The 143266-nt window shown below is 42.6% G+C and overlaps 8 protein-coding genes and 1 non-coding gene across 15 annotated transcripts; 4 read left to right on the forward strand and 5 right to left on the reverse strand.

Moving 5' to 3' along the window:
* Positions 1–10466: 10466 nt before the first annotated feature.
* LOC129832422 (U1 small nuclear ribonucleoprotein A-like) lies at positions 10467–13250 on the reverse strand. Of its 2 annotated transcripts, none has more exons than XM_055896475.1 (7): positions 13119–13250; positions 12678–12750; positions 12383–12555; positions 12060–12242; positions 11721–11888; positions 11459–11547; positions 10467–11211 (listed from the first exon to the last, which is right to left on the reverse strand). In XM_055896475.1, the coding sequence occupies exons 2-7, from the start codon at positions 12748–12750 to the stop codon at positions 11052–11054; spliced, it is 846 nt and encodes a 281-aa protein (XP_055752450.1). In that variant the 5' UTR covers positions 13119–13250; the 3' UTR covers positions 10467–11051. The 2 variants fall into 2 exon arrangements, with proteins under 2 accessions (XP_055752450.1, XP_055752449.1); XM_055896474.1 differs by having other exon boundaries at positions 12678–12753.
* Positions 13251–17903: 4653 nt separating this feature from the next.
* LOC129832416 (inositol-trisphosphate 3-kinase C-like) lies at positions 17904–39109 on the reverse strand. Of its 2 annotated transcripts, XM_055896464.1 has the most exons (8): positions 39021–39109; positions 30159–31506; positions 22011–22107; positions 21623–21836; positions 21153–21357; positions 20847–20948; positions 20648–20719; positions 17904–19998 (listed from the first exon to the last, which is right to left on the reverse strand). In XM_055896464.1, exons 2-8 carry the CDS (start codon positions 31332–31334, stop codon positions 19789–19791), a joined length of 2076 nt encoding a protein of 691 aa, XP_055752439.1. In that variant the 5' UTR covers positions 31335–31506; positions 39021–39109; the 3' UTR covers positions 17904–19788. The 2 variants fall into 2 exon arrangements, with proteins under 2 accessions (XP_055752439.1, XP_055752440.1); XM_055896465.1 differs by lacking the exons at positions 30159–31506; positions 39021–39109 and adding an exon at positions 25280–26611.
* A 3436-nt stretch (positions 39110–42545) lies between these two features.
* gfm1 (G elongation factor, mitochondrial 1) lies at positions 42546–53854 on the forward strand. The gene is made up of 18 exons (XM_055896463.1): positions 42546–42730; positions 42896–43048; positions 43254–43386; positions 43573–43777; positions 43872–43988; positions 44141–44291; positions 44436–44590; positions 44791–44875; positions 45022–45159; positions 45415–45516; positions 45664–45720; positions 45860–45997; positions 46186–46268; positions 51956–52118; positions 52509–52653; positions 52759–52919; positions 53043–53096; positions 53291–53854. Exons 1-18 carry the CDS (start codon positions 42656–42658, stop codon positions 53426–53428), a joined length of 2253 nt encoding a protein of 750 aa, XP_055752438.1. The 5' UTR covers positions 42546–42655; the 3' UTR covers positions 53429–53854.
* On the reverse strand, positions 48904–69283 carry LOC129832420 (latexin-like). Its single transcript, XM_055896472.1, has 8 exons — positions 68956–69283; positions 56599–56775; positions 51226–51390; positions 50878–50937; positions 50467–50641; positions 50182–50318; positions 49811–49873; positions 48904–49724 (listed from the first exon to the last, which is right to left on the reverse strand). The coding sequence occupies exons 1-8, from the start codon at positions 68965–68967 to the stop codon at positions 49605–49607; spliced, it is 909 nt and encodes a 302-aa protein (XP_055752447.1). The 5' UTR covers positions 68968–69283; the 3' UTR covers positions 48904–49604.
* Positions 69284–74362: 5079 nt separating this feature from the next.
* On the reverse strand, positions 74363–81639 carry LOC129832417 (coatomer subunit delta-like). Of its 2 annotated transcripts, none has more exons than XM_055896466.1 (10): positions 81425–81639; positions 80001–80264; positions 79550–79729; positions 79233–79438; positions 78016–78177; positions 77679–77844; positions 77270–77417; positions 77035–77143; positions 76205–76409; positions 74363–76064 (listed from the first exon to the last, which is right to left on the reverse strand). In XM_055896466.1, exons 1-10 carry the CDS (start codon positions 81425–81427, stop codon positions 75975–75977), a joined length of 1533 nt encoding a protein of 510 aa, XP_055752441.1. In that variant the 5' UTR covers positions 81428–81639; the 3' UTR covers positions 74363–75974. The 2 variants fall into 2 exon arrangements, with proteins under 2 accessions (XP_055752441.1, XP_055752442.1); XM_055896467.1 differs by lacking the exon at positions 81425–81639 and adding an exon at positions 81283–81416.
* Positions 81640–85936: 4297 nt separating this feature from the next.
* Positions 85937–104579, forward strand: LOC129832419 (porphobilinogen deaminase-like). Of its 4 annotated transcripts, none has more exons than XM_055896469.1 (14): positions 85937–86148; positions 94646–94699; positions 95168–95240; positions 96191–96240; positions 96402–96457; positions 97068–97145; positions 97546–97623; positions 97727–97802; positions 97961–98074; positions 99863–99901; positions 100117–100236; positions 102061–102114; positions 102216–102302; positions 102431–104579. In XM_055896469.1, exons 1-14 carry the CDS (start codon positions 86125–86127, stop codon positions 102602–102604), a joined length of 1077 nt encoding a protein of 358 aa, XP_055752444.1. In that variant the 5' UTR covers positions 85937–86124; the 3' UTR covers positions 102605–104579. The 4 variants fall into 4 exon arrangements, with proteins under 4 accessions (XP_055752444.1, XP_055752446.1, XP_055752443.1 ...); XM_055896471.1 differs by lacking the exon at positions 85937–86148 and adding an exon at positions 87166–87371; XM_055896468.1 differs by lacking the exon at positions 85937–86148 and adding an exon at positions 93824–94455.
* An 8772-nt stretch (positions 104580–113351) lies between these two features.
* On the reverse strand, positions 113352–115483 carry LOC129832423 (transcobalamin-1-like). Its single transcript, XM_055896476.1, has 4 exons — positions 115244–115483; positions 115002–115146; positions 114592–114731; positions 113352–114231 (listed from the first exon to the last, which is right to left on the reverse strand). Exons 1-4 carry the CDS (start codon positions 115365–115367, stop codon positions 114170–114172), a joined length of 471 nt encoding a protein of 156 aa, XP_055752451.1. The 5' UTR covers positions 115368–115483; the 3' UTR covers positions 113352–114169.
* A 21712-nt stretch (positions 115484–137195) lies between these two features.
* LOC129832424 (transcobalamin-1-like) lies at positions 137196–142875 on the forward strand. Its single transcript, XM_055896477.1, has 4 exons — positions 137196–141577; positions 141664–141808; positions 142079–142218; positions 142579–142875. The coding sequence occupies exons 1-4, from the start codon at positions 141505–141507 to the stop codon at positions 142638–142640; spliced, it is 420 nt and encodes a 139-aa protein (XP_055752452.1). The 5' UTR covers positions 137196–141504; the 3' UTR covers positions 142641–142875.
* Positions 138232–138308, forward strand: trnat-ugu (transfer RNA threonine (anticodon UGU)). The gene has a single exon. It is a non-coding gene; the product is annotated as a tRNA-Thr (tRNA).
* Positions 142876–143266: the final 391 nt, after the last annotated feature.

Genomic DNA, 143266 nt, shown 5'->3' on the forward strand with positions numbered 1-143266 from the left:
TTTGCCAACCGCACATTTGTGGCCTGCTGGAGGTCATTTTGCAGGGCTCTGGCAGTGCTCCTCATTGCACAAAGGCGGAGGTAGCGGTCCTGCTGCTGGGTTGTTGCCCTCCTACGGCCTCCTGCACGTCTCCTGATGTACTGGCCTGTCTCCTGGTAGCGCCTCCATGCTCTGGACACTACGCTGACAGACACAGCAAACCTTCTTGCCACAGCTCGCATTGATGTGCCATCCTGGATGAACTGCACTACCTGAGCCACTTGTGTGGGTTGTAGACTCCGTCTCATGCTACCACTAGAGTGAAAGCACCGCCAGCATTCAAAAGTGACCAAAACATCAGCCAGGAAGCATAGGAACTGAGAAGTGGTCTGTGGTCACCACCTGCAGAATCACTCCTTTTTTGGGGGTGTCTTGCTAATTGCCTATAATTTCCACCTTTTGTCTATTCCATTTGCACAACAGCATGTGAAATTTATTGTCAATCAGTGTTGCTTCCTAAGTGGACAGTTTGATTTCACAGAAGTGTGATTGACTTGGAGTTACATTGTGTTGTTTAAGTGTTCCCTTTATTTTTTTGAGCAGTGTAGTAAAAATAAAGAAAAACCCTGGAATGAGTAGGTATGTCCAAACTTTTGACTGGTACTGTACATTCAAAAAGCGTCACACCAAAGGAGTAAGAATTGTACCCTTTTATGACAATGGCAGATAAGCGCTAAATATTTCTTATAAAGCTTACTACCTGTTCATGCCATGTGCTCCAGCCATGTGTTCTGTACTTCCTTTTTGCAAGAGAACCCTCCCCGGTGCAATGGAGCCCAAATGCTGACTTGCTGTTAAATCACAGAATTGTGTCAGTGGACATTGCTTTTAGTGTCAAAATGTTGTCAATCAGAACTATTTGGAAATGACATGAATAGACTCTCTTGAAATATAACTAAAAGAAATGGTGGAGGGAATGTCATTCATTTTTTTTATTAATTTACTTAAGTTCAATGTTCCAAAACCTTACCTGGGACAGTCACACCATTGGACAATTGTCAAGTTTGGTTAAAAATTGTTAGAAAACAAATAATGCATGAATTTACAAATGATCCAATTTAAAAAAGTAAAAAGCTTTTAGTATTATAGGCTATTGTAATTTTAGCCAATTTAATTAGTTATATTTGTGTTTGACATCATGGTAAAAAAAAGGGGTGTCACGTCAACTACCCAAAGTATCCAGTTTCCTGTATGTGCATAAAGGTAACGTTGTATGTAGCCATCTTGACGTTGAATACATTTTATACAAATGGATGAGAAGTGTGGGTTGCGTCTTTTTGCATTTTGGCACTAGTTCCAGTAAATATTTTCCACTGTCCATCTAGTTCCTCTCCGCGCGTCCGTTGGAACCAAGACTACAGGACAATGTGTCCGCTTCATGCCTGAAATATAATGAGCCAATTTTAGTGACCCCAGTCCTCCCCCTCTCTTTCTCTCCCTTCTCTGTGAGAGCAGGGATGGACTTGTTGCTTACGCTGACGCCCCTAGCAACCAGTAGGCCTAGTATCTCCGTTGCCACGTGCTGCGCCGCGACCCGTGGACAGAACAGAGGGCTCTTGAGGCGCTCTGTGCTCATTAGCATAGAGCAGCAGTGACCCCGAGACATGTGCTGAATTTGAATCATTCTCCCTCCCTCCAGAATGAAGCGACCTGCAGGTTGATTCTGCATTATGTTGGCACCTGGTGAAGAGTGAAGGGCCTGTTGTTAGCATCTACACTGCCAGCTGAATGTACAAAGTGACTTGGTCAATAATCGTTTTGAATACCCAACATCAGTGGTTGGGTGGTTGGTGCCATCTGATGGTGACCGTCTTAATGGCACATACATAAGTAATGAGAGATCACCAAGGGGCCCCAAACTATCTACGACTTTATCCGCATAGTCGTTCTAACTGATGATGTTTTAGGACAAATGAAGGATGTATATATAGAGTCCATGCATCATCGGAGGCTGTTTTCGACAGGATCTAGGCTATCCTTATAATAGGTCTAGTTGTCGCTATGTGACCCTTCAATAACCTCATAGGCTACTTCACGTCAAAGCAATAACAAATGTGAGCAATCGCAGTAGCCAGTTTACTGTTAAGTGTCAAAGCATGAGAACGGCCAGAGTGCTTTGAAGACGGCTACAGCCACAGATAGATCTACTCTGGATAGTGAGTGATGGCCAACCAGTGCTACCCAATGACGCAGCAAGCCCTACAGAGATGAGCAGTGGGCTTCGTGTGAAAGACCCTTCAACAGGACAGGAGTAGCCTACAGTAAACACCCCTTAAACATAAAAAGGTGATTTACTTCATTCAGGGTTAGCCTAAACTGTTATTGTCCTTGGAATGCTATTGATGTTCTGATCTTAATATACGTAGATGTGCTCGGAGATGTCCCACGCAGATGGCGGATAAGTTGCCTCAGTTCCCCGGCTGAAAGATCCCAGTGTAGTGAATGGGGAGTGGCATGTCGCCAAGAGCATGGGACACTGACACACACACACACACACACACACACACACACACACACACACACACACACACACACACACACACACACACACACACACACACACACACACACACACACACACACACACACACACCGTGCCCGATCGGCTAAGGTCAGCGCTTTCTCAAGGCAAAATAAGGGAGTGTGGAAAGGCTTGGGAAACTGCAGAAGAATAAGCATTTTGTGTACACTGAAGAGCTGACCTAAAGACAATTATTCAGGGAACAGTGGAAGTCGGCAACAGTAGGCCCTTGTTTGCACTGGATAGAGTTGATGGTACAGGCCTAAATTAACCCTTTCAAGCTTAATTCACAAGTCGCTCTGCTCTCCCTTCTTAAATCCATTTGGAGAGGGGAAGGTGCTCCTTCTTGACTAGCAATTACACTCCACTATCTTTTTAAGGGCCTGCTCTGGCTAAACCAGGGGAAAATCATGGGTCCACCAATTCTAACTCATGAATAAACAAACTTGGGTAACTGGTATGGTTCATAGACATAAATGTGTCATAGCACAGGTAAAACAGTGTGGTTGATGTTGCCTTGGAATGACCTCAAATTTAACCACAAGCACTTAAGACGCTTCATGAACTACACACTTTTGAACAGCTGCCGTTAAAGATAGAGAGCAGTGAAACGTTTATAGTTTTGTGGGAGCAAAGCTGTCCTGGAAAGAAAACAAAGGATTTATTGACAGTAGGACATCAGTAAAAAGCCAGTGACCACCAGAGTGCTAAAAAGACCCCTAAAAGGCCTTGTCTGGCTAGCTCCCAGTGCTATGAAATTAATAGTGTTTAATTAAGGGTTCACCAATTATTATTATCTGAAATTTCAATTTTTTTGACATGGTCAAATAACCAAAGCATAGATTGGTAACCTTTTTTCTAATTCGGCACACAGAAACTAGAGGCTATGAGCAACTTGGTCAAAAAGAATGGAACCGAAAGGGACTATTAGCAATTCACTTTTTGACTATGTAACGCTAATGCTTAAAATAATCATAAAGAATCATCTTCTCATGGACTGAAAGTTAGATTCACTCCAAATGTGGTCTTCGGACACAATAGTCCCTAAAGAGTTTGAAAAAAATAATGTTGATGCATTCAAAGATGGCCACACTATAGCGTGATTTTGGAATAAGTGGTGCACTTTGTTCATTTCCATCTTCTGTAACCTCTTTTGACATCTATCCAACATAGATCTAGTTTTGTCCCATAGAAAAAAATATTGTGGATCTAACTGTTTTTCCTCATAATCCTGGACTATCGGACCAACATCTTATTATGTTTGCAATCGCAACAAATAATCTGCTCAGACCCCAACTAAGGATTATCAAAAGTCACGCTATAAATTCTCAGACAACCTAAAAATTCCTTGATGCCCTTCCAGACTCCATCCACCTACCCAAAGACATTGGAGGGACAAGAATCAGTTAACCACCTAACCAAGGATCTAAACTTTGCCTTGCGTTACACCCTAGATGCAGTCACACCTCTAAAAAAACAAACATTTGTCACAAGAAACAAACTCCCTGGTAAACAGAAAACACCCGAGCTCTAAAGCAAGCTTCCAGAAAATTGGAACTGAAATGGCGCTCCACCAAACTGGAAGTCTTACGACAAGCTTGGAAAGACAGTATCGAACTGCGCCACCAGAGTCTCTGGGTTCGCGCCCAGGCTTTGTTGCGGCGGGACGCGACCGGGAAGGTCCAATTGGCATAGCGTCGTCCGGGTTAGGAAGGGTTTGGCCGGTAGGGATATCCTTGTCTCATCGCGCTCCAGCGACTCCTGTGGCGGGCCGGGCGCAGTGCGCGCTAACCAAGGGGGCCAGGTACATGGTGTTTCCTCCGACACATTGGTGCGGCTGGCTTCCGGGTTGGAGGCGCGCTGTGTTAAGATGCAGTGCGGCTTGGTTGGGTTGTGCTTCGGAGGACGCATGGCTTTCGACCTTCGTCTCTCCCGAGCCCGTACGGGAGTTGTAGCGATGAGACAAGATAGTAAATACTAGTGATTGGATACCACGAAAATTGGGGAGAAAATGGGATAAAAATTTTAAAAAATATTTTTAAATTTAAAAAAAAAGGAAAGACAGTATCGTGCAATATCGAAAAGCCCTCACTGCTACTCGATCGGCCAACATTTAGTTTTGATACTGTCGCAAAACTAACTAGAAAGAAGCATTCCCCAAGTGAGGATGGCCTTCACTTCAGCAGTGATGAGTTCATGAACTTCTTTGACGAAAAGATTATGATCATTAGAAAGCAAATGACAGGCTCCTCTTTGAATATGCGTATTTCTCCAAAACTCAGTTGTCCTGAGTCTGCACAGAACTGCCAGCACCTAGGATCAATGGAAACACTCAAGTGTTGTATATCCTGTATCTCTCCACACATTCACGAAAATAATCATGGCCTCTAAACCTTCCAGCTGCCTACCGTAACCTGTTCCAGCTAAACTACTGAAAGAGCTACATCCTGTGCTTTGCCCTCCTATGTTGAACATTATAAACGGCTCCCTGTCCTCCGGATGTGTACCAAACTCACTAAAAGTGGCAGTAATAAAGCCTATCCTGAAACAGCCAAACCTTGACCTGGAAAATGTAAAAACTATTGTCCTACAGTACACTGAATCTCCCATTCCTCTCAAACATTTGAGAAAAAGCTGTTGCACAGCAACTCACTGCCTTCCTGGAGACTAATAATATATACGAGACACTCCAGTCTGGTTTTAGACCCCATCATAGTACTGATACCACACTCGTGAAGGTAGTAAATTACCTTCTTCTGGCATCAGACCAAGGCTGTGCATCTGTCCTACTTCTCTTAGACCTTCGTGCCGCTTTAGACACCATCGATCACCACATTCTTTTGGTGAGATTGGAGACCCTGATTGGTCTACACGGACAAGTTCTTGCCTGGTTTAGATCTTACCTGTCGGAAAAATATAAGTTTGTCTTTGTGGATGGTTTGTCCTCTGACAAATCAATGGTAAGTTTTGTTATTCGTCAAGGTTCAGTTTTAGGGCCACTATTGTTTTCACTATATATTCTATGTCAACTTTCACTGCTATGCAGGCGACACACAGCTGTACATTTCGATGAAACATGGTGAAGTCCCAAAATTGTCTACTTTAAAAGCCTGTGTTTCAGACATAAGGAAGCGGATGGCGACAAATGTTTTCATTTTAAACTCGGAGAAAACAGAGATGCTAGTTCTAGGGCCCAAGAAACAAAGAGATGTGTTGTTTGATCTGACAATTAATCTTGATGGTTGTACAGTCATCCCAAACAAAACTGTGAAGGACCTTGGCGTTGCTATTGACCCTGATCTCTCTTTTGACAAACATCCCAAAAACATTTCAAGGGCATGCTTTTGTCACTTCTAGATTAGGCTACAGCAACGGTCTACTCTCCGGGCTACATGGATAAATCACTAAATAAACTTCAGTTAGTGCTAAATAAGGCTGCTAGAATCTTGACTAGAACCAAAAAATGTGATCATTATACCCTCTCTACACTGGCTTCCTGTTAAAGCTAGGGCTGATTTCAAGATTTTACTTCTAACCTACAAAGCATTACATGACCTTGCTCCTACCTATGTACGCTATGATCACAAGACGCAGTCCTCCATATTGCTCCTAGATTTTCTATGCAAACAGCTGGAGGCAGGGGTTTCTCTTATAGAGTTACATTACTATGGAATGGTCTGCCTATCCACGTGAGAGACGCAGACTCGGGCTCGACCTTTAAGTCTTTACTGAAGACTCATCTCGAACCACCCTTGCTGTCTCTGCCTGGCCGGCTCCCATCTCTCCACTGGGATTCTCTGCCTCTGACCCTATTATGAGCGCTGAGTCACTGGCTTACTAGTGCTCTCCCATGCCGTCCCTAGGAGGGGGCCGTCACATCATGACAGGCTTTTTTCGCTATACTCGACTTGAGTGGGAAGAGTCACTGACTTGATCTTCCTGTCTGGTTTTGCACCCCCTCAGGCTTGTGTGGCGAGGAAGATCTTTGTGGGCTATACTCGGCCTTGTCACAGGTAGTAAGTTGGTGGTCTGTTGATATCTCCAGTATCTATGCTGCAATAGTCTACGTGCTGGGGGCTAAGGTCAGTCTGTCCTATCTGGTGTAATTCTCCTGTCTTATCTGGTGTCCTGTGTGATCTTAAGTACTGAATGCTTCCTCTAATTCTCCTCTCTCTCTCTCTCTCTCTCTCTCTCTCTCTCTCTCTCTCTCTCTCTCTCTCTCTCTCTCTCTCTCTCTCTCTCTCTCTCTCTCTCTCTCTCTCTCTCTCTCTCTCTCTCTCTCTCTCTCTCTCTCTCTCTCTCTCTCTCTCTCTCTCTCTCTCTCTCTCTCTCCTCCTCTCTCTCTCTCTCTTCTCTCTCTCTCTCTCTCTCTCTCTCTCTCTCTCTCTCTCTCTCTCTCTCTCTCTCTCTCTCTCTCTCTCTCTCTCTCTCTCTCTCTCTCTCCCTCTCCCTCCCTCCCTCCCTCCCTCCCTCCCTCTAAGGGATTGGTCGAAAGATGGCTGAGTGAATGACAAATCAAAAATCAGATTTCACATGTCCATTGAAACCACTGTAAATCCACTTCCCAGTGGCCTATCAACTTGAAACTTGCAATCGCTATCATGGACATCCCTATGATCAACCACCCTGAATAAAGGTATTGATATAAAAAAAGGAATCTATTAACAACTCATTCTTTGCATATGTAGCGCTAATGCTCAGAATCATCTGCAATCATCTTCTCCTCATGAACCATAGATCAGATTCACTCCAGATGTTGTATTTAGACTCATTACATCAGTCTTTCATGGTTTAAATTTTTTTTTTTTGCTGCATTCAAACATGGCTGTATACCCATAGATGCACATTAGCACATATGCTAATGCTAAAATAACTTTTTTATTTTTTATTCTCATGACCCATAAATCAGATTGACTCCAGATGTAGTATATAAACTGAATTGAGAACGATTAGTTGTTGCATTCAAATTTGGCCACGGTACACCACAAGGTAGCAGCACTATATAGGGCTATAAGGGGTGAACCGATGGACATGAGGCCATGACATTTGGGATGTAAACCTTATGTATATGTGTTTAGAAGATTACCTGCCGCATTCAAAGATAACCAACCAACAGCACCGGACTAAACTTCCTCTGTGTTATCCTTGTAGAATTGAGATCAACACGGTCATGCTTTCACTGACTGCACATAAAGGAAGATAGTTCGTACGTGATAAAGTATTTGCTTTGTTATCCAACTGTTGTTCTGTCCTTTCTGTCATCCTGTGAACCCCACTCATTGCTTTCGTCTATCAAGACCTTTCAGATCAGCGGCCATTAAAGGCATAATACGACGTTTTGGCAGCTAAGCCCTTTTTTCTACATACCCAGAGTCAAATGAACTTGATGAGGACCACAATGGAAATAATTCTCTGGGCTTTATTGTGTTGTTATCCTCGATAATGTTTAAATGTATGTAATGTTGTCTCTGGCTGGAGCAGTCTACTGCTTTTAATTCTGTAATAAATTCCGTCAATCATGGATATCATTTTTATGTCACTGCGTGCAGTTTGTAGAAAGTTGAAGGTAGTTTCTGGAGCCAACGCTAATAGTGTTTAGCGCAATACTGGAAGTCTACAAGAACAGCTAGCAATAGCTGTAGAAACGACCTTCAACTTCCTTCAAACATAAAAATGGTACCCATGAGTTCATCTGACTCTGGGTAAGTAAAAAAAAAAGGCTTAATGGCGAAGGTGCATAAAGATGGCAGCCCCCATGTATTTACCACAAATGCCTAATTTGCTAAGTTCGCCGTAGTGTACAATGCTCTCAGTTACTCTTTTTTTATATTGACATTAGCACAGTATACATGGTCCCAATTCTAGCTCCAAGACAGCGGCAATTTGAAAAAATGAAAAGGTAGATTGTGCTGATTTATAGGCTCACAGCCCACCTACTCAGACACAATCAATGCTAAAGACATTCAAAGAGGAAACGTCTTAAATGAAATCTCCAAAACGTCTTTAAATGAAATGAGCACAAAGGGAAAATAGCATTGATGAAATGGGCTATCCAGGCATTGCTGTCTGATTCATGGTAGAAACGAGATGAAACTGCAGTGGCTGAGGCCAGAAAGGGCAGAGAGTGAGTCAGCAATGATGATTTACGTGGTAGCACAGAGCCATTTGATTATGACACAATGCTCCAGAAAGAAAGAAATCGCATTACTTTATAGGTTATAATAATCAAATAGAAACGTTATCCCAAAATGTTTTAATTGATTGCAGAATTATCAAGGGAATGGCACAAACTCAAGTTCTTGCAAAAGTGTAGACAAGAGGCCCAAATCAAAGTTTAGACTACAGTCCCACCAGTCCGCCTACTGCAACATGTTGGGAAAAGCATAATATTTCTCATTGCATTAGTTAGTTAGACACATAGTTAGAGGACACAACATTGTATCTGTCCCATTATAGTGTCTGTGAGAGCATGGGCATCGACATTTTGATGTAGTCTATTTTCTTCTTCTACTACTTTATGAGATGGTAAAACAAACTGAAAGGGTACATATTGCCAGCTAGAGTGGGTTGTTTGAACAGGTATAAAGCCATGGTTGGCAATTTACTGCCACCTGCAGTTATGGAAGGTTTGCGCACAAGTATAATTGATTGGCTGATCCATAGAGATGGAGAGGCCTCATATCTGTGCCATTATAGTGTCTGTGCCAGCCTCAAAGGCGCTGCACATCCTATCTCCATTTTGAAGTAGTCCATTTTCTTCTTCAAAATTGGCTGACCCCTCCTGATGACCCAGTTGGACATGACTCCAACAGGGTCACCAGGAGGGATCAGCCAATGAAGTTGGAAGTCCCACCCAGTTGACTACATTAAAACGGTGGAAGACCTCAATGGCGCTGCCGCTGTTAATACAGTCTTTTTGGCCACTAGAGGCCTTGATCATTCTCTATAGGCTGATCCCTCCTGATAACCTGGATGCAATGTTGTTATCCTTCCTTAACCCATAGGAAGTCCCACCCAGTTCACTACTTCAAAATGGTGAAAGACCTCAATGGCACTGCCCATGCTGAAACTGGCTTTTGGCACGGGAGTCCACTATCATTCAATGTGGTTACACTAGACACGCCATGGAAAACACTGGTAAACACTGCCCTCATCAGGGTGTTAATCATCATTGCAGCCATAGTGGTGGTCTTGATACTGAAACACTGGTTCAGTGTAAGATGTTCATGAAGTTACAGTAGGCTGTTTGAATCACTATAGATATAATTACATCTTTGGTCTAGAGACATTGTGCAAGAACCCATATCTGGGGCCATATGAAACAAACATCTCAGAATAAGTGTGCTGAACTAAGACCAGGGGCTGTATCCACAAAGCATATTAGAGTAGGAGTGCTGATCTAGGATCTGTCCATATAATCATAGTCATGATCTAGAAGGCAAACCTCACCCCAGATCAGCACTCCTACCGAGATGCTTTTGAGGATAGCGGCCCAGGTCCCTCTTCTCCATGTAATATTCAATTGTGCTCGAGAAGGAAAGGCTTAAATCATAAGACAAGTTAATTGACATTACAAAAAAGATGCGTGCACCGATGGAGCCGGCAGACATGCGTTACAATTTGTAAGTCAGCTAGCAACAATGAGACGTTGGCATGTGGCGAATCGTAGGTGGATCATTTCAGTTGGTTTGGAGGCATTTATAATATACAAATTTGATAGTTAACCAACAACGTATGAGAGAAGTGCTCATTGAACAAATGTATTTGTTTTCAATAAACATCAAGACAAAATATAGATAGTTGTCAACAATCTAAGCCAACCCAGCCTGTTTTGCTCCATTGTTGTTTGCAATACAGCCCCTGGTGTCTCACCAGACATAAAAGCAGAAGACACCCACAGCATTAGTCATTATAAAAGGCAAATTTTAATCAAACAGAAAAGCTCCAGGTACAATGTCTGGGTGAAACAGACCCTGGGTGCAATGCTTTATAACAGACAAATCATAAAAATGTAAATATACTTACATACAAACACCAGATATTATCCTCAAAGAATGGGTGCAGAAATTGCCTGAATTTAAATTGTTCTTAACCAGAGCTATGGATACACAAATGTCAGCGAACTGTCCTTTATGTTGCCACCAAATCACTATACCAATATACTCCTTACAAGTTATCATTTGAGCCTAGTGCCAGCATTGCAATCATCAAAATGATGACCTGTTTATGTCTGTGCTCTAAACCTGGTTGGTACCCTACAATCAGACACAAGGCAAGTCATCTCCAGTTATTCTGTGTGTGTGTGTGTGTGGACAAGTAACACACTGCACTTTCTTGGCAAAGGACAGGTTAGTAGTCAGCTCTGTGCTGGTAGTGTAAGGTGAGAAGGTCTCTCTGGTGTGTGTGTGTGTGTGTGTGTGTGTGTGTGTGTGTGTGTGTGTGTGTGTGTGTGTGTGTGTGATTGTAAACCATTTAAGAGCTCTCTGGTGTGTTATTTCTTGGCGAATGAGATCTTCATGGCGTTGGTCTGGGTGATCTTGAAGCCCTGTAGTGCCTCCCTGGCCGCTCCAGCCTGCACGTCATTATCAAACTCTACAAAGGCAATGTCGTGGCGACCAGGTACCAGACGCACCTCTTTGAACCCAGGGAACCTGAAGTGGGAAAACAGTCATCAGGACAGAACTTCAGGCAGACTTGTCAAAAAGACACATCAAGGGTCGATACTTGTCAACATATTCAATCTCACCACACACAAACACTAGTAGATAAACACAATATTGGAAACTGAAAACAGAACAGATATGTTCCAATACGACAGAACATGGAAGAATAAACATTACATTTTCACACAGCACCAAGGAGTATATGAGAAAAGGGGGAATAAAATGAAGTACTAACTGGTTGAAGAGCATAGACAGCATGAGCTCGTTGGTCTCCTCTGGGAGGTTGGTGAGGAAAAGGATGTGGTTGGGAGGGTTTTCTGCAACCTGGAGGTAAGAGCACATTTATCAACATAATAAGTTAGTGAGATTATACAGTAAGACGAACATCAAGCAAACTCATGATTACAGCATTCCACTAAACAGACCTGCTGTTTAGTTAATAAAAAAGGGCGCTGACAAGATATAAACTAACAGTGATAAACACATGTAATCCATACCTGGGCGTGGGGCATTTGCCCTGGCATCATCCCACCCGGAGGCATGGCACCAGGGGGCATCCCTCCAGGGCCCATCCCAGGAGGTGGCATCATGCCTGGCGGGGGCATGTAAGGGGGCTGCCCTGGCATTTGCATCATACGAGGAGCCCCGCTCATGGGTGGCATTCCCTTCAGAAGAACAAAAAGAATGTTCAATGAACTCAGCCGCATTATCAATTAGCGATACACATGGAATAACACAATCTGCTATTTTAGATAGACTTGTCTTTAAGAAACATGTTAAGCACAATGGCTAACACTGGCTACAAAGGTGGTTCTGTCTCACAGTAGATCACTTACAGGCATGGGTGTTGGAACTCCTGGGCCCATAGGTACTACAGGGGTTCCTGGCACACCCTTCTTGGCCCCTGCAGCCTCTGGGCCCTTGACCTTGGCCCTCTTCTCCTTCTTACGGTCGCGCTCCACATAGGTGCCCTTCATTTTAGCGATGATGTCAGAATCCCCTTTGGCGTACCCAATACGCTGTGATGAGAAAGCGGTACAGTTGACGACAGGAATATTTAAAGGACAGGGCTGCACACTAGAGAATCTTCATTCTCTAGCTAAACATGTGTCAGGCAAAAGCTAGCTGATGTGTACCATGTGTATTGGCAGTAGCTCACCATAGGTTTGTCATAGAATGGGAACCCCTGCATGGAACGCAGGGCATTGGAGGCGCTGTTGACCTCCTTGAAGATGACAAAGGCCTGACCCCTCATCTTCAGGGAGCGGGCAACCAAAATGTCTAGGATTTGACCAAACTGAGAGAAAATGGCGTACAACGACTTCTTCAGTTCTGGGGGACAAAGGGTACAAACAATACATATTTAGGCAAGGAGCCGTTGGCATGGTTGATGGGTAAACAAATCGACATGAGGGAAAAATAGTAACAAAAATGAAGGGGTAGCTAGATCTAACCATCTTTTTTAATCTTCTCGTTTAGGTTGTTGATGTATATGGTGTGGTTGAGACGCATATCCGGAGCAGCCATCTTCTGTGAAATAAAACAAATTGGTCATTTAGAACACATGTCAACTAACGATACTGTTAGCGCCTTATAACCTCCTTAAAGTAGCTAGCTAACTTACGTAGCTATATGTAGAATAAGTTGGTAGCTAATGTTAGCTAGTTTTAACCATTAACCAAGTGTTGTACAATTAAAAAGTAGACAATTAACTAAAAAAGATAACAAGCTAGCTACCATTTGCTAATGTTAGCTGCTGACTAAGTTAGCTACTACAAATAAGTTAACGTTAGTTGGCAGACGCACGCCATCAATGTCCACTCATTTTTACAAACTGGTGACTTATCGAACTTGCATATTAGAATTTTTTTAAATAATTGAGACGTTGTATTTACCTTTCAGTACTGGGATGCACAATATAATCGGCCTCGAAAGAAATGAATGAAACTAGCTACACGAGAACCCGACAACCCACTTTATTATCTCTGCTGGAGCTTGCTACTAGCTAACGTAGTAGACGTATAAAGCCTTAATAGCTAACAAGCCAACTATTTTGATTGGCTGGTGTAATTTCCGGATCCTGTCCAGAATAGCTTTCATTGGATTATTTTAGCCACCCCGTTAACATCATTGGATATGATGTGCTACATTTCAGACGCTCCCGCCTATTGCTGCTCATTCACGAGAATTAACCTAAGCAAGATGCTACGCAGATGATCAAATCTGTAAACCATATTGATTTACTTTTACACATCCAAAGAAATAAGCTTTAACATATCCTTATGATATTATCATCGTGCAATCTACTGCGTTTGAGAGCCATCCGTATGTTTCAAACAGCTATTATTCGGTTAAAAAGATGAACTACTTTTACATTATTTTGTTATTGATAGCTAGCTAACTAAGTAGTTCTTCTGTTCTGTAACCTTACTGTAGAAAATGCCACATTGTAGCCGCTTTAAATGAAAGCCGTGTTTGTTACCAAACATGGCTTTATTCAGCTACCTAGCTAGTAGCTACTAGTCCTAACATGTAAAAACTTGAAAATAACTCTCAGGTCTGCACTTGAAGTCGTGTCATTACTAAACTCAACTAAACCAGACATGCAATAAAGTCAATGTTAATCAAACTGCATGTCATATGCACATATTTCAGAAATGTTTTTTGCAACTTTAGTCATGATGTAACATACAGTGCATTCGGGAAGTATTCAGACCCCTTCCCTTTTTACACATATTACGTTACTCCTTATTCTAAAGTTAATTATTATTTTCTGTCATCAATCTACACACAATAACCCATAGTGACTAAGCAAAAAAAGTTTTTTTTTAAACAGAAATACCTTATTTACATAAGTATTCAGACCCTTTGCTATGAGACTCGAAATTGGGCTCAGGTGCATCCTGTTTCCATTGATCATCCTTGAGATGTTTCTACAACTTGATTGGAGTTCACCTGTGGTAAATTAAATAGATTGGACATGATTTGGGAAGGCACACACCTGCCTATATAATGTCCCACAGTTGACAGTACATGTCAAGCAAAAACCAAGCCATGAGGTCGAAAGAATTGTCCCTAGAGCAGCGAGACAAGATTGTGTTGAGGCACAGATCTGGAAAGGGTACCAAAACATTTCTGCAGTATTGAAGGTCCCCAAGAACACAGTGGCCTCCATCATTTTAAAATGGAAGCAATTTGGAACCAACAAGACTCTTCCTAAAGCTGCCCACCTGGCCAAACTGAGCATTCGGGGGAGAATGGCCTTGGTCAGGGAGGTGACCAAAAACCCAATGGTCACACTGACAGAGCGCCAGAGTTCCTCTGTGGAGGGAACCTTCCAGAAGGACAACCATCTCTTCAGCACTCCTCCAATCAGGCTTTTATGGTAGAGTGGCCAGACGGAAGCCACTTCTCAATAAAAGGCACATGACAGCACTCTTGCAGTTTGCAAAAGGCACCTAAAGGACTCTCAGACCATGAGAAACAAGGTTCTCTGGTCTGGTGAAACCAAGATTGAACTCCCTGGCACCATCCCTACGGTGAAGCATGGTGGTGGCAGCATCATGCTGTGGGGATGTTTTTCAAAGACTAGGAGACTAGTCAGGATTGAGGAAAATATACTTTTTTTGAAAGGTTCACCTTCCAACACGACAATGCAGGAGTGAGTGTCCTTGAGTGGCCCAACCAGAGCCCTGACTTGAACCTGATCGAACATCTCTGGAGAGACTTGAAAATAGCTGTGCAGCAACGCTCCCCATCCAACCTGACTGTGTTTGAGAGGATCTGCAGAGAAGAATGGGAGAAACTCCCCAAATAGAGGTGTGCCAAGCTTGTAGTGTCAACACCTAAAGACTCGGGACTGTAATTGCTGCCAAATGTGCTTCAAGAAAGTACTGAGTAAAGGGTCTGAATTCTTTTTGGATGCACTGTATCTAGGCATTAGATGGAGAAGCTCTGACAGTAAGTTAAACAATAAGGAGCTCAATTAATAGGCCTCCTACACAGTAATGTTTAAAAAATGTATGTACACAAATTAAGCAAATTTCACTTAATCATTAATGCAACTTTATTCCATGTGTGTTATGTGTTATTTCAATAGCTTCCTGTCATGGCGTGGAGCCCTTATCAATTCCCTTCTCTGTCTCTTATCACCCAGAATTGCACTGCAGTGACAGAGGGTATTTCAATGGAGCATCCACCTCCTTCACCACCAGGACCACCTACAGCTGCCCCGAGGCCAAGTAAGAATAAGCTGTACCAGGCCATAGCGTCAGGAAAGACCCTTGCCGAGGGGGATCACGCAGAGGCCCGGTGCTGCTCAGTCAGAGGGAGAGCAGGTGAGGCGAACTGTCTACATAAAAATAAGTTATCAGACAAGCGTGCAGATTAAAGCTATTCAAGATCTGCAACATGGTGGTTGGAAAACCACTGGAAGAGTTCTGCAGGTAGCCTAACAGTTAAGAACTTTAGGCCAGTGACCGAAAAGTGGCTGGTTGGAATTCCAAAGCTGACTAGGTGAGAAAATATGTCTTATGTGCCCTTGAGCAAGGCACTTAATCCGTAATTGCTCCTGTAATTCACTCTCTCTGGAGAAGAACATCTGCTAAATGACTAAAATATCTACACAGTTCACACTTGTGGTGAGTGCGTAATTTTTTTATCGTGCCTACAGATTATGGAATGGAGTCGTCAGTCGCAAAATGGGTAACACTCTCCACCTTTATAGTCAGTGCACTGGGGTGGGGGTGTTCTGCACCTGGGTGTTCAGTTAAGAACAGTTTCTGTCCATGAAAGCATCACTGTGGTGATCATGTGGGAGTTGCCACTACAAATAGAACACACATGCAAGAAAAGAGATGACACTGAGCTATCCCATCAAGACCAAGCTACAGACTACTGTGATATATCCATTGTTCAATAACTAATTTGTCACCAGGTGGCAGTAAGAAAGTCTGTTTTGTGGTGTGGCTGACTGTTTACTGGTTGACGTAGTTTCAGGAAAGACCTGCAGTGGATGCTGTCCAAGTATGTGCCTTCCCTCATCCAAGGCGGCCCACATTAAGTCACGTAAAGCTTTATTTCGGCTTTTGAAAATGGAGCCTTCCTCCATTGAAGTAATCACTGATCTAATACGTGTGAATTCATCTTTCTTCCCTAAGCTGATGTCTTTTGTTGGTAGTTTTGTCATTAAATGTGATGTTATACTTCCTGAGGTACATACCCCAACTACGGTGTGGGGAATTGGGAGCTTCTCGCGGTGAAGATGGTGTTGGAGGAGTGGAGACAGTGGTTGGAGGGGGAGGAACATCCGTTCATTGTGTGGACGGACCACAAGAACATGCTGAGCGCTTGTTGGCTGCTTTTCCTTCACTCTGTGGTCCAACTCATCCCAAACCATCTCAATTAGGTTGAGGTCAGGTGATTGTAGAGACTAGGTCATCTGATGCAGCACTCCATCCCTCTCCTTCTTGGTCAAATAGCCCTTACACAGGCTGGAGTTGTGTTTTGGGTCATTGTCCTGTTGAAAAATGAATGCTCGTCCCACTAAGCGCAAACCAGATTGGATGGTGTATTGCTGCAGAATGCTGTGGTAGCCAGTCTGGTTAAGTGTGCCCTGAATTCTAAATAAATCACTGACAGTGTCACCAACAAAGCACCATCACACCACCTCCTCCATGCTTCATGGTGGGAACCACACAGGCAGAGATCATCCGTTCACCTACTCTGCGTCTTACAAAGACACGGCGGTTGGAACCAAAAATCTCAAATTTGGACTCATCAGAACAAAGGGCAGATTTCCACCGGTCCAATGTCCATTGCTTGTGTTTCTTGGCCCAACAAGTTTCTTCTTAGTGTTCTTTAGTAGTGGTTTCTTGACCATGGAGGCCTGATTCACGCAGTCTCCTCTGAACAGTTGATGTTGAGATGTCTGTTACTTGAACTCTGTGAAGCATTTATTTGGGCTGCAATTTGAGATGCAGTTAACTCTAATGAATTTATCCTCTGCAGCAGAGGTAACTCTGGGTCTACCTTTCCTGTGGCGGTCCTCATGAGAGCCAGTTTCAACATAGTGCTTGATGGTTTTTGCGACTGCACTTGAAGACATTTTCTGGATTGACTGAGCTTTGTCTTAAAGTAATGGACTGTTTTTTCTCTTTGCTTATTTGAGCTGTTCTTGCCATAATATGGACTTGGTCTTTTACCAAATAGGGCTATCTTCAGTATACCACCCCTACCTTGTCACAACACTGACAAGTGTTGTGACAAGGTTGATTGGCGCTGATTGGCTCAGCGCATTAAGTTAAGAAATTCCACAAATTAACTTTTAACAAGGCACACCTGTTAATTGAAATGCATTCCAGGTGACTACCTCATGAAGCTGGTTGAGAGAATGCCAAGTGTGCAAAGCTGTCATCAAGGCAAAGGGTGGCTATTTGAAGAATCACCAATATAAAATATATTTTCATTTGTTTAACACTTTTTTGGTTACTACATGAATCCATGTGTTATTTCATAGTTTTGATGTTTTCACTATTAGGCTACAATGTAAAAATAAACACTTGAATGAGAAGATGTGTCCAAACTTGACTGGTACTATTGTAGGGCAGTGTAAAAACATTTATCAATATGATTCATACTTCTGATGTTTGGTGTTGAATGAGACGACACAGGGCTTCAGATTAGAAAGGACTTGAGCTCTTAGTTCCAGTTTATTGCAATCAATGGTATTCTAGACAAAGAGAGCAGGGACCCGTCTCAATCCTTTGAACATTTGTATTTGCGTCCCCCAGCAACCGTACAGCACAGTGGAAAGGCTTATCCAAACTATATAAAATCTTAGGCTTTCCCAACCTTACAGTCCAGCTCACAGCCACACACAAACAGTCTGAAAGCCAGTAACTGTCAGGTTAAGAAGAGGATACATGGTACATAAGATATAATACTTTGTAAACAATACATTATTCCAGAATGTGTTTTATGGTGTGGAATATTTGAGAGATGTCAACAGTAGAGACATAATTCCAGTTCCATGATGTCAATGCTGACAGTCACACACAGAGCTCCTCCATTTTCTAGATGTAGAAATCTGCACACACACCATAAATACACAAACAGTATCTTAACTGTTTAAGGATATGTAGGAAGACTTGGATGGGAATATTGGCTGACAGATCTACAAATCCAGTGACACAAGTCTGACTTGTGGATGAACGTGTCATAACATACCTGTGCCTGTGCCTGTGTTTACCAGCTCATTCATTCCAGTTTCAGGTGAGTTGTTCAAATAGTCATTTCAGTTGTCAGGCCAATCGTTACCCAGTCCAGAAGAATCTATGAACCGAACTGAAGGAATAAATGGTCACACCTATGCAGATTGATCAATTTCCTTTCACCAGAAAATGGTTTGCTTATAAGAACCTGGGACACCAGAGGGAATCCATATTCAAAGACAGAGGCAGGGCTAGCTTTGTTCAATGGCTTTTGGGAGGAACCCATTTGTGCAATACAGTCTAGTTCGCCATGACCACCAAGTCACGTGCCCCACTAGGAGAGAAAATAAAGAAAAAAAAACATTAAGATCCATTAGTCCAGTGGTTCCCAACCATTTGTGGTTACTATAGCACCAGCTGAATTTTGCTCTGTCCAGAGTACCCCTGAAGTACCCCCTCATGTACTTTTTACCAGTAAGGTCTCATTAAATATTCTCAAGTACCGCCCTGTGGATCGACCAAGTACCCCCAGAGGTCCTAGTAACCCTGGTTGGGAACCACTGTTAGTTTATCTGCTGGGTCAACTCTGCCAATCAACAGCCTCCAGTTTTCACCATCCTACTTACAAAAAAAATACAAAAGTTACAGACTTTGGGTCAACTCTCCAGCAAACTTTGGAATGATATATAAAAAAAATAATCTGCCTCCAATCCCAAAATCTAGGCACAGATAAAATACAAAGTGTAAAGAGGCTACTCGTGAAGGCAAACAGATTAAATAAAACTGTATTTACATTAAAAGGCTAAGTACCAGATAAAGGTTACATATACCGTTTTTTCCCCCAGTGTTTCTAGTGTTGACAAATATATAAAATAGTTTAAAAAGCATAAAGTCAAGTGGTCCATAATGAAAATAAAATGTTCTCCATTGGTCACTTGAGGATATATCCCATTGGAAAAGTACAGTACATTATCACCATACTTGTGATCATGAAGGAAGAGTAGTGTGTCTGTGTGTACGTGCTGCAGTGATAGTTGACGTCATAGCTCTTATAATGAGAGAAGTTGATGAGGGATGACACACCGCTAGTCGTGTGGACAGGTTTCCTCACTCTGACTAAAGAGTGTCCACCATGTTCTGTGTGCTCCTCCGTTTGCCTCTCTTTCACTGTCATCCTTCTTTCCTTTCCCCTCCATCTCACCAGTCTCACATTCTAGTTTGGGTAATGACCAGTTCCATTTGTTCTTCCCCACTTTCATTCTCCATCTGTGACTAGGATGAGAGTGTTCTTTCCATCCTCCTCCTCTCTCTTCCAGGCCATCCCTTTGTACTCTCTCACACGGCCCGCTCTTTCTCAGCGGCTGGGGGGGAGCATGGTACTGAGAATGTCTATGAGGTTGTCCAGACCCCACAGGTAGCCATCCTCGCAGTTGCCCTCGATCCAGGGGGTCCGGTGGTCCAAGGTGAGGGGGGCAGGCAGGGGCACCGTTTTCCCAAAGTCTATCATCCACACACGGGCCTGGCCTGACGCATCGTGCACAAACAGCAGGGAGCTGCCCACCACCTGGGAGAAAACCAGACATTTGAGTTCAGTCTGTCAGTGAGAGTGTTTGTTTGTGATTTAAAGCTGCACTATGCAGAAATCGCTCCGCCATGTCCTGGTTACTAAAATTCTAATAGTTTGCCTAATTTGGAAGACACATTTCAATTGAATTCATTCAGTTACACAACTAACTAGGTTTTCCCTTAGTTTCAGTTTGTGAGACAAAACAAGCATGTATAGTGTAGAGAATCATTGTAGCATCTAAACCACTGAAATATATTGTCTATAACCAAAAATATTGTATTTTAAGCTGGTGTACAAAACTGAAAGTAAAAACGAAATTTAAGAATGGGACGCATCGAAAGAGTGCACATAGAACAGATCTACCGCTTTTTAGACTTGCTTTCAATGAGGATGACAGATCTATAACTATTTCTATTTGGCCAGGCAGCTCAAAGTAACATATTGCAGGTTTAATAAGGAATTTGAATCATGTTCATATCAATCACATTTAATCATAATCCAGCAAACAGGTTTGTTGAGGGAAAGTACTCATGCCAAACTTAACTATAAATATTGTCTTAATTTACCACTAGTAAGTAAAGCAGAGTACTATGGGTACAGAGAAGTGGGAGGTAGTATAGGGTGTGAGTGAGTTTGTGTGGGTTACCTCATGTGTTCTGAAGAACTGGGACTTCTCCAGCACAGATCGCAGCTCCTCCAGACGTTGCAGGTAGACTTTCTACCAGAGAGAGAACGGGAGACAAACAGTCAAACAGACAGTCAATCTGAAGGGACTGAGTAGGTCCCCCTAGAACTCAAGTTCTCTTATGTGCCACCCGACTAAATGTCCCTCTAGAAACACGTACCAGGATCTGAATGTTCCCATCAACAAAGTCTCCCAGAGCCTGCATGACCTGCTCCCGGTGTTTGGTCTTCTTAAAGTTGGTGTTGCACGTCCCATCCGCTCTCTGCACATCACAAATAACACAAGAGTAATTGATGCAGTGAAATTATTATTATTTGCTTTTTAATGAAGTAAGCTTTGTGACATTTTTGAGTGCTGACCCATCACACCCATTTCCTTGTCTCATTATTGTTAAGTTATTTTGCCCATAAATTTGAAACACTAAAAATAATTTAGACCCCGTGTTGAACCCAGTGTGCCCCCTGACCTTGATGCCCTCGATGCGGAAGCCCAGGGTGGCAGTGGAGCTGAGGGTCTCTCTCCACTGCATGTATCTGGGCTTCAGGATGCCTTGTTGGGCCCTCTCCTGATCCGTAGGGGCCCCAGGGTCCACGGCCACCATCTTCTCATACATGTCCCTGCGGAGCCGTGGACGCTCCCTGGCCTTCAGTAGCTCCTCCTCCAGGTAAGTCCTGATAGGACAGGGAAGACCGGGATAGTGAGCCAGTTTATCATCTAACAGCTGAGTTATCTAACAATAGTAATCTCCTCTCCAGCATTGGTCCTGGAGAGCCTCAGGGCATGCAGGATTTAGTTTTGCTCTGATGAAGGTCGACTGAAAGGTGGCTCAGCTCAATTTTGCATCCAGTACCTTCACTAAAATCGGTTTTGGGTGTGTGGTAGATTTTGCCTATTATTTTCCAGCTCAGTACACCTATCTCTTCACCGGTCTCTCACCTGCTGCCCATCTTGCAATCCATGATGGAGGGAGAGTCAAAGTCAGCCAGGAGGTCGTCCATTAGGTTGTAGTCCTGTTCGTCCCTCTGCACCACGCCGTAGTAGCCAGGGACATAGGGCTGCAGAATGTCCCCCATCAGCTTCAACAGGCACAGCTGCTCACACTCACAGTAGCGCTTCAACAAACGCCCATACTCCCCCGCCTGGAAGTTACCTACGAGACAGAGGGAGGGGACAAGTGAGGGACAGAGGAGAAGAAAGTGAGAAATACTGAGAGAGAGAGCAAGTACAGAGAGAAAGAAACAGAAACAAACAAACAGAAAGAGAGAGAAGGAGAGAGAGAGAGAGGGAGCTAGTGAGACAGAGTGCGAAAGGGAGTGGTGTATACCTGCGTGCCCGGCGAGCTGCACCCAGGGATAGCGCTTGTTAAAGGACACGGAGGGAGACCAGTGCACCATAGTTTTCAGCTTCTGCCATTGCTTGGTCTGGAAGGAGAGAAGCAACAAATGGGTTACACACCACCAGTCAGCTAAACTAGTGTTTACATATGGTCATCCCGACTCATTCTTACTTGGCCACAGCAGAAAAGCGATACAACATTTTTATCCAGTTATCAGTGCGTCATAACACCATTTGAGGATGATAAAAATAGTTTGAAAACCAATGATCTAAAAGACACACACACGACGGGAGGCACAGAGTGAGAGTGAGGTCCCAGCTCGCTTGAGCCAAGGCCAGGTACACAACATTTCTCACAGCCCCCATTCACCAAACATTGACCAGAAACGTCACACTGGTTCCACAGTAACAAAAATATAACGTCCCTGGCCTACACAGGAACACCATGTGCGAGTTTGATTGAGTAAGTGTGTGAGTCTGCGGACATGTGTGTAGTTAGTTTTTTTTTTATTGGGAAAAACACAGCAAGGTCACTATGCAAGAGAGTTTGACGCAAGCAAGCAGAGAGGAGAACACACAGCAAGGTCACTATGCAAGAGAGTTTGACGCAAGCAAGCAGAGAGGAGAACACACAGCATCGATTGCACACACACCACTGATTAGGAAATGATACTGTATGTGTGTGGGAAGTCACAGGAAGGAGACCGAGAGAGAAAGGGACAGAGAGTCAAGGAGAGTGCAAAGGTAGGGCAAAGACAAAACATTTGAGAAAAAGAGACAAGAGAAGAGGAAGGCAGAGGTCATCATAGAGGTAATTGAGTGGAAGGACAAGGTGCCATAAACCCATATTTTATGATCAGATACAACCCTCAGACTGCTAAAGAATGCATGCCCCACTACACTACAGACCAGTACAACCAACCAACCCCAGCCAATGTTTGTCTGTCTGCCTCCTCCGCACCCACACATTCTTTACACTGGACTGCTGAAATGTGCTGAATACAGAGCGAGAAAAGAGTAGAAATACAGGCCAGAGGCCGTACTCATTAAATATCTGAGTAGCAGTGCTGATCTAGGATCTGTCCATATAATCGTATTCATTATTATCGGAGACGCTTTGTGGATACGGCCCCTGAAGTTGTACTGAATACATGGTAAAGAACAAAGACAGTGCAGGCTAGTAGTCTGAGTCCCGGGGCTGGTCAATGCCAACAGAGACTTCCGAGCTCTAAAGCTCTTTACCAGCTTAACCCAAACGTAACCCTTACCTCAGAGCAGATGACACATTCACAAGAGCGGGATTCAAACACACAAAAGTGTACAGTCACCCACACACACACACCTGCCAGATTGAAAACATTGAAAATAAAGACAACGCCCAGAAGGAAAAGTGCAAAGAGGCAGAGGTCAATGTGACACGTGAACGATGAGCTAGCTCCAAGGTGGCACAACACTAATCTGCAGGGGGAATTCAGCTAAATCAATCACTATCATTCTCTCTCTCTGTCCCTCTCGGAGCTGAGCATTGGGTGCTGGGTGTCACTACAGGGGGTCCGGAGAGGAACGGGTAATCAAAGCAGAGCTATACCCCTCCTAAATGGCTCTTTTCTCCTCTCTCATCCACTCATTTATCTCCCACTCGCTCCAGCAGCTCAGGCCAGACAGCTTAATGAATGGCCCAGGGGGGTCAAATGTAACTCAGTCCCCTCTATTCGATTTCACCGCCTCCTCCCATCTCCATTATTACCTGACCTGAATGACCCTGGAGAGGAGAATCTGCTCTTCTCTCTTTAGTTCTCCTTTTCCCTTCCTCAACGTATTACTCCCTCTCTCCTGCCTTCCTTCACTGCTTCCCGCTGTTGTTGTTGTTGTTGTTGTTGTTATCCTAAACCCGCTCCATTTCTCCCGCTCCTCCACTATAAAACAGCAGGGCTCTGTCCCTCTGCCCCCTCCCTCCAGCCTTACCCCTCTCTTTTCTTCCCTTCATCCTACACTACATTCTTGGAATGCGTCTTGACTCCTGTCATAATGACAGCAGCCATGAAACACACACACACACACACAATCAGTAGTGACATTCAGGACGTCAGTGTTGTCCGCAAGAGGAACACGAAAACCTCTGTTCTGACCACGAGGTCAAAAACAAAAAGGTCGTGAAGCTGTGACCCGATTGACCTACAGCCCTAGTGTCTATTCTGACAACAGCCGTCATCATAAATCTCCCTGGCTTACCACCGCCTTAGGCCAGATAGAGACAATGCAAACGTTAACTCGGAGAACCTTATTAAAACACCCACGACATAACAGCTTTTCACAATAAAGACAGATCCTAGGTGTTCAACCTGGTCAAATAAAGATACAATCAAATCTTGTTGGACTTTAATGGACCCAATACGCACCTGACCCAGCCTACAGACACACAAAGACAACTCTCCTTCTACCTGTCCATACTAGCTAATGCCAAAGCAGATAGATAATCCTTCTACAGACGGACAGAATCCAACACCTGTCCAGACCTGCCTCAACTAGAGAGGACAGGGTTTGTAACAGCACTTCCACACATACCTGTGTGGATCAGCACAGAGAGGGGAGATACTGTGTACCTGCCCACCTCATACCTAATCCTAGAGAGAAACACGGCCTTACATACTGGATGTACACCAGGGGAGCGTTCAGCAGGACGCAACGTTTTGGAACGTTCAGTTAGCAATGCGCTATGTAGAACAAACATGCCTCTCTGACAAGTAGAATAAGGAATCACGTTGGCTCTATTTGTGGCATTTCTATCTGCAACGTTACGTTCTATGTGGCCCTACATCTCAGCCCACAAGGACAGGGACAGTCTTCACCTGTCCACCCCTAAGGTTATTATATCTATGACTGTAGAAGACTATTGTTATCTGACTTCAACTCCTCGCTATACTAAAGCAATAAGGCCTGAGGGGGTGTGGTATACGGCCAATACGCATAACGTAATGCAGATGGCATATACCACAAACCCCCGAGGTGCATTATTCCTATTATAGACTGGTTACCAATGTAATTAGAAGAGTAAAAGTAAAATGTTTTGTCATACCCGAGGTATACAAGCTGATATACCACGGCTTTCAGCCAATCATCATTCAGGGCTCGAACCACACAGTTTATATTGTATTGTATGCAAGCCTGTCCTCACCTGTTGACATCCGTCTCCAATCTCAGCTCTTCCCAACAGTATATCTAATCTAGTATGTCTAATCTGTTTGTCTCATCTCTTACCTGGCAGACAGAGCAGTAGTGGAGCAGCAAACCGGCACTGACACAGGCACACACAGACACTGAGGGGAGATGAGAGTGTAGCCAGTCCCACACACTCCGCACCACCAGCACAGGGTCTCCAAACGAGACCTTCACGAGCATCCGGCGCTCCATCGGACTATCCCTCAGTTAGCCTAGAGGGGTTAGCATTTAGCCTTGCCCCTCTCTGTAAATCCCTGTTAGCCTAGCATGAGCATTTGGCCCTACCTATGACTGTTAGAAGGGCTGTGGCTAAATGCTACAGAGGCCATCTGTCCCTCAGTTAGCCCTGCAGCATTAGCAGTCAGTCAATGCAATTGCCTGGCTTTGTTAACTTGTGTTTTCTGGTAAACATCCCCTCTGGTAGGAAGTTACATTATAATCCCTCTCTGCCTTCTCTTTAACACCAACTGATCTCTGTCCTCTCTGCAGCATTTTGTCCCTCCTCTCTTACAGTAATCACTGTCTCCCTACCTGGTGTTACTTCTCCCTCCCAGGTCTCGTGCTCACTCTTTAACTCGTCACACACTAGTCTGTCACTTAGCGCTACATTTCCCTCTCCCCAAGTTTGATGATCTCTGCCTCCCTTTTATCCATTTTCCCTCTCCCTGTTTCTTTCCCCACCGACTGTCTTTCTGATATCAGGGTCTCTCTCTAATCCCCCCCTCCCCATCAGCCTGTCCTGAGCCGGTGTCCTCAGGAAGACAGAGTCCCCAGTGACAGACTCGGCTGTAATACCCAGAGAGAAAGGGCCTCTTTACTCTGCACTACTTTGATGACGACATACTAGTCCCAGGAAATGTACTACTGTAGTGTAAACAGACAGATCGATTCAAAATCTCTCTATGAGAGATGTCTCCCACACTAGCTCCGGAGGTAGTGTGGGAGACATCTACCCCACATACCCCCCTGAGTAGTATAGTGTAAAGACAATGGCTCTCCCTCACCACATGTTCCTAAATGAAATACCTTAATACCAGCAGACAGCATTTTTTCCACTTCTGTTAACTAAACTGAAAATTGTGGGGCAAAGACAACTTTCAAGTGTGTGAGTATGATGCAAAAGACATCGACCTAATGTAGCCAATTCTGTTTTGTGGGAGTCATCATGCTGGAGTCAAAGTGAATTACTAGATTGGATATTCAGAGGAAAACATTTCTAAATACCCCTAAGCACTAACCCCACTTCTGCTCGCTTTCTTTAAAACATTTTTGATTCTATGGAACCCAGGACTCATTGGAAAAGTGGCATTTGTTAGAGTGGGCTATCCCGACTAAATAAAGAACATTTAAATCCACTAGAGTACTCCCCTATAGCTCCCTCTACACCCTTCCCCCGCTGTCCTGTTTCTCTTTGTCCCTCAGAGGAACTCCTCAGACATATGTAAGCCCAGAGAGAAAAACACAGGCATGTGGCTGTTGTAAATCGCTTTTTGATTTATGAAGGGGGTGCGCCCCGTTTTCCTGCTCACAACACCAGCTGTAGTCTTTAAAAGACATCCTCCAGCGATTTTTTTTATTTTTTTATTTCTTTTTACTTTAACTGTTGAAAAGCAATATCCCAAGTATAAATACAGTAAAGTACACACACTAAAGGGTCAAATAAAATATCTTGAGCAAAATAGTTTTTTGTAGACCGCTGCAAACTTCAAGGAGTTGGTCTGATGGGAATCTGTGATAGTCACGGCCTTCCCCCTTGCTTGTGGAACAACAGAGAAGCATTAGAGAACAAGAGGAAAGGCTCTCTCTCCACTTGTGGCCATGTCATGACTTATTTGGACCACCTATTGAGATGTGCCTTTTGTTAAGTAAATCTTGGGATATCGCGTATCAACAGTAAAAGTTGAGTAAAAGGACATCTTACTCTTAGGTGTGATGCTGCTCTTTTTCCAGGCCTTGTTTACATGTAAACCACATCCCCTCTGCTCTCGGTGGCATGCGCAGCACAGCTCAACCACAGCCCAGTTAACACACAAAGTGTCTGACACTAATGTGTTTTTTTTTTTTTGCTGTTGTGGACACTTACAAATATGAGTCTTTGTGTGCGTACGCATGTTCGAGTGTGGCAACTTTGCCATCGCGAGTTGCATAATGCGAGTTTATCGACGAGTTGTTCTTGTGTGTGCGTATGTGGAGTATGTGCTGTACACAGGCGTGTGTTGTGGGATATATTGTAGAGTGTGTGTAGGGAGGGTACTTTATCACTCCTTCTCCATGTATCTATATTTTCCTCTGCCTTCTGTTCCACTGCCTGTGTATCAGGGGAAAACCTTGTGCTGTGCTGCAAGGCTAAACATAGGGGGGGGGGGGAAGATATTGTCAGAGAAATGAAAGGATGATTAAGGCAGAAAGAGACTTTATGAAAATATGTCAGAAGTAATGTGTAATATATAAGACGTTACATTCAAAATACAGACCAAAGACAGAGAGAGAGAGAGAGAGAGAGAGAGAGAGAAAAAGAGCGCCATATATGGCAATGATGTCGCCTAGCAACGCAACTGCCTGCAGCCCAATTTTCCATGACACTCTGAGATGGCATCAGAGTGTGTAGTGTCTGAGTGTGTGCCTTCAACTCTAAAATATGCAGTGTGAGCAGGCAAGTATCTACGATGTACGTCACTGAGCACATAGTGTAGCAACTGGTTTGGCCACACTTTGAAAGCGTACAGTTAGCCAATAACAACCAAGGCCCTAATACTATCACAACCAACACTCGCCCCAGTGCTGCCGTATCACACCAGCTAGATCCAAAATGGACATCCTGTACACTCACTATGTTCCAGATATTCAATCATAACAGTAGTGTGGGTGGAATCTATAACATGGGAACTGCTGACATACCCTCTCATCCAGACTAAATTCATACATTAACAAGGATGACACACGCGTGCAGATATGGAAATGTCTGGACTCGCAGAAGATAAAGCAAATTAGAGAAAGCAAATGAGGGAGGAAAAGAGAGCGACAAAGTAGGTAGAAAGAGAGCTGTGGCTAAGTATCGGAATTCAGTTACATTATTTTTAAGGCTCACTCTCTCCACACATTGACTCACACATCATAGAAACCCACTGGAGCAAACACACAATGTGAGAGTGAGTCACTCACACCAATGTCATTTAAATAGGTCAGCCATTATGTGTTATTTGGAAAAACATCTCCCTTTCAGAGACATGAAGAAATTAGGCCTGAACATATGTTCTCGTGAAGTAGTTTCTCTCATAAACACATTGATTACAACGACTACGCACTCAGAGAGAGCAAGTATGTGCGTGTTGGTGATATGTAACATGTACATGTAACAGTTTAAACTTTACGTCGTCCCCTCGCCCCGACACGGGCGCGAACCAGGGACCCTCTGCACACATCAACAACTGACACCCACGAAGCATCGTTACCCATCGCTCCACAAAGGCCGCGGCCCTTGCAGAGCAAGGGGCAACCCTACTTAAAGTCTCAGAGCAAGTGACGTAACTGATTGAAATGCTACTAGCGCGTACCCGCTAACTAGCTAGCCATTTCACATCCGTTACATACACATTCCAGTATTTCCACACAGCGGTGACTTCCAGGATTCACACCATTCCTGTTCAGGAAGAGAGCTTTGCCTGCGTTTCAATTGGTCAATTTCTAGGAAAGACATCCCGTTTTTGAGCTCGTGTCATTCCAAGCATTTCTTGGTCAGGGCGCATTCAAAGGCCTCTGACTGGGGAGGGAAACCTGAATGTGCCACTGTACAAGGTTAGAGCTGGATCACGCACGGGTCAAAACAAGAACGTCTTGGGGTTGAGCAAATGACGCCGTGTTTATCAAGACGAGCTCATTAGTGACAATCTCGGCTAAGGGTCATAGTGGTTGGAGTCATGGGTAAAGAGTCACTTAGGAGTGAAAGGGCCTTCATTGGCGAACCTATTTATTGGCTTTGGTGTAGTATGTAAGCGCCGCAGGTTCATTTAGCTCAGCTGATTTCCACCATGTTGTTTACACCCAACTGATCCTTTCTGATCTATGTGTAAATACAATTGCGCTCCAAACTCTTTCAGGCTAAATATTCACCACACACCCTGTGGTAGGAGCACAGGGGCTTGGTGGCTGTGTGTGTGTGTGTGTGTGAGAGAGAGAGACGTGTGAGATTCAGATATGTTATCTAGGAGTAGATCTAACACACACTGACAGAGAATTGTGAATTCCTCCGTCTCCAGTGTGTGTGTTTGACATGCAGTCTGTAAGTCAACAATGGAGTTGTGGTACTGGAACATGCATTATCAGTGAATGTCTGCTCTGCGCATTAGGGCATCATTTCAAATCATAGTGCATCTCTTCTGCATAAATGAAAAAAGACTATGCCTTATATCAATAGCATGAGCGCATACAGTAGGCTACAAATGTACCATGGAAGTGTGTGTGTAGAGAAAGTAGTCTAACATAAAGCATGAGCTGGTGTAGACCCAGAGAAATTATTTTGTTTAGAGGTGCTGACTAACACCATATAAAACTGCAAGCTATAAAAATAGAGTTTATATATATACTCCCAGTAATTGATTGGGTAAACCAACAACAGTTTACCCTGAAGGAGGAACAGTGATGCTGAAATGTTGGTGGTTTACCCAATCAATTACTGGGAGTTTATAAATAGGTGCTATGCTCTTTATTTATTAGTGTGCAGAAAGTAAACAATAAGGCTGTGTGTTTAAGTATGTGCCCATCCATGACACTTCTAGCCAACATTTAGCACCGATTATAGCCAAAGAGTTTAACATAATACTAATGGGTGTTTTTGTATGCAACCTCATACAGAAGATAAACCTCTAGTCAGCAGACCACCAGCTTTTATGCACAAACAAATTAAGGATGGCACACTCACCCCCATTCCTTCGTCTGGACTGCCCAGCATGTTGCAAATGACTGGGGACAGGCTGGACTCGATGTCGCTGCCGGTGAAGTCCTCCTCGGACTCCTCAAACGACGAGGCGGAGGATACGCAGCCGGCGGAGGACGAGTTGGAGAGCTTTCGGTGAAAGCGCATTAGCGCCGGGGAGCCTCCCCAGCCACTGTCCGAGCAGGGGGACTCATCATCGGCGTTTGGATCCAGGGATGATCCACCGACTCCGAGTTCCATGGTCCTTGGGTCTAGTGTTTCCTGAGTCCGACTGGGGCTTGGATCTCTGGTTATAATAAGCTTTGGGATAGTACCAGGGAAACGTTGGCTACCTAGTGGACTTTGAGAGTTAGTCGAGGGGTCCTCCTGGTTCCCCGACTCAACGGAACAACCGCATTGTTCATTTTTCCTGACAGCTTCGGGCTCACAAGAAGCAGTGAGAAAGTTAGATTTAGTAATTTCTAACTCTGTGTGTGGTATCTCATACCTTATCGGTTCTGACACGCCACTTGTCAGAGGCTCGTCCAAATGCAAGCTCAGTGATGCCAGGGTCAGTTTTAAATTCTCCTCTCCAGATATGCGCCAATGGACTGAACCATCCGGTGGTACAGCCCCCGGTATCGCCCTGACCTCGGAGGCAACCCCACCCTGTTTATCAAATCCGAATGGCTTGTTTTCCATGGCCCAAGCCGGGGCATTCCCGACATGATCCTCCCCAGTTGTTTCTGGGCTGCTGCGCTGCGTAACCACGCAGCGGGTTCTTTCGAATCCTCTGGCCAGCGTATCCAAGCCTGTCGCATCGAAGGAAGAGTCGGCCGCTCCCTTGCTCACAGCGTCACTGTGGAGAGCCTGAATGTTTTCATAATGAATTCGAGATGGGTATTCGGCGACCGGGGTGGTGTAGTCCACTACCGCCGACTCGGTCTGGCCTCTCAACAACTTTCCTCGCCCGTGACCACGAAGGGTTTCCGAATCTCCAGATCCGATTACAAGCCCCACCTCCGGTTGACCTGTCCCTGGCGAAGGCAACTGCTTCGTTTTCATCAGATTCCTGTAAAACCGGTCACCCCTTCGCTCCTCACGGGTAAATCTGCAGATAGGGAGCCGTTTGGCTGTCTCAGTTGGTTTCCAGTACGAGAGACCAGAACGCGTTTGACCCATTCTATACACGGTAGTAGCAGCGCACAAGTCGCACCTTCCGAGATGTTTCCAATTTGAAACAATTCTCACTGTGCTACAAAGTAACACATGAGTCACGTGCTCCACTCATTGTTGCCAATGATAAATGACAGTTATAGGAAAATGTTGATCAAAATGTTTGAATATTCCATATCTGCAAGAAAAAACAAAACCGTTTTAGAATATTTTGACAAAACACTTCACGTAAGTTACTGTACTGCTTTCCATTTGGTCTTATCTATGTCATATTGCAATAAACAACTTTAAACAATCTCATAAAAAAGGTACAAGGTACACACTTTTGCTTTCGTTAAAAGAGATTAGTGAAATTGATGTTCGGTGTGAAGGGTGAACACATCAATATGGTACGAAAACAGGAAAAATGTATTTTTTTTGTGCCTTTTGAGGCCAATGACTTGAGCTATATTGCTTTGCTCATGTTTTTGCATTTAGTATGGATGTGGCGGCAGGTAGCCTAGTGGTCAGAGTGGCGGGCCAGTAACCGTTAAGGTTGCTGGATCAAATCGCTGAGATGACATGGTAAAGAGAATCTGTCGTTCTGCTCCTGAACAAGGCAGTTAACTTTTCCCCGGTAGGCCCTCATTGTAAATAAGAATTTGTTCTTAACTGACTTGCCCCATTAGCTGCTGCTAAGGCAGTAGCTACTCTTCCTGGGGTCCAGCAAAATTAAGGCAGTTACACAATTTACAGTACATTCACAACACATTGTGTGTGCCCTCAGGTCCCTACTCTACAACCACATAACACAAAATATGTGTGTATAGTGCACATGTTATTGTGTGTTAGTATTTTTATTTTATTTAGCAAGTCAGTTAAGAACAAGTCTTTATTTACAATGACCCGGGCCAAACCCGGACGACACTGGGCCAATTGTGCGCCGCCCTATGGGACTCCCAATCACAGCCGGATGTGATACAGCCTGGAACCAGGGACTGTAGTGACGCCTCTTGCACTGAGATGCAGTGCCTTAGGCACAGAGTGGTGCAGCGGTCTATGTTTGTGTTGCTTCACAGTACCCGCTGTTCCATATGGTGTATTTGTATCTGTTTTTTAAAATATCATTTTACTGCTTGCATGACTTACTTGATGTGGAATAGAGTTCCATGTAGCCATGGCTCTATGTAGTACTGTGCGCCTCCCATAGTCTGTTCTGGACTTGGGGACTGTGAGGAGACCTCTGGTGGCATGTCTTGTGGGGTATGCATGGCTGTCTGAGCTGTGTGCCAGTAGTTCAAACAGACAGCTCGGTGTTTTAAACATGTCAATACCTCTCACAAATACAAGTAGTGATGAAGTAAATCTCTCCTCCTCTTTGAGGCAGGAAATTTACATGCATATTATTAATGTTAGCTCTGTTTACATCTCAGGGCCAGCCGTGCTGTCCTGTTCTGAGCTAATTGCAATTTTCCCAAGTCCCTCTTTGTGGCACCTGACCACACGACTGAACAGTAGTCCAGGTGCGACAACTAGGGCCTGTAGGACCTGTCTTGTTGATAGTGCTGTTAAGAAGGCAGAACTGCACTTTATTATGGACAGACTTCTCCCCATCTTAGCTACTGTTGTATCAATGTGTTTTGACCATGACAGTTTACAACCAAGGGTTACTCCAAGCAGTTAAGTCACCTCAACCTGCTCAATTTCCACATTATTCATTACAAGATTTAGTTGAGGTTTAGTGAATGATTTGTCTAAAATACAATGCAGAGTTTTTGAAATGTTTAGGACTAACTTATTCCTTGCCACCCATTCTGAAACTAACTGCAGCACTTAACAAAGAGCTGTAATCTTAGTCGCTGTAGTAGCTGACGTGTATAGTGTTGAGTTATCCACATACAGTCTTGGGGGGACTTTGCAATTAATTGCAATTCATCTGATCACTCTTCATAACATTCTGGAGTATATGCAAATTGCCATCATACAAACTGAGGCAGCAGACTTTGTGAAAATGAATATTTGTGTCTGTACATAGACACACTGGCTTTACTCAGTCAGTAGCATGTCATTAGTAAAGTTTGAAAAAACTAAGGGCCTAGACAGCTGCCCTGGAGAATTTCTGATTCTAACTGGATTATGTTGGATAGGCTTCCATTAAAGAACACCCTCTGTGTTCTGTTAGACAGGTCTGCCAGATAAAACTCAGGAGGGACGACCAGGGATGTTCTCTTGATAAGTGCGTGAACTGGACCATTTTCCTGTCATGCTAGCCATTCAAAATGTATCGAGTACTTTTGAGTTTCAGGGAAAATGTATTGAGTAAAAAGTACATTATTTTCTTTAGGAATGTAGTGAAGTAAAAGTTGACTTAAGTAATACTTTGTAAAGTACTTAAGTAAAAATACTTTTCACCACTGCCTGTAAGCATGCTGAAAGTCTGTTGTCAATTTGTTTACTGTAAAATAGCATTGTATCTGGTCAAACTATTTTTTCCAAAGGTTTGCTAAGAGCTGGCAGCAAGCTTTTAGGTCTGCCGTACTAAGGGTTGGTAACAGGCTGATTGGTCGGCTATTTGAGCCAGTAAAGGGTGGCTTTATTATTTATAGGTAGGGGAATGAATGCTTGATCTGAAAATGTGGTCGGCGGATTCATATGGAGGGTGTGACACAATTGCGTAGCCTTCGGAGGCCAACTCAAGCTCCGTACCGCATCGCCGTGTGCCTCAAATTTTGTAACAATGTGGAGGGCTTTGTAAAGCTCCACATTGACATCATTGGTTGATGGTAGGTGGAGGTGTGAGGTCCTGTATAAACAAACTCACTTCCTTAACTATTTGAACTGCTCTGCGAAGTGCTAAAAGTACGTTTGCTCTGACTTCTGCGGAGGCCGCATCGCAGTAAATGCTGTACTGCCAATGCAGGCATCGGATTAACCATGCCAAGCCTTTTATCGAGGTAACTTTGGTCAACTCGAGTTCAACTCAGGATAACCAGTACCGCAAAAGTGGGGCATGAGAGTGTCGAATTGTCGAAGACATCAAAACTATGAAATAACACATGGATTCATGTAGTAACCAAAAGTGTTAAACAAATCAAAATATATTTCATATTCTTTAAAGTAGCCACTCTTTGCCTTGATGACACCTTTGCACACTTTTGGCATTCTCTCAACCAGCTTCACGCCGAATGCTTTTCCAACAGTCTTGAAGGAGCTCCCACATATGCTGAGCACTTGTTGGCTGCTTTTCCTTCACTCTGCAGTCCAACTCATCCCAAACTATCTCAATTGGGTTGAGGTCAGGTGATTGTGGAGACCAGGTCATCTGATGCAGCACTCTATCACTCTCCTTGGTCAAATAGCCCTTACACAGCTTAGAGGTGTGTTTTGGGTCATCGTTCTGTTGGGGAAAAAATGATATCCCATCTAGTTTACGCTTAGTGGAACTGGCATATCGCTGTAGAATGCTGTGGTAGCCATGCTGGTCAAGTGTGCCTTGAATTATAAAGAAATGACACTGACCGTGTCACCAACAAAGCACCACCACACCTCCTCCTCCATGCTTCACGGTGGGAACCACACATGCAGAGATCATCCTTTCACCTACTCTGCGTCTCACAAAGACACAACGGTTGGAATCAAAAATCTCAAATTTGAACTCATCAGACCAAAGGACAGATTTCCACCGGTCTAAGGTCCATTGTTTGTGTTTCTTGGCCCAAGCAAGTCCCTCCTTATTGGTGTCCTTTAGTAGTGGGTTCTTTGCAGTAATTCGACCATGAAGGCCTGATTCACGCAGTCTCCTCTGAACAGTTGACGTTGAGATGTCTGTTACTTGAATTCCATGAAGCATTTATTTGGGCTGCAATCTGAGGCTGGTAACTCCTTTGCAGCAGAGGTAACTCTGGGTCTTCCTTTCCTGTGGCGGTCCTCATGAGAGCCAGTTTCATCATAGTGCTTGATGGTTTTTGCGACTTCACTTGAAGAAACGTTCAAAGTTCTTGAAATTTTCTGGATTGATTGAGCTTCAGGGTGTTATTTTATTGTCCCCAGCACAAGGTGTACCTGTGTAATGATCATGCTGTTTAATCACCTTCTTGATATGCCACGCCTGTCAGGTGTAGGATGTAAACGCATTTGTGCACAACATTGAGAAATAAGCTTTTTGTGCATATAGAACATTTGTGGGATCTTTTATTTCAGCTCATGAACCCAACACTTTGCATGTTGTGTTCAGTATAGTATCTCTGCCTAGAGGATCTCCTGGAATACAAGCTAAATTGGCTTTAGCAAAGCCACAGGAGCCAGGCCCAAGTTGATGTGACTTCACTTCATCTAGATTGATCTATCTAACGACTTTCGTAAGCAGCATCAGGAACCTAATTAGGCAACAACTGTAGCTAATATCACCTTCTACCAAAGATGGAAAAGGAAGCGAGACATCCCACTGTTTCAAATGGTAGTCAATGAACTAAGCCGAACTATCGCATTCGTTTTTAATGGGAGAGCCACCCTGTTAAGTAGACCAGAAGTTACCATTTTTTACAATTGTAAACGGCCTGAGTGAACTATCTTAAGTTAACCACCATCTTTGCTTCTACAATGCTGCCCACATTTCTGCTGCCCTCCAGTAGCCTAATGTAGCAAGCGTAAAATAACGTAGTGTCTCTCTATCTGGTCCTGACTTGAACATTTTAGGCAGGTTCTCTTCTGCACTGTTCAACCAATCCAGTACATTTGGAGCAGGAGTTAAGTTGGAGTGTTGCCTTGTTGATGCCCAAAAGTGGAAGTCACATCACAGGCTCTCTTTCGACTTCACATGAAAACCGGATGCATCCGGTTTTGTGGCCCTTCAGTGTTGCAATGTTACAATACATAGCATAATAAAGCTGGAAACCATTAGTCTGTTAAGGAGGATCTGAGGGGGTTTCATGTATTTTCTTTAACATGAAAAGCTTCTAAGTGGAAGTTAAGAAGATGAAACAGCAATGCTGACAGGCAAAGAAGACAATGTCAATTTCCCCTAGCATCAAATCAGCAGAGAGAGTGAAGTAGTTGTGTTACAATTACTTGACCTAAGTTTGCTTCACACCGAATCCCCTACAGTAGGGATGGATCATTTTGATGAACTCATCCGTTGCCCATCCCTGCCCTATAGAATAGAGAGAATCTAGGACACTGGAAGGAGGTCCGTTTCTAGGTTGTGATTCTGAATTTGATGTTGCAACACCGATGTGTCTTTTACCACACATTGCAATGGGGAAATGTAATATGACTAAAGCTCATATTTAGTGTGTAGTGATCAAGACAATGTTCAGCATATTTTTTTGTAAAACACCATTTCCAGTGTTCCGTTTGTGACACTCAAGATGCGGATTGATGGCCACTAGACTTGATGCTAAAGTTATGGATTATACTCATATCTGTTGTTGCGATAGACACCAGACTGGAGGTTCAAGGACACACTGATTATTCACTGTTGTATTGATAACATTTTGTGAACATTGATTCTGTAAGCAGTTGACAGAGTCACTGCCTTTTTGTTGACTTCCCACAAGCCTCTCGGGCTGGTGTATGATTAATGGATCGACTGTGTGTTGCAATGTGACCTGCTGACCCAGGTTCCACAATAGAAAAGGGGCCTGCGTTTTTCCACATGTGGATTTGAATAGTCCTATGCATCATGCCAATACTATACACTGACTCATAATCATGCGGTCTGACTATATTGTCCAGACAAAATGAGAGCAGCATGACAGAAACCCTGTCAAGTCAGAAAGGAGTGCTTAGGCACAGGAAATGAGATGGGAAGGGAAATAATGGAAAGATTTGCTCATGCAACCTCCACACACACACTCACAAATCACACACACACACACTGATCTGGGCATAATGAATAAGTGGCAGTGAATCACACAAGGATGACAACAACACTGTGCTGCGTTGACACACCCCTCACAGATAGGGATGTTGCAATGTCCTTTTAGGGAAACTGGTCATTCCATATTGCTGCGTGTGGAGAACACTCCAGAGATTAACACACATCACTGATGGTGAGATAAATTTAGCAACCAAACAGCCACCACAAAATAACCCAGTATGGTCATAAAGATGAATGATAAACACAACCAGTTAGCCTAATGTAACAGGTTGAAGGTTGTAGCCACTACGCCACCTTGTTTAACAAGGTGAGGTCCTCGGATAAATACATATACTACTAAACATTTACCAAACACAGGTTCTGCACACATCAGGGGTGGAGCATGGAAATGATAAGACATATTGCACATATCAAACATGATCTTCTATCGCTCAAAACAACAAGCTCTCCAATAGTTAGATTCTATAAAAATGTGAAAATTGCATAGTTGAGGAAGGAATGCTCAGGAAGACCGAGAGAGGATCTGGAGGGTGATGGGCACTACTACTCTCTTCACTGCCTCAGCATATGACACCTTCTGTACTACTCTGATCTTGGCAACCTCAACCTGCCTTTCTCTCACCGGACATTTCTGATGTCCACTACCATGGATTAAAACACACTTATTCGATCGATACTACACCTTCCTTTGTCTCATGCCCTCTTACACACTTCTCACATCTAGAAATATCCCTCTTACACACTGCTGCAACATGACACCTAAAACATCGTAATGGGTTTGAGACCAAAGCTCTATATGGGATAACTGACACATCCTAACTTGACCTTGTCAGGTTGATTCTGCATCAAAACTCAGGACAGACAGTGTCTTCTCTGTTTTACCACGCTCTCCACCGGGTCTGCGTCACACCAAAAGGCGGGTGTCATAGACACCGGGAATCTTCCATTTCAGTTGATCCTCCTTTACGCCACCCCAGTTATCACTCCTTTCAACTGGGCCCTGCTCCGGAGAGCAAAGCAAGTCCGTTTTTTTGGCACGTGATGCTGAGCACCCGCTCCCTCTGGAGGGAAGAAACAAAGAATCATCACGAGTCCACTTCGAGTTACTTTCACCGAGTCAAGTCCCCAACCTCTCCATCACCCATCCTGACACCACAAATGGATCAGACAGATGGAAAGGATCCATTCTCTCCAAAAATCTCCCTCCCACTGGGCCAAAAAGCATCTTTATCATCATTGGGATGAGGCTCGAACTCCTATCTTCACCTCACCTGCCACCGCAGGTAATTCATCCCCACTCTCGTCAGGTTAAATTTCTGAGCTACCGAGTACATCATTTTTTGGGGGTACTTAATCCTCCACACCACACCGCTTCCCTCTACTCCTTTTCCTTCTTCCTCTCTTTCCAAGAATGTCCACATCTCCACGCTCTTTCTGCTCCTTCAGCCACTGTTGTAGCAAACTGTTCAAATAGTTATTACGGCCATGTCGCGTCAACACAAAAAGCTCTATCACCGGGCATTTATACTCAAAACCCCACCCCACACTCACAGGCAGCACCTGGAACTAATTACAATTAAGTGACGCATGTCACTCTAAGATATACACACTATGATGATCACAGTAAATGTTCTAAGATACATATAGGTTACAGTAATTGAAACACATGAAATCCATGGTCAACTGGTATACTGATGAGCAGAGAGCCAAAGTTTAGAGCTGATGTTATCACCCCAGAGATCAATAGGGGATAGAATAGGCTACAAAGCACCATGAAAAAACAACTACTTCTCCAAAGTGTCAGACCTTCTCCATAAACTGAAACGAAAACTTACCATCAGTCAAGTGTTTGCCAATAACCTGTTTGTTGTATAAAAGTGTATAGCCTGGTTGTGTGATGCCAAACCAATGATGCTTCTCCTTGCTTGTTAGGCTGGGAACAAGAGTCTCAGTGTGATATCTACTGTATTTGTATCTGGGTGTGGAATGGATGTCAATGTGGCTTATCTGTTTGCTTTGTGTGTGCAATATGGTGAGGTAAGAGCATGTGGTTAAAGTGATAGAGGAAGCACATGTCAAAATACTTGTTCACTGAACATGGAGTGCTTAAGTTGCTCTTCTTCTATGGTATTATGGCGGTCCGCAAACATATGTTAGAGGTGCATGCTGTCACCCGCTGTACAGGGTAGTATACGAGATTTAGAAAAATGTATACTAATATTGTTCCCAAATAATTAACAAAAGACAAAGAAACAAAAGCAAAAATCAATATACTTCTTCAGTCAAATTCAAACGTCAACTCCGAGCCCTATAGGCTCTGGGGCCTGAAAAAGAAGAGCGTCTTCGGACAGTATTCCTTGCAATGTTTCGGCTGTGAAGTCCTGGAGACCCAATAACTTTTCAGCCGTAAATACAATTATGGACAGTTTCATGGACTTCTTGTTGGTTTAGGCAGTACAATTAATCACGTGCAATAAATGTCACAAAATCCATCTTCACGATCAGCATATCAGTTTACCTCAACTGTCAAACGACACTGAATCTCCACAGGCTGCGGGGCATCCACTGCCATATCTTCAGTTTCACTAGCTCCTATTTTGCAGACCTCCCTTTAGGAGACCTGCTGTACAGCCCTGGCCCTTGCCAGTTCAAACACCCCTAACCCTAACCGGGCACTCCGGGGAATTGGGAATCCTCAGATTCTTAATTCCTTCGACACACACTTGATACGCGGCCATACCTTTTGGAATTCCGGCAAAACACGGCTTGGACATGAAAGCACTCACTTCATTTCTCACAAATCCCAGCTTCACATGTGAAGGAAGATACTCTTCATCAAACATCAATAATACCAACAGGCTTTCCCATCTTTTTCCATCCACTGCACGGTTCAGACAGCGTGCTCCAACTACTCCTGATATGTTCCTTCGTAAACCACAAGGCCTCAAAATCCAATGCGACATGAGCGATTACACCTTTTAACGGTGCTCTGCTCCAAAAATCGAAACCCTCCACTTCATATGTCGATAGTTTGTAGAGCCTTAAATGCCTTTTCCTTCTGCTCTTTTGGCACACAAGAAATTAAAACAAAACCACTTCTGGTCTCTCTGACCAACTCCAACTTTCTTAATGCATCCTTTACCATCCTTGCTACTTCAAAATGGATCTCCCAAAAAAAGCATGATTGTTAGTGAATCGTACTCCAACCAAAAACCTATGCTCATTTACAACTTTAGCCCCTTTTGTTCCATTTTCCTTTATCACAGTCTTCCATCAGATTCAATATTCCTCCCCTCCAGAAACTGTCATCCTTCTCGTCCTCTAGTTGTATCTAGCTAGCATCTCCATTCTGTCTGGCCATGCTGGATCCATCTTCCTTCCGGTCCCCAAGGCTCGAGTCCTTCCGTTTAAGTTGCTCACTACACGCCACACATTTTATGACATGGAAAGAAAGACACACCCTCAACAGATAAAGCCAAAGCCACTCTCATAATAAACTCTGCCCAAGTTATAGACAAATAATAGCCAACGATAGGCCCTGTGTGTGATTCAGTTCAAGCAATTACATATTATAGTGAGTAATATTCATGTTATAAACTGAACACTGCAACAACTCACTGAATAAGCTTCTAAAAGCAGAGGCATTCATGTTTTCCTGTGTAGGCTAGAGTACTGTATTTCATTCAGGGCTCGAAATAAACTTTTTAAATTGATAGCACTGGTGCTCTCCACTTTAAAAAATTCGGAGCACATAACATGATTTATACTGAACAAAAATATGAATGCAACATTCAACAATTTCAAAGATTTTACTGAGTTACAGTTCATATAAGGAATTTAGTCAATATAAATAAATTCATTAGGCCCAAAATCTAGGGATTTCACATGACTGTGCAGAGGTGCAGCCATGGGTGGGCCTGGGAGGGCATAGGCCTACCCACTTGGAATCTATGCCCACCCACTGGGGTACCAGGGCCCAGCTAATCAGAGTTCGTTTTTCCCCACAAAAGGGCTTTATTACAGACAGAAATACTCCTCAGTACCCCCTCAGACGATGCCGCAGGAGAAGAAGCCGGATGTGGAGGTCCTGGGCTGGTTACACATGGCGGTTTTAAGGCCGGTTAGACGTACTGTCAAATTCTCTAAAATGATGTTGGAGGTGACTTATGGTAGAGAAAGGAACATTAAATTATCAGGTGGACATTCCTGGAGTCAGCATGCCAATTGCACGTTCTCTTGAGACATATGTGGCATTGTGTTATGTGACAAAACTTTACATTTTAAAGTGGCATTTTATTATCCCCATTACAATGTACACCTGTGTAGTGAGCTCCAGGTCATCTACAAGACCCTGCTAGGTAAAGTCCCCCCTTATCTCAGCTCGCTGGTCACCATAGCAGCACCCACCTGTAGCACGCGCTCCAGCAGGTATATCTCTCTGGTCACCCCCAAAACCAATTCTTCCTTTGGCTGCCTCTCCTTCCAGTTCGCTGCTGCCAATGACTGGAACGAACTACAAAAATCTCTGAAACTGGAAACACTTATCTTCCTCACTAGCTTTAAGCACCAGCTGTCAGAGCAGCTCACAGATTACTGCACCTGTACATAGCCCATCTATAATTTAGCCCAAACAACTATCTCTCCCCCTACTGTATTTATTTATTTATTTTGCTCCTTTGCACCCCATTATTTATATTTCTACTTTGCACATTCTTCCACTGCAAATCTACCATTCCAGTGTTTTACTTGCTATATTGTATTTACTTCGCCACCATGGCCTTTTTGTTTTGCCTTTCCCTCCCTTATCTCACCTCATTTGCTCACATTGTATATAGACTTATTTTTCTACTGTATTATTGACTGTATGTTTGTTTTACTCCATGTGTAACTCTGTGTTGTTGTATGTGTCGAACGGCTTTGCTTTATCTTGGCCAGGTCACAATTGTAAATGAGAACTTGTTCCCAACTTGCCTACCTGGTTAAATAAAGGCGAAAAAAAAATTGGTTTCTTGACATGCCACACCTGTCAGGTGGACAGATTATCTTGGCAAAGGAGAAATGCTAACTGACAGGGATGTAAACAAATTTGTGCACAGAATTTGAGAGACATACGCTTTTTGTGTGTATGGAAAATGTCTGGGATCTTTTATTTCAGATTATGAAACATGGGACCAACACTTTACATGTTGCGTTTATATTTTTGTTCAGTGTAGATGGCTTTGTCTGGTGCTACATTTGGATTTTTGTGGATGAACTAGCACACGTTTGTCCGCCTTGCCAATGTGAGTCACTGTTAAATTTGGCAAAGTGGATTTGTCGATCCCCCAAAGTTTGACTCCTCAGACATGCCGTAGTCCAGGAAGTAATGTTTCACAACGAACCGGCGTGCCGTACGGTGACTTTCACGGGTTGACTGACATCCAGTGGGGGTTGTGTAAACGGAGCTAAACCCGTCCTGTGTACCACCAAAATGCGACTTCTAAAAGCAGGACTAACCTTAGGTCAGACACATTTAAGGAAACCGGGAACACTAACATTAAAAAAGGTAAGAAAATACCCCAAGATGTTGAGAATAGGACAGGTGAGAAGGGATGGAAATGGACACGCTAGGTTAGCTATCTAACCACTGGCTGTCCTGTCTTGCGTTGTATAACGTTAGCTAATAATATAGAAACGTATCTGAAAGATGTCTCTTTTTTTCCTTTTATAGGTGTTGATGAACAGTTGTCGGTCATGCTCCTCTGGTATCGTCCCCAATGAAAGAATCCGCAACATCGGAATCTCGGCGCACATCGACTCGGGGAAGACCACACTCACGGAGCGCGTCCTCTTCTACACGGGCAGGATAGCAGAGATCCATGAGGTGAGTTATTCACGATCATAATCTGGCTCTGACTTATTGCAGTAGCCAGTTGAAGTGTGTGTGTGTGTGTGTGTGTGTGTGTGTGTGTGTGTGTGTGTGTTTGTTCCTGCGTGTTTTAGAGGGAGACACAGGCAGACTAAAACAATTATGTGTTTTTATTTTTTTACATACTGTATACAGACTGTGGTTCCCTCTAACTCTATAGGTAAAGGGAAAGGATGGTGTCGGGGCCACCATGGACTCGATGGAGCTGGAGAGGCAGAGAGGCATCACCATCCAGTCAGCTGCCACATACACCATCTATAAGGATTACAACATCAACATCATCGACACCCCAGGTATGGCGGTACCTGGCAGAAAGATGTGCGTTAGTGGCAACACAGATCTTATGACCAGGTTCTTTCTTTTTTGACGGATATACCATAGGTCACAGATCGATGCTAGTGTAGCCAACAGCTGTTGAATTTAGGATGTATTTTTGCTTTTAACTCTAACCCCAGTTTCCTCCTCGCTGTCCTGTCCAGGCCATGTGGACTTCACCATCGAGGTGGAGCGAGCCCTGCGTGTTTTGGACGGGGCGATCCTGGTCCTATGTGCAGTCGGAGGGGTCCAGTGCCAGACCCTGACCGTGAACAGACAGATGAAACGCTACAACGTTCCCTTCCTCACCTTCATCAACAAGCTGGACCGCATGGGAGCCAACCCCAACCGCGCCCTGCAGGCCATGAGGTCAGCAGATATACAGATACTGTGGAGTAGACGGATAGACTCAACTGGTTTTCCATAAGCTCTGTTCTGAGTCCGACGGTGTTCCCTCTTTCAGGACCAAGCTGAATCACAACGCAGCCTTTGTGAACATCCCCATCGGTCTGGAGGGGAACATGAAGGGCATCATAGATCTCGTAGAGGAGCGCAGCATGTACTTCGAGGGCCCATTCGGGTAAGAGAACGGAGAATGTGTGATAATGGCAGGCATTTAGAGATGACTTACATCTCAGACCTGAAACATTTCCATAGCTGGAAACCCTCTAACTGGAAGAAAAAAAAGTATGAAAAAAAGACTAATCCTCCTGTCCTCTGTGGTTCCTGCAGACAGAATATTCGGTTAGATGAGATCCCGGCGGAGTTCCGTGTGGAGGCTGCAGACAGGAGACAGGAGCTGGTGGAGTGTGTGGCTAACGCTGACGAGACCCTGGGAGAGATGTTCCTGGAGGAGAGGATCCCCACCGTGCCAGAACTAAAGGTTTGTGTGTGTGTCTCTGTTCATTATGTCTTGGGACATTGCAACAAATTATGTAATTTGATTTTCCGCATCAGTCATATTTTCTGCTATGACCTGTGAACTCTGCCCCCTGGGCCCTGACCTCTCCCGTCTCTCCTACCACAGACAGCCATACGCAGGGCCACAGTGCAGCGGCTCTTCAGCCCGGTGCTGGTGGGAACTGCACTGAAGAACAAGGGGGTCCAGCCTCTATTGAACGCAGTGCTGGATTATCTGCCCAACCCCACAGAGATCAACAACTACGCCCTCTTCAACGATGAGTGAGTGTGACCTGGGTGCCTAGACAGTGACTCCATTCAATATGACACAGCCGTCTTTGAATTAATTGATATGCCAAAATCAGGTCAGAGCTCGGGGACAAACTTGAACAATGCATGCGTAGCTTGACGTTTTGTTCCATTGATCTATTGATGTCAATGGAAGATCTCACATTGTCCTTGTGTTGTTTCCTCTGTGTCAGGGAGTCCAGTGACAGTACTAAGATCCTGATGGATCCCACCAGAGATGCCTCGCAGCCCTTCGTTGGCCTGGCCTTCAAACTGGAGGTGAACACATCACAGCGCACAAACACTGTGTGGCAAACCATGTTCAACAAGTAATCTGGCACATTTACTGTGTACACTTTATCTGTATGATAAACCATATAGGGATTGTGGACTTTCTCTCCTTTCTTCCCCTTACTCTGTTCTAGGCGGGTCGGTTTGGTCAGCTGACGTACGTGCGTGTGTACCAGGGCTGTCTGAAGAAGACCGAGTACATCATCAATACACGCACTGGCAAGAAGGTCCGTGTGCAGAGGCTAGTGCGTCTCCATGCCGACCAGATGGAGGTGAGACCCAGGAAGTGAATGTAAATCGAATAGACCAACGGTTTCAGTGCTGTGAAAAGCACAGCACTGTGATTGCTTAGAACGGTAATGTTCCGTATTTGTTTTTCCGTTTGTTTCTACCACACAGAACCAATGACCCAGATTCCCCTACCTGACTTATCCTAGTGATAACATCTCATGATTACAAACAACTTGATCTGTACATTTTTATAACCGAAACAATCTTAATTTGGTGTCGTCAAACTGTTTGGTCAGGATGTGGAGGAGGTGTATGCAGGGGACATCTGTGCCCTTTTTGGGATCGATTGTGCCAGCGGAGATACCTTCACCTCCCGGACCAGCGCCAACCTCTCCATGGTACATCCCGTTGGCCATTGTCCAGACTAGATAAGCAACCATTCAGCACTCACTAATGTGTATTTAAAGATGCAATCTGTTGTGCACTGCCTGTGTGTGCATAATGTTATGACCTTGGGCATCATTCAACATGTGTTTCCCCCACAGGAGTCCATCCACATTCCAGAGGCTGTCATCTCCATGTCTATGAAGCCGTCCAACAAGGTGGGCCCTCTCATATTCTATGTAGTATGAGGAGTCTAAATGACCATATAAGGCTTGATACTATTTCAGTAGAGTATATGAGCATGTATTATCAGTAATTAGCGTCGGCTCTATAATAAACTCTCTTCCTGTGGATCAGAATGACATGGATAAGTTCTCTAAAGGCATCAACCGCTTCACCCGAGAAGACCCCACGTTCAGGGTCCACTTTGACACAGAAAGCAAGGAGACTATCATCTCTGGTATGGGAGAGCTGCACCTGGAGATCTACTCACAGGTAGTAGTCTAGTGCTCGGCTCTCCGGAGATCTGAAGATCCTTCTGTCCGCAGTGTTTTTGTTTCATCCTGTTTTTACAGTGGCTTAAGTTGTCTTGAATGTATTAGACTTCCAAACATCTGGAATCTTTAATGGCATTTCAGTGCAGTAAATCAAGCTGACCTTACTTTCTCGCTGTCTTTCTGTAGAGGATGGAGAGGGAGTATAACTGCCCCTGTGCGATGGGAAAACCAAAGGTAGCCTTCAGGGAGAGCGTGACCAGTGCGGTACCGTAAGTACCACTCCTAACGGACACACAAGCGCCAACGATGTCCAAACGAACCACTCTCAGAAGCATTCAATTGTTTACAGTGATGGCTTTATTCAAGGCCGGTCCAGGACGTTCTGCCGCCAAGACAAAAATATGCCCCACCCCCAATATGTTTGGTATTGGGTCAATTCTTTTCTCAGCTAAAAGTCGGAGGAACAGAACATAATAGCAGCCCAATTAATAGGCCTATGCTACAAATTAAACAATTTAACACATCTGGTTAGTAGGCTATATAATCAGTTCAATGTCAATAACATAGCCTAATATTTTCAATCTGATTACATTGAAAAAATCGCCAATGCCCTGCACGTTCTGCCGCCCTAGGTGAGACACAAATAATTACATCTTAGACATCCTTATGAATCTAAGCATGGCACTTTCAAAGGTTACCCAGACAGAGGCTCTGCTGACGCAGAAAACTGTAAGCTTCAACTGCTTGCTACTCGTCCGTTGTATAACCCAACAATAGAAGTGCTTCCCTAAAAGCTGCCTGGGTTTAAACAAACATCTTCTCTTTTCAGAAAGAGACAGGCTCAATTAGTAGGGACAGAATAGCTAAGTCAATTCTTTTTTTATCTCCTCGGATATTATAGCCTGCAGTTTAGCTTCAGATTGTCATAGAGAAGAATCAATATATCCCCATAGGTAGCCTAGTGGTTAGAGCGTTGGGCCAGTAACTGAAAGGTTGCTGGATCGAATCTCCGAGCTGACAAGGTAAGAAAATCTGTCGTTCTGCCCCTGAACAAGGCAGTTAGCTGTTCCCCGGTAGGCCGTCATTGTAAATAAGATTTTGTTATTAACTGACTTACCTAGTGAAATAAAGGTAAATAAATATGCATCTTTCGCAGGCATTTTTATAGAACGCTTGATATAATCTGGATACGTTTTTTGTATTTATTTCAAAATATAAAGCAAACAATAGAGATCCTTTATGCCCTTTTCTTTAACAAAGGGTATGTGATACCCTCAGTCAATTGGAGCCCTGGTTTTAGTCAAACACACCAAGCCCTTCCCAGACACGGAGGTATTTAATCAGTGCATCAGTGCATGTATTGGAGTATTTGGCTATACTAACATCTATGGATAGGATAATTGTCTGTCAAACAGTTAGGCTTACCACTTATTTTTTGGAAAATGAAGAAATAAGCTCAAATTATCTATGTAATTCTATGTTTATGTCCATAAACATTTTTGGTGGCCGCAAATATAGGAGGTCCCTTACCAGGCAGAAGGGAATTTTACTTTAACCCCTGCATCAGAGAGTTACGTTGTCGCTATCACTATGCAACCTAGTGCCTATAGTAGGAAAACAAGTTTCTTATTAATAATATTCCACCTGTTATCACACATGGCACGACCCCATAATTGTTACAATTACAATTAAAATGACACTTATGAACCATATATTTTAATATTCCTGTAGAACTGTAAAACAGAGTCAGATCATTTGAGCTTTGGAAACAAGTGCTTTCATAAATGCATGGCGGGCCTCGTTTCGCTGGAGCAGTGTCAAATAAGCTTTCTGTTAATGACCCAGCCTTCACGAGTGTAGTTTATTTACATATCGAATTTGATTGTCCAACTCCAGCTTTTATTTATTTCGTCTCCACCTAGAGTGGCCTCTTTCCTTTGCTGTGGTGCTGCATTGCAGTCAGCGATGCGCTCTCTCGGTAGCTGTCCATGGTCCTGAAATCAAAGCATCTGAGTTTGCTTGAACACCAGCCTGATCTCCAGCTCCTTCCACCTCTGGACTGTCTAGGGGACTTCTCATGCAACCTGAGGAGGTGGCACTGATTTTTCCAGTCCCCAGTTCCTTCCCTGACTAGAGCAGATTTGCACTCGTGTAAAAAAAAAAGTTGGCATCAAAAACAGAAGGCTGCATCGTTTTGCTTAGAATAGACAAGCCTTGGTCTCTCCCCGTTCGCCATCCTCCTATTGTAGTGGGCCACCGAAAACTTTCGTTGCCCCTCATCTCTTGGGAAATTCCCCTCCTTATCCTGATGTGGCCCAGCCTGCACTAACATATCCCTTAAAGATCCATTCATATATTTTGGCCTCTCACCGGGATCTTTTATGTTTTTTGCCTAGGAGTCGGATTTAGCAGCAGTACCACCACTGTCATCAGGGACAGGGAGCGACGAATCTGGGTCCAAGATAGTAGGGTCTTCGCCGGCATTGTTTGAAGGTGTGACCACCTGTTCTTGTCCAGCCAGAGAGCTGTCATCATCGGGGGAAGTGCATGGCTCGGACTCCTCCGGTTTGCCCTCTCCCCTTCTAGAATCAGCGAACGGGGGCTCATCGTTCTCGGCGAATTAATGACTTGTCCTCGTAGGCTTGTCATTCTCCACACTGATAAATTTCACCAGCGAATTTCTTTGGTTTAGAGTGCCACTTTTCTCCTTTTTTTCTCTCTTTATATTTGCTTCCTGATAGTTTCTCTTAGACATGGTAGCAAATTGTTTCAAATCTCTATAGATTACTTTTGGCAAAAATTATATCCAATAGTAGTAGCTAGCTAACATTAACAGGCTAGTTTAAGCTACTGCCTTAATCACTAATCGTCTTCGTCACACAAACGTTAAAAAAAATACAATCATTTATTTGGTAGATTAATTTTTATTAATGTTTCACAATTGGATAATCCCATATAAAACACACACATCACCATAGCTACCAAGGATAGTGGGAGTGAACTTCGGGAGAAGCGGGAATGGGGTAAGGGCGGGAAGTGCAGCAATGCTATGAGCTGATGGCCGGGGTGCCGCGGGTGGTGAAGTAGCCAATCGGGTGCCGCGGGCGGTGTAGTAGCCAATCAGAGGCGCCGGAGGGCGGGAACTGCAGCTACGTTATGAACTGATGGCCGGGGTGCCGCGGGCGGTGTAGTAGCCAATCAATTGTCAAAATGTCGCCTCAAATTCAAGTGCCGCCATAGGAGGCGGCCTAATCTTTCCTAATGGGAGGGCCGGCCCTGGCTTTATTGGACCCCTTCACTTCATCAATAGAGTATATTAACAGAAAAAGCTTATAACATGTTTGTAAATCTTACCAAGAGTCTTACAAGCTTACACCGTAAAAGCAGTGCATTCGCACTGCGCACGTGTGCCCTATCCTCTCCTCTGAAGCAGTAGTGGTGAAGGTAAACATTACTAAAGCTAAGACAAGTATGATGTGTAAAACAGCTTTTCAAAGCAGGTAGAAAATGGCTTTTACCCTTCATTCAAGTCCTAAGAAAGATGTGCTATACTTTTCTTTGCAGCACTTGAATAAGGCTGAGGAGTATTTTGCCGTGTGTGTATCTCAGTTGGTGGTGTTTGGAGGAGCCTCACAGTCGTGGCACTTTGGCTGCAGCTCACTCTGCAGGACTTGAACACCCTGTTCTGGGGACCAGGTGACTAGCAGCTTCCAGTGGATGATCTCCTGCACACACGCAAGAATGTTCCTATATAATAATAAGCATGACGTCCGTGTTATGTTAAGACAGGTGGCAGAATGTTTTCAGTTACCTGGGAAATCATTTCATGCAGCAGGACATGGTAGTTGAACCTCAGCTGGTCCTTCTCAGTCTCCTGTTAAGGGACAAACAGAACCAGGAACCAAGTGTGAGAAGGATGGACAGAAAGGGTGGGGAGTTAGGGGTCAATTTGGAATTGGGCAGATGTCTCCATGGTTACACTGAGTTACTGTCCGACTACATTGCAGACGCATGCCAGATCATACCACGCCTGGATAGGTATTTAACATATCAGCTAACCACATGGTATAGCAATCTGATGCCCGACTGCACAGTCGATGCGTGGCACGTAACCACTGGTTGACGCAATGCAACGCCTGCGTATCTAGTCGGGCGGGAACTCGACCTCTCTTGGCTGCTCACCAGCTGTGTGAAGTTGGCCACCTGGGCCATGTTGTAAAGCGTGCTCTCATTGGACTCCCTCAGCATGATGAAACTAGAGGCCACACCCCCAAGGTGCCAGAAGGGCTTCATGCTGGGCTCCATGAGACCGTAGCTGTCTGTCAAAGAGACCACAAACACATAATGGTCAGAAAGACCACAAATGGACCACAGTTTGAACAAAAATGGCCATTTCAGTGGTTGTCATGTTTGGACATTATGCCAAGGCTGACTGAGTTGTGTGTGTATTTGTGGCTTTATACCTACCTGGTATATCGGTTCCTGACACCATGTTATTGCTGGCTCTGTGTTGCTGGTAGAAGGCCTCTTCCTGAGCCGTGGTGTTGCTTTGAAGCAATCCCTCACACGAGGCCTGGACCTGGGGAGCACTCTGTCCCTCTCCCCCTGGAAAGAGGAGCTCTGCAGAGCACTGCCCCGAAACCTTTTTATAGGTGAGGGGTTGAGGTGGGGAGGACAAAATGAAGAATAGGAAAGGAATGGTGTTGCAGTATTTTAGGAGAAGAGAGGAAGATACAGGAGAGGGAAAATAGGTTGTCTAACACAGGCATATTTATCACGGTGGCAGTGTAGCAATAGTTACAGAACACACCATGTATTTATTCAGTGGTGTTATCTGTGCAATAGTGAGTCACTCAGAGAATGTGAGTCAGATCTTACGTTACTGATAGTTTCCTGCATGGTAAGCTCCAGTTGATACTTCCTCATCTCTGCCACATCCTGACAGCCAAGGAGAGAGAGAGAGAGAGAGCAGAAGTGAACCACTTAATTAAAACAGTCATCAAAATAAGCCCTATAATCCTTAAGGAAACCTTAAGGCACATAAATATGATATACCCAAGTCTGTTAATGTGCCGGCTGTTGATAACTGACTTTTTATCCGCACTGACCTCCCATATCCATCCCTTTCTTCAAGGATCCTTCCTTGCTTTGTAATATTAACTACCCCCCCCCCCCCCCCCCCCCCCAACTCCCCAAAGTATGCTGATCCTCCATTTCCACTCTTACCTCTGCGCTGCCGCTGTGTACTTTGCTGAGAAATATCCACCTGTAGGGTGAGCCGTAGCGGGTGTTCAGGTAGTGTTGGACCACCGTGGCTGCCCGGCGGGCAGGGTAGTGACTTGGGTTCAGCACGCCAGTCGTCATCACTTCCTCCACCACCACCTCCCTCACCTAAGCCACACCGGAGAGAAGAGAGGGGAATGAGAGCGAACAGGAGGAATGAGAGAGAGCAAGGAGGGTTGGGACAGTGTCTGCTCTGATGGGACTTTAACCTCTGTGGGTGCAGGAAGTCTTGTCCTGCCCTAGTTCTAGATAAGGAGACGACCGAGGGAGAATATAGAGAAACATAGTGAGTAAGGGGAGGGTAGAAAGTGTCAGAGGAAGAGGGAGGAAACTGTTCTTGCCTGTGCCTGGAAAGTCCGAGACTCCCTGCCTGTTTAGAGGCTGTTGCTGGCAGATACTCAGACCGCTGAAAGAGCAGCCACACGCAGGGGTAGAAACTTCCTGCTTCCTCCCAAGCCAGGAATTTAGTTAGGACCGCCCATTTTTAAAGAGACAGGCCACACATTTCCCCCCTCTCTCTACTATAACATAAAAGCATGGCAAATGACCATACAGCTACTTTGTTTGTAAGTATTGATTGTTTGGGAAACTATAGCAGTTATTTACCTAGCAATGCTTTAATGAAAATCCTCTGAATTAATTACTGATTTTGACTATGTGCTTGTCTCTGCAGGTTTGACTTCACCCATAAGAAGCAGTCTGGTGGTTCTGGGCAGTACGGTAAAGTGATAGGAGTTCTGGAACCTCTGGACCAAGAGAACTATACAAAAGTGGAGTTTGAAGACCAGACTGTCGGAACCAACATCCCCAAACAGTTTGTGCCGGCTGTTGAGAAGGTATGCATGTCTAAAAATCACCTAGGCCCTTGAGTAAGTGTAATTCTGAGGGGGGGGAAATATATATTTTTTAAATCCTGTTGCTTTATTCAGGTAGAAATTATAGTAGAACTCTTATCTCATACCCCAAGGGTGGGCAAACTTTTTGGCTCAAGGGCCACATCGGGATTTCGAAATTGAGGGCTGCACATATTAGATTAGTTTGTCAAAATCAATGTGTGCTACAAAAATTGCACACAGTTGAAAATATATAGATCCATTATCCTTTCTAAACTTTTAAATTTTTTTACTCAAACCTCCCGTGGGCTGGATTGAACGGGCCTGCATGCCATAGTTTGCCCACCGCTGTCAGTCATTCTCCATCTCCTCACTCATCACTCTGTCCTGCAGGGATTCAGAGAGGCCTGTGAGAAAGGCCCTCTGACTGGTCACAAGATCTCAGGTGTCAAGTTCCTATTGGAAGACGGAGCGAATCACATGGTGGACTCAAATGAGATCTCCTTCATCCGTGCAGGGGAAGGTGCTCTTAAACAAGGTGGGTGTCAACCAACCAGAATACACGCCTGTTGTTCTCCCTCTATACTTGTTCCATGCTTCTCAGCTTTTTGACAAACCTACTGAATGTCTCCTTTCTCGGTAGCCATGGAGAAGGCTAACGTTGCCGTGCTGGAGCCAATCATGTCAGTAGAAATTGTGGCGCCCGATGAGTTCCAAGGGACAGTCATCGCCGGGGTCAACCGTCGCCATGGCGTCATCAGTGGGCAGGATGGGGCGGAGGGCTACTTTACGCTGTATGCTGATGTGAGTTCAGCTCTGTCCTACTCATACTTCCTATGCCTTTTTTCTTTCTGCAAAGACAGGATAGGTTAAACGTCTGTCCAGTCACTGTGTATTTGATGGTTAATCTCCATTTCCTCTCCCCAGATTCCACTGAATGACATGTTTGGTTATGCCACAGAGCTCCGGTCCTGTACAGAGGTAAGGCACTGGCTGCTCTAGTCGGATGTCAAGACGTCAATTAGTCATAAAAATAAAGGATATGCCATACATTTTCAATGATATTGAGTTTGTATTTCCACCCCCCCCCCCCAGTTAATTTCTTTGGACCAAAGTAATTAGTCTATAATCCTTTCTGGAGAACTGATGAGTGGGTATATGTGTGTTGTGTCCAGGGGAAAGGAGAGTACACCATGGATTACAGCAGATACCAGCCCTGTCTGCCTGGCACTCAGGAGGAGCTCATCAACAAATACCTGGAGTCAACAGGACAGCTGCCTGCCAAGAAGGAGAAGGGGAAGTGGAAGAACTGAGCGTGGACCACACACACACAATCACTGAATTGTAAACACATTGCAGTACTGCAATGGAATGCTTGACAAACACAAACCGCGCTCAACCAACTGTAAACATACTGGGCCCTGCCTTACCAAGGTGGGTGTTTTATATCATATGTTCATTCAAAATGGTCAGGCAGATGACCAAGTGAATTCCCTTGATTCACCCTCGTTTTCCGTCATACTCTCATCCTAAAGTATCTATTTTATTGCGGAGTTTATTTCCATTCGGCCTTTGCTCTCCAGCAAACAGTCTTGTCCCACAGCCAAGCAGTTATTATGAAGACTTGAGGCGAGCTCAAAGTTTGGACTTCAACTTGAGCATGTATATTACCTGGTTTTGTACTATGTACAGCATGTTGTTATAATGATGATGATGATGATTAAATAAGATTGACCTAATACAGTGGTTCCCAAAGTTTTTATAGTCCCATACACCTTCAAACATTCAACCTCCAGCTGCATACCCCCTCTAGCACCAGCGTCAGCGCACTCTCAAATGTTGTTTTTTTGCCATCATTGTAAGCCTGCCACACACACACTATACGATACATGTATTATTAAACATAAGAATGAGTGCGAGTTGTCACAACCTGGCATGTGAGAAATAGCTCTTATAGGACCAGGGCACAAATAATCAATAATTTTGCTATCTTAAATAAAATTTTATTGTTCATCGAAAATTGTGACTAACTCATCACAGGTTAATGAGAAGGGTGTGCTTGAAAGGAAGCACATAACTCTGCAATGTTGGGTTGTATTGGAGAGTGTCTCAGTCTTAAATCATTTCCCACACACAGTCTGTGTCTGTATTTAGTTCTCATACTAGTGAGGGCCGAGAATCCACTCTCACATAGGTACGGGGTTGCAAAGGGCATCAGCGTCTTAACAGCGCGATTTGCCAAGGCAGGATACTCTGAGCGCAGCCCAATCCAGAAATCTGGCAGTGGCTTCTGATTTAAATGACATTTTCACAGAACCAGAACCGCTTGTTGCAATTTCAATGAGGCTCTCTTGTTCAGATATCGGTAACTGGACTGGAGGCAGGGCATGAAAGGCATAACGAATCCAGTTGTTTGTGTCATCCGTTACAGGAAAGTACCTGCGTAATTGCGCACCCAACACACTCAGGTGCTTCGCTATATCACAGTTGACATCATCTGTAAGCTTGAGTTCATTTGCACACAAAAAAATCATGCAATGATGGAAATACCTGTGTGTTGTCCTTGTTAATGCAGACTGAGAAGAGCTCCAACTTCTTAATCACTTCTTAAAGTTGCAGAAAGTCCCTGTAATCCTAGATTCAGATCATTCAGGTGAGAAAAAACATCACCCAGATAGGCCAGTCGTGTGAGAAACTCGCCATCATGCAAGTGGTCAGACAAGTGAAAATCATGGTCAGTAAAGAAAACTATAAGCTCCTCTCAATTCAAAAAACTTGCCCATATCATTGCATAGTGCAGAAAATACACGAGTTCAGGGACCTTGCTTTAAAAGTGAACCATTTTCACTGTAGTGTCCAGAACGTTTTTAAAGCTGTCAGGCATTCCTTTGGCAGCAAGAGCCTCTAGGATGCTGCAGTGTACCCAAGTGGCTTCGGGAGCAACCGCTTGTACACGCGTTACCACTCCACTATGTCTCCCTGTTGTGGCTTTTGCGCCATCAGTAGATACCAACACATCTTGACCACCAAAGTCCATTTGATGTCACAAAGCTGTCCAGTACTTTAAAAAATATCCTCTCCTGGTTTCCAGAAGAGCTGTAATGCATAGAATTCACTGGCTTTTATGCGAAGCAGTAATTGTTTCAAAACATCTCCTGCCATGTCACTGATGCGTCGTGAAACGGTGTTGTTTGATGAAGGCATTGTCTTAATAGTTTTTTGGGCCTTTCCCCCAGCATTATCCCAGCCATATCCGCGGCAGCAGGAAGAATGAAGTCCTCCACAATAGTATGGGGCTTGCCTGTCCTAGCCACTCGGTAGCTCACCATATAAAATGCTTCTAGCCTCTTCTTATTAATGGTATTTGTTGCTTTTATACATCTCTTACTACCTGAAAGTCGTCTTAATTCTCGCTCAAAAAACTCCTGTGGCTTATTTTTTCAAATGGGCATGTTTTGTTTCTAAATGTCTGCGCAAGAGAAGGTTTCATCGAGTTGTGAGATAGTACTTTTGCACATATAACACACTGTGGCTGAGCAAAGGCAATACTCCCAATATAAGTGAACCCCAAATCAATGTAGGTCTCATCATATTTGCGCCTCTTCGATGGTCCAACATCCCTGTCTGTTGTTCGGTGCTTTCACGGGTAAGGGGGCAGTAGCTCTTCGGCTGCATCAGATTCACAACTGTCAGTGTCCATGCTAGCTGGGCTAACAACAAATGCAGAATTACTGATGCTCGCATTGGTTGTGCTCGTGGAAGCAGAACAACTTGTGTAGTACTGCTGGTAGTAGCTGCTATGTGTGTCTATGGACGCGGGCCTTACTTTTTTTTTAACCATTTATCAATTTTCGCGCAAACGGAATGAGCAGCAGCTACGTTTGGCTACATACGGAGCGTTAGTGGAATTCCTGCGAGACAGTAACGGTAATGTGATTGGATGTTAATTATTTGACTAGGCTTCCTGTATTTGACATTGTGTTGTTATTTCGCTGAACACTAGATGGTTTAATTTTATTTTTGGCAGTGAAACGAGGCTACTCAGGTGAGGGGGGAGGGTTATTCACCCAAATGTGTAGCCCCGTTGGAAAAAAATAAACGGACTGTTTGAAAATGTGAGGATTTTTTTTTTAACGAAAATAAAAAAATATGTATTTTATTTTTAATATGTGAATCACATTTTTAATCTAATACAACCGTTTCACCAGGGTGTCATTGTTCCTTAATTTACTTAGCAGATGGTTGTGTGGTTGATGTTAGAATTTTGTTGCCTGAATTTGATATAATCTGGATGACAGGAAAGCACAACTTGGTTGTGAAATACCTAATATGTATCACAACAAGAAGCTGGACAAGGTTAAGTCAAAGCAGTATTTTCATGCAGAACAAACTGGAAACTCATTCTGCATGTTATGTAGGCCTATACTGAATACTGATGTGCCTCCTCTGAGTAGTGGATTCTAGGGGTTTGTAGCTCACTCACCTCTGTAGTTGTCTGTATGTCCTCGCTCAGAGGAACACTGTTTGGGTGTTGATCAGACCCCACTGGTGGTCCTGACCCAGTTCTGACAGTCACTGTCGAGTTCCCATGGACCAGGGTCGGAACAACCAGAAGGATAAGCAGCGTCCAGTCCATACTCCACACTGTAAGATCTGAAAACTAATGCCAGAGAGGATTGAGGAGTCCTCCTAAGGAATGCAAACTGATCCAGTTCAGGGTTATGCAAGAGGAAGGATATGGAGTGAGAGGAAACAGACTGTCCAGACTCAGCTGCCTGTTCTGTTTACTCGGTCTTAATCAAAACAAACTGCTCTTCTGCAATTCTGAGTCTCATATAGGCCTACACATTTAACACCGAGTAGAGCTGTCCTCCGGAAAAGTTATTTCTTTAAAGGTGCAGTTCAGTAAGAAATGTGATATTCCAGTTTAAAGATATTTCCACGCTGAAGTTGTGAAAATAATGCTATTTTAAAGTAAGAGCTTTTTGAAGAGAACTCCTCGGGCCTCATATCAATATTGAATAGAAACTATTCAAAAATACTACTTAAACGGAATTTAGAATGGTCATACCCATAGAAAATGTGTGATTTATCAAACAACCCTACAAGCGTCATAAGCACACCAGTAGGAGGTAACCATTGATAAATACCAATTGTTCTCAGCCTCAGTGCTAGTGCACGACCTTGGCTGTTTGCATTTAGGAACGCTCCTAATTAATATATGGTCAAAACCATCCATTCAAAGCCTGTGGGGAATATACAACGCCATACCATGAAACACAAAGGCGCAACCTATAAAAGCTAATACATGTATTTTATTTCAGACTGAAATAGAATGGGCTAGTGTCAGAGATTGAGTACAACTAAAAGGTTTTATTTGGCTCGCTCAGTTGTGGCTTGACCAGTACAAAGAAAAAACATCTACAAAGAGAGGACCATTAGGATAACTCAAGTTGCTTTAGCAATGGCAAATATACTTGAGTAGGCAACACTCACCAATAAGCCATCCATCCTCAACCGCTCCCACCTGTAGGCGTATAGGCCAACAATGCTGTTGTGCGTTCCACCTAGCCACCTTATTCAGCAGCGTCTTTTGGGCATCACATGCACATAAAGAGTGGAAGCCTTTTCTGTTTACATATAAATCGTTTTAAGATGGTGATTGTATGGGTTTGTGGGTGCCTTCTGTTGCTCCGTTCGTATTTGGGAACCCATTGATGGCATGATGGCAAAGAAACCCCTCTTGACTTCAACCTGTTGTGCGATGGTGTATGGAAATTGTATGCGTTGCTGTTCGTTTTGCTGATGATTGCATCCAAAACATTGGACCGAGGTAAAAACAGATTTAAGTTGGATATTCGCCTGTAGATTTCCTTACGTCCACCAACAGCAGTTAGGGAACGTCAACATAGTGACGAATCAACATTTTCAAATTTCAATAGCTCTTTAACCATTACTCCTAAAACTTTCAAAACTGGTTCTAGTTAACCCGATGGCATAGACACACATTGCACACACTTTTCTTTTGGTTGGTTTACATCTCACGCTATTTTAAATAATTTATTTACATTTTTGAAATTCAATAGCGCCATGGTCATGTGACCCACACACCTCAAACCAGGTTCATAATGTACACTCAGTGGGCCTACACATTGGACACCCTTTTGTTTGTCCATTTGCATCTCATCAGACTTTTCAAATTTCAATAGCTCCATAGTCTTATGACCTACAACCCTCAAACTACTTTCAGAATATCCACTGAGTAGCCTTATATGTAGCACAACCTTTGTTTGTCCATTTTCATCTCACACGATTTTACATGAATTTTCAATGTTTTTCAATGTTTCTAATTTCAATAGCTCCTTGGTCATGTGACCAACAACCCACAAACTACTTTCAGAACATCCAGTCACTAGACTTATATATTGCACACCCATTTGTTTGTCCATTTTCATCTCAAAGAATCTCGCATACATTTTTCAAACTTTCACAATTCAATAGCACCTTGGTCAAGTGACCTACAACCCTCAAACTGCTGTCAGAACATCCACCGAGTAGCCTTATATGTAGCACAACCCTTTGTTTGTCCATTTTCATCTCACACAATTTTACATAAATGTTCAATGTTTTTCAATGTTTCTAATTTCAATAGGTCCTTGGTGAAGTAACCTACTGGACTCAAACAAGGTTCAGAATGTCCATTGACTACTCTTCTATATTGCACACCCTTTGGTTTGTCCCTTTTCATCTCACACATTTTTACATTAATTGTTCAAACTTTCTAATGTCAATAGCTCCTTGGTCATGTGACCTACTGGACTCAAACCCGGTTCAGAATGTACACTCAGTGGGCCTACACATTGCAGACCCTTTAGTTTGTCCGTTTTCATCTCACACGATTTTGCATGAATTTTGTAAACGTTAAAATGGCAATAGCTCCTTGGTCATGTGACCTACTGGACTCAAACAAGGTTCCAAATATACACTCAGTGGGCCTGCATATTGCACACCCTTTAGTTTGTCCATTTTCATCTCACTCGATTTTACATGAATTTTTTTAAATGTTAAATTTCAATAGCTCCTTGGTCATGTGACCTACTGACCTCATCCAAGGTTCAGAATGTCCACTGACTACCTTCCTATATTGCACACCCTTTTGTTTGTCCTTTTCATTGCAGGTGATTTTACATGAATAATTGTTCAACATTTTAATAGCTCCTTGGTCATGTGATCTACTGACCTCAAACAAGGTTCAGAATGTCCACTGACTACCTTTCTATATTACACACTCTTTAGTTTGTCCATTTTCATCTCACGCGGGTTTACATACATTTTTTAACTTTTTTAATTTCAATAGTTCCCTGGTCATGTGATCTACTGACCTCAAACAAGGTTCAGAATATCCACTGACTAGCCTTATACATGGCACACCTTTTTGTTTGTCCATTTTCATCTAACACGATTTTACATTAATTGCCTGCTCTGTTCCCCTGAAGGACAGTGTCAAACACACCTATTCACTTGGGCCTTCTGCCTGGGGCCTTCCTGACCTCCAAGCAGGGCCCCATTGACCTGGTGACCTCTGACTCCAGGCCTCTAGGCCTACACTCCCTGCCCACCTGCCTGCCCTCTGGGCCTGTGAGTGTATAGCTTAGTCCCTGGATCTACAGACCTCCAGGCCTCCACACCTGCTCTCCCCACCCGGTCAACACCCCTCTCACTGGGAATCACCCATCACCGCGTCCCTGCCGTGAATCAGCCATTTCCATAACTTTGCCCACCTGGCAATCCGGGGCACCCACACTTAAGCACCCCTCCCCGGACACTAAGACGTCTATATTCCCGCTGTCGGGAACCACGTGCACCTGGTAACTCGAAACAGTCTCTGTACACCTGGTGACCCACCTGCTTTTTTTCAAGTCGGGCTCCCGAGTGGCACAGCTGTCTAAGATACTGCATCTCAATGCAAGAGGCGTCACTGCAGTACCTGGTTCGAATCCAGGCTGCATCACTTCCGGATGTGTTTGGGAGACCCATAGGGCGGCGCACAATTGGCCCAGCATCGACCGGGTTTGGCCGGGGTAGGCCGTCATTGTAAATAAGAATTTGTTCTTAACTGACTTGGCTAGTTAAATAAAGGTTAAATAAAAAGTCCCCATTCCAACCTCCATGGCCCCCGTGTCCGGTCGCCTCGGCTCGGACTCTGAGTAACCCCCGCCTTGATGGAGGCCTCCTTGTGTAGCTGGTGACCCTTCGACTTCCACAGCAAGTCCCAACCTGACTCACAGTCCCACCAGAGGACGGGCCGGGCGGATGGGCGACCACCCAGCCTCCTACTCATCCAGAGCCCCATGTCAATGTCTCTTACGCCTTCTACCTGCCTGCCTGGGCTCTCTCACACTTTGTGTCTGGCCTCTGGCCCCTGGCCCTTCTGCGTGCACCTGGTAACCCTTAAGTAAAGAAGGAGGATGTTGGAGGAAGATGCGTCCCCAACAAAAGCTTGGATCGAGGGCTGGCTGTCAATAAATCGTAGCGAGTGAGCTGCTCTGCTACGTATGAAAACCTGACCCAAAATCAGGTCGTCTATGAATGATTTAGCACCAGGTTCCCCACAAGCATGCAGTGCGCATCAGGAGAGGGGCGGCAACTCATCCGGCCGCACCCCAACCTCGTCACGAACAGCTCTACTCACCTGCCAAAAGAGGCAGACTATCCCGGGCCAACCGAAGATCCGTGGTGCTACGGTATCGTTACGTTTAGGGGGGATTCTGACAGAGGCGTTCAGTCAAAATCCCACAGATAGTAGCTTCGCACATATACCAAATGTGCTTGGGTGGTTTGAGTGTGACTGTGACAGGTGGGTATGCACCTTTGAATTTCATCAAGTTGACATTCAGTGATCCGTGCCCAGTGGGAACCTAGGCTTCATCTGTCCGTTTTACGGGTCCGCAGCAAATCAATGGGCTTGGATGGTACTACACACATCAGATGTAGGCCTACCTCCCCAGACAAGCTGGAGATACCTCCAGATTCATGCAATGCCCTATCACTGCGGGGCCAATGGGTTTACTCTCCGCGTCGAGTCTCATGAGTGTTGGTGTCCTGTCAAGGTCAGGATTAGTTTACACTTCATTGAATTTCTTCACTTTGACATTTAGAGCACTGGACAGAAATCACATCGCGTCAACACTCACCTCAGGCCTTTGCGATGCTTTGTTTTAATTAAACAGTCGGATTCCCTTGGTCCGCACCAGTTCTAAGTCAGCTGCTAACGCCGTAGCTGGGGAGATCCATGAGAAGGGCCCGGCGCGCATCCAGAGTCGCCGTCACCAACCACCGGACCCAACCATCCCACCGGTCTGCCTTCGGCCCGCCAACGGACACCACCCCGACGTACCCCCGCACGCAGTCACTTGTGAGACCACGCACGAGAGACCGTGAGATGGGCCGCACAACGAACATCCTACGGTGGAGAGAGGAGGGCAACGGAGGGACTGCTCCCCCAATTGCGGCTCGAGCCCCTCTTTGCACCCCAGCCCGACCGACCCAGCCCTTAGAGCCAATATTTATCCTGAAGTTACGGATCTGACTTGCCCACTGAGTGTACATACCTTGTTTGAGGTCAGTAGGTCACATGACCAAGGAACTATTGAAATTCTAAAGTTTACAAAATTAATGTAAAACCGTGTGAGATGAAAATGGACAAACTAAAGGATGTGCAATGTGTAGGCCCACTGAGTGGACATTCTGAACCTTGTTTAAGGTCAGTAGGTCACATGACCAAGGAGCTATTGAAATTTTAAATTTTGAAAAAATCATGTAACATGAGTGAGATGAAAACGGACAAACTAAAGGGTGTGCTCCCTAACTAATTCAACTAGGAATACAAAATGCTGCTCACATTTCCACATGTTTATTAGCTTTGGAAAGTGAATTAATGTCCAAATGGTGAAAATAAGACCTGTGCAATGTTCAGCGCAATTTTTCTAACATCATGACACTTATTTGGAGTCTGTGGCACAAGTGGTTTGAAAGCTATTGAGGTTTGAAAGCGCGAATATCCGTTGAATATCCAACTTGAAACTGTCTTTACATCGGTAAACATTGGCTCATCAAGGACTGTGTGATGTCAATTGGAAAGCTCCGGTTGCCAAACACCCGAGGGTGGATAGCACTTGCGTGTGCACCGGAATGGCATGCGTTTGCCTTTTTAAAGTAGGTCTTAAATCCTCACAAAAATAAAATAAGATAGCCTCATCAGATATCGTTTCCCAAAACCTATCTGTACTTCCTGCAGAAAAAGTCCCACCTGTCTCTAAAAACGCACTCTGCAAAATTCCGCGTGTGCCAGCCACCATATCTTCCAACAGCAATATCAGCCATCTCTCATTCGATTTCCCATTATCTCAGTCTTTTATATTATTTCAACAATGGTTTCACTTTCAAACCTACCTCTAATTTTAAAAAAAATCATGTACTTTACATGGATTATCGTAACAAGCGCACTGATGTCGTCAAATTATAGAGCATGTCAAAATATGTTGCATGGATTCACAATGGAAATACAATCCCTACAGACAAATAATTGCAGTCAAAATGCAGTATAACTGCAGTATGCTGCAAATACTACGTCCAAAATAACACTTTTTTTAATGCTGTAATTTTACCGTGTAACTGTTAGAGTGCAGTTCAACTGCACTGCAGTTATTCTGCAATTACTGCTGTCCAAAATAGCACATTGGCTGCAGTTATTGCACTTTTACTAGTTTCAAAACTGCAATATTTTTTGTAAGGATGAAATCAAAAAATTATTACTCTCACAATTTCACAAATGTTCAACATATATGTTCCCCATTCTACGCTTAACAAGCAATTCCCTTATTCCATATATTCCTCCAGTTGTCACTGTGCATACGCATGGACGTGGCTGTGCGTAAATTTACATACACTCTCAAGAAAACGTACATGTTGATAATGCCACGTTCATGTTCTAGTCCGAACTAGGATATTTTGACATTTCCGACGTGCTAACTGGTTGTAGTTATACACGTAGCGCATTTAAACCAGTTAGCAAGCCGGACATATTAGAGTTTCCTAGTTCCAACTATCACCTGAACACGTGGCATAAATCTCACACTTTGCGTGGGAATGATCCCATGCATGGTTTATGCAGATGTGTGCCTACATATGATTGATAAATGAGGCCCATAGAATTTCAGCCCGTTCAGGTGGGATGGTTTTTGGGCCACAGCATGACGATCTGATTGGATTATTCTGACAAATGACCGCTCATCTTTTATTTGCATATGTATCATCCTACTTTGAAGGGATGAACTGGGTAGCCTCTATAGCGCGTGTCAAACTCATTCCCCGATGGGCTGAGTATCTGCGGTTTTTCGCATCCTTTGTACTTGATTGATGAATCAAGGTCACTAATTAGTAAGGAACTCCCCACACCTGGTTGTCTAGGGCTTAATTGAAATGGGAAAAAAACAGAAACCTACAGACACTAGAGCTGTGTTCGAATACTCATACTAACAGCACTTACTGTACTATTTGTGACGTGAATTGATTATATAGTATGCTTATTGGTCATAATATGATATAGTTAGTATGCCAAAAGTTTCCGGATGTTGTACTAAATTGGCCAAAATATTAAATATACACGCAGAGGACACTATTTCAGTACTTTAGGGGCGTGGCTTCACATCATTTCCAGATTTGAAGAAAATGACGGAAAATATGCAGTCGAAGTACAACGAGAGGGAGTACAAATTCATTGCCTTAATTAATTTTGACAAATGTTAAACTGTAGAGCAATGTAATAAAGTAATTACTTTTCAAATAAGTTACCTTACACGTTATTATGGCTGATAATTTGTTAGCTACTCTGTCCTTACGAACCACAAAGCGTGTCATTACAGCAGTAACTTTGTTAGGATTTGTGTTTATTGCACTATAACCCAATGCTATATCACATGTGATATAATATTAGCAACTGTTAGCCTGGGCGCCTGGGTGTCTGTGTGTGTGTGTGTTGGAAGTAACAGTTAGCCCCAGATAAGTGTGCTGGGAAGCTGTGGTTAGCCTTGAACGAGAACAGTGTGCTTTGTATGCAGGTGCAAATAGCTCAGACAATGTTGCAGAGCTGTCTGACCTCAGTCTCTGGGGTGAGGGAGCGTAATCTACACAGCAACAGCGCCGGACACCAAAAAGCGCCAAGAGGCTGGGACTAGCCTGAGCGCCGGCGATAGGCTGAGCAAAGTTTAAACCACGCTCAGCCTCCACTGTGATAGGCCAACAGACGGGTTGGAACTAGTCTGTCACAGTATAAGAACAGCTGTTTACTTACACCCTGCCAGATCTCTGTTCTGCCCTGCGAGGTGATACAGAGAACCCGTATATACGAAAATTGCATTTACCATTTATCGCTTGAGTTTAATAAAAATACTTTTTTTCACCTTTATTTAACCAGGTAGGCAAATTGAGAACACGTTCTCATTTACAATTGCGACCTGGCCAAGATAAAGCAAAGCAGTTCGACACATACAACAACACATAGTTACACATGGAGTAAAACAAACATACAGTCAATAATACAGTGAAAAATAAGTCTATATACAATATGAGCAAGTGAGGTGAGATAAGGGAGGTGAAGGCAAACAAAATATATATATAAATAAATAAAAATATAAAAAGGCCATGGTGGCGAAGTAAATACAATATAGCATGTAAAAAAAAACACTGGAATGGTTGGTTTGCAGTGGAAGAAGGTGCAAAGTAGAGATAGAAATAATGGGGTGCAAAGGAGCAAAATAAATAAATACAGTAGGTAAAGAGGTAGTTGTTTTGGCTAAATTATAGATGGGCTATGTACAGGTGCAGTAATCTATGAGCTGCTCTGAAAGCTGGTGCTTAAAGCTAATGAGGGAGATAAGTGTTTCCAGTTTCAGAGATTTTTGTAGTTTGTTCCAGTCATTGGCAGCAGAGAACTGGAAGGAGAGGCGGCCAAAGGAAGAATTGGTTTTGGGGGTGACCAGAGAGATATACCTGCTGGAGCGCGTGCTACGGGTGGGCGTTGCTATGGTGACCAGCGAGCTGAGATAAGGGGGGACTTTACCTAGCAGGGTCTTGTAGATGACCTGGAGCCAGTGGGTTTGGCGACGAGTGTGAAGCGAGGGCCAGCCAACGAGAGCGTACAGGTCGCAGTGGTGGGTAGTATATGGGGCTTTGGTGACAAAACGGATGGCACTGTGATAGACTGCATCCAATTTATTGAGTAGGGTTTTGGAGGCCATTTTGTAAATGACATCACCGAAGTCGAGGATTGGTAGGATGGTCAGTTTTACAAGGGTATGTATAAGTATAAAAATATACTTAAAGTATATTCGGTGACTCTGAACCACATTTTGTCCTTATACCAGATTTGAATTGACACAAATCCCTTATATACCGGTATGTTGTTAGCTAGCTACTTAACGTTAGTTGACTACTTATACATCTAACTTGCCAGTATATTAACTATAGGCTATCTAACTAACTACCCAATGTTTATTGACATTATTATTCCCGTCAATCTTAGCTTAGCTAAATAGTATAGTCTTTGTGTGTTCTCAATGGACATTCGGGTGCTTTTGTAAATTCGCTCTGGCTATCTACTCCGATTTCAGAGGCCTCTCATCTGAGTGTAACATAAACTCACCCCATTCCGTACAAATGTGCGTAACCGCGACATTCAAACGAGGCTGCAATGAAAACGAATGGGACTGTAGTGACTGTGTTGGCATCAAAATCCGGTGTGTGAACTACGTTTCGATTCAGCATTGATTGACATGGTAATGGTCTAACAGTATTGGAGAATATGTTACAGTATGTTAGTATGGGTATTCGAACACAGTTTTGGCCTTCCATGGAATGAGTTTGACACCCCTGCTCTAGAGTCTAGAGACAATCCTATCTGCCAATCAGGTGTGTATGTAAATATATTTACATTTGTGTCAGCAAGCCCACAAGATTAGACTTAGAATTTCAATGGCAAAAGGAGGTTCAGGGGAATCATGTCATTGGGTTTCTATAGTAACAACTCAATTACACCTAAGCTGTGTTCAAATACCCATACTGTATACTACATAATTAATGAGTATATACTACATACTATTAGTTTATTTTAGTATACTCTAAACGAACGGTATCCTTTCAGTTGAGTTTACTAGCGCTTCGCCTGTCTACCAGAAGTTGATGCTGTTGCTATGCAACCTCTTGCTAGCTTGTTAGCATAACAAATTACTAGCTAGACATTTTACGACTTTGAGCGTGTTCGTACATTCAATCTGGAGTGCCCTTTGGGCGTTTGTAAATTCAGAGTGTTGTCACTTTGTCTGTTCGTAAATTCAGAGTGCATGCTGGACGCTCTGGCCGAGGAGTAGGGTTAATCCGAGCGTTCTGACCTCACAACGGCAGTCAAGCACCCAAGCTAACTGGCTAATGTTGGCTAGCTTGCTAGTTACTTCCACCTCACTCTAACCATTTTACTCGCCCTAGCAGAGATGGTGGTTTTCATGTAATCTAGAGCATTGGTGACTAACTGTGCTGCTGGCAACAATTTATAATTTGTTTTCCGATGTTTACTGACACCGGCCATATTCAACTCTGGGTGTTGAACGTTCGTAAATTAATCGGAGTAGATAGCCAGAGCGAATTAACAATGACCATTGAGAACGCACAACGACTATACCATTTAGCTAAGAATGACACATAGTTAATATACTGGCAAATGCGATGTATTAGTAGCCAACAAACATTAGCTAGCTAGCTAACATACCAATACATACAGCTGTAATGAGGTGCTGCGGTTCATAAGGATAGCGTAGCTAACAAATTGACAGCCAACATAAAGTGTAATTTATTTGAAATGCGGCTGCATTTTTTCTGCCATTTTCTTAAAATCTGAAAAAGTTGTGAATCCACACCCATTTTCTGATTAATTGCATTATGGGCCCTAAAAACACGAAAACAGTGTACACTGCTTGTATACTTCATATTTTGGTGCATTTAGTATGACATCCTGGAACTTTTGTCATACTAACTATATCCATACTATGACCAATAAGAATACTACATACTGAATTTACATCACAAATAGTACAGTTAGTGCGGTTAGTATGAGTATTCAAACACAGCTCTGGTGTAAGGGGTCAGGTGTGATGAATATTTGCAGTGAGCCGGTAACAGCCTTTTGGTTACTTATCTGCAACCTAATTTGGGTCCAGATTTCCTTGGCAGAATCTCAAATGTATATTGAGGATCTGCGAAGAGATTAATATTGAAACGAATGTGCTTGTATTTGCAGGTAATCGAGGAGAGGAGCAAACTCCTCAGTTTGCCTATTACCAAGTTGACACTCCTAAATATGGCAACCACTTATGGTTTCTGGGTTACGAGTCGAGGAAAGGACGGACTTTGCACAATTTAAAATCTCCCCAAGACAGGCCTTTGTTTAATGTGTGTGATGGAATATTCAATGTGAGAGCGCACAACTTATTGATGGAAAAATGATTCATGAACATAAACTTCTCATATTTATTTTTATCCACTTCCACGTCTTTTCTGAGAACTGCCTGTTGAGATAAGATATAAACAGGGGGTTTTGAAGTTAAAAGATTGAGGGCGATACAGTATGGTGATGGGTGTTGCATGTCCATGCATACTTGCACACCATGAGGTGTCAGAAGGAGAAAGATCCCTGCTGAAACCCCCACCCCAGCATAGGCCAGCATACAGTGCCTTCAGAAAGTATTCATACCCGTTGACTTATTCCACTCTTTTTTTTTTTGCAGCCTGAATTCAAAATGGAAACAATTAAAATGTTCTCACCCATCTACACACAACACCCCATAGTGACGAAGTGAAAACATGCTTTTAGAATTTGTTGCAAATGTAATACAAATTAAATACAGAAATATATAATTTAGCCTACATAAGTATTCACACCCCTGAGTCAGTACATGTTAGAATTCCCTTTGGCAGCGATAACAGTTGTGATGTGAGCAGTGGCAATTTTAGCATGTAAATCTTGATGAAGCAAAAAAAAATAAACAAGTGGGATGCATGCCAGCAAAGCCACAACACAACAGTAAACAACACATTCATTGCACTGTAACGGTGACAAACGGTGCCCACAAATGGCCTACATAACTCTGTCCCAACAGCAGTCCCAACATCTTACCACTGCTACATCTGGCTATCAGTGGAGCCTTGTCTGGCAGCGAAACAGTTCATTCAGACTCATTTACTGCCTTTTAAAAAGAACATAGCTGATATGGCTGACTTGCTTGAACAAATGTGGTTTCTAATGACAATTGAGATGTACAAAGTCTGGTATAAGGGGGCGACAAGCGGATTAGAGGCAATCCGTGATTTAGATTAATGAATTAATGAACAAGCTTGGTCCGACGTAGTCAATTCAACTATTTGTTTGGCACTTTTGACATGTACAGTGACAGAATTCAGAACATGGGCCATTCTTACAGTGTTCTCCCTGTACACCAAGTCAAAACCATAGGATAAATAAAAAGGGCATATAAGCAGACAATGAAAGCTCTTACAATATTCAATGACTATATTTCACTAAAACAGGTTAAAGGCTATATGTGCACCACCAAGTCAGAAAAGTAGGCAAAATTAAGAGGGGTAAATAGACCACATTTTTAGGGTGAGGCACATGGGTTACTAACATCTTACTACACAACATACACTTAGTATTACTTTCTTAGCTACAGAATACATATCTCCCTGGTATATTACATTTTTGCAGCAGCATACAAGACATTTTTGGACTCACCTTGTTGTACATTGCTCACTTGAACAGGAAGATGGCATGGCAGTCCTTCGTGGGCAAATTTTGTCATCCAAGTCTGGCATTCTCTGGATTTAGGGTGCTTTCAAAACAGCTGGGAACTCTGAAAAAAACAAGGTCGAATCATGATGACGTCATTGATCTTCAGGTTGTCGCTCTAGAAAGAGGGCTGATTTACAATTTCCGAGTTGGGTGACCGTTCAAAACGTATTTTCCCAGTCGGCGCTCGTTTATTCCTGATTTCCCAGTTGTCTTGAACTCACTGAAGGTCAAGTTTTTGCAGTTCCGAGTTAACAGTTGTTTTGAGCACGGCACAAATCATGCTTCAGTGACAGCATGGCCAATGCTGAATGTTTATAATTTTAAACTTGGAAAAGAGCCCCTTAATTTGTTTATCACTGTTATTAAATTATTGCATCTGAGCTCCTTGTGTGCAGCTCTCCTTTTCTTTTTTAAAACTGTAACTAGGCCACTCAGCAACATTCAATATCGTCTTGGTAAGAAACTTGTGTTTTGGGTTATTGTCCTGCTGAAAGGCGAATTTGTCCCCAGTGTCTGTTTTCCTCTAGGATTTTGCCTGTACCTAGCTATATTTTGTTTCCTTTTATCCTAAAAAAAACTCCCTAGTTCTTGCCAATAACAAGCATACCGATAACATGATGCAGCCACCATCATGCTTGAAAATATGAAGTGGGACTCAATGATGTGTTGCGTTGGATTTGCCCCAAACATAAAGCTTTGTATTCAGGACATAAAGTTAATTTCTTAGCCACATTTTTTTCTGTTTTACTTTAGTGCCTTATTGCAAACAGGATGCATGTTTTGAAATTAAGTTAGTATTGTGGAGTATTCTACAATGTTGTTGATCCATCCTCAGTTTTCTCCTCTCACAGCCATTAAACTCGTACTGTTTTGGCCTCATGGTGAAGTCCCTGAGCTGTTTCATTCCTCTCCAGCAAGTTAGGAAGGACGCCTGTATCGTTGTAGAGACTGGGTGTATTAAGACCCTCTAAAGTGTAATTAATAACTTCACCATGCTCAAAGGGACATTTCATTTCTGCCCATCTACCAAATAGGTGCCCTTCTCCGCTAAGTATTGGAAAAGCTCCCTGGTCTTTGTGGTTGAATTCATGTTTGAAATTCACTGTTCAGCTGAGGGACCTTACAGATAATTGTATGTGTGGGGTACAGAGATGAGGGACTCATTCAAAAATCATGTTAAATACTATTTTCATATACAGAGTCCATGCAACTTTTTGTGACATGTTAAGCACATTTTTACTCCTGAACTTATTTAGGCTTACCATAACGAAGGGGTTGAATACTTATTGACTGGAGACATTTCAGCTTTTAATTTTTTATTCATTTATAAAATGTCTGAAAACATAATTCCACTTTCACATTATGAGGTATTGTGTGTAGACCAGTGACACAAAATCTAAATGTAATCAATTTTAAATTCAGGCTGTAACACAAAAAACTGTGGTAAAAGTAAAGGGGTGTGAATGCTTTCTGAAGGCACTGTATGCTAGTGCTGGTTTTGCTGGTAACCAGCGTTTGTTGTTCTGGACGATTTGATGCTGGGGTTTACAGGTATGCTGGTGACCAGCAAAACCAGCATCAAAGTGCTTAATTATTACTGATGCGTCAAAGGTTTTGTATAATTGCAGTGAGTCGTTTTGAAAGTAGTGCTCACGAGTCAAAAATGGGTCGCCGAAAATGTTGCACAATTGTGTACAGATCTGGCCTGCTGGCTTGCAAAGTGATGTTTAATTCCTATTGGAATCCAGCCAGATTGGGGATATCCAACATTTGTAACTTTTATTCATACACAATCTGCATTCAGAATGACTGCCTGGGTTAAAAATATGAATAAATGAGACTACCTACACCGTCTAAACTGGAACAACCACTTCAGTAACAGGTGAAGAAAATCCCCAAAATTGGATTTGTTTAGAAACATTTATGTTATGTATCTTTGTGTAACATAAGACTCATTAATCAATCAATGTGCATTCAAAAACACAGATATTGAAACCAACAATTCCCCCAAAAATCAAACTGCAATAGAGCATGCTGGGAAATATAATAATGATGGTGTGGTTTTGCTGGTCAAACCAGCTCAAGGTTATTATAGTAAACTAAAAATGAAACTAAAACTAATCATGAAAAAAACAATTTATTCAAATAAAATTAAATAATTAACAAACCCATTTGAAAAACAAAAACTATACTGAAACTATTATCTTTGATTCCAAAATAAAATATAAAACCATTAATTATATTCAGATTTAGTAAAAAAAAACAAGTGGCTAAAATCTAATGGAGTTTTTAAGCTTCTGAATCTGGTGGGTCACATTGAGATTCATTTTATAATTTAAAGGTAGATTTTCTTTTAGCAGCACCGCAGATATTGAGATGAGCTTGATGCAAGACTTGGCTCTTATACAATCACACAGTATCTGTTCATGTGCACGGGTGCGCTTCACACCACTACAACGTGGTAGCTACGGGACCAAAACAGTGGAGAAGTTTAGCCTCGCCCTTCTACATTCATTTTTTTTTTTTTTTTTTTTTTTTTTTATTATTAAAAAAAAAATGTACCCCCTTTTTCGTGGTATCCAATTGTTAGTAGTTACTATCTTGTCTCATCGCTACAACTCCCATACGGGCTCGGGAGAGACGAAGGTCGAAAGCCATGCGTCCTCCGAAACACAACCCAACCAAGCCGTACTGCTTCTTAACACAGCTCGCATCCAACCCGGAAGCCAGCCGCACCAATGTGTCGGAGGAAACACCGTGCACCTGGCGACCTTGGTTAGCGCGCACTGCGCCCGGCCCGCCACAGGAGTCTCTGGTGCGCGATGAGACAAGGATATCCCTACCGGCCAAACCCTCCCTAACCCGGACGACGCTAGGCCAATTGTGCGTCGCCCCACGGACCTCCCGGTCGCGGCCGGCTGCGACAGAGCCTGGACGCGAACCCAGAGTCTCTGGTGGCACAGCTAGCCCTTCTACATTCCTAGTTGTTGAGGAAATTGACCTACTACGTCATCTCGCTGAGTCTATCTTTTAACCTAACCTATGACCTGACCCATCACATTATGCATCATTGCCCCACATTGGCAAGAGGTGACATCCCAAAAAACGAACTATACAACACATGTCTCCTAGCCTCCCACAGACTACTTTCTGTCCCTAACACAAAACCGAAGTAATATAAAAAATATATAAATATTTTTATAAAACTTACTCAAAGAAGTGGGGATTCCTTAAAGTGTTGGTTGTCATTCAACGAGAGACGACTAGTTTACATGTACAATTTTTTTACTTGAGAAATACTGCACCAAAAATCTTAGATGTAAAATTGCACAACTAACACTGTTGATAAAACGTTTACTGTTGACAGGAGAACAAGAGGAGACAATAGGACGAGGTGGATAATTTTATAATAAGGCCGTTTAATCACATGTAAAGATATCTTAGTAAAATCTTGCAGCAAGGCTCTTTCTTTCTGATTCTTATGGAACCGTCCGGAAAAGAGGGCTAGTTTAAGCAGTGGTACAGTTTTATATAGACAACAAGCAAAGTAGGTAGATCTGGAAGTCTGGCCTTCCGATTGGTCGATCTGGGTCTTGGGTAGTCCTGAACAGGCCTGGTGTCAACGTTCCATTGGTTCCTGAGGTAGTTCTTTGTCTTGAGCTCCAACCTTGAGTTGTGTGTCTGTGGTTATCATGGGGGAGGGGAATTGTGTGTGTCTGTAGTTGGTGTCTTAATAAGTCCAGCATATGTCCAAGAGAAATGAGGAGTATGTGTATTTTGTATAAAATATGGCTTATGTTGAAATGTAGTTATTACTAGTTTCCAGTCTCTATTACAATTTCTTACAACACCTCCCTGGCAAAACCATAAAAATTACAGATTTCTTGATTTATCTTAGATTCATTCATACTATTTTGGACTATACTGGCTGTTGTTGCTACAGCATCTCAAGTGGGACAGACAGCAATTTCACAGTTCTATTTTTTCCCCCCTTGTTTTTCTAGCAAAGGTCTTTTTAAGGGAGTATGCGATTCAGAGTTCTGCTAGGAGCAAACTGAACCAAGTACGCGGGCGCCTTTAGGGTCATGTAAAAAAAAAAGGGGTTAGTTGACAAAGTCACAAACGATGCACAGTCTTCAATGGGGCAGAAGTTTGTGTGTTGTGATTAATTCTGAATGGCCAGATGGCTAGGAAGAAACTTCCATGTGGGGTATCGTGGATGGCTCATTTCAGCTAGTTTTATCTTGTTCTTGATACCATGTTGTTTTGACTGATGTCACATCTTTGCTAATATGGCAAAAAAATGCTAGCTGGCTAACCAACAACTGTAATGATGTATTTGAGACAAGTGCTCATTGTTCAACTGTATATTTGGAGACTAAATATTGTAATGAAACAGGCAGGGAGCAGGTCTCGAACCCTCGACCTTCTAGCCCGAGGTCCGGCGCGCTATCGACTGTGCCGCAAAAGCATGCTCAAGCGGCAGAGTCGATTTCCGCGCTTATAAACCCAGGGTCGTTACAATATAGTTTACATGTCAACAATCTAAGGGCGCGTTCGTAAATTCACCCTGGCTATCTATGCCGATTTCAGATCGCTCTTGTCTGAGTGTGCCAGAGCGCAGAATAACTGATGAATTTACGAACGCTCAACACCCATCGAATATGGCTGGTGTCAGTCAGTAAACAACTGCAAAAAAGCTTAAATTGTTGCCAGCAGCACAGTTAGTCACCAACCCTCTGGATAACATGAAAACAGCATAACCAGCTCTGCTAGGCCAAGTACAATGGTTCTCTCATTTATGTCTGAAAGTAACTAGCTAGCTAACTTTAGCCCATTAGCTTGGGTGCTTGACTGCCATTGGTAGGTCAGAACGCTCGGATCAACCAGTTTCCAGTGTACGCTCTCATGTAACAGTATAACTTTAAACCGTCCCCTCGCCCCGACACGGGCGCGAACCAGGGACCCTCTGCACACATCAACGACGGTCGCCCACGAAGCATCGTTACCCATCGCTCCACAAAGGCCACGGCCCTTGCAAAGCAAGGGGCAACACTACTTAAGTCTCAGAGCAAGTGACGTAACTGATTGAAATGCTACTAGCGCGTACCCGCTAACTAGCTAGCCATTTCACATCCGTTACACTCACAATGAGTGAAACGCTCTTAATTTACAAACGTCCAGAGCGAATTTACGAATGCACCCTAAGCCAACCCTGTCTATTTTGCCACATAGTCAACCAACCTGTCTATAACCAACCAACCTGTCTATAACGTCATTGAAATGTATTAATGAACATTGAAACTACCCCCCAAAAAATTATACAAAAATAAAACAAATGACCACAAAATTGAATAATACACTTTAATCAAAGATCTTTTTAATCAAATTTTATACTGGAATGTTATGATTCCCTCTTTCTTTACAGTTAAATGTCCCATCTAGCCATCTTCCAAACCCATTATCCGACCAACCGCATTGAAATTCCAGGAATACAAACAAAACATAAAAACAAAAATGAAACCACTACATGTTGTTCTTATGATGAAATGGACTTTTAAAAGGAGAGCATTCACTCATCATGGGAGTAAATGACTGACTGGAGTCATGAGAGGGATGTGGTGTCACTGGCAGCAGAATCACCCTTGCAATAGGACCAAAGCATTCCTTCTATTGATGTTGGATTGATGACTGAAGGCAGAAGACAGAACTGATATGGACCACAGTTTACTGATCGGATCTCCCTTTTTAACAGAAGTTTGTAAATAGTATTGAGCTTTCAATTGATTACTTTTAAAGAACTCCTATAGCCACAAATGCAGTGGTTAGCCTTGTGAATTGGCTGTTTTCATGGTTTGTCTTTGTCTGGTTTTCAATAACTATGTCTATGTTGGGAAGAGATGAACAGTTCGTACTTGAGATGAGTAGAATTTTGAAAAGGGGGAAAGAAAATGCCAAAAACCATTTACAGTGCTGATGTTTACTGCATTTCTAGGTATGTTTACAGAACCCAAAAGGACAAGTTAAAACGCAATGAGAGAACAGGTTAATGTCAACTGCTAGAGGACTAGCTGGACAGATCTACGCAACCATATTGGATGCTTACTCTTTTCAATCTTAAGTTTCTTAATACCAGTCAACACCTGAAGCTATATATTGAGATCAACCAGTCTAATGAAAAAAACAAAACCTGCCTTCAGTGGGTAAACAGGCGGCATTAAAATTGGTTTCTGGTGAACCTGTAGTTATGATTAAAAAACAAACATGAAAGACCACTTGAGTAGTCCTGCTTTCTTAAATCTGGTCCAATGTTTAATGTTCAATGTATAAAAGACTAAATGGCTCTGCTAGAGGATGCATTATTCTTTGGGGTTGGGGATGACTAATTTCTCAACCTCAAAAGTAGGGCGATGAACCAGCTGAATACTGACCAGCTCCTCAGCCACCAGGGTCATGTTCATTAGGCACCAAACGGAAGAAAACGGACTGAAACAGGGAGGGACTACCTGGACTTGTAGAATTAGAAAGGCTCACTTTAGTTTTTCGCAAACGAGAAAGGATACGTTCTTGTTGCAAAACGGTGGGATTTTTTCTCTCCCTGTCGTGCGTCCTAACGAACACGTCCCTGATGCTTGTTTGTAGCTAGTACCGTCCCCCCCACCACCACCTAATGAAGAGCACCACCCATCTCCCTCCTCTGCTGCCAATTTAGTCATGGTTTGACTTCCCGCCTCTTCTCGGCAGACAACAGCATGTTTCGCTGCCTGTTAAATTTAATTATATATATATATATATACACACACACAGTAGATTTTTCTCTCTCATACAAACATAAATACACCAATACTGCGCTCCACCGCCAGAGGGGCTTTAGAAGAGTTGAGTCCTGTTGATGTGGTCTCAAATGTTACACAGGCGGGCAAGTATTTATTTTGTCTTCTCCGGAGTTTGACGTAGATTTTTTACAGGATCTCGTATTTGTCGACGAGGAACGAAGTTTCTAAAGAGAATTTTACTGGTGCGTCTCCTTCTACGTGAGTCACTTTGGCAACCTGAGGGAATAGGAGAAAAAGGTAATGTGATGAGTGAAATGCAGGGATAGCAATGTCAGCAAGAGCATTGTGTTCCATCAATGACTGTAGGCCTAAATGTGCATAGTTAGTAAGCGTCAACGTAAAAAGGGGGAACTTGCCTGTATGTCGCAGTAATTGCGTATGGATACGAAGGACACGTTGACAGGGAAGAAGTCGTTGGGTTGCCCGGCGATACTGAACTCCAGGCTGCCGCTTTTGTTTTTGGCATCTATGACGGGTAGGCTCCACTCTAGAACATTCCGTCTGCTGTCGTGCTTATACTCTCCATCCACATCTCCTACCACAGGTGCCCCAACTCCAGACCTACAACCAGGAAATACACCCATGTACTGTGAACAACGCAACCATCAACTTTGGGCTGTCTCTTTTGAGCTGTCTCTAACTCTCAATGATCGGCTATGAAAAGCCAACTGACATTTACTCCTGAGGTGCTGACCTGTTGCACCCTCTACAACCACTGTGATTATTATTATCTGACCCTGCTGGTCATCTATGAACATTTGAACATCATAGCCATGTTCTGTTATAATCTCCACCCGGGAACAGCCAGAAGAGGACTGGCCACCAATCAAGAGCCTGGTTCCTCTCTAGGTTTCGGCCTTTCTAGGGAGTTTTTCCTAGCCACCGTGCTTCTACACCTGCATTGCTTGCCGTTTGGGGTTTTAGGCTGGGTTTCTGTACAGCACTTTGACATCGGCTGATGTAAAAAGGGCTTTATAAATACATGTGATTGATTGGTTTACCGGACACAAATGAAGCATAGTCTTAGACTAAAGAACACCTCAATGGAGGAACTATAATGCACATGCTTCTTAGTCCAGGGCTTAAATCTGTCTCTGGGAAACCAGACAATAGAAAACCCAGCAAGGTTGTTATACAGTCGCAACACAATAAAATACAATTAACATTTTATCACCCATGTACTCACGGTATAGGGATAGCAATAACTACATCGTTGAGTTCAAGGCTCTCCTCCTGCAGTTCATATTCAATGTTCACGTCGCAGCCAGTAGCACTCTCTGAAGGCCAGCAGTTTACTACAGACAAAACAAAGGTGCGATGACATTTAAAAATGTACTATAGTTAGCATAAAAAGAAATCATACTACAATAACTGCAGATCACAGATGGTGCCGGCAGGATGACAGGTTGAATGAGACTCACTGGTTAGAGGTATGAGGGCCTCATCTGTGCTTTGGAGTCTCCACTTCAGCACCCCCACATCGTTGTTGAGGGGGAAAGACTTCTCGGGGTTCTTCAGACCAATCACAGAGTCTGAAGTAAAGAGCTTCTTATCCACATTGGGATGTGTCTAAATACCAGGGGAGATGCAATCAATTTCAACACAGTGGACATACATTATATATCTGATATGGGATGAATTGTTACATCAATCTAATACATTGGGCCGTGTTCAGTAGGAGCACACAGGGAGAAACATTTTAAAATGGAATGGTGCTGGGGTTACTAGTCAAATAAGAACACTGGATTTTTCACAACCTTGTAACCTAATGAACACAACCCATGAGCCTTTACAAAAGGTCATGGGTCAGTCTGGATTGGAACAACTCACCTGCAGTTGTACTCCCTTCTTGTCATAGTTGTTGACCATCAGGCGGATGCGGCCGACCTTGTCGTCGGTCACTCTCAGGGTGATCATGCCCAGGAGCTCCATGTTCTGTAGACCTCCGTCACGTCCACAGGTCAGACTGATCTTCTCCTCAACTCTCATGTGGACACTGAGGAAAACATACATACACAGGTGTCATTAAGGTTAAGATTGAGGTTTTATCGTCACACACGGGAATTATGTCAATAGTAAAGCACAGACATTGATTGCAAGATAAAGACTGATGCACAGCCTTGGCTTACTATCAAAAATGAACATTTGAAGAACAGGAACAATGTACCTCTCCACATTAACTGGTGGCGGTAGGACATTGGATGCAAGCGAAGGCATTTTCCCTGTGTTGGACATGATGGTTTCCCCCTCCCCCCTGAGCTTGTCCACAAAGTTGTCCACCTCTTTCCCCCTGGCGCCCAGCTTGAGGGCTTTGCTGGATCCGGTTGGCCTGTGGGAGACACATGATTGTCAGTACCAGCCTCTATCTGTGGCCCAGAGTTTTTCCTGGTCAGGTCACTTTCAGGGTGGGAAATTAACACCCGCCAAATGCGGGTAGAATGGCATTGGTGGGCAAGAACGTATTTCACCGGCCACGTTGACGGACGGTTACACACAGCATTTGGTAACAGTTTTTTTCCAATCTAAAGCCAAAATGTAGAAGGTCGAATTCACGAAAGGCTACTAAAGTGTGACTTTATTCTCATGTTTCTTGTCTAGTTACATAGTTTTGTTCACATGCTAGGTTGTTTTCAATATTAGTTTGAGTTTGCTGCAACTGTCTGTTGCTAGTGCAGAGATTCTCAATCATCTCTGACAGAGTGCCGTTGCCATAGTAATGGCCCACCCCTTAAAGGGGCAGCTGAACATGTCTCACCGAATGAATCAAATATTTCAGGTTACATTGTTTGAGCATGGAACACTCCAAAATCACTCATAATTTAAATTGTGCTCCTCAATTTATTTATGTTCTCATAAATATAAATTTACGTACTCCTTGTAAAAAAATGCCAGTGTTAAGAGGCCTGAACTAATAATATTAATAAGAAGAAGAAATAAGTCGTATCACTTAGCATTTTGTACAGGGCAGGCACTTTGTTGATTCTAAAAATGTTTAATTGTAGAACTGTTTATCTGTTTTACTATTCTAACTAAAGGATTGATTTTAACATATTGGATAAAAGACTTGGGTCACAAAAAATAAATTAAATGGAACAATATACCACATTACTTCTTTATAGTAATACATTTCTTGTTTTAGAAACATTACAAAGCATACTCATCCGTCATGTGATTTTTTGTGTAATTATGCCCCAAAATTATTTGGTCTGGTAAAAAAAAGAAACTGAGTGGCTAATAGATTCTCATCTACCTGCCAGTGGCTGTTGGACCAAAAAGTTAATTTCCAACCCTGGTCATGTTACCAGGAAAAACTCTGGGGCCTATCTGCCAATCACAATTATACACACAATCAAATTCAACACCTAAATTCCATAATTTGCGTACCTGACTGAGACGGGAGCCATCTTGGGTTTCTCGGGTTCGATGATGGTGTCTGTGATGATCGACCCCGAGGACATGCTGCTCATCCCGGTGCTGCCAAACCCGCCGAAGGCCGGCACCTTCTTCCCAGAGCGCTCGGCATCTCGCCTGATCTGCTGCAGCTCTTTGGCCTTTCGCCGCATCTCTGCCTTGGCCTCTCGCTCCTGGGTCTGTGGGGCCGAGCAGATGAGGAGGAACGTTCAAATCATGGCTACTATAAGCGAAAGCCACACACAAACGCCCTCTGGATGTTATGGGCACTTTAGCTACAAGTGTCTCACCTCTCTGACTGCCCGGAACACCTTCTCCTCATGAGAGTCCATCTCGGTGAAGGTGCGGATCTGGGCTAGGTTGACATTCTCCCTGTAGCCCAGGGCCACGATCTCATCGAAGGCGAATATCAGGTCGAAACAGTGGTCTGAGATCTCCCCTTCCTCCAGCACACGGCAGTACTCCGGGATCTGAAAAGAGAAAAAACACAATTGAACTCTTCAATATCAAACCAACAGTAATACGTTTGTAGTGGGATATGATCCCATTTGAAGTTATTGGTGGGATGGATGAATTCTGAACTCGTAAGCAGCAGTGGGCTGTTATAGCATTGGGTAATCCCCTGTGCTGCTCACAGCCTGTCGTGTGTGTGTGTGTGTGGGTCCTAAGTACTATGACCGCAAAATGAACAATTTCCATTGTCTCTGTGTAATGGATAAATAAAGATGTATTGGATCATACCACGCGCGAGAAGAGCCGTAGTGTCTCCAGGTCTTCCAGGATGTTGCTGTTCTTGGTGGTGACCAGCACCATGTAGAGCTTCTCCAACGGCTGGTAGACGTAGCGCACGCTCTCCGTCTCCACAAACGTGTGCTGCTTGCCCATGCCCATGAGCTTGGGGAAGGCAGCCAGAAGGCCCTCGACACGCGTTCGGGTCATCTCCACAAACTGCCGCGACACGATTGCTTTGCCTGCCTTGGTGCACACCGCCGCTGCCAAAAGCACCTGCAGGGAGGACAGAGAGAATCGCAAACATACGTTCATAAGTGGGATGTCTTCATTAATGATGGCAGAGTGATAGACAGGGTAACCATAAGTGGTACAAATCTGTTGGCCAAGCAAGGTAGTTATGTGCCAATTTACTCAGATTCCGACACTACCAATACTTTAGTTTACACTGAACTGACTGGGTTCAGAAACCAATCATGGTTACATTAAGACACCGTGGAGCCGGCACGAGATATGGGTCGGAAAACGTGGGGTTAGGATATGTCACTGCTCTGGCTCCTAGCTAGCATGAGGACAAAAGGACAGTTTTCAGGGAAAAATTGCAGTATTTAAATTTTCTCAATGTATCAGTGTGGAAAGGTACAATTTGGAGTACAGTGGCATATTCCATCCTTACATTGAGGTACGTTTTCCAACCAATATCTCACGCCAGCTCCATGGTGTCATAATGTAACCATGATTGTGTTCTGACCCCCAGTGCAGCTCAGTGTAAACATGTATAAAGATAGGGTCGAAATATGCTGGCTACAATTTACTACAGGTGACAAAATAAAGCATTTTTCAGTCACTTACCATCCCAGAATACCAGGACCAAGGCAACGCATTGATCCAAGCGACTTCATTTACTAGATTACTGAGTGCAAATCAATGACAATGTCATACAGCCACGATCCATTGGTTGATATTTATTGATAACTAGCTAGCTAACTAGCCTAGCAAGGCCAAGTATTTAACGTTACCAGCAAACCGTAGCAGACAACCTGTACAATGCAAAGATCTATCTAGATTGTTAAAATTGTAGCTAGCTACCTAGTTAGTTAGGTAAACTTACTTATTAACGTTAGTTAGCCAGCTAGCGTTAGCTAACACTAAGAACTAGCTGATATTTGTAGTACGTTAGCTAGTTAACGTTAACTTAACTACATAATGTCGTTACATTAAATAGCTGCTAAATAATTGTAGCATTAACGTTATATAGTTAACTTAGCTAATAAAGTTGACTGGCTAACGTTACCTTTGTGGTTGTCTGGCAAGTGAAGTTTGATTTGCTTTTCATTTCATTGTGCCAAAGGGCTAACGTTAGCAAGCTAATGTTTGTTATGATCAAACTAAAGCGGAAAATAAGATAAAGCCTTGACATGTGACACTGTGCTCACCATTTTTAGTTTCTCTTCAGGAAAACGATCTTCAATCACCGATGGTGTTTGCTCAGTCGAGTTCCAGTATATCGAAAACGCCTTTAGAAAGAAAATATAGTTGAATAGCTAGTTAAGCTGTGTGTTGCTATTGCTTCAATATGGCAGCCGGGCAGAGCCACGTCTCCAACCAGATGAGTTGCTTCCTTGATAAACCACTAGCCCGTCAAAAGTTGCGCGCTGTGTGCTTGAAACATAGAGATAGATAGAGGACTCTTCTTTGAGATTTGGTTGACGGATCGCATCCAACTTTTAGGCGCATACACTGCCACCTACTGTACTGATGTGTGAGGCCATTCACGGCCTACCTACATTAATACAATTATTTGATGTGGCAATACAAAGTTGGGGGAAAGGAAAATTGCCCTACCAACTATTAGCACTATCTAAAAAACACCAACCCATTTCACTATTTAACCATATCTAGTCTTACTCCAGACCAATAGTCTGAGAGGACATAACACTACCACTCAACATCCCCTGCAGCTGTTCTGCAGCTGTAAATCCTTGTAATCCCAAGTACTTCTCTGCCACCACAACCTCTATTTTCTGTGACTTTCAATCGATGTCTGCAGTACAATTGACAACCATCGCTATAAAATGCCAAAAAGCCCACCTTAATGAAGCACATATTTTTCCCATTGCTCTCTCTTTTGGTCTCTGCCTACTCACAGGAATGCTCTCAGGATCCCTCACCCTGTACCCATCTTCCTCTACGACTCTTTTCACTGTTTCGGTATACAACACTTTCTGTACTACTCTAACCATGGCAACTTCAATCTGCCTTTCTCTCACAGGACACCACTGATCTCCAGCCCCATGGGCACCCACAACTAACACACATAACTTTCTCCACCAATACCACACATTCCTTTGTCTCATGCTCGCCGGCACACTTCTCACACCTAGGCATCTCCCTCCTACACACTGCTGCAACATGCCCATAAACTGTATCAAACTGTATCAAAAACTCAGCATGACAGACAATGTCTTCTCCGCTTCCCCATGCTCTCCACTGGATCTACATCTCACCAAATGGCGGGCGTCACAGACATCAGGAATCTTCAATTGATCCTCCTCAACACTTAATGTAACCCTCATTATCACTCCTTTCAACAGCATCCTGCTCTGAAGAGCAAATCAAGTGAAATGTTTGTCCCTAACTGCGTTTTCCGAGGCGCCCACTCCCTCTGGGCGGACGAAACACAATAAATCAGCACGAGTCCACTCCGAGTTACCTTCACCAACCACTTCTCCACCCAACCTGACACCACATATGGATCAGCCAAAATGCAAGGATCCATTCTCTCTAGAAATCTCACTCCCACTGGACCAGAATCAACCTTATCATCCTCGGGACGAAGCCCGAACTCCGCGGTTCTCACCGCAGATACTTCATCCTCTCTCTCGCCAGGTTCCATCTCTGAACTACTGGAGCACATATCCCTTTTTTTTTTGCACTTGACGCCAACCTCCCACACCACACCACTTCCCTCTACACTTAACTCCTTAAAGCAGTCATCACTGCACCTGCCACCACAGTTAATTCAGCCATGCCTTTCTAAAGTCTTCGAAAGCCAAGTTAATAAGCAGATCACTGACCATTTCGAATCCCACCGTACCTTCTCCGCTGTGCAATCCGGTTTCCGAGCTGGTCACGGGTGCACCTCAGCCACGCTCAAGGTACTAAACGATATCATAACCGCCATCGATAAAAGATTGTACTGTGCAGCCGTCTTCATCGACCTGGCCAAGGCTTTCGACTCTGTCAATCACCGTATTCTTACCGGCAGACTCAACAGCCTTGGTTTCTCAAATGACTGCCTCGCCTGGTTCACCAACTACTTCTCAGATAGAGTGCAGTGTGTCAAATCAGAGGGGTTGTTGTCCGGACCTCTGGCAGTCTCTATGGGGCTACCACAGGGTTCAATTATCAGGCCGACTCTTTTCTCTGTATATATATCAACGATGTTGCTCTTGCTGCGGGTGATTCCCCGATCCACCTCTACGCAGACGACACCATTCTGTATACATCTGGCCCTTCTTTGGACACTGTGTTAACAAACCTCCAAACGAGCTTCAATGCCATACAACACACCTTCTGTGGCCTCCAACTGCTCTTAAACGCTAGTAAAACTAAATGCATACTTTTCAACCGTTTGCTGCCCGCACCTGCCCGCCCGACTAGCATCACTACTCTGGACGGTTCTGACCTAGAATATGTGGACAACTACAAATACCTAGGTGTTTGGCTAGACTGTAAACTCTCCTTCCAGACTCACTCTTTTGCACACCAGTATCTCTACTTGCACATCATCATCTGCTCATTTATCACTCCAGTGTTAATCTGCTGAATTGTAATTCTTCCCTACTATGGCCTATTTATTGCCTACCTCCTCATGCCTTTTGCACACACTAGATATAGACTTTATTTTTTCCCCCTACTGTGTCATTGTCTTGTTTATTGTGTTATTGGCTGGTTTATTGTTTATTCATTGTGTAACTGTGTTGTTGTCTGTGTCACACTGCTTTGCTTTATCTTGGTCATGTCGCCGTTGTAAATGAGAACTTGTTCTCAACTAGCCTACCTGGTTAAATAAAAGTGAAATAAAAAATTATAAAAATAATAATAATTAAACATCTCCAATCCAATATTAAATCTAGAATCTTCCTATTCGCAACAAAGCCTCATTCACTCACGCCGCCAAACATACCCTAGAAAAACTGACTATCCCACGATCCTCGACTTCGGCTATGTCATTTACGAAATAGCCTCCAACACTCTACTCAGCAAACTGGATGCAGTCTATCACAGTGCCATCCGTTTTGTCACCAAAGCCCCATATACCACCCACCACTGCGACCTGTATGCTCTAATCGGCTGGCCCTCGCTACATATTCGTCGCCAGACCCACTGGCTCCAGGTCATTTATAAGTCTTTGCTCGGTAAAGCTCCGCCTTATCTCAGCTCACTGGTCACGATAACAACACCCACCCGTAGCACGCGCTCCAGCAGGTATATCTCACTGGTCATCCCCAAAGCCAACACCTCTTTGGCCGCCTGTCCTTCCAGTTCTCTGCTGCCAAAGACCGTAACGAATTGCCAAAAATCGCTGAAGCTGGAGACTTATATTTCCCTCACTAACTTTAACCATCAGCTATCCGAGCAGCTAACCGATCGCTACAGCTGTACATAGCCCATCTGTAAATAGCCCATCCAATCTACCTACCTCATCCCCATATTGTTTTTATTTACTTTTCTGCACACCAGTATTTCTACTTGCACATCTATCCCTTCAGTGTTAATTTGCTATATTGTAATTACTTGCTACTATGGCCTATTTATTGCCTTACCTCCTCACGCCATTTGCACACACTGTATATAGACTTTATTTTTTTCTATTGTTATTGACTGTACGCTTCTTTATTCCATGTGTAACTCTGTGTTGTTGTTTGTGTCGCACTGCTTTGCTTTATCTTGGCCAGGTCACAGTTGTAAATGAGAACTTGTTCTCAACTAGCCTACCTGGGTAAATAAAGTTGAAATACAATAAAATAAAAATCCTCACTCTCGTCACATTCAATTTCCTCCTCAAGCTCTTCCAAAAGTTCTATGAGATCCTCCATTCCATACTCACTCAAAACATATTCCACTTTCTCCTTTTCAACCATATTCTCCTTCACCAGATCTTCTAGAAGGCTTGTGCAGTCCCCCATTCCATATTTGTTCATAACATGTTCACTTTCTTCCTCGTTTTCTTGTCTGCCATCTATCCCTCCCTGCCTCTTAGTTAAAGGACTCATCTTTGTATCTGTGCCCTTATAGCATCTGTGATAGCATGGAAAGGGAATACCTAGTCAGTTGCATTCAACCGAAATGGGTCTTCCACATTTAACCCGACCACTCTGAATTGGAGAGGTGCGAGGGGCTGCCTTAATCGACGTCCAGGGCAGTGCTATTGAGGCTATCTCCATTTTAAAGTAGTCAATGTTCTTCTTCTTTAGTGGCTGATTGCCCTCAATTTATAGGAATCACCATTCAGTTGACTACTTTTAAATGGTGAAAGCCGGCAAAGTCCATGCTAAAACGGGTAATATCCATGATGAGTCCTCTATCTATCTCTATGGCTTGAACAAGTTCTGGTACAGAGAAAAAAAACTAGACATTGGCTAGGTAGATACTCTGACCTTTAGGAGACGGGTATCAGGCTTGGCCCTTCATTTATAGCTCAATGACAAGGGTCTAGTAGCTAGAAGACAGTGGTCAGCTGCGCACATGTTACTTAAAAATTGTCAATGTACAAAAAATGCCATTGTTACTAAGTTAGCTCATTTTGCTAGTGAAATATACTTTAAATCGATAAAACACAATAATAAAATCAACAAATTGGGCTGTTTTCAAAAGGTTACTGTGTGACCAAGAACACATTTGCAAGTAGCTTTTTTAGATGTTCGTGAACGCAGCCAAAGCACACGGAAGTGAAATTACATTCCGTGGAGTGACGTCAGAAGGGCACCGGCAGTCAGCAGAATTTACCCTAGTTACAAATGCCCTTTTCATCCCTGATTACAAGGAATTATCTATAGTCTCATGGGTTGAACGTCGGGAATAACTGTCACTGACAAAGACAATACTCGCTGATCATTACTGCAACACTGAGATGTCGGGAGAGACGAGTTCACAGGTGAGAGACTTGGCTAGTTAGGTAGCACACTGCATAGCATAACGTTCATACCTCATTGATAACATTTGGCGGAGTGAGGCATGCGCCATTTTTACAGCCAACCCGGATCGCGCTGATTGGTTTACTCACGCGCCCTCCTGCACATCGGAGCTCTACCATTGGAGGATACATCTCATATATCAAATAATTGACATTACAAATAACGTCTGCCTCGACAGTCACCATCAGCTGCTACACCCATTGAACATGTAGATTATAAACTAATGTTATGTTTTAGTTTTCCCTTTCTAATGGCAGATTGACCGTTCCCGTAGTAAAAATGATGTGTGTTAATTCCTTAAACTAGCCCTACGTAACAGCATAATATGATGTTGCTGCCTGTCAGGGCTTCTATGGCTGCTGTACAATGCCTGCAACCAATGTTGCCTGTGTAGTAGCCCCGAGATTGCCGCGCAGAAATATCAACCCACAGCGAGAACGAGATTGAACTTCACTGAATTTTCTAAAGAGCAGTGGTCGATCTCTAAGGCATTCATATTCGATCACAGTGGCAGATTTAGGTATAGGCGACATGGGCGGCCGCCCAGGCCCGCACGGGAAAAAAAATCGGAATGGTGACATTTGCGCGATCGGTTCTCTATCGTTCATTTACACGTCAATGATATCATGTCACCATGTGGGACTGTGGGTCAATTAACCTTGTCGGAGTGGGCGCCCTGATTCTAGTTTGTGAGCTAGGCAGGCGACTGCCTGGAATCTATCAAATAGTGCACCTCTAACTTTGTACAGTACTAATGCAATTAGTAAAATCAGTCACACTACGAAATGCTAACAAATAAACCACAATTCATTCATAATACTGTGAATATATAGTTTCAGACATAAAGCCTTGTGTTCTATTTTCTTTTCTCCCGTCTGGGCTACTGGCGGTAGTTGTACACGATTCAGCTGCCCCTGCGCGACGGGTTGGCGAACTGTTGCCATTTTGAACAATTTCACATGACTGAAGGTACAAACGCTGCCTTCCCGGAGGACCCAGAGAGTAAATCATGTGCACTATAGGTTTACTGGTGGCCAATCGGATGGCTCAGATCACCTTGTCCTGCATTAATGTAGCAGGCAAAATAAATCTACAGCCAAATTGATGCTGAAATTTCAAAACCTTTAAAACCATGACTAGAGAGACTGTCAACGAATACAGCAAAGAGCTGCTGTTTTTATGAGTGAGTTCATGTTTAAGTTCTTAGCACTGACAACACTTTGTATTCAATACTTTTATAAGCAATTTCCACTCAGCGCTGCAACAAGCACTGCATCTGTAATGAATGATTAGGAAAGGGGATCTATAGGCTTGCGTTGTTGTTATTATTAGCGACTTGGGTCTTTTTTAATATCGAGGAATAAATCACTTTCTCTGTTCATGGAAGTAGCAACATGAATTTGTGCATGAAGCAGAAATAATGTGGTGCAACTCGAGTTTTGCCATCAGCTGGTAGACGGTGTCCCTTTTTGGTCAGTGTCAGTGGAGGACAGAGAGAGTATAGGGCTGTTGAGGCTGACCCTCAGTCTACTACTCTCGCCCTCCATTGAGACTTGAGGTCGACTGATTATGATTTTTCAACGCCGATACCTATTATTGGAGGACCAAAAAAAGCCAATGCCGATTAATCGGCCGATTTTTATATGTATATATATATATTTGTAATAATGACAATTACAACAATACTGAATGAACAATGAACACTTTTATTTTAACTTAATTTAATACATAAATAAAATCTATTTAGTCTCAAATAAATAATGAAACATGTTCAATTTGGTTTAAATAATGAAAAAACACAGTGTTGGAGAAGAAAGTAAAAGTGCAATATGTGCCATGTAAAAAAAGCTAACATTTAAGTTCCTTGCTCATGTAACAGTATAGCTTCCGTCCCTCTCCTCGCCCCTACCTGGGCTCGAACCAGGGACCCTCTGCACACATCGACAACAGCCACCCTCAAAGCGTCGTTACCCATCGCTCCACAAATCCACGGCCCTTGCAGAGCAAAGGGAACAACTACTTTAAGGTCTCAGAACGAGTGAGGTCACCAATTGAAACGCTATTAGCACCCCGGTAACTAGCTAGCCATTTCACATCGGTTACACTCAGAACATGAGAACATATGAAAGCTGGTGGTTCCATTTAACAAGAGTCTTCAATATTCCCAGTTAAGAAGTTTTAGGTTGTAGTTATTATAGGAATTATAACGCGTCGACTATTTCTTTCTATACCATTTGTATTTTATATACCTTTGACTATTGGATGTTCTTATAGGCACTTTAGTATTGCCAGCCTAATCTCAGGAGTTGATAGGCATAAACAGCGCAATGCTTGAAGCATTGCTAAGAGTTGCTGGCAAACGCAGTAAAGTGCTGTTTGAATGAATGCTTACGAGCCTGCTGCTGCCTACCACCGCTCAGTCAGACTGCTTTATCAAATATCAAATCATAGACTTAATTATAATAAACAGACAGAAATACGAGTCTTTGGTCATTAATATGGTCAAATCCGGAAACTATCATTTTGAAAACAACGTTTATTCTTTCAGTGAAATACGGAACCGTTCCGTATCTTATCAAACGGGCGGCAACCCTAAGTCTAAATGTTGCTGTTACATTGCACAACCTTCAATGTTATGTCATAAATATGTAAAATTCTGGCAAATTAATTACGGTCTTTGTTAGGAAGAAATGGTCTTCACACAGTTCGCAACGAGCCAGGTGGCTAAAACTGCTGCATCTTGCACTGAACGCAAGAGAAGTGACACAATTTCCCTAGTTAATATTGCCTGCTAACATGCATTTCTTTTAACTAAATATGCAGGTTTAAAAAAATATATACTTCTGTGTATTGATTTTAAGGAAATTATTGATGTTTATGGTTAGGTACATTTGTGCAACGATTGTTCTTTTTTGCAAATGTGCTTTTGTTAAATCATCACCCGTTTGGCAAAGTTGAAGTAGGCGGTGATTCGATGATAAATTAACAGGCACTGCTTTGATTATATGCAACGCAGGACAAGCTAGTAATATTATCAACCATGTGTAGTTAATTAGTGATTATGTTTATTTTTTATTTTACCAGGCAAGTCAGTTAAGAACAAATTCTTATTTTCAATGACGGCCTAGATGGGGTAACTGCAGATTTGTACCTTGTCAGCTCAGGGATTCAAACTTGCAACCTTTCGGTTACTAGTCCAACGCTCTAACCACTAGGCTACGCTGCCACGTTAAGATTGATTGTTTTTTTATAAGATAAGTTTAATGCTAGCTAGCAACTTACCTTGGCTCCTTGGAGCCACAAGGTCCTTTTGATGCTGCACTCGCGTAACGGGTGGTCAGCCTGCCACACAGTCTCTTCGTGGATTACAATGTAATCGGCCATAATCGGCGTCCAAAAAGGCAGGTTATCGATTGTTATGAAAACTTGAAATCGGTTGAGACTGACCATCAGATGCTCACTCAGTTGTGCCTCACAAGTAATACAACAACGGATCTATTACCGGTGTGATCATATAGCCTACCTCAAATTTTGAAGTATAATTTTAAGAAATGGCCTGAACAACAATGCATTGGCAGGGAAATTTAAGCACAACCAATATGCAGTGAAAATGTATTGGGCATTATAGCTTACCACACAAACCTCATTGCTACAGAACTGTTTTTAATTGGTTAATGTTGCACAGACGTATGTTTTTTACTCAGAAAGTGATCTTGATTCAGAAAAGGTTGTTGACCACTGTTCAAGAGTTTTCCCTGTTAACACTATCAACGTTTCCCTTCACTGTGGCAATTGGGATCAAATCAACGCAATGTTAGCCACTTTCAATGCAACATACCGAAACAAAATGAACTATGCAAGAGATTTTGTTGTAGGCAGAATGCATAGGATTCTGTTAAATTGACACACACTACTCAGCCCAAATTCTACACAGACCGGTATGGCATAAACAATTAGAGCTGCAGTAGGCCTATATGCAAATAGACCATTGCCATATATGGATCTGTGCCATTTACTTTGAACTGGACTGTGTTTACAGCATGAGCGGTTCTGAGTAGATGCCTTGTTTTGAGATCAAAGCGAGAGCTGCGTGTAGCCACATGTGCACATTTTGTTCATATCCTTTGCTAGTTAGTGAGTTATTAGCCCGGTTATAGATAATTTGTAGTCAGCAATAGGGGAGTGATTGCTTCCTTCAAAAGCACAAAACGTGTACATTTACAGACATCTTTGAAAAGCGAGTCAGGTAGAGAGCTTTTTTTTTGTCATAAAGGGGCAGTGTTGTATTTTGAGACAGGCTTGAATAAGCTAAGTAGCCAATAGGCAGAGGGTAGCTTAATTGGTCTGATCCCCTGTAATAATGGTATGGGAATAATACTGCATTTTATTTTGTAAGATGGTTTCTTGCATCAAACAATACAACATTTTCAGTCACCTCCTTGTCTGAAGGGCAAGTGGATAAACAGGTTAATATCAAGCCCTGCATGTTTTTTTTTTAAAGTCTCATGGAATGTAGGCCTACATTGAACACCACTCATTGGTTGCTACTGTAGGCTGAATGATAGAACAGTTATTTCCATGTTAAAATGTTATGGGATGCATTTTCTCCATTGTTTTTTAAGGTAGGCCACTCTGGCAGGCCTACATTATGATCAAATAGCCACAGTAGCCTACACGGCCACTGTTAAAACAGTAACTTAAGGCAGGTACAGCCTCAGTGTTCACAGCAAACGCGTGCTGGAAGTTGCACAGAATTTTCACAACAAGAAGACCTGAAATTTGCTCAGTGCCTAAGTTGTTTTTGAGAGAACTTTGCCTACAACATCCAGTGCGTCAACTCTTACCTTGTCCTTTAAAAACCTAAAGGTTGTCAGCTTTTAATGGGATCAGATTTAAACAGAAAAATCTATCCTTTTTATATCGGTGCTTTCCAGATACAGTTGAAGTCGGAAGTTTACGTACACTTAGGTTGGAGTCATTAAAACTCGTTTTTCAATCCACTCCACAGATTATTTCACCTATAATTCACTGTATCACAATTCCAGTGGGTCAGAAGTTTACATACACTAAGTTGACTGTGCCTTTAAACAGCTTGGAAAATTCCAGGAAATGATGTCATGGCTTTAGAAGAGTCTGATAGGCTAATTGACATCATTTGAGTCAATTGGAGGTGTACCTGTGGATGTATTTCAAGGCCTACCTTCAAACTCAGTGCTTCTTTGCTTGACATCATGGGGAAATCAAAAAAATAAATCAGCCAAACGACGCACAATTGGCCTAGCGTCGTCCGGGTTAGGGAGGGTTTGGCCGGTAGGGTTATCCTTGTCTCATCGCGCACCAGCGACTCCTGTGGCGGGCCGGGCGCAGTGCGCGCTAACCAAGGTAGCCAGGTGCACGGTGTTTCCACCGACACATTGGTGCGGCTGGCTTCCGGGTTGGAGGCGAGCTGTGTTAAGAAGCAGTGCGGCTTAGTTGGGTTGTGTTTCGGAGGACGCATGGCTTTCGACCTTCGTCTCTCCCGAGCCCGTACGGGAGTTGTAGCGATGAGACAAGATAGTAACTACTAACAATTGGATACCACGAAAATTGGGGAGAAAAGGGGGTAAAAAAAAGAAAGAAAATAGAAATCAGCCAAGACCTCAGAAAAAAAATTGTAGACCTCCACAAGTCTGGTTCATCCTTGGGAGCAATTTCCAAACACCTGAAGGTACCACGGTCATCTGTTCAAACAATAGTATGCAAGTATGAACACCATGGGACCACGCAGCTGTCATACCGCTCAGGAAGGAGATGCATTCTGTTTCCTAGTGATCAACGTACTTTGGTGCGAAAAGTGCAAATCAATCCCAGAACAGCAGCAAAGGACCTTGTGAAGATGCTGAGGAAACAGGTACAAAAGTATCCATATCCACAGTAAAACAAGTCCTATATTGACATAACCTTAAAGGCTGCTCAGCAAGGAAGAAGTCACTGCTCCAAAACCGCCATAAAAAAGCCAGACTACGGTTTGAAACTGCACATGGGGACAAAGATCGAACTTTTTGGAGAAATGCCTTCTGGTCTGATGAAACAAAAAATAACTGTTTAGCCATAATGACCAAATCAAAAATCAAAGTTTATTTGTCACGTGCGCCGAATACAGCAGGTGTACCTTACAGTGAAATGCTTACTTACAAGCTCTAGCCAACAGTGCAATTTCTAAGTTAAAAAAAGGTATTAGTTGAACAATAGATAAGTAAAGAAATAAAAACGACAGTAAAAAAGACAGTGAAAAATAACAAGAGCGTGGCTATATACAATAGCGAGGCTACAACTGTCAGAGCTGCTAGGAGTACTGAGTGGATGGAGTCAAGCGCAGAGAGCAGGTTTCAAGAACGTGGATTTATTTTCCAATACACAGGGAAAACGATCATGCCCTAAAACACACGGGCGCATGAAAAGATGAGTCCAAAAACACCGGACTAAACTGTTCCGAGAAACTAACAAAATCCACATCACAATCCAACACCAACATAACAGAATACAAGCCCGCACAAAAGCCAGCGGGCTACCTGCCCTTAAATAGCCTACCCACCAAACTAAACTCAAAACAGGTGCACCCAATCAGCCCAAACTAACAGAAACAAAAAGAAAAGAATCGATGGCAGCTAGTAGGCCGGTGACGACGACCGCCGAGCGCCGCCCGAACAGGAAGAGGCACCATCCTCGGCGGGATTCGTGACAACAACAGTAGCGAGGCTATATACAGGCACCGGTTAGTCGGGCTGACTGAGGTAGTATGTACATGTAGGTATGGTTAAAGTGACTATGCATATATGATAAACAGAGAGTAGCAGTAGCGTAAAAGAGGGGTTGGCGGGTGTTGGGTTGCGGGACACAATGCAGATAGTCCGGGTAGACAATGTGTGAGGGCACCGGTTGGTCAGGCTAAATTAGGTAGTATGTACATGAATGTATAATTAAAGTGACAATGCATATATGATAAACAGATAGTAGCAGCAGCGTAAAAGCGGGGTTGGGGGGGGGGGGGGGCACACAATGCAAATAGTTTGGGTAGCCATTTGATGACCTGTTCTGGAGTCTTATGGCTTGGGAGTAAAAACTGTTGAGAAGCTTTTTTGTCCTAGACTTGGCACTCCGGTACTGCTTGCCATGCGGTAGTAGAGAGAACAGTCTATGACTGACCATCGTTATGTTACGAGGAAAAAGAGGGAGGCTTGTAAGCCGAAGAACACCATCCCAACCGTGAAGCACGGGGGTGGCAGCATCATGTTGTGGGGGTGCTTTGCTGCAGGAGGGACTGGTGTACTTCACAAAATAGATGGCATCATGAGGAAGTAAAATTATGTGGATATATTGAAGCAACGTCTCAAGACATCAGTCAGGAAGTTAAAGCTTGGTCGCAAATGGGTCTTCCAAATGGATAATGATCCCAAGCATACTTCCAAAGTTGTGGTGAAATGGCTTAAGGGCAACAAAGTCAAGGTATTGGAGTGGCCATCACAAAGCCCTGACCTCAATCCCATAGAACATTTTTGTGGGCAGAACTGAAAAAGTGGGTGCGAGCAAGGAGGCCTACAATTCTGACTCAGTTACACCAGCTCTGTCAGGAGGAATGGGCCAAAATTCACCCAACTTATTGTTGGAAGCTTGTGGAAGGCTACCCGAAACGTTTGACCCAAGTTAAACAATTTAAAGGCAATGCTACCAAATACTAATTGAGTGTATGTAAACTTCTGAACCACTGGGAATGTGATGAAAGAACTAAAAGCCGAAATAATGAATTCTCTCTACTATTATTCTGACATTTCACATTCTTAAAATAAAGTGGTGATCCTAACTGACTTAAGACAGGGAATTTTTACTAGGATTAAATGTCAGGAATTGTGGAAAAACTGAGTTTAAATGTATTTGGCTAAGGTGTATGTAAACTTCCGACTTCAACTGTACATACATGTCTATTTCATGACCATTTGGAAAATGCCTATACAAATGATCTTACAAAAGCCCATCGCTAACCCTCACTGCTCATAATAACTGACACAAAGAATCGACACGCTTGGCTTATCAGCTAGGACCAGGGAAATGGGGGTGTAGGAGGTTGAGGCATGGTTCAGTATCTCTAGTGCTAGGCTATATGACTTGCCACTGCTCCCCACATAGACACAGCAGGCTTTCACAGCTCTACAGACGACACAAAGTGCTGCTCTGCGTGTATAAGCTAAGGTTTACTGAGAACTATGGAGGGACCTTATAAGTACGTCAGGGTAAGAGGAAAGCAATTCAAGCAGAGTTTATGTTTATTTTATGATATGGAGCAGTTATATGTGGCGTACAGTGGAAGGAGTTGGGACAATACGAAGGGATAACTGCCATGAACTGCAACTACATGTAGAAGTTTAAAAACTCTATTGGAAAAATGGCTGTTGCAATGTATTGCTTGTGTTTTTCCAACAGGAGGGTAATGGGAAAGTTAGCCGGGTCATAAGAATTGGAACCCGAAAGAGCCAGGTAAGATACCTTTGGTGGTTGAGCGGAACTAAATTGCATGTCATTTTAGATTTCGGGTAATGCCATTTTTCACTTTTAACAATTTTTCCCGGTGTCAGCAAAACTACTGTGGAGTTAAACTTTGGAATGACAAAACAGCTTTTGAATAGGGTAGCGCAGAGCGTGGCAACTCTTTATCAGATAAGCTTCCTTTCTCTGTTCCCTCAGATACAGCAGTCAGGGATGTCTGCTCCTCCTGCAACAGAGATAGTCCGTTCACTGCTCCAATACCGTCTAGCCTTTTACTACAGCTTGTTGTGTTCACGTCCCAGTGATTTGATAACGCACGGCTGAACACTTGCTTCTTGAATAGCCTCTGATATTCAGTGTTATCCAAGTAGTCAACTAGCTAGAAACCAACCATCCAAAATGCACGCACACAAGTTGTCATCCGAATTGAATTGATTTCTGTTCATTTATTGACCTCAGCTGGCTCGTATTCAGACGGACAGCGTTGCAGAGAAGCTGAAGGGACTGTACCCCGATGTCCACTTAGAAATAGGTGAGTCCAGATGAACGGCAATACACTCTTAGAAAAAAAGGTGCTATCTAGAACCTATAAGGGTTCTTCGGCTGTCCCCATAGGAGAACCCTTTGAAGAACCCTTTTTGCTTCCAGGTAGAACCCTTTTGGTTCCGGGTAGAACCCTTTTGGGTTCCATGTACAGAGGATTTTACTTGGTACCCTAAAGAGTTCTACTTGGAACCCAACATAGTTTTACCTGGAACCAAAAAGGGTTCTCCTATGTCGACAGCTAGGGATAAAACCTTTGGAACCCTTTTTTCCCGAAGAGTGTAGGAAAAAAAGTTTGTTTACAGTGTATATAGTTAACTGCCAAAATAATGGAAAGATTTGAGTAAATGAAGGACACAAAATACATTGAAAGCAGGTGCCTCCACACAGATGCATTTCCTGAGATAATTAAGCAATTAACATCCCATCATGCTTAGGGCAGGCCATTATTTAGGCAATTATTTTGGCTACCATGGCTATTTCCCCATAGGATGACAAGGGCATGAGTGGTCACTGCATGGTTTGATGAGCATGAAAATGATGTAAGCCGTATGCCATGGCCGTCTCACTCACCAGGTCTCATCCCAATCTAAGAGTTAGGGGAGATTCTGGAGCGGCACTTGAGACAGCGTTTTCCACCACCGTCAACAAAACCCCAAATGGTGGAATAATAGGTGTTGCATCCCTCCAATAGAGTTCCAGACACTTGTAGAATATATGCCAAGGTGCATTGAAGCTGTTCTGGCTCGTGCTGGCCCAACGCCCTATGAAGACATTTTATGTTGATGTTTCCTTTATTTTGGCAGTTACATGTATGTTCTGTTACTTGTCGTGCTGTAATCTTCCTTTGACTATGGAGATGCATCACAATAAGATGTGTACAATACAGTAATTAAACGACTATATCACTTTGTATATGTCCTTGTCTTTTTGTGTCAGTTGGCATGACTACTACAGGGGACAAAATCCTTGACATAGCGTTATCAAAGGTAAATCTGTTTATAAACTAAAGCGTGCCTCATCGGAACTAAATTATTGCCCAAATTGTTCATTTTACTTGACTCAGTAGTGTGTGAAAAACACTTTTAAGTTCAGAGCTAAAAATGTAATGGGGTTAACAGTTAGTAACCTATATGCTTTCTAAATGCAGATTGGAGAGAAGAGCCTTTTCACCAAAGAACTGGAGACTGCTCTGGAGAGGAACGAGTAAGTCTAATTTTGTCTTCTGGATCCACACAACCAACTCCTCATTTTCAAAGTTAAAGAAAAACTATAGAAAATGTTTCAAATGAATAAAAAAAAGTTGTTGATGTATTGATTGCGTATGTCTTCACCTTTGATAGTCATCACAGCTGTAAATCATTTTTAATAAGATTCTACCAACTTTGCACAACTCTTAGGGCAACATTTATTCATAGTTTTTTGTCAAAATGGCTCAAGCTCAGTAAGTTTGGGTGGGAGTCATTGATGCACAGCAATATTTAAACCTTGTCTCTGATTTGCAAGCAAATTCAAATCAGGACTGAGGCTCGACCACTCATGAACAATCGACACCTCTTGAAAAGCTGTTCACTAGGCACTGTACATTCAAACTGTAGGCTACATTACTATTAGCCTTAATGTGGAAATCCACTACTGTCGAGGTACTTTCTTTATTACAATGTAATGGCATACATTTTGAGTAGCTTCAAAATGTCATTCATGTCTTCAAGACTTTGATTTGTGCAGGTGTTTAATGTCCAGTTTTTTTTTTACCTCAGTCTTTGCTCTGAAGTGTTGCAAAACAAATGACTCTGTTGTGCTGTGTCTCCTATAGAGTAGACTTGGTGGTCCACTCTTTGAAAGACTTGCCCACGACTCTGCCTCCTGGCTTTACCATAGGAGCAGTGCTAAAGTAAGTCGACACAGTAGTGCCTCTGTAAGGATCCACAGGGAAATCAAACGCACTGTCCTCATTCATCTGGGCCCCTTTTTGTTGGTGTTCAAACCTACTGATTTGGTGTGAAACACTATCAGTTTTCCTCACATATTGTAATATATTTAAAGATCTTTCTTTCAATGTTGTTAGAGGTTCCTACACACAGATTTTATTACAAATATAGATTTGAAATGATGATCTAGCTAGCCTAGCTATGTGTATATACATTTAGTTTCGATACTCCAAGCGCGCCAGTGTGTGTACCTTTTTGAACATCTACTATTGAAGTAGGATTCTCTTCACCACTACTGTGGAATGAAGTAGCCTCCGATATTTTCATGGTAAATCGTTTTTTTCCCCTTCCTGTTCTTTTAAGGCGCGAGAACCCCCATGACGCAGTGGTCTTGCATCCCAAAAACATGGGGAAATCACTTGACACCCTGCCCGACAAGAGGTACGAAACAGTTGAATTTTATGACATTGTTTGAAGATTCTTTTCCTATCGGTTTTAAAGAAGGAGTGGCTTGACATTGATATCGATGGTTTTTTTTTCATAGTGTGATAGGTACAAGTTCCCTACGCCGGGCTGCTCAGCTAAAGAAAAGATTCCCCCACCTGGAGTTTAAAGACATTGTATCCTTTCTCTCAGTGCTCCGTTCACTCACTGCCACTCACAGTATAGCGAAGGATTATAACAGGATCTTCATTTCAAATCTGACGCACATCATATCAGTAATGAGCACCATCTATAGAGGGTTGTGAGTTTGTTTCCTTAGTGCGTTTTTTCCCAGCGAGGAAACCTCAACACGAGGTTGAAGAAGCTGGATGAAAAGGACGACTTCTCGGCCATTATACTGGCTGCAGCTGGACTCCGTCGCATGGGCTGGGATAGCCGAGTCAGCCAGGTACAGTTGAAGTCAAAAATGTACATACACCTTAGCCAAATACATTTCAACTCAGTTTTTCACAATTCCTGACATTCAATCCTAGTAAAAATTCCCTGTCTTAGGTCAGTTAGGATCACCACTTTTTTTTAAGAATGTGAAATGTCAGAATAATAGTAGAGAGAAGGATTTATTTGAGCTTTTATTTCTTTCATCACATTCCCAGTGGGTCAGAAGTTTACATACACTCAGTTAGTATTTTGTAGCATTGCCTTTAAATTGTTTAACTTGGGTCAAACGTTTCGGGTAGCCTTCCACAAGCTTCCAACAATAAGTTGGGTGAATTTTGGCCCATTCTTCCTGACAGAGCTGGTGTAACTGAGTCAGGTTTGTAGGCCTCCTTGCTCGCACACACTTTTTCAGTTCTGCCCACAAATGTTCTTTAAGATTGAGATCAGGGCTTTGTGATGGCCACCCCAATACCTTGACTTTGTTGTCCTTAAGCCATTTTGCTACAACTTTGGAAGTATGCTTGGGGTCATTGTTCATTTGGAAGACCCATTTGCGACCAAGCTTTAACTTCCTGACTGATGTCTTGAGATGTTGCTTCAATATATCCACATAATTTTACTTCCTCATGATGCCATCTATTTTGTGAAGTGCACCAGTCCCTCCTGCAGCAAAGCACCCCCACAACATGATGCTGCCACCCCTGTGCTTGATGGTTGGGATGGTGTTCTTCGGCTTGCAAGCCTCCCCCTTTTTCCTCCAAACATAACGATGGTCATTATGGCCAAACAGTTCTATTTTTGTTTCATCAGATCAGAGGACATTTTTCCAAAAAGTACGATCTTTGTCCCCATATGCAGTTGCAAACCGTAGTCTGGCTTTCTTATGGCGGTTTTGGAGCATTGGCTTCTTCCTTGCTGAGCGGCCTTTCAGGTTATGCCGATATAGGACTCGTTTTACTGTGGATATAGATACTTTTGTACCTGTTTCCTCCAGCATCTTCACAAGGTCCTTTGCTGTTGTTCTGGGATTGATTTGCACTTTTTGCACCAAAGTACCTTAATCTCTAGGAGACAGAACGCGTCTCCTTCCTGAGCGGTATGGCGGCTGCGTGGTCCCATGGTGTTTATACTTGCGTAATATTGTTTATACAGATGAACGTGGTACCTTCAGGCCTTTGGAAATTGCTCCCAAGGATGAACCAGACTTGTGGAGGTCTACACCTCGAAATTGACTCAAATGATGTTAATTAGCCTATCAGAAGCTTCTAAAGCCATGACATTGTTTTCTGGAATTTTCCAAGCTGTTTAAAGGCACAGTCAACTTAGTGTATGTAAACTTCTGACCCACTGGAATTGTGATACAGTGAATTATAAGTCATATAATCTGTCTGTAAACAATTTTTGGAAAAATTACTTGTCATGCACAAAGTAGATGTCCTAACCGACTTGCCAAAACTATAGTTTGTTAACAAGAAATTTGTGGAGTGGTTGAAAAATGAGTTTTAATGACTCAAACCTAAGTGTATGTAAACTTCCGACTTCAACTGTAGCTACCTCCAACACTCCACATCACAACACCTTGTCCATACCATAGAGATAAATCATGATTCATCTTAATTAATCAAGATTCAATTGTATGTGGTTTTTAGACTATGTAAGCCTATATATAGCCTATAACTAGGGCACTGAGATTTTCCAAGCGGTCACATGGTCATGGAAAACCTCCTGCCCTACATAATGTATCCGCCTACCTAAAATATTGGGCAGTTACCTTTAATTTGTGTCTTTGCATTTGCAGATCCTGGGCCCTGAGGACTGTATGTATGCTGTTGGACAGGTAGGTAGATTTATTTTATGACGGAGAAATGGGCAACTTTAACTCTTTAACTCTCATACCTGCGGTCCTTATTCCATTGTGTAATAACAAACAAAAAAACTCCTAACTGTAGTTAAAACTGAATATTTTACCCTGAAAGTCTCTGTATATGTGAGAATTAGAATTTTCAGCGTGGTCTTAACAGACTGAGGGTCCATTGCTTGGCTGTGTTCCAGGGGGCTCTTGCCATCGAGGTGCGGGCCAGAGACAAGGACATCCTGGAGATGGTGTCTGTTCTGCACGACCCCAACACGGTTCTGCGCTGTATAGCAGAGCGAGCCTTCCTCAGACGACTGGCAAGTCTCACTCTGTCTCCTATATGTTTTATTATAGTGTGTCCTGTGTATCTGTGAATTGTTGGCTGCTAGTGCATTGTCAATGCTTCTTAATATAAATACTCATAAAGGACCAGTTTCCCAGACACAGATTAGCCTAGGCCTAGTCCTGGACTAAAAAGCATGCTCAATGGAGAATCACCATTCAAAGGGCTTTTTAGTCCAGGACAAGGCTTAATCTATGTCTGGGAAACCGGCCATTTAAGGTACAATTGCAAGTGAAAGAAGAAGAATTGACATAAAAAAATGAAAGTAATGTTAGGCTTTATAACTATGTCACATAAACAGTACTTAAAGGGGCAATCCGGAGTTGAAACAATCACAAAGCGTTTACCCCACCTCTATTTTGGTAAAAAGCTGAGGGATGGGCCTGGAGAAATGTAACCACTCACAAATGTGTAGACAGAGCTATTAATGCAAGGACTGACCATCCACAATATACAAATTATAGTTTTCAGCTTGTTTGGAGGGAATAGTGTTTTTTTTTTTTTTACAGTACATCAGTACAACACTGGGGCCGAGCATCCTGCCATTCAGGACTTCTATACCAGGCGGTGTCATAGGAAGGCCCTAAAATATCATGCATCCAGCCACCCAAGTCATAAACTGTTCATTCTGCTACCGCTCGGCAAATGGTACCAATGCACCGTCTGGAACCATCAGGACCCTGAACAGCTTCTACCCCTAAACCAAAAGATTGCTAAATACACTGAACAGAAATATAAACACTATGTAAAGTGTTGGTCCCATGTGTCATGAGCTGAAATAAAAAATCGCAGACATTTTCCATACGCACAAAAAAGCTTATTTCTGTCCATTTTTTGGAACAAATTTGTTTACATCCCTGTTAGTGAGCATTTCTCATTTGCCAAGATAATTCATCCACCTGACAGGTGTGGCATATCAAGAAGCATTAAACAGCAGGATCATTACACAGGTGCACCTTGTGCTGCGGACAATAAAAGGCCACTTTAAAATGTGCAGTTTTGACCTCGACAACGTGACACTTCCGTCTTCTTCACCTGCGGGATAGTCTGAGGATGATGGGAGGGGGAGTATTTCTGTCTGTAATAAAGCCCTTTTGTGGGGAAAAACTCATTCTGATTGGCTGGGCTTGACTCCTCAGTGGGTGGGCATGGCTGCCAAGTGGGTGGGCCTATGCCCTGCAATGTCCACCCATGGCTGCACCCCTGCCCAGTCATGTAAAATACATGTATTAGGGCCTAATGAATTTATTTCAATTGACTGATGTCCTTATATAAACTGTAACTCAGTAAAATCTTTGAAATTGTTGCATGTTGCGTTTATATTTTTGTTCAGTATAGTTAGTCCAGGTAGCTATTGGTTAACTATTTAATTATCTGCAGCTTTTGCTACTGTTTATTATCTATCCTGCTATCTATCCTCCCAGTTATACCGTATGTACATATCTACCTCAATTACTTCGTACCCCTGCACATCGACTCGGTACTTGTACCCCGTGTATATAGCCAAGTTATCATTACTCATTGTGTATTCATTATATCCTTTTATCATTACGTGTTTTTATTTGTCTATTTCCTTTATTCTCTGCATTGCTGAGAAGGGCCCGTAATTAAGCATTTCACTGTTAGTCTTCACTTGTTGTTTACGAAGCATGTGAGAAATACCATTTGATTTGATTAGATTCATTTAGAAAATGGATGCAGCAACTGCAGATTACCCCCTTTTAACCAAATGTCTGTATTTGCTTGCACGTCTCATTTATATTTGACACTCCAGTGTAATCACTTTCGCTTCTTGTAGGAGGGGGGTTGCAGTGTACCTGTTGCTGTCCACACTGAAGTCAAGGACTCTCAGGTAAGGGCTTATGACATTTGCTAAAGTGTGAGTGTGTGCGTCGTTGCATATCCATGGTTACGTGCGTGCCGTTTGTAACTGCTGTGTTCTATTTACCAAAGCTGTACCTGACGGGAGCAGTGTACAGCCTGGATGGTTCAGACAGTCTCAAGGAGACCATGCAGACCAGCATTGCTTCAGACAATAAGGTCAGACTAATGATTTCTCACCCCCCCCCCCAGTCAACTCTTCCAATTAAACATATCAGCTCATCAAGGGGCTCCCTTCTCAGGGCATATTTCTTTGGTTTATTTAAGCTGTCTTTCCTCTGTGGTAGGTGGAAGAGCGAGTGGATGAGCGGGTCCAGCGTGTTGGCGTAACAGCGAACAACATGCCAGGACCGGCCCAGGATGCTTCTGAGAAGCTAGGTCTAGACTTGGCCAATCTACTGCTGAGTAAAGGCGCGAAGGAGATCCTTACCGTGGCCAGGCAACTTAACGATGCGCGATAAACTCACTTTGTGCCCCCAGCTGGGTCTGGAGGTGTAACCTGCACTCACCGGTACTCATGATATAGAATAGCACTGTCAGCACCACCAGATGCGGGTTTGAATAGTATTTGTTTTCGTTCAGTTTGATTGAGCCTGCTTGGAGCGCCAGAACATTAACGCACAGGTAACTGCCAAAATAATGGAAACGCTTGACTAAATGAAGAATGCAAAGTATATTAAGACGGGTGCTTCCACAGAGGTTTGGTTCCTGAGTTAATTAAGCAATTAGGATCCCATCATGCTTAGGGTCATGTATAAAAATGCTGGACAGGCCATAGGATCACAATTCCCTCATTCACAGGGCATGAATGTTCACTCAATGGTTTGATGAGCCTGAAAACAGTGTAAACCAAATGACATGGCCATCTCAGTCACCAGATCTCAACCCAATTGAACACTAATGGGAGATTCTGAAGCGGAGCCTGAGACAGCGTTTTCCATCAACAAAACACCAAATTATGGAATTACTCGTGGAATAATGGCGTTGCATCCTGCTAATAGAGGCGCATTGAAGCTGTTCTGGCTCGTGGTGGCCCAACACCGTATTGAGACACTTTGTGTTTGTGTTCCCTTTATTTTGGCAGTTACCTGTACACACATTGAGGGGCTCCATTCCTTAGTGGGGATCATGCTACCTCTGTCATCAACAGAGCTCTGATAATCTTGTTTGATGAATGACGTGTGTGTGACACATTAGCGTTGTCTGTTAAACAGACCCAGAACATGCAAGCTACAGTGACAAACTCTAGCGTAGGAGTACTATCAGACCAAGTCCAAGGCCACCTGTCTATAACACCAGAGCGTCTATTATTATTACTACGTGGCGTGTGTATATTTTTCTATTTCCCACGATCGATGTCAAGACGATAAGGAAAAAAACTGCATTTAAAATGCAGATGATGAACAGAACACTGGATGCAGTACAAAAAGTAAACTCAATGTTGGATACTTGTGGCGTTTTCCTTTCACTGTGTTCACAAGTTTAATGTGTTGAGAGGATTTGTATTGCTTTCTCGTTTTGCTATACCAATTTTAAGAATATTAAGCAGCGTAAAATAACACCCAACAAATGTCATCTGCATACTTCAAAACGGCCTGTATTCATAAAGCGTCTCAGAGTAGGAGAGCTGACCAGGTACTCCCCGGGCCATGTAATCTTATTCATTATGGCAAAACTGATCCTAGATCAGCACTCCTATTCTGAGAAGCTTTATGAATACTGGCACCGGTTTGGTATGATCCAGCCTACTCCTCAGCAACTTCAGAATTCAACAAGTATTCCATAACCATACCACTAGATATGGCTCCAATGGTAACTATATGAGTTGTGTATTATGAAAGAAATAGAGAAAATCATTGAATGTAATGTCGTAAGCTACCTTTTAGATAGTTTGTGGGTTTTGTTAACAAACCTTATGCTGTCAGATACTATCTGTTTTGTGCCTTACTTTAGTTGTTCTGTCTATGTGGCTGCTGTGTGTACAGCTTTGCTTCCAACCTAATACAACCTTATTACCTTGAATTACACGTATGCCTTTTCCATTTTACCCCTAGAGCCTGCACAGGTTTTCCTGAGTGTCACCCCATTGTGACCTCTCCAACTTATATTTAGCAGAATGCATTATGTAACAGTATGTTGCATTATGTAACAGTATGTGGTGTTATGTTGTTTGACTATCGATACTTCAAAGGTGATTGTGCCATATTTCTGTTTGGCAGCTTTCTGCTTTCCGCTGCAGTGCTCAGACGTTTTAAGAAGATGCTGGTCAAATGATACTTGCTATACCATCGATTTATTTATTATTGCAGCAATCATCATGACAGAATGTGGAAATGTAATGCAATCTGGAAGCGTCATGCTTTGCTTTGTCACTTTCATGAATTCCGTGTCATTAAAAAGGAGCCAGCCTCAAATAAAGCCACAAGTTACTCTCTAGCTTTTATTACTCTCTAGTATTTTATTTGATTCGTAGTTTATTATTCAACCAATGTTTGGTAGAGCACCAGTGTTTTCATTTTCTTCGTTCTTCTCGGTCTTAAAGGGGCAATCTGCAGGTGCTTCATCCATTTTGGGATTTCTGAATTAATTAAATGTTCCCATTGATTCGTGAAGAATATATCTTATAAATGCCTCATGAGCTTAGTTCAACTGTCGTACCCCATCAGAACCCAGATAAGCTTTTTTCACTCCAATGTTTGTAAACAAAGTAAATATAAACAAACATGCTGTAGCGGGGTGCGTAATTGGCGGCAGAGAAGGCAGGCGCAGGAGAGCAGAACTGGGTAATATGATTTATTAAGCAAAACCAACGGCAACCAGAACAACAGGATAAATGGGCACAAAATAACCCGTCGTGCGCTCACGGGGAACGTGCACAAGCACTACAATAAACAATCCCACACAAAGACATGGGGGGGAACAGAGGGTTAAATACACAACAAGTAAATGAGGGAAATTGAAACCAGGACAAAACAAATGGAAAATGAAAAGTGGATCAATGATGGCTAGAAGACCGCCGAGCGCCGCCCGAACAAGGAGAGGACCCAACTTCGGCGGAAGTCGTGACACATGCCTCAATATGGTTAAAATTATAATTGTAATATCATGGTTGGTCAGTCCTTGCATCCATAGCTCTGTCTATGGATTTGAGTGCTTTTTACTGAAACAGGTGGTGAGAACACATAGTTATTGTTTCAACAGCTTTAAAGGGAAAGTTCAGTATTTTACAAATTAATGTTAGATGGTTGGTTCCTCACCCTGAACACGACATGGCCTAGGAGAAACTAATCCATGTTTCAGTTTTCTTTAAATAGCCACTACAAAATTTCAGCTAACTTAGGCCTCCGAAGTGGGAATTCCACAGAAGTGGTCAGGGCTACCACAGCAGGTTCATCCCATCTGTCCATCAGACAATGGAAATGCTTGTTCATATTGGCAGTTTGAAGTGACTCAAATCATATATAGCTCAGGACCTTAGACTGGTGCAAAGGTTAACCTTCCAACATTGCTTACATCTGCTATGACAGGCTCATTGTCCACCCTCCCTCCCAGAAGCCTGGAAGGAATGAGAGCCTAGCCTATGGGTTCATAGCCTCAACCCTGCAGCACACACACACACACCAATTGATTAATGGACTGCTGAATGTAAAAATGTTTATCTTGCTTTGTTTGCTCTTCTCAGTATTGTGTCTATCTCTGATAAGCTACCCAGGAAAGGGTTGAAAACAGCCCATATTAATATATGTAGCTTTAGAAATAAGGTTCATGAAATCAATAACTTGCTAACATCAGATAACATGAATATATTAGCCAATTCTGAGACTCACTTAGACCATTCATTTGATGATACAGCAGTAGCAATACAGGGATATAACATCTATAGGAGAGACAGAAATGCTTATGGGGGAGGTGTTGCTGTATATATTCAGAGCCGTGTCCCTGTAATGCTTAGAGAAGATCTTATGTCAATTATTATTGAAGAGTTGTGGTTGCAGGTTCACTTGGCACATCTGAAGCCTTTTCTTTGGGATGTTGCTATAGGCCACCAAGTGCTAAAAGTCAGAATCTAAATAATATGATAATATGTGTGAATTGCTTGATAGCATATGTGATGTAAACAGAGAGGTCTACTTTCTTGGGGACCTGAACATTGACTGGTTTTCATCAAGCTGTCCGCTCAAGAAGAAGCTTCTTACTGTAACCAGTGCCTGTAATCTGGTTCAGGTTATTAATCAACCTACCAGGGTGTTTACAAACACTACAGGAACAAGAACATCAATCACTTGTTTACTAATATTGTGGAACTTTGTTCTAAAGCTGTATCTGTACCCATTGGATGCAGTGATCACAGTATTGTGGCTATATCCAGGAAAGCCAAAGTTCCAGGTGCTGGGCCTAAAATAGTGTATATGAGATCATACAAAAGATTTTGCTGAGGAGCATCCAGATGCTGCACTTGATGAATTTATGAAATTGCTTCTTCCAATTATTGATAAACATGCACCTGTTAAGAAACTGACTGTTAGAACTGTTAAGACTCCATGGATTGATGAGGAATTGAAAAAGTGTATGGTTGAAAGAGATGGGGCAAAAGGAGTGGCTAATAAGTCTGGCTGCACATCTGACTGGCTGACTTCCTGCAAATTGAGAAATGATGTGACTAAACTCAACAAAAGAAGAAGAAACTGTATTATAAAGCCAAGATCATTGATATAAAGAATGATGGAAAAAAACTTTGGAGTAATTTAAATTAAATTAGGGGCAGAAAGACAAATTAAACTCCATCTTTCATCGAATCAGATGGCTTATTCATCACAAAACCATTTGATGTTGCCAATTATTTGAATGATTATTTAATTGACAAAGTGGGCAAACTTAGGAAGGAAATGCCCACGGCAAACATTGAGAAATTATATTCATGCATAAAGAAAAGCATTGCAAGTTTGAATTTTGTAAAGTTAGTGTGGGAGAGGTGGATTTTTTGTTTGTTATCGATCAATAATGACAAACCTCCTGGCATTGACACCTTGTGATGGAAAGCTACTGAGGATGGTAGCTAACTCTATAACCACTCCTATCTGTCATATCTTTAATCTGAGCCTAGAGGAAAGTCTTTGTCCTCAGGCCTGGAGGGAAGCCAAAGTAGTTCTGCTACCCAAGAGTGGCAAATCGGCCTTTACTGCTTCTAACAGCAGACCTATAAGCTTGCTGCCAGCTCTTAGGAATCTGTTGGAAAAAATTGTGTTTGACCAAATACAATGCTATTTCTCTGTAAACAAATTAACAACAGACTTTCAGCATGCTTATAGAGAAGGGCACTCAACATGTGTACTGCACTGACACAAATGACTGATGATTGGTTGAAAGAAATTGACGATAAGAAGATTGTGGGAGCTGTACTGTTAGATTTCAGTGCAGCCTTTGATATTATTGACCATAACCTGTTGTTGAAAAAACGTATATGTTATGGCTTTTCAACCTCTGCCATATTGTGGATTCAGAGCTATCTATCTAATAGAACTCAAAGGGTTTTCTTTAATGGAAGCTTCTCTAATGTCAAACATGTAAAGTGGGGTGTACCGCAGGGCAGCTCTCTAGGCCTTCTACTCTTTTCTATTTTTACCATTGACCTGCCACTGGCATTAAACAAAGCATGTGTTTCCATGTATGCTGATGATTCAACCATATATGCATCAGCAACCACAGCTAATGAAGTCTCTGAAACCCCTAACAAAGAGTTGCAGTCTGTTTTGGATTGGGTGGCCAGTAATAAACTGGTCCTGAACATCTCTAAAACTAAGAGCATTTTATTTGGTACAAATCATTCCTTAAGTTCTAGACCTCGGCTGAATCTGGTAATGAATGGTGTGGCTGTTGAACAAGTTGAGGAGACTAAATTACTTTGCGTTACCTTCGATTGTAAACTGTCATGGTCAAAGCATATAGATTCAATGGTTGTAAAGATGGGGAGAGGTCTCGCCATAATAAAGAGATGCTCTGCTTTTTTGACACCACACTCAAAAGCAAGTTCTGCAGGCTCTAGTTTTGTCTAATCTTGATTATTGTCCAGTTGTGTGGTCCAGTGCTGCAAGGAAAGACCTAGTTAAGCTGCAGCTGGCCCAGAACAGAGTGACACATTTTGATCTTCATTGTAATGAGGGCTGATATAAATACTATGCATGCCAGAATCTCTTGGCTAAGAGTTGAGGAGAAACTGACTGCATCACTTCTTTTTATAAGAAACATGAATGTGTTGAAATCCCAAATTGTTTGCATAGTCAACTTACACACAGCTCTGACACACACTTATCCCACCAGATATGCCACCAGGGATCTTTTCACAGTCCCCAAATCCAGAACAAATTCAAGAAAGCGTACAGTATTAAATAGAGCCCTTATTTCATGGAACTTCCTTCCATCTCATATTGCTCAAATAAACAGCAAACCTGGTTTCAAAAAACAGGTAAAGCAATATGTATACAGTGAAGTGATATGTATACAGTGAATATGTGATATGTATACAGTGAAGAGGCGACTCCGGGATGCTGGCCTTCTAGGCAGAGTTCCTCTGTCCAGTGTCTGTGTTCTTTTGCCCATCTTAATCTTTTCTTTTTGTTGGCCAGTCTGAGATATGGATTTTTCTTTGCAACTCTGCCTAGAAGGTCAGCATCCCGGCGTTGCCTCTTCACTGTTGACGTTGAGACTGGTGTTTTGCGGGTACTATTTAATGAAGCTGCCAGTTGAGGACTTGTCAGACGTCTGTTTCTCAAACTAGACACTAATGTATTTGTCCTCTGGGTCAGTTGTGCACTGGGTCCTCCCACTCCTCTGGTGGTTAGAGACAGTTTGCGCTGTTCTGTGAAGGGAGTAGTACACAGCGCTGTACGAGATCTTCAGTTTCTTGGCAATTTCTCGCATGGAATCGCCTTCATTTCTCAGAACAAGAATAGACTGACGAGTTTCAGAAGAAAGTTCTTTGTTTCTGGTAATTTTGAGCCTGTAATCGAACCCACAAATGCTGATGCTCCAGATACTCAACTAGTCTGAAGAAGGCCAGTTTTATTGCTTCTTTAATCTGCACAACAGTTTTCAGCTGTGCTAACATAATTGCAAAGGGTTTTCTAATGATCAATTAGCCTTTCAAAATGATAAACTTGGATTAGCTAACACAATGTGCCATTGGAACACAGGAGTGATGGTTGCTGATAATGGGCCTCTGTACGCCTCTGTAGATATCCATTCAAAATCTGCCGTTTACAGCTACAATAGTCATTTACAACATTAACAATGTCTACACTGTATTTCTGATCAAGGACATTCCTAAGTGACCCCAAACTTTTGAACAGTAGTGTATATATGTTAAAACGGCCAGCTTCAGTCAGCTGATTCAAGCCATCCATTCTGGTTAGTTCTAGTTGGGCAGCTTAGTCTCCCATTCAGAGGACCCCCGCTTTTGTTAGTGTCTTATTGGTCAAGGTCATGCCAAATACTTATCACAACATCTCCTTCAGCCTATCAGTGGCCTTTATTCCCAGGACTTCAGTTTCAGTTAGTTACCCCAACACGCTGTGTGGTCAGAAACGTGCTTTTTGTCACACCCTGATCTGGTTCACTTGTCCTTGTGATTGTCTCCACCCCCTCCAGGTGTCGCTTATTATCCCCGGGGTATATATCCTTCTGTTTCCTGTCTCTCTGGGCCAGTTCGTTTTGTTTTCCAAGTCAACCAGCGGGTTTCCTTGCTCCTATTTTTCCTAGTCTCTGTTTGCTTCTATTCCTCCTTGTTTCAACCCTTGCCTGTTCTGTCTCCGAACCCGCCTGCCTGACCACTCTGCCTGTTCTGACTACCAGCCTGCCTATCCCCTTGTATTGTTTTGGACTCGGATCTGGTTTCTGACCCCTGCCTGGCCTGACCTCAAGACTGCCTATTGTCTGGTACTGTTTGGACTCTGACCTGGTTTATGAACTCTCGCCTGTCCCCAACCTGCCTTTGCCTACTCCCTTTGTTATAATAAATATCGGAGCTCTACCATCTGCCTCCTGTGTCTGCATTTGGGTCTTGCTTTGTGCCCTTATAGCTTTCCCCATCCTGATGAGCACTTCCACAGTTTACCCTCCTCCTGAACTTTTCTTTGTGCGGACTGAATCCCTGTATGGCTGTTTAATTGTGCGTGCAACTAAACAACCATAGTCAATGTCAGTTCTCACTGGACATAATTCTCAGTAATCTGAACCAGGAGTGGTCAACCAAATGTGTGTGTTTGAATGTGGACATCTTCTTACAATAAACTCCCCTAAACCTGGACATCCACCTTATCTTCGTTCTGACCGGACATTCTGTAGCGGTTGCTACCGGCCTTAAGCAAGCACTTAAGGTTTATTTATTATATTCATGGTCCTTCGATTCTCTACAACCCTACCCCTATTTTTAAATATATATATACTATTTAGCAGATGCTTTATCCAAAGCAACTTACAGTCATGTGTATGTGAATTTTCCTTGTGGGAGCCCCCAGCAGGAATTGAACCATACAAGCATACTGAAGCATCGCCATGACGTTCTAATGGGAATTAATGTGGTATTAGTGAATATATTACAGCCTTCATTACATTGTAGACAATATACCTACCAGGCAGCAGTACCAGAAGGAATATGGATATGAGAGCCACCAAATGTCTACAAAGCCCTCTCACATTTCCATTATCAGATTTTGCGCCAGTGATTGCAACTGGCAAACACTAAGGCCTGCATCATCTTTTTCTCCAGGACCAGCTGGAAATGTAGGCTATGCCTATGCTTCTACTCTCTGGTATTTTTCAACTCTATTTGACCTGTAGACATTCAAACAGAGTGGGTGCACAGGAAATGACATGGGGAAAATGACTATGATTGATAAGATTGTGCGGTATATTATAGCCCTTTTTATGAACTCCCAAACGTAATATTTAGTTTGTGCAATATCTTATTTTTTTTTTATGTGTAGCCAAGGTCAGAGGAAAAATATGTTAGGTTGTATGTTCAGTGAAACATTGCTTTAAGTACCAAGTGCATTGTGTAATGCTATTAGTACATTTCTTTCGATCAGTTGATTATTCATCTAAATGGTTTATCAGAAATGCAACAGGAATGTTTTCACCCTAATGAATCTGTACCCTAATCCCATGTTGTTCCTATTGCGTTTACTGTCAGGAACTGCTATACACAGTCAATTATTCATAGTTGATCATTTAACAATTGGGTAACAGCGCAGCTTGTTCAAATGCAAATATTTGGTCTATCTTAATACCTGGCCATTTGGTAACACTCTATTTTGCATGGGTATATGTCCTGAATAATTATGGGCAGAAAATAACTAACCATAGAAATAAAATGACCATATACTGTATAAGTTAATTTATCAAAATATTTGACCAGAAGTCCCTACAAGAATAGTAAACAAACAAAAATTTGACCAACTGGGGACATTTTGTTAGCCCGCACAAGGTCAAATGCTATTTCTAGAGGGTTTAAGGGTTAGGGTTAGAGTTAGTGTTAGAATTACGTTAAGGGTTAGGGTTAGGAGCTAGGGTTAGTTTTAGGGTTAGGAGCTAGGTTTAGGGTTAAAGATTAGGTTTTTGGGATAAGGTTAGGGTTAGAGTAAGAGTATGGGTTAGGTTTAGGGGTTAGGGAAAATAGGAATTTGAATGGGACTGAATTGTGTGTCCCCACAAGGTTAACTGAACAAGACTGTGTATGTGTGTTTGTGTGTGTGTTTTCCTACCTTATCAGGAACCCAATGTCCTAACAGTTCACCCAAATGTTCTGACAGTCAGGACTTCTTTCATGTCCTGGATTTGTTTGAATGTTATTTTAAGCTTAAGGGTTAGGTTTTGCGGTGGGGTTAGGGTTTTGGTGGTTAAGGTTAGAGTTAGGGAAAATAGGATTTTTAATGGTCAAACATTTTTACCCAGAAAAAAATAAAACAAAGCTGTGTGTGTGTGTGTACAAGTATACATGTACAAGTATTAGCACATGCTATTTAATTACCAGAAAATCTACTAAGTTTAAATACCGAGAAAAAATGCGAAACAGGCCGTTCATAAATTCTTTGCTTAATCATGTTGCTCAATTAATTATCGACACAGAGTGCGAACTCAAGACCCACAGAAGACACCCGGAGTAGGCTATAGCGTTGTCGAATCATACAAACTTTGTAACCGCAGTCAAACGAATGTCACATTACCAAAGTTGCTCAACTTGCTAGATAACCTCCAACGAATAACAGAATATCTCCTATTCGAGTTGCTGATTACACAGATAGCAGATCAGCTCATGAATAGCGGGGAGATGAATAGAGGACATGTTTTTAAATATCAAGGTACAGTAGCTTAACCGGGACCAACTATGTAAAAACAAAATCGATATCTATGCTCAAACCGTTTGTTGATCGATCATACATTCTCTACGGAAGCTCTCACATGTGCAGCAAAACGAGACAGCGCAGAGGACAGCGCAGAGAAGCCAGGGGAATGTTATAGCGGTATTTTGACATGCGTAGGCGAGAGACGTGCTTTGATAATGAAACCTATGGATTACCGAATAGAGTTAGTAATTTGGGGTTTCAGTAGGATATGAACGATAGGAAAAATAGCCTAGGCTCTATACAAGGCTATATAAAGATACTACCTGAGTCAGTAGATAAATAATGCAATAATGTAGACTAAAACAAGTGTATGCTAAATGTTTCCTTTTCAGTGATACGTAGATGAGCAAACGAATAAATGAGCTACCACTTCCACTTGTCCAGCCAGAGATCAATTAACCAAATATACAGCCAGAGATTCAGTAAAGCAAAAGCACATTGATTATCAGACAAGTCACAGGGTTTTGGTCGGGAGTAGCCTAGGACAGGCTACTACACGAGTGAAGCGCAAAATCTACTTGTAGGCCTATAATATGCTAGCAAAATGTTTTGATCAGCTAATATATGACCAAACTAAATAAAGATGACCATTAGCACTTCCCCAGCCTAATTATTGCCAAATATCCAAACGGAGATTCAGTGAAAACCAAAAATGTGACATTGATTGATTTATCTATGAGTCAACCACGCTTGTCGAAAAGCAGCGTGATGGCGCTGTCCCAATCAAAACCGTGCTGAAATGATAATAGGTGACCAAACACATAGGCCTATATAAACAATAATTAGGCAAAAGGCTCCCATGCGACAACATGTTTGGATAATGTGCCGTTTTATTTTTTGCCAATCTGCTGCTGCGTATGTTGTGTAATTCAATTAGTGCGACATTGGGGGAAAATGTTGTATTTTCCTGGGTTTTGTCATTACATTTTTTCGGGAAATGTATGGACCCGGAAGTAGTCCCGGGACAGTCCCGGGATCCTGGTGTTAATCCCTAGCACATACCATTATTGCTGTAATTCTGTTTCCCATGTAAATATAAATCAGTGAACACACAAATTGTACTCCATAGCTACATGTACTTTACTAACCTATTACACAGTAATTACACACAGAATGTAATGTTACAATAGTCCTGGTATAGGCTGAGGGATGTAAACTGTAGCCGGGCATTCTTTGCTGTTCCAAATGTTCTTTTAAAACAACAATAACAGTATTATGTCAGGGTGAAACTCTTTCTATTTCAATTCTAAAAACGGGCTTAACATTACATTCTTAGAAAAAAAAGAGCTATCTAGAACCAAAAAGGGTTATTGGGCTGTTCATATAGGAGAACCCTTTGAAGAACCCCTTTTGTTCCAGGTAGAACTCATTTGGTTCCAGGTAGAACCCTTCTGGGTTCCATGTAAAAACCTTTCCACAGAGGGTTCTACCTGGAACCCAAAAGAGTTCTACCTGGAACCAAAAAGGGTTCCCCTATGGGAATAGCTGGATAACCCTTTTGGAACCCTTTTCTCTAATAGTGTACTGCAAATGATTGGAATCGTTATTCCTTTCATGACAAAAATAATCAATTGCTTTACAGCACTTTTTAAAATAAAACAGTATCAGTCAGGCGCTTCTGAATGTTCACCATTTTGTAAAATTCAGGATGATGCGGTCATTTGGTTCTGGGATGTAACAGCCAATACCTGTGAAAACAAGGTCCAAATAGGTCATTTTGTGTTTACAGTATGTGCACAATCCATGTGACAAATACATTGTAAATAACACTAGCTTTTCCGCTTAATGCTATAGCTTTGCTCTCTGAGAGAGAGTGAGCGTTCTAAACACGGTCTTAACATTGTGAGAGTGAGACTACTACTCCTCACCCACATCAGGTCTGATCACGGGTCCATTCTTCACAGTCTGAACAAGGAGCTCCCAATAAGTGTGTTCATTTTGTGTTTACAGTATGTGCACAATTAATGTGACAAATAGATTGTTGTAAATAACGCTTGCTTTTCCCCTTTAGAGCGCGTGAGAGAGCGAGAGTCTAAATCATTACTCACCCACGTCAGGTCTGATCACGGATCCGCTCTTCCCAGTCTGAACAAGGAGCTCCCAATAAGTGTGCTCAGCATTGTCCCCGGCTACACCATTCACACTCTCCAGGAAAGGACCATAGTTGGGGTCCTCTGTGTAGGTAAACCTGGAAGAACAATGCTCAATGACATAACATCTTTGACACACCATCTGCCAATTATAATACACCTTATCCATTCCAAAAGCAAGAATACCACCATTACTTTAGACATTGAAAACATGAAAATGACATACCTTGCCATGCAATAAATGACACATAGAACTACAGAACATTATCTGTAAATTGGCATAGAAACTATTGCTCAAACTGTATCATCGATATTGCATAAATGAGCTATTCTAGAAGTCAAGCAATAGAATCTACATTTCTACTGACTTGAAGTCTGAATTGGTCTGCTGCAGTCTCCTCATGGCACCGAGTAGGATCCCCCTGAACACAACGTCAGCACTGTAGGTCTCATTGGGTGCATTGGAGATGCTGTTGACTATCGTCAACTTGATAGGGTTTGGTCCATATGCCTCTGTAATAAAATTGTAATTTAAAATCTCAACTATACTTTATAAGTTATAAAGATAACGTTACAAAGAGGTAAAGTAAGTAAATATATTCCACATTACTTTCAGTCAGGATCCCAGGAAGCAGCAACAGCAGAGCTGCGGAGAGAAAAGATGCCGCGGTCATCATACTCATCCTGTATTCCGTTGGAAGATCAGTTGGAAGTGTAGGCCTACAGTACTGCATTCACTCACTGCTTCTTATACACTATTCCTAGACTTGTAGCCACTCATTTATAGTCTGGTTACAGTCTGTTTAGCTGTCATTCCACTCCTTGCCACTCATTGTCATGCTGAACATATGACGCAGAGTACAAGGAGTGGAATGTTAACAGACTGGTACCCAGGCTAACTCTTTTAGGGACCTTTTGGAATTTATGGAACGGTGTACACAGAGGAATTGGGGGGGGGGGGGGGGGGGGGGGTGTCATGCTCTTTCAATTTAAGTCCGGTGGAGGTTTAGTATTTTTTAATTCAGTACAGTGGAAGGTCATGCAATTTATAATAGACAGTCTCCACTGATAAATAGGTGAGCTTTTCGAGCTGCGTGCCCAGTGGCTGGGAGCGCAGCCTGCAGGTTGACGTTTTCATCATGAATTATGTTCTAGAAGCAGCTTTGCAGAGTTTAGCTAATGAATGATTGGCTAATGTGCATACGCTTCTAAGTTAGGCTACACATATTTAGCCTGTCTGTCTTCACCGTTCTTAAGCCCAATTACGCACTTGGCCTCCCCGCTGCCTCTCTGCTATTCCTCTTAGGTCTTGTGCAGTCCCAGGAAAAGCTAAACTGCAATAGCTTGTTGGACACTTACACTATAATGACCAGAAGTATGTGGACACCTGCTTGTCGAACATCGCATTCCAAAATCATGGGCATTCATTTGGAGTTGGTCCTCCAACATTCTCCACTCTTCTGGGAAGGTTTTCCACTCGATGTTGGAACATTACTGCGGGGACTTGCTTCCATTTAGCCACAAGACCATTAGTGAGGACAGGCACTGATGTTGGGCGATTAGGCCTGGCTCATAGTTGGCTTTCCAATTACTCCCAAAGGTGTTTAATGGTGTTGAGGTCAGGATTCTATGCAGGCCAGTCAAGTTCTTCCACACTGATCTGGACTTTGCTTTGTGCACGGGGGCATTGTCATGCTGAAACAGGAAAGGGGCCTTCCCCAAACTGTTGCCACAAATTTGGAAGCACAGAATCGTCTAGAATTTCATTGAATGCTGTAGCGTTAAGATTTCCCTTCACTGAGGGGCCTAGCCCGAACCATGAAAAACAGCCCCAGACCATTATTCCTCTTCCACCAAACTCTACAGTTGGCACTACAAATTAGGGCAGTTAGTGTTCTCTTGGCATCTGCCAAACCCAGATTTGTCCGTCGGACTGCCAGATGGTGAAGCGTGATTCCAATGGCGTCGAGCTTTACATCACTCCAGCTGACTCTCTGCATTGCGCATGGTGATCTTAGGCTTGTGTGTGGCTACTCGGCCTTTGAAACCCATTTCATGAAGCTCCCGACAAACAGTTATTGTGCTGACGTTGCTTCCAGAGGCAATTTGGAACTCGGTAGTGAGTGTTGCAACTGCAGACCAGACAATTTTTTATGCGCTACGCACTCCAGCACTTGGCGGTCCTGTTCTGTGAGCTTGTGTGGCCTACCACTTTGCGGCTGAGCCGTGGCTGCTCCTATACATTTCCACTTCACAATAACAGCACTTACAGTTGACCGGGGCAGCTCTAGCGGGGCAGAAACTTGATGAACTGACTTGTTGGAAATATGGCATCCTATGACAGTGCCACGTTGAAAGTCCCTGAGCTCTTCAGTAAGGCCATTCTGCTGACAATGTTTGTCTATGGAGATTGCATGGCTGTGTGCTCGATTTTATACACCTGTCAGCAACGGGTGTGACTGAAATAGACAAATCCACTCATTTGAAGGAGTATCCACATACTTTTCTATATATATTGTGTATTTTGAGCATTTTCTTTAGAAATTGCATATTCAAGGAGAGATGCAAGCATAATATGGCTTTCTGAATGTCAAATAGGTCTACAGCATCCAAAATAATTGGTGAGGAGTTTGAAAGGAGAGAGAGAGCATACAATGGTTTGATCACATTGGCTGGTGATGATAAATTGATGATAAGATCAACCATTCGAAAAATGGAGATCGCAAACCACTTGAGCAAAGATGCATGCAGATGCAATGGTTAACTTTTACATGCTGACACAAAGATGTGCAGGCCACATGGCGTTTGTTCTTGAATTGCTATATTTATCACTTCAAATCAAATCAAAGTTTACTTGTCACGTGCGCCGAATACAACAGGTGTAGACCTTACAGTGAAATGCTTACTTACAGGCTCTAACCAATAGTGCAAAAAAGGTATTAGGTGAACAATAGGTAAGTAAAGAAATAAAAACAACAGTAAAAAGACTGTTGACATCTGTTTGGGCGGTATGCAAATTGGAGTGGGTCTAGGGTTTCTGGGATAATGGTGTTGATGTGAGCCATTACCAGCCTTCCAAAGCACTTCATGGCTACGGACATGAGTGCTACGGGTCTGTAGTCATTTAGGAAAGTTGCATTTGTGTTCTAGGGCACAGGGACTATGGTGGTCTGCTTGAAACATGTTGGTATTACAGGCTCAATCAGGGATATGTTGATTGGTCAGCACATGCCCGGAGCACACGTCCTGGTAATCCGTCTGGCCCCGCAGCCTTGTGTATGTTGACCTGTTTAAAGGTCAACATAAAGGTTTAAAGTGTCACTTTCATTACAGTTAATGTACATTTCAGTATTACTTGCCGTTAATACAATGTCTACAGACCACCATGAAAGCACTGATTGGTCTGGAAACACTGTATAGGCTAGCATGCAGTAGAATGCATTGATTAGTTGATTGATAGGCCTACATGAGTAGGCTTCTGAAGATTGATTAACGATAACCTGTCCTGTCAACTAGTGTGGATGCTCACCACCAGTGTATTATATACTCTAATCCCACTGGGCACACACTGGGCACACACTGGTTGAATACATGTTGTTTCAACATCATTTCAATGAAATTATGTTGAATCAATGTGGAATAGAGCCCCACAGTGGAGGTGTCATAATACCCATTAAACCTAGCAGTCAAACAGGGAAATGGTTCCAATCGTTTTTTCACAATTCATTTATCTCCTATGGGATTTTAGAAACACTTAAAATAAGGGCTGTGTTTCATGTAGGCTTACCCTGGCGTGACGTAAATCTCTCAGACAAGGTGGGTTTTATCAATATATTCGGCTCTATTTAATCTCAGATTCTGAAAATGCCAATTAGCATCAAAGTAGACATCATGCAAGACTACAAATCGATGCAAGCTCCTCCACGTCATCTCTAGCTGACACCTTTGCTAACAGGTATTGGGTAAATTTTAAACTTTAACAAGACAGTTCACAGAATTGTCCATTTAAAGAAATCTAAAAAATGTATGAATTACTTAATTTAGCTAATATTAGATAGTTAATCCTGAGATTCTTACCTTTCCTCAATTCGGCAGTCTTGTCAGATAATCATGGCATTCGTAGTTCTTTATGATAGCCACATTAGCAGCTAATTTGCATTTTATTTTTGGGGGGTAAATATTGATAAAGTCACCTTGTCCGAGAGATTTACGTGGTTATCAAAACTTCACGCCAGGGTAAGCCCTTATTTGAAGTGTTTCTAAAAACACCTATGGAAAAACGATTGGAGTAATTTCCCTGTTTGACTGCTAGGTTTTATGGGTATTATGAGTCATACTGTGGTACTCTAGATGTTGAATTGACATATGTGCCCAGTGGGATAGTTCTGTGAAGTTTATCATTAGTTATCGTCCTTGGTGTGGATGGCCCTAAAGGGCATGCAAAACTGTGCAAGTCAAGGGGCAATTTTCAGACAGGCTATATGCACAAATTTGGAATACAATTGCAAAAGAGGAATGTGACAGAGGGACCATTTTTTGCCCAATGAAGGTAGGACAAAGGCTAAATAGCACTACATCAACGAAGACATGCTCCCATTCTATAGTCTGTGTGTATAACAAGTTATCAGGGTTGCGAACAGAGATCAGATTGATGACATATGAGCCGAACACATAATAATTCACACAGCTGCTTGGAAAGCTGATCGCTGTAACCATATAGTAATGTGTTAGGCTACAGCGATTGACCTTAAGCACTGCCCTTTTGCCTGGGGCAAGTGAACTGAGCAGTTGGACAAGTTGAGCCTGCTCTGAGTTTGCCAGAGAGGATTTTGTTTTTCCTCAAAACTGCAAATAATTCCAGTAGGCCTAGCCTAAAACTGATCTATCTGGTTCTGGAGTTGCTTACCAACTGCGGTTGCTTACCAAGATGACATTGAATGTTCTTGAGTGGCCTAGTTACAGTTTTGACTTATATCGGCTTGAAAATCCAAGGCAAGACTTAAAATGGGAGTCTAGCAATGATCAACAACCAATTTGACAGAGCTTGAAGAATTTTAAAAATAATAATGTAAAAAAGATTGTACAATCCAGGTGTGCAAAGCTCTTACAGACTTAACCGGAAATGCTCACAGCTGTAATCACTGCCAAAGGTGATTCTGACATGTATTGACACAGGGTTGTGAATACTTATGTAAATTAGATATTTCCGTAAAAACACGTTTTCACTTTGTCAATATAGGGTAGATGGGTGTGTATATGGGTGAGAAAAAAAATCTATTTAATCCATTTTGAAATCAGGCTGTAACACAACAAAATGTGGAATAAGTGAAGGGGTATGAATACTTTCTGAATTCAATGTAGTGAAATGAATTGAATGTAGGCCTAATATCATTGTACCTTGTACATACTTTATAGCATTTGTTAAAAAAACGTAAGACGTCAGATAACGTCGTTTTGTGCCTTACCTTAGTTTCTGTCAGCTTTGCTTACAACCTAGCCTCATCGTCAACTAGGGGAAGTTCCATGACCGAAATCAGATAAAGAGACAACGGTGCAATTGCGGCCCGCTATTCGGGACATTCCTGCATGTGGGTGTTCCTGCATGTTTGTTCCTGCATGTGGGCATACTTCTATTGGTCCATTTTAAGCTAGGACTCCGGAAGAACAGGTGGTAGGCAGTAAGTGACGGTAATGCTCCATGACATTGGATGCCAACCACTGATAAACTCCACAGAAAAAGAGGCAGGGTGACAACACTAGCTAGCTAGGACAACAGTAGACCGTGTCCTTCGCCCCCTCCTGTCGGGCACTGTTATCCTGCAGTTCTGTTAACGACAGTGATGGCAGATGTTCAGCAGGTGTTAGCGAAGGACACTAGCTAACTAGGACTCCAGTACACAGCAGGTGTGATGAATAGCTAGCTAGCACACAGGTAGACAGTGTACTTCGCCCACGCCTGTCGGTCACTGTTTTCCCGCAGCTCTGTTAACGATTTCAAGGGCAGGTGTTCGGCAGGTGGTAGCGAAGGACGACTGAGTGCTAACTAACTAGCTAGCTTGGACTCTCGTAGGCTGGACACATACAGAAGACACACACAGTATACAGAAGATAGCCCAAGTCCATATTATGGCAAGAACAGCTCAAATAAGCAAAGAGAAATGACAGTCCATCATTACTTTAAGACATGGAGGTCAGTCAATACGGAACATTTCGAGAACTTTGAAAGTTTCTTCAAGTGCAGTCGCAAAAACCATCAAGTGCTATGATGAAACTGGCTCTCATGAGGACCGCCACATGAATGGAAGACCCAGAGTTACCTCTGCTGCAGAGGATAAGTTCATTAGAGTTACCAGCCTCAGAAATTGAAGCCCAAATAAATGCTTCACAGAGTTCAAGTAACAGACACATCTCAACATCAACTGTTCAGAGGAGACCGTGTGAATCAGGCATTCACGGTCGAATGCTGCAACAAAGCCACTACTAAAGGACACCAATAACAAGAAGAGACTTGCTTGGGCCAAGAAACACGAGCAATGGACATTAGATCAGTGGAAATTTGTCCTTTGGTCTGGAGTCCAAATTGGATATTTTTGGTTCCAACCGCCATGTCTTTGAGAGACGCGGTGTGGGTGAACGGATGATCTCTGCATGTGTATTTCCCACCGTAAAGCATGGAGGAGGATGTGTTATGGTGTGGGGGTGCTTTGCTGGTGACACTGTCTGTGATTTATTTAGAATTCAAGGCACACTTAACTAGCATGGCTACCACAGGCTACCACAGATGGGATGGCAATACTCCATCCCATCTGTTTTGGGCTTAGTGGGACTATCATACGTTTTTCAACAGGACAATGACCCAATACACCTCCAGGCAGTGTAAAGGCTATTTTACCAAGAAGGAGAGTGATGGAGTGCTGCATCAGATGACCTGGCCTCCACAATCCCCCGGCCTCAAACAAATTGAGATGGTTTGGGATGAGTCGGACCAAAGAGTGAAGGAAAAGCAGCCAACAAGTGCTCAGCATGTGAGAACTCCTTCAAGACGTTGGAAAAGCATTCCAGATGAAGCTGGTTGAGAGAATGCCAAGAGTGTGCAAAGCTGTCATAGAGGCAAATGGTTGCTATTTGAAGAATCTCAAATATAAAATATATTTTGATTTGTTTAACACTTTTTAGTTACTACATGATTCCATATGTGTTATGTCATAGTTTTTATGTCTTTACTATTATTCTACAATGTAGAACATAGTAAAAATAAAGGAAAACCCTTGAATAAGTAGGTGTTTTAAAACTTTTGACCGATACCATTTTAATTTTAATAATGAGAATCTCCACTTTCTAATTATGTAAGGTAGGCAGTGTATTCCGTTGTCATCAAATGCTAGCCACAAAATACATTTTGCCCTTGGAACGCTGAGCTCCCCCCATTGTTTTCCTATGGAGAGGCATGCTCGTATATTTCGAAAAATATCTCGCAATGTGTACATTTAGATTTTTTCAAGTCGGACACCATAAGAATCTCCTCTTTCTAATTAAGTAAGGCTGGGCAGTGTATTTCGTTGTCATCAAACGGTAGACCAAAAATAGAAGTTCCTACTTCCTCGTTATGCAGACATAAGCAGACATAAGCACACTTGGCACCATTGAGGTGCGGATGTTTACTTTCTACACAAGTTGTTATTTTTCAGTCTTGTCCTAAGAACCAGTTGTTGTGGTAAAAAAAAAAGGGATACATTTGTTGGTGCCATTTAGGCGAAATGGAATTCTAAGTGTCACTCCAGTCAAAACAGGCTCTGCGAACGTTCGATTCCATTAATTTGCTATGGGCTAATGTTCCAGCTTAAAACTTCTTCAGGGCAGGGGGCAGCATTTTCACTTTTGGATAAATAGCATGTCAAAATTCAACTGCCTGCTACTCATCCCCAGAATATAAAATATGCATTTCATTAGTAGATTTGGATAGAAAACACAGAAGTTTCTAAAACTGTTTGAATCATGTCTGTGAGAATAACAGAACTTATGTAGCAGGCAAAACCCCGAGGACAAACCATTCAGAATTTTGATTTTTTTTTGAGGTCACTGTCTTTTCAATGAGTTTTCTTAGAGACACCAGATTTCTAATGGACTTGTTTGCAGTTCCTACCGCTTTCACTGGATGTCACCAGTCCTTGGAAATCGGTTGAGGTTATTCCTTTGTGTAATGAAGAAGTAAGGCAATCGTAAATGAGGGGCACATGAAGTAAATTGTTTGAGAGAGGCACATTACCAAAAATGTTGCGTCAGTTTGTTTTCTTTTTGTATTGAACACAGATCATCCCGTATTCAAATTGATTGATTATTAACCTTTAAAAATACCTAACGTTGTATTACAAAAGTAGTTTGAAATGTTTTGGTAAAGTTTACATGTAACTTTTGATATATTTTGTAGTGACGTTTCGCAAGTTGGAAGCTGTGTTTTTCTGGATGAAACGCGCCAAATAAATTGACATTTTGGATATATATCGACGGAATTAATTGAACAAAAGGACCATTTGTGATGTTTATGGGACATATTGGATTGCCAACAAAAGAATTTCGTCAAAGGTAAGGCATGATTTATATTTTATTTCTGCGTTTTGTGTCGTGCCTGCAGTGTTGAAATATGCTACTCTCTTTGTTTACTGTTGTGCTATCATCAGATAATAGCATCTTATGCTTTCGCCGAAAAGCCTTTTTGAAATCTGACATGTTGGCTGGATTCACAATGAGTGTAGCTTTAATTTGGTATTTTACATGTGTGATTTAATGAAAGTTTGATTTTTATATCATGTTATTTGAATATGGCGCGCTGTATTTACCCTGGCTATTGGCCAGGTCCCACCTGCCCCAGAGAGGTTTAACCAACGTTATTTTGCCATTTTTCCGCCATGGGTGAATTTTGACTCGTTCTATTGTCCAGCCTAACTCCGGTACACAGCAGGCGGTATAGGTAAGCTAGGTTAGGTAGCTAACGATAGCTAGGACACCGGTAGACGGTACCCTTCAGCCACGCCTGTCGGGCATTGCCTTCCTGCAGTTCTGTTAACAACGCAGAGGGCGGGAGCGATAGCGAGGCGCGGATTGACTCATAACCTGCCCTCCCCCGGAGCGGACGGGTTTAGCGTTATTAAATACTGTGTGGAAGAAGGGTGGGTTGAATAAAGAGAAAACAATACCTTAAAATATGCATTAAATGTATATTTCTTGTGCAATTTATATCTATAGGCTACACTGATTTAAAAAATAAATATTTTAGGCTATCTTGCATTAGTGCATAAGCCAAAATATTAGGGCCTAACTGTATGCACGCCAAATGGCCTACACGCCAAATGCTTTTGGGAACAGGAAGAAAAAGTTCACGTCAATCAGGAGAGGCAAACAGGACAATTGTCGGAGTTTATTTCAATAAGAGAATAGCTGCGAAAGGAGAGTTGAAAATAATGATAACGAAGGGCCAGAAAAGTATGTTTGGGAAAAATGTGTTAAAGTGGAAAAAGAGGAGGATAACAATGTGATGATTGTGAGGCTCTATATAAATTCGACAGTCACAAGACGGGGACTTCAAATAGGCCTGTGGCACGTCAAGTGAACTGTGCCTACTGTTCAGATGGGATACATGGAAACTGAAATCTGGGACATCGACTGTAGCCTACTGCACTACAAAGGCAAAACGTAGTACCTATGAATTTGGTCAGAAATCTTTGATCAGTTGTAATGGCCAGGTATATTATCTGATTAATGTGGTATTTATTTTCCTTACACAATAACAAGCCAGTTGATCAGAATATATAATGGAGTATCAGAAATTGCTGTCTATCCAAAAAGAAAAAGACTGAAGTCAGATCTGGAACAAAAAAAAACAAACATAGGCTTAGATTTTCACTTTATCACATAATATAGTCGGGCGTTGTGGATGGGTTATTAGCAGTTGCAGGACAGGTGAACAAACAGCTGACCCACGGCACCACTCAGGAGCAGAGGACACTGTGTGCTAGCTCACTAGGAACAGATCAACATTTACTGGGGGGGTACTGGTTCAATTCAAGGTGTGTCCCCCCCCCCCCCATGTAAAAACTATTTGCACATGACCCTCCCCTTGTACTGTAAAATAAATCGAACACCCTCCCCCTCATAGAATTATGTGGACATCTACTTTGCTTTTGTGGCACAGTTATGCCACACAGGGCTATGAGCCAGAAGGTTGAGGGTTCGCCAACCTCCACAGACGAGCACACTCTCCCTGCCTGCTTCATTACTCACTATCAGAGCCGGTTGCAGAAAATGATCAGATAGGGGGAAATCTGATTTTCAACAATTTCATGACATATTTATAATTATATAAAATATATGCAACAGAATTTTCCACCAACAGGTTTCTGTGCCAATGCACCATACAACCAATAAACAAAACATACCGACAAGGTTTGCCTTTTCAACACCACAGTCAATATAAAATGTCAATCCTGACAAACAGGAAACACATCCCTCTCTACCTTGTAGGCATTACCCAGTATCGGAGGCTTTGCTTGACAATCTCTGAATGTCATTAAACTTTCTGGTGTTTTGTAACAGATGTCTCTTTCCATTTGTCCATTTGTGCCTCTGCACAGTTTGGATTTATTGATTTATTGATTTTATTTGTCAGTAAAAAAATACATACACTGCCTTTGGAAGGTATTCAGACCCCTTGACTTTTTCCACATTTTGTTGCGTTACAGCCTTGTTCTAAATTGATTAAATTACATTAAATCCTCAGCAATCTACACACAATACCCCATAATGACAAAGTGAAAACAGGTTTCTAGAAATTGTTGAAAATGTAGTAAAAATTAAAAACAGAAATACCTTATTTACATAAGTATTCATACCCTTTGCTATGAGACTCAAAATTGAGCTCAGGTGCATCCTGTTCCCATTGATCATCCTGTGGTAAATTCAATTGATTGGGCATGATTTGGAAAGGCACACACCTGTGTATATAAGGTCCCACAGTTGACAGTGCATGTCAGAGCAAAAACCAAGCGATGAGGTTGAAGGAATTGTCTGTAGAGTGCCGAGACAGGATTGTGTAAAGGCTCATAAAGGGTATTTAATGTATGTCTCATCAGGCTCAGGTAGTGTCAGTTTCAAAGCTCTAATAAAATCCAGACATATTAATATGCTTTAGAATGACACTTCCGGGTTGGGCAGGAAATGCTGGGTTACCTGGGAGAAGTGATTCTCAGGATGGAACATTTGTAAAATACTGGGAAAATATTCAACCCTAGTCTGTAGCTTATTCTTTTAGATGTTTGTGGCTGCTGGTGAACCATGATGTGCAGGCATAATCAAAGAGACACTGGACTAGCGCACTTGTCTTTAGGGTGTCTATAGGTTTCCATCCAATTGGCGACAGATTTTCATGCGCATATTCAAAAATCTGTTGAGGTGGACAACATGACCGGCAATATTTTAATTTACCAGACATTAGAGAACTTTAACGGACATCCATATCAGTTGCCGTCGGTGCCGTTTAAGATGAGGGAGGAAGACTATTTTTCTTCATAAGAATAGCCTTATTTCTATTACAGCATATTGGATGACTGTCATTCATAATACATTCATCCAGTTCAATGTAACATAAATAGGTTTAGGCTACTACATGATCCTCAAATTTTCCCTTTACCCATCATAAGGTTGCTACAACCTAGAATATGCATGAAAGTTTACAACGTAGGTGCACACAGGTCAAGAGAAGTTTGAGGTGACCGTTACACATGGGCAGACAGTGACACATTCAATACTGCATTGCACACTCTTGCCTGAATCTAGCTGATCTAGGGTGTAATCATTAGTCCAACAGTTGCAAACGAGTCTTCTATTGGACAAATTCAGGCATGTTTATCCTAGTTTAATTTCGTTTGCTTCCGTATAAGAAACATTTTTCAACAGAATCGTCAGAATGAATACACCCCTGATCACACCAAAAACACAGTTCACTTTCATTGCAGCCATGAAGCCACAGGGCTCTTCTCGCAGGCTCTATTGCCCTATGCGAACTGTAGGTAGTGATTTTTGACCTGGTTACATGTACAGTACATTGAACAACACAGTGCACTTTTGTAATTTTTGGTTATTTCTGTGTAATAAAAAACCTGTGAAGAAGTTGGCTCTTTTACAATGGGAAAGAATGTTTGTTTTCCCTGATTTGTGAGTGTGGTTGAGGGGAATTCCTCCTTATGACATGAATAACAATGGGGCTTCTATTACAGTATTAAGTTTTTGTGAATATTTTGAACACAAGGACAACAAGGAAGTTTGATAGGCATTGACTCAACTTTTCAAAGATTTCTGATTCAATGTTATTCATTCTCACATTCCTTTATGTTGTCTGAAACTGAAGGTTTAATGTATCCATTGTTCACAGGCCTTAGCCTTTTCGGGGCCATAAGAGAGTTTTGGTTCGGGGCCCCAACCCCACTTCGGGACCTTAGCTGTTAGGTTAGTCACTGCAAAACCTTTTTTACTTTGGTAGAGCTCTTTGAAAAAAAGGTGCTATCTAGAATATTAAAGCTCAGACACACTGGTAGGAGTGACAAATGTTTGCCTGCCTCTGAATAGTGTCGGCAGTTAATCTCTTTCGTGTTTACACAGCAAAGACCTTGAAGTTGTCCGCTACTCAGCCTTGTTAAAACACTTCAAACCAGAATGTGGCAGTAGGTCTAGCGTTGTTTGGCAATGCATGTCCATGTGTGTTGCACAGATTCCTATGTTAGCTAGGATGCTCTAGCTGCGCTAAGGTTGTTAATTTGTAGAAAGCGCTTGTTGATACTAGCCAGATGGCCACAGCTAGATAACTACCTAGCAAGATGATGAAGAAACCATTTAATTCACTCACCATAATCCCATTCGGCCAGTGCCAGTCCATAGCCAAATTATTAGCTAGCTAGCTAATGTCAGCATATTCGCTAGCTAGCACAACATACTTTTGTATATACTCTGTATGTGGACACCCCTTCAAATTAGTAGATTCGGCTATTTCAGCCACACCTATTGCTGACAGGTGTATAAAATCGATCACACAGCCATGCTGGCAGTAAAATGGCCTCACTGAAGAGCTCAGTGACTTTCAACATGGCACCGTCATATTATGCCACCTTTCCAACAAGGCAGTTTGTCAAATTTCTGCCCTGCTAGAGCTGCCCCGGTCACACATTGGTGCTGCTGGCTTCCGGGTTAAGCAAGAATTGTGTCAAGAAGCAGTGCGGCTTGGCAGGGTTGTATTTCGGGAGGACGCGTGCCTCTTCAACTTTTCCTCTCCCGAGTTTGTATGGGAGTTGCAGTGATGGGACAAGACTGAAACTACCAATTGGAGGTCACGAAATTGGGAGAAAAAGGGGTAAAAAAATAAAAACACACATCCCTCCCCAAAGCAATAAAATATAATTCCCACATAAATGCATACACGTAAAGAATAGCCAGACACAATACATAAAACCATCACGAGCTAACAATACAATAGGCCTAGCTAGCCAACATGACATGAGTTGAGCAATATAATACTATGTACAGATAGACATATACTGTAGTTATCAAAACCCTCCTCGCCTGCCACTAATTTGGCAGCTTAGGGGTGCCCTGTCTCATGACTTTGACTTCAAACTTTCAAACTTTGTTGTCACTGATGGGTTCAGTTTTGACGACGAGTCCAACATGCCATTTGTTTCTGTGGACCTGAGTGTCCTTCAGTAAGAAGACATCTTGCAGGTTAGGTTTGTCGACTTTCCATTTTCTACATGACTGGAGTGTCACAAGGTATTCTTCTCAGCGCTGATGAAGCTGGGTGTAGACGGACTCAATCACCTCTGTGCACTGCTCTTGTACTCATGCAGGAGAACATGCCGGCCCAGCTTTTACTCTCTGCGCTGCCTCCTCTGGTCCGGCGAGAGGTGATGTTCCAGGGTCTGATGACGTCCAGTACAACATGAGTGAACAGTGAATCTGAGGTAAGTCTATCCGCAGGTAAGTCTGACATCTTTTGCTCTTCCAGTTTTCTGTGGAGTTTCCTGCAGGTCACACACTTATAGACCACACTGGATACCAACCTTTTACTTCCAACAATCCACAATCCATCTGACCGGACTGCACCTTCAGTGAAGTGATGACCCTGGTGTGCAACTTGCTCGTGGTAGTATCTTCTCAACAGAGTGGCAATGTGGTGGTTCTTGGGGATGATGAGGCGGTGTTTCTCTTCCCACATCATATCAGCTGCAGATGTGCGGCCTCCGATTCTCATCAACCTGTCTTCATCAATGATTGGGTTCAGCTTCTTGAGCGGACTGTGTTTGGCGAGACACTTCATTTCTTCTTCGAAGACTTCTTGCTGTATGCATCTAATGATGGTGGTTTTGGCTTGTGCAAGATGGTTGCTCTTGCACTTGTCACTGCCCTGGAGAAGGATTTGGCCAGCTGTATGAGCTTTGCTGTTGCTCAGGTGAGCGACTTCCAGCTGGAAAATCGTTCAATCCTGTGAGCCAAGCTGGCCTCCAGTAGCTTTGGTAGTGAAGGTTGTGACTTGCTGCCGGATTTCTGTATCTGTGTCTGGTACAACAAGTTCAAAGGTCTTTGACTGAGTAGACATTTCTGTCTCTGTTCTTGTCAGGAAGGCTGGACTCAAGAACCTGTAAGTGAGCTTGAGGGAAGCTGCTGGCACAGGCCTACTTCCATACTGACGTGGTGCCACTGTTCTGGGTGTGTGGACTTTCTTATACATGTAACTCTGTTTGACACACAGATGTAGAATCTTCTAGATGCGTTGTGAATATATCACAGCACAATATTGCTATCTGTGTAGAACTTCACTGCATAAATCTCAATGTCCATTTCATTTTTGTTCAGGTCTGCCATCTCAACCGCTAAAGCCAGCGACACAAAGCTCTAGGCATGGATCGGTGTGAGCAGGTTGTGAAGCAAGTTTGGGTTTTCTCATGATGAACCCAACGTGACTTTGTCCCTCGAAGTCGACCACTCTGAGGTATGATACAGCTGATATGGCCATAGTGGCTGCATCTGAGAAAGCGCAAAGTTCTCTCTGCTGCGTGAAGGACAAGGAGACAGGGACATAGGGTGGATGGGGAGTTGTTCGAGTTCCATCAATGCATCTTTCCACAGCTTCCACTGAGTTACTCTTCTGGGAGTGGTGTGTCCCAATAACATTGTTCATGTTCAGTAGAGAATTTGCTCGTTAGAGCCTTGCCTTGCATAGTGATAGGTGCTACAAACCCTAGGTGTGTCGTACAGAACACCTCTTCTTGTGAACAGCTTCTCTACTCAGAAGGTGAAGCAATCTGTTTCCAGATTCCAACTGAGCCCTAGACTTCGCGGCAGGTAGCCTAGTGGTTAGAGCGTTGGGCCAGTAACCGAAAAGGTTGCTAGATTGAATCCCCACGCTGACAAGGTAAAAATCTGTCATTCTGCCCCTGAACAAGGCAGTTAACCCACTGTTCCCCAGTAGGCCGTCATTGTAATTAAGAATTTGTTCTTAACTGACTTGTCTAGTTAAATGAAAAAAATACTCCTAGATCCAGGTCCTTGAGGTCTTTTGCGCGATCCTCTGGGGGAAATGCTTCTATGACTTTGCTGCTGTTGGAGACTATCTTGTGCAGCCTCATGCTAGAATCTGCTAACATTTATCTTGTTCCTTTCAGGATGTCGATAGCTTCTTCATCGCTGGAGAATGAGGTAAGTCAACGTCTACGTAGAAGTTTCTCATGAGAAACTGTTTGGCATCTGTGCCATGCTCTTCACCCTCCTGGGCTGCTCATCTCAGGCCGTAGATGGCTACAGCTGGTGAGGGGCTGTTGCCGAACACATGCACCTTCATTCTGTGATATCTTTGAGGTCGTCTTCATACCACAGGAACCTTAGGTAGTCACGGTGGTCTTCGTGGGAAAAAGACACAGTAGAACATCTGTGACTTCAATGTTTTTTTCGGAATCGGATGAGGACTCCGAGGAGTGTGTTATTCAGGTCTGGTCCACTGAGGAGGACATCGTTGAGGGAGACAACCTCATGCTTGGCACTGGAATCATATACTACTCATATCTGACCTGGTTTCTGGAGATGATACACACTAAATATAGGTAAGTAACGCTCTTGTTTTCCCTCCAATGGTGGTGCTTTTTCAGCTTGAACGTTGTCATACATCTTCTGCCTGAAGTCGCGGAAGCGTTCTTAAATGTTTGGCTTTCTCTCCAGAGTAAGTCACAGCGAAGTGAGTCGCTTCACTGCTTGTCATCTGTTGTTGTGGAGGTGACACTGAGTTGAACGGGAAGGTATGGGAGCTACACAACTGTTCGACTCATCCATGAAGACTTCCCTGTCCATGATTTAGAGGAAGATGTCATCTTTGACAGATGGGGCTGGCTTGTCATCGCCTTGTGTCCTTTCAAACACTTTACATCCGAGGTCGTCCATATCTGTGGTTGGGATGGTGGCCTCCATGCAGCTCTAAGGTCCCTGGCGCAGTGTTGTGTTATCCCATCTCTCCTTGATCTGGATGCTGTTAGCGCAGGGGTTAAGGAATGATGTGCGTCCATTGTGCAGCACGTTTTTTTGTTGTTGTAGCGCTCCGTCCAGATATAACTCACCGATGACCCAGCCTATGTCTAGACATTGCGTGTAGGGTGCATTGTCCGGTCCATTGTACTGTTCTCTGACTTTGCGCACTCCCAGTATCTCTTCCAAAGCAGCAGGAGGATTGCTACGTCTAAGTCGAGTGCTGGAATCTTGTCTGCAACTGGCTTCAGATGAGGGTGATGAAGTGCAACTTCAGGTGAGGGGGATCTCTGATCTGTCTTCTGGCATCATGTCACATTCTGTGAGAGTGGGGAGAGTGAGCTGTCTTTCCGTCCATTAACTCGGCGATGTAGTTGCTTGCTCTCCTCCCAGATGTCTCCACAACTCCTGAACATGCATTCAGAGTGTATGGAGCGGAACCGCTTCTAAAATCAACGAGGTTGAAGAACTCAGTTCTTACTGAAGACTTTTTACTTTGTTCGTCTAAGAGAGCGTACATTCTAAATGCCTTGTCTCTGTGGCCTGCGGGATACACTTTGACTAAGCATATCTTGACGCATGATCTAGAGCTGACTGCATCTCCACAGATCTCAGTGCACTTCGAGGTTACTACACGTGTTGCACTCTCCTTTTGCGGCAAGCTATGATTTTCTTTGGTAGCGAAGTTCTCCATCGGGCTGGCCCCAGATGTAGCGTGGGCGGATATCTATCACTGTTGCAATCTTTGCACTGCAACGCTTTTCCACAATATTTTGCGAGATGACTGGTTGAAACTGTAACATGTGGCTGTCCTCGAGATACGACTTACGCTCATCTAGTGTCTTGCTCCTGAAGCTGCAGCATCTTCTCAGCGGATGAGGCTTGTTGTGCAGAGGACAACTTTCTTCCCTGAGAGACTAGGCTAGACTCAGATGAGACTTCTGTCTTCCTTATGGACACTGGTGTTCTATGTTCTTTGTTATGTTTTGCGTGGGGAGTTGGAGCCGCCTGTTCAAGAAGGTGAAGCTTGGATCGCTGCGCATCTTCGCTTGCTTAGGATGAACTGTAGGACTGACAGGTCTCTGCTTGACTTTTTTGCATCGGTGGTCTGGTTCTGTATTGTAGAGTCTGGCTGTATCAAAGTTGACCGCTGCTAACTGGACCTTTGACGGTCTCAATGGCTTTGTGTTATGAGGTGGTTGAGCAGTGTACGTGGTTGCATGTGACGTGCATACTCACGGGCGCGTTGCGTTACGCTGAGAGGTGTGCCGTCTGGGTTTCTAACAAACAGCGTGTCTCTCTGTTTAAATAATCGGCAGCTACTTCGAAAACCTCAGCTTCAGCTATGGCTGCTGTGGCAGCTTTCTCCTACTTGAGAATATGTAAGTGTGCCTTTACCTCAGCTTTTCTTCTAGCTACTTCAGCTGTAACCCTATGATGCTCTTTTATGCAGCCCCCTTCTCTTATCATGTCAGCTTCCCTTGTTGCATAGGAAGCCAGTGCACGTGCAGCCTCTGCTTTTGCAGGAGCCCTGGTGGCTGCAGCACTAGCTGATGACAGGTTAGAGTGGCTTGAATGTCTAAAACTAATGCGCTTAGATCTGTCTTCAGGACTAACTGATGTCAGATCAGATTTATTAGTCTCTAGAGCTTGAACACCGTGACCTGGTCCCCAGAGTGTTGTATGTGCTGTCCTCTGAGTCTGAATGCTGAAGGATGTCTGTTACCTTGATCATCTTGTTTCATAATGAGCTGGGTTAACTCTGTGGAGTCTGATGGCTAAAGAGGTTGGATTGAGACGTGTAGAAGGGATCCACTCTTCCTTTGGCTGGTCCCGTAAGAGTAGTCAGTCTTTTTATTGTTATGCCCTCACAATATGTGTATTTTTGATACTTTGCAACACAGCTGACATGTCCCAATAAAGATCCCGGAGGCAGGATTACGGTTTTTAATCTTTAGTTACATATTACTTTTTGTAAAACTGTAAAGTACAGAATAAAGCAAATATTGTTTCAAAATGATCTGCACACATTCACACAAATGCAAAAACGTAAAGAATAGCCTGACCCCAAACACTAACTATAACAAGCTAACAGTACAATAGGCCTAGCTTGCCAACATAACATTGCAGAAAGGAGGAACATGTACCTCACTAGAAAATTGCCACAAAATGACTAAAACAGCAATACGCGTACTATGTATACATACAACATAATTACAACGGTATCATATTGTAACATAAAGATACCTAGGCACGCACAGTAGCCAGATACAGTACATTATAAAGTAAAGGAAGTTAAGTTACGTGTCAAAGATAGTTAACACCCAATGTATTTTCTATGGCAATTAGTTAGCGCACATTAGTTTAGCATCATCGTGACCCTAAAGCCTAGGTAAAAACGTACGTATTCTATAAAGTATAACTAGAATTAATGAAAGCATGTAATAATGACTCAAAAACAAAAGGTGCCTACTTAAAGACGGATCTTTATCCGGGAAAAAATATGAAAAAAGATGAAGCTGTATGTTGCCATTCTTCAGATTGCTTGTACTGGGAATGAGCTCTGAACAGGAAGTAAGCTGATTTAAATTACCCACGTTTGCCAGAGTAGCGCAACAGAGCACTAATACTATGTACAGATAAATGTATGTCTATCAAAACACGGACCAAAAAGGCAATTTTTGAATGTTGACTTCATTGTATATTCCTCCAGCAGCAATTTTTGGGGTGTTGTTGATAGAATTCAAGCTATATTAGATCAAATCCAGCCAGGAACTTATTTTAGCAGATGACCTGAATCACACATTCAATAAATTTGACAGACATAGCAATAAAAAAGGCAAATTCAAGGAGCCTCCAATTGTAACGTTCGTCTATTTCTTCCTCCTCCTCGGATGAGGAGAGGCGAGAAGGATCGGACCAAAATGCAGCGTAGGTGGAATACATGATGAATTTATTAAATAAAGACGAACACGAAGAACACTTGGATGACTACAAAACACTAAACGATGTGAACAAACCTGAACTAGAGAACGTAACGCACTAACAGGAACGAACACATACACGAACGAAAACGAAACAGTCCCGTGTGGTGCGACATACACAGGAACAATCACCCACAAACAAACAGTGTGAACAACCTACCTTAATATGGTTCTCAATCAGAGGAAACGTAAAACACCTGTCCCTGATTGAGAACCATATCAGGCTAATAGACAATGAACCTAAACATAGAAACACATAACATAGAATGCCCACCCCAACTCACGCCCTGACTATACTAAACAAATACAAAAACAAGGAAAACAGGTCAGGAACGTGACACCAATGAGGCTGAAAAATGTCATATCTACAAATAATTTACAGGACACCTGGAGATTATGCACAACTACAAAAGACTACTCCTTTTTTTTTCTCAAAGTAAAACAAACTATTCAAGAATTGACTTTTTTTCCTCCCAAAATGCACTCAACAATTTACTGGCTCGAAAGTTAAATCTGAGTTAGAAATTTAAATTTAAGAAAGTAATTACTATCTTAAAATAAGCCCATAAAAAATCTTTACAAGTTTTAGAAGAAAATACATATTTCAAATTTAAGCAGGAATATGATCTTTAACTTTTGAAGAAAGCCAACGACAGGTTAAACTCAAATTAGGCATACTACTTAATACCAAAGAAACCTGGTAAACATTACACAACCCTCACAAAATCAATACACTTGAAACCAGTGGTAATTTTTTAAGATAGAATACAAGTTAGTTAATTAGAAATCACAACGGGATTAACAACAATTTTAAAAACTTATGAAAATCTATAGAAATCATAATTAAACAACAGTTGGACTGATCATTCAGCCTCAATCGACAACCCTGAAAAAATTAACAGACCAAAAAAAATAAAAAATATAAAAAATAATCGGGTAAAATAGAGTTCACCCAAAAATAGACCGGGTTAAAACATTCACGCAGAGAAAAGCACCAGGAATGGCTGTTATAGCAGCAAAGGGGTACAACCCATATTAATGCCCATGATTATGTAATGAGATATTCAACGAGCAGGTGTCCACATACTTTTGGTCATGTAGTGTATCACTCAATTCACTACTTCCTAGTTCCATGTATCAAAGTTATATTAAAATCTGTAGAGTCCCCTGCTGATTACAGACCCATAACTTGAATAATTTGCAACACAATAATATAAAAGCTTATGCAAAATAATTGCAAGCGTCTGAAGACTTAATGCATATCAATCAAACAGGGTTCATTAAAAATAGACAAACAAATACAAGAACCCTTTATAATAGAATATGCAAAAAAAGATAGATTTAACAATAATGGCTGTTAATGCCAAAAAGGCTTTTGACTGTCTTGAATGGCCTTTTCGAATAAAAAAGTTGAAAGCCTTGAACTTTCCAGCTGAAATAATACATTTAATACAAATGGTATATAAATATCCTCAAGTAAAAATATAAACAAATACATTTTCTTAAGAAATTGCATTAGAAATGGCACAAGACAGGGATTGCCCCACTCCCTATCCTGTTTGCACTGACAATTTAACCGCTTAGAAAGAATTAGACAGAACCCAAACTTAACAGGTATCAGTATTTGTTTACCAAACTAAACGTAAAAATACACAATGTATTTGCCGACGATCTCCTGATATACCTGACCAATATTGAAAACTCAATTTTCAAAAATACTTTCTGAAAACTCTAAAATTTCAGGATATAAAACTTGGAAAAACGGAAGTAATGGCAATAGGAAAATGAAAAATAATAACTCTTGATCTAAACAATCCTTTAAGTGTGTAACGTTCGTCTTGTGGTGATTGAACGGACCAAGGCGCAGCGGGTGATGAATACATACTGAATTTATTTAACAGACGAAACACTGACAAAACACTAGAACAAACTACAAAACAATAAACGAAGGCAACAGACCTGAAACAAACGAACTTACATATAGACGAAGAACGCACGAACAGGAACAGACTACCTAAACCGAACGAACAAACGAAACAGTCCCATGTGGTATACACTGACACAGGAACAATCACCCACAAACAAAGAGTGAGAACAACCTACCTTAATATGGCTCTCAATCAGAGGAAACGTCAAACACCTGACCTCTAATTGAGAACTATACCAGGCAAACCATTAACCCAACATAGAAAACACATAACATAGACTACCCACCCCAACTCACGCCCTGACCAACTAAACACATACAAAACAACAGAAAACCGGTCAGGAACGTGACAAAGTGGAACATTATAAAATATAAAATACTTAGGATGCTTAAGTGACAACAAATAATAAAGAGAACTTTATCCCATTACTCAACAATATGAAAGCAGATCTATTTAAATGGAAGAATATTCCCCAAAATCTTACAGGTAGAATTTACCTCTTCAGAATTGCATGGCTCCCAAAGTTTTCATATTTATTCTCGGTAATACCAATTACCCCACTGAAGACATTCTTTAAAAATGTATACTCGGGCCATAAGACTTTATATGGGCAAATAAAACTCATAGAATAAAAATGAATGTTTTACATCTCTTTAAGTCTGAGGGTGGTTTAACCTTCCAGACTTGGAATTGTACCAACTCGCCACCCAAGAATTTTACTTTGTGTGTGTGTGTGTGTGTGTGTGTGTGTGTGTGTGTGTGTGTGTGTGGTAAAAGGATATTTCTGAAATTATTGTGTGTACAGCAGTGAAGGCTCGTCAGAGGGGGAAGGGGAGGACCATCCTCAGTGAAATGTCATAAAAAGGTAAATGGTGAAACCTTAAAGTTATCCTTTTTAGATGAAACTATACTACATATTCATATGTCCCCAAATAAGTGCTTGATGAAAGGCTCCCTGTTAACCAAATTCTTGCATGCCCTGCTTTTGTTTAGCTGAACGATCAATGTTCTTCAGGTCACTGCACTCACCTTTCGACCAAGCCTTACCTGCTTTTTGAAAAGTCAGCCTTGGTCGAAAGGTGAGTGCAGTGACCTGAAGATAATCGATCGTTCAGCTACACAAAAGCAGGGCATGCAAGAATTTGCTTTTAGGAGGACACGACGAGAGGGAAAGTTACGTTAACAAGGACAACTACAAGGAGCTTTCAGGGGTAATTGCACGTTACGATGCTTTACTTGCTGAACATGTGGAACTTTCAACTGTCTTTTCTGGGAGGTTGAAAACAATTCCGAATGATTTGATAGCTTCCATCGCCTCCAGTAAAAGATATTGTGAAAGGCTATACCCATTCACTAACACAGTCCTAAGCGGGATAGCACAAAATGAGATGCAGAGACGTGACTTCAACAAAAAGAAGGAAACTGTATTGGGTGTTCTTTCAACTCTCCCCAGGGCAGTACAAACAAAGGCCCGTGTAAGGGCTATCTAATAAAAAAAAAAGTACTAGTGGGTACTAAATGCAAAACCAACAGCTTGAGCTGAACCTATAACAGGGAATCATGGTGCTGTGGAATTCGCCGTAACCTCCGGCTCGTAATCATTCTGCCTCTCCTCTGCCCCTCAGTCAGGTCCTTAAAGATTACGTTTCAACATTGCCTTGTCCCAAGAATTCTCACTTCTTAGAAAATACGAAATATTTTAGGGATTCACTCATGCCCCTTTTCATGATGGCGCTAACATTAGCCACATGAGTGAATGCTAGCTAGCAACCAGCGCCCGGTTTCCCGATAGCAATGGAACTTAGCCTTACGAGTTTTTTAACAATGCATCTTTGCTACAATGGCTGATGGAACATGCGTTTCCCAAACCACCACGCAGAGAGAACGATGGCTAAGTGCGTCGGTTGGAAGATGTGGATCGAATAAAAAGGAGCACTGCTCTCAGATCAGCTTTCTCCATTCAAATATTTCCTTAACATTACAATTATTTCACAATACTGAAGACGGATCAGCTCCTAGTGAAAGAACCACCTACGGCTGCAAATTGAGGCAGCTTATTCTAATGCTTACCCAATAAAAATGCAGTAAATCACCGATTTGGCACATAATTGCAAACATGTTCAACTAAACTTGGTCCCGTGTGGCTCAGTTGGTAGAGCATGGCGCTTGTAACACCAGGGTTGTGGGTTCAATTCCCACGGGGGGACCAGGATGAATATGTATGAACTTTCCAAGTTGTAAGTCGCTCTGGATAAGAGCGTCTGCTAAATGACTTAAATGTAAATGTAAACATTATGAAATATATTGAGACAAATGACTGACAGTAGCATAGAAGTCAATTGAATATGATTGAAAACACCTATAGCCTGATCTTTATTTTAACACAGTCATCTCAGTTTTCATTTGAAACATTTTTATATGTAGCTTGTTTTGTATAAATTGCAAAGACATTGGCAACTTCGTATTTGTAGTCAACTTTGTTCTAAAGTTAATGGCTGTCACAGGGTTTTCACTAGATAGCACAATCACAAATTCAAAATTGGCTACATCGTAAAAATGGATTAAAACAAATGTGCCATTTGCTCTTACTTGAAGGTTAGGGTTAGGCATAAGGTTAGTAGTGTGGTTAAGATTAGGGTTAAGGTCAAGTTTAAAATAACATTTTAAGAAGAGAAATTGTAGAAATAGGCATGGTTTATGGCTGTGGTAACTAGTGACGACCCTGTCGCAGATAAACGACTCAACCATGTGATTCCATGTATAGTGGAGATCTTCTGTGTATTAAGTGGGCAAGAAAGCATCTAACAAAGTTAACGATGGTTTTGGGAAACAGCTTGGATATTTGACTATGCCCCTACGAAAGTTCTAACAATGAATTTAGCCTTAAAATGTCTTTGGGAAACCGGGCTCAGGACATTAAGCTAGCCCAAACCAACAACACAAACAGACTATAAAACTACAAATAGTGAGTCGAGTTACAGACCATACTACACGAGTTAAGGATCCGCCCCTTTTTTTCAATTTTTGCCTAAAATGACATACCCAAATCTAACTGCCTGTAGCTCAGACACTGAAACAAGGATATGCATATTCTTGGTACCATTTGAAAGGAAACACTTTGAAGTTTGTGTAAATGAAAGGAATGTAGGATAATATAGCACAATAGTTCTGGTAAAAGATAATACATAGAAAAAAACAACCGTTCTTTTGTATTTTTTTGTTCATACAATCTTTGGGATGCAAGAGAGGCCATAATGTATTATTCCAGCCCAGGTGCAACTTAGATTTTGGCCATTAAATTGCAGCAGTGTATGTGCCGCGTTTTAAACTGATCCAATGAACCATTGCATTTCTGTTCAAAATGTTGTATCAAGACTGCCCAAATGTGCCAAATTTGTTTATTAATAACTTTTCATGTTCAAAATTGTGCAGTCCTCAAACAATAGCATGGTATTATTTCACTGTAATAGCTACTGTAAATTGGACAGTGCAGTTAGATTAATAAGAATTTAAGCTTTCTGCCAATATCAGATATGTCCTGGGAAATGTTCTTGTTACATACAACCTCATGCTAATCGCATTAGCCTACGTTAGCTTAACCGTCCCGTGGAGGGGACACCGATCCCAAAGAAGTTTTAAATGTCTTATCTGTGATGTAATTTTTTGCACACACATAGCTTTCACACACAATGACTTTGGCGGTGTCATTTACAAAATAGCCTCCAACACTTTACTTAGTAAATTGGATGTAGTCTATCACAGTGCGATCCGTTTTGTCACCAAAGCCCCATATACTACCCACCACTGCGACCTTTATGCTCTCATTGGCTGGCCCTCGCTTCATATTATCGCCAAACCCACTGGCTCCAGGTCATCTATGTCTTTGCTCGGTAAAGCCCCGCCTTATCTCAGCTCACTGGTTACCATAGCAGCACCCACTCGTAGCACGCGCTCCAGCAGGTATAGTTCACTGGTCACCCCCAAAGTCAATTCCTTCTTTGGCCGCCTTTCCTTCCAGTTCTCTGCTGCAAATGACTGGAACGAATTGCAAAAATCACTGAAGCTGGAGACTCATATCTCCCACACTAACTTTAAGCACTAGCTGTCAGAGCAGCTCACAGATCACTGCACCTGTACATAGCACATCTGTAAATAGCCCATCAACATTCTCCTACTGTTATTTATTATTTTGCTCCTTTGCACACCAGTATCTCTACTTGCACATTCATCTTCTGCACATCTATCACTCCAGTGTTTTAATTGCTAAATTGTAATTATTTCGCCACTACGGCCTATTTATTGCCTTACCTCTCTTATCTTACCTCATTTGCACACACTGTATAGACCTTTTTCCTATTGTGTTATTGACTGTATGTTTGTTTATTGACTGTATGTCTGTTTTGTGTCGCACTGCTTTGCTTTATCTTGGCCAGGTCGCAGTTGTAAATGAGAACTTGTTCTCAACTAGCCTACCTGATTAAATAAAAGTGAAAGAAAAAAATATGTAGCCTACTTGGACACCGTGTCCCCACATTTCCCAGTCTTCCACACGAGCCTGAAGCCACAGAGCTCTTCTCTATGGCTCTATGTCCCTATGTTGGAGCATTGCGAACCATAGGTCGGGATTTATGACCTGGTTACGTACAGCATATTGAACAACCCAAAGCACTTTTGTCATTTTTTTGGGTTATTTCTGTATAACAAAACATCTATGAAGAAGTTGGGGGTTACAATGGGGGTAAATGGGAAAGAATTTGTTTCCCCCAATTTTTGGTTTAGGGGAATTGACTCAACTTTTCAAAGGTTTCTGATTTAATGTTATCCATTCTCACATTCTTTTATTATGTTGTCTGAAGCTGAAGGTTTAATGTATCCTTTGTTCACAGACCTTAGCCTTTTCAGGACCATAAGGACGTTTTGGTTGGGGTCCCCACCCCACTTCGGGACCTTAGCTGTTGGGCTAGTCACTGCACAAGATTTTTACTACCTGCCGACAAACGTTTGCACCTCTGAAAAGAGGAATTGGCACTCATTGGAAATGACAAGGAGTGGAATGTTAACTAAAGAGACTGGTACTCAGGCTACTATAGGCCGGTACAATAAGTAAACTATGAAAGTTGAATACAAGGTCATTGTGCGATAATCCAAGTTTACTTTTTAAAGTTGACGGATGGTGATACATACAAGATATGACACAAACTAAATGTTGAGTTTGGCAGTACAAAATGTACAGTACAAGTATGACGGCAAGAGAAATGAATGAATATTACAATGAAAGAAATCAGATTATTTTCAGTCCAGCCAGCATGTTGGCTAGATAAAGAATATGCACTCACTAAAGGAGTGGTTACAAGTTTTAATATAAAAAGGAGTGAGTGCATCACTGTACACTTCCAACTGAATACATGATGGGTTTAATCATGGCATTTTTTCTCTCTGCAGCTCTGCTGTTGCTGGTTCCTGGGATCCTGACTGAAAGTAATGTGGAATATATTTACATCTTTGTAATGTTATCTTTATAACCTATACAGTGTAGTTAATTTTTTGTTACAATTTTATTACAGAGGAACATGGATCAAACCCCATCAATTTGACGATAGTCAACAGCATCTCCAATGCACCCAATGAGACCTACAGTGCTGACGTTGTGTTCAGGGGGATCCTACTCGGTGCCATGAGGAGACTGCAGCAGACCAATTCAGACTTCAAGTCAGTAGAAATGTAGATTCTATTGCTTGACTTCTAGAATAGCTCATTTATGCAATATCGATGATACAGTTTGAGCAATAGTTTCTATGCCAATTTACAGATAATGTTCTGTAGTTCTATGTGTCATTTATTGCATGGCAAGGTATGTCATTTTCATGTTTTCAATGTCTAAAGTAATGGTGGTATTCTTGCTTTTGGAATGGATAAGGTGTATTATAATTGGCAGACGGTGTGTCAAAGATGTTATGTCATTGAGCATTGTTCTTCCAGGTTTACCTACACAGAGGACCCCAACTATGGTCCTTTCCTGGAGAGTGTGAATGGTGTAGCCGGGGACAATGCTGAGCACACTTATTGGGAGCTCCTTGTTCAGACTGGGAAGAGCGGATCCGTGATCAGACCTGACGTGGGTGAGTAATGATTTAGACTCTCGCTCTCTCACGCGCTCTAAAGGGGAAAAGCAAGCGTTATTTACAACAATCTATTTGTCACATTAATTGTGCACATACTGTAAACACAAAATGAGCACACTTATTGGGAGCTCCTTGTTCAGACTGTGAAGAATGGACCCGTGATCAGACCTGATGTGGGTGAGGAGTAGTAGTCTCACTCTCACAATGTTAAGACCGTGTTTAGAACTCTCACTCTCTCTCAGAGAGCAAAGCTATAGCATTAAGCAGAAAAGCTAGTGTTATTTACAATGTATTTGTCACATGGATTGTGCACATACTGTAAACACAAAATGATCTATTTGGACCTTGTTTTCACAGGTATTGGCTGTTACATCCCAGAACCAAATGACCGCATCATCCTGAATTTTACAAAATGGTGAACATTCAGAAGCGCCTGACTGATACTGTTTTATTTTAAAAAGTGCTGTTGTGCATTTTATTACATGTACCATAACAGGAAATAAGTATGGTAGTAATGGTCAATCTTAAGACTGTTTAGAATGAAAAATAGAGTTTCACCATGATATTGTTATATACCCAGACTACTGTAAAATAACATTCCATTTGTAATTACTGTGTAAAGGTTAATAAAGTACAAGTAGCTATGGAGCACCACTTGTGCGGGGAAACAAAATGACTGCAACAGTGGTATCTGTGATAAGGTGCGTCTCGGTGAGAGGTGTAGGAGTCAGGCGCAGGAGAGCAGGGATTACTGAGAAGCGTGTTTAATATAATAATTATATATACATAGTCCACCAATACAAAATTGGCACAGATCTGTCTATATAAAGGTCCCACAGTTCACAGTGCCTAAACAGTGAAAACAATACAGAAACTCGTGCCAACCGCACGGAGGAACAAACTCAGTTCCGAAAATAAACTACACGTGCGTAATAACGAGAACAAGAAACATCAACGATAAACGAGCGCAAAATACCCACAAGCTTAATCCCGCACGAAATAAGGCAGGTAACAGGTGCCCTATATACACACAGAAATAAACGCA

The sequence above is a fragment of the Salvelinus fontinalis genome, chromosome 33 (genome assembly GCF_029448725.1).
Source record: "Salvelinus fontinalis isolate EN_2023a chromosome 33, ASM2944872v1, whole genome shotgun sequence".
Taxonomy (NCBI): domain Eukaryota; kingdom Metazoa; phylum Chordata; class Actinopteri; order Salmoniformes; family Salmonidae; genus Salvelinus; species Salvelinus fontinalis.

Coding starts and splice junctions, on each gene's coding strand:
- LOC129832422 (XM_055896475.1), bottom strand. CDS start 12,750: ATGGCTGCTCCGGATATGCGTCTCAACCACACCATATACATCAACAAC. Junction 12,556..12,677: donor CGAGAAGATTAAAAAAGATG/GTTAGATCTAGC, acceptor TTTGTCCCCCAG/AACTGAAGAAGTCGTTGTAC. Junction 11,548..11,720: donor GGCAAATGCCCCACGCCCAG/GTATGGATTACA, acceptor TCTTACCTCCAG/GTTGCAGAAAACCCTCCCAA.
- LOC129832416 (XM_055896464.1), bottom strand. CDS start 31,334: ATGGGTCAAACGCGTTCTGGTCTCTCGTACTGGAAACCAACTGAGACA. Junction 21,358..21,622: donor GATTGCAAGATGGGCAGCAG/GTGAGAGACCGG, acceptor CTGTCCTATCAG/GACTTACCTGGAGGAGGAGC. Junction 20,949..21,152: donor TCCGCATCGAGGGCATCAAG/GTCAGGGGGCAC, acceptor TGTGATGTGCAG/AGAGCGGATGGGACGTGCAA.
- gfm1 (XM_055896463.1), top strand. CDS start 42,656: ATGCGACTTCTAAAAGCAGGACTAACCTTAGGTCAGACACATTTAAGG. Junction 43,989..44,140: donor TACTTCGAGGGCCCATTCGG/GTAAGAGAACGG, acceptor TGGTTCCTGCAG/ACAGAATATTCGGTTAGATG. Junction 52,654..52,758: donor GGAAGGTGCTCTTAAACAAG/GTGGGTGTCAAC, acceptor CTTTCTCGGTAG/CCATGGAGAAGGCTAACGTT.
- LOC129832420 (XM_055896472.1), bottom strand. Junction 51,391..56,598: donor ACATACAGACAACTACAGAG/GTGAGTGAGCTA, acceptor GGTGTGGCTTAG/GTGAGGGAGGTGGTGGTGGA. Junction 49,725..49,810: donor TGCATGAAATGATTTCCCAG/GTAACTGAAAAC, acceptor GCGTGTGTGCAG/GAGATCATCCACTGGAAGCT.
- LOC129832417 (XM_055896467.1), bottom strand. CDS start 81,408: ATGTCAAGGCTTTATCTTATTTTCCGCTTTAGTTTGATCATAACAAAC. Junction 80,265..81,282: donor CTTGCCAGACAACCACAAAG/GTAACGTTAGCC, acceptor TCCTCCCTGCAG/GTGCTTTTGGCAGCGGCGGT. Junction 77,845..78,015: donor CCACCAGTTAATGTGGAGAG/GTACATTGTTCC, acceptor TGTTTTCCTCAG/TGTCCACATGAGAGTTGAGG.
- LOC129832419 (XM_055896468.1), top strand. CDS start 94,429: ATGGAGGGACCTTATAAGTACGTCAGG. Junction 96,458..97,067: donor ACTGCTCTGGAGAGGAACGA/GTAAGTCTAATT, acceptor TGTCTCCTATAG/AGTAGACTTGGTGGTCCACT. Junction 97,624..97,726: donor GACACCCTGCCCGACAAGAG/GTACGAAACAGT, acceptor TTTTTTTCATAG/TGTGATAGGTACAAGTTCCC.
- LOC129832423 (XM_055896476.1), bottom strand. CDS start 115,367: ATGCAGTACTGTAGGCCTACACTTCCAACTGATCTTCCAACGGAATAC. Junction 115,147..115,243: donor TCCTGGGATCCTGACTGAAA/GTAATGTGGAAT, acceptor ATTTTATTACAG/AGGCATATGGACCAAACCCT. Junction 114,732..115,001: donor CAGACCAATTCAGACTTCAA/GTCAGTAGAAAT, acceptor TTGTTCTTCCAG/GTTTACCTACACAGAGGACC.
- LOC129832424 (XM_055896477.1), top strand. CDS start 141,505: ATGATGGGTTTAATCATGGCATTTTTTCTCTCTGCAGCTCTGCTGTTG. Junction 141,578..141,663: donor TCCTGGGATCCTGACTGAAA/GTAATGTGGAAT, acceptor ATTTTATTACAG/AGGAACATGGATCAAACCCC. Junction 142,219..142,578: donor CGTGATCAGACCTGACGTGG/GTGAGTAATGAT, acceptor TTGTTTTCACAG/GTATTGGCTGTTACATCCCA.